Source organism: Mytilus californianus, unplaced genomic scaffold, assembly GCF_021869535.1.
Source record: "Mytilus californianus isolate M0D057914Y unplaced genomic scaffold, xbMytCali1.0.p SCAF_2, whole genome shotgun sequence".
Lineage (NCBI taxonomy): Eukaryota > Metazoa > Mollusca > Bivalvia > Mytilida > Mytilidae > Mytilus > Mytilus californianus.
This window is the reverse complement of record NW_026262668.1, coordinates 139,099,026-139,213,843: the sequence shown is the minus strand read 5'-3', so window position 1 is coordinate 139,213,843 and position 114,818 is coordinate 139,099,026. Positions and strand designations below refer to the sequence as shown.

At 32.9% G+C, this 114,818-nt stretch overlaps 3 protein-coding genes across 3 annotated transcripts; 2 read left to right on the top strand and 1 right to left on the bottom strand.

The window, feature by feature from the left end:
• Window positions 1-19,403: 19,403 nt before the first annotated feature.
• LOC127731235 (ATP-binding cassette sub-family B member 6-like) lies at window positions 19,404-52,340 on the bottom strand. Its single transcript, XM_052240229.1, has 20 exons — window positions 52,236-52,340; window positions 49,757-49,979; window positions 49,121-49,413; window positions 48,018-48,150; window positions 45,688-45,871; window positions 43,734-43,853; window positions 42,458-42,560; window positions 41,628-41,717; window positions 40,548-40,669; window positions 40,132-40,241; window positions 36,490-36,555; window positions 35,181-35,395; window positions 32,104-32,167; window positions 31,611-31,696; window positions 30,823-30,880; window positions 29,797-29,901; window positions 28,676-28,850; window positions 24,493-24,605; window positions 22,515-22,678; window positions 19,404-22,136 (listed from the first exon to the last, which is right to left on the bottom strand). The coding sequence occupies exons 2-20, from the start codon at window positions 49,961-49,963 to the stop codon at window positions 22,016-22,018; spliced, it is 2,529 nt and encodes an 842-aa protein (XP_052096189.1). The 5' UTR covers window positions 49,964-49,979; window positions 52,236-52,340; the 3' UTR covers window positions 19,404-22,015.
• An 11,652-nt stretch (window positions 52,341-63,992) lies between these two features.
• On the top strand, window positions 63,993-64,573 carry LOC127727841 (uncharacterized). The gene is made up of 2 exons (XM_052234955.1): window positions 63,993-64,299; window positions 64,335-64,573. Exons 1-2 carry the CDS (start codon window positions 63,993-63,995, stop codon window positions 64,571-64,573), a joined length of 546 nt encoding a protein of 181 aa, XP_052090915.1.
• An 8,285-nt stretch (window positions 64,574-72,858) lies between these two features.
• Window positions 72,859-96,595, top strand: LOC127731233 (uncharacterized). The gene is made up of 3 exons (XM_052240228.1): window positions 72,859-73,125; window positions 83,154-83,205; window positions 93,659-96,595. Exons 1-3 carry the CDS (start codon window positions 73,052-73,054, stop codon window positions 95,411-95,413), a joined length of 1,881 nt encoding a protein of 626 aa, XP_052096188.1. The 5' UTR covers window positions 72,859-73,051; the 3' UTR covers window positions 95,414-96,595.
• The last annotated feature ends 18,223 nt before the right edge of the window (window positions 96,596-114,818 follow it).

The window sequence follows — 114,818 nt, the reverse complement described above, 5'->3', positions numbered from 1 at the left end:
GCACATTGATACTTGGTCTGTGATATTGAGTTTGTGATTGTTGCAATCTATATGTTTGTCTGAATAAATATGGTGGCGGAGGGGAGGAACAGTGTGTTAATATACTGGATGGAGTGGAATTTGTTGAATCCATTGACTTTAAGATGGTGGAGTTGAAACATGAAACATGAAACATATGTTGAGGTTGTGTCATTTGTACTGGAGCAGGTGGATAGAAGTTGTTTTGATTTTGATGTTTTAGAGACAATATTTGATTTTCTAGTTATTTTAGTTTCAATTTTGTCATTTCTTGTTCTAGTTCTTTAACTCTGTTATTTAGTGATGAACAGTGACAATCGGAAGAAGTGATAATCAAAGCGCTGGACTTTAAACAGACAGTCGGTATTTTAATAGTACTATTTATGCCCTGCTACTGGCCAATTATTTTGTATTCATTTGAAGGAGAAAATCTACTAATAAACAAAAAATAGCACCAGGACATGTTCTTTATTATCACGTTCGGATATACGGGTAATGTATTTCCACCAAATAAACAACATTTCACTGAGCGAACTTGAGATAAGGGATACTACTGAAACTAGAAATATCTTTTCCTGATATCGCTACAAATGATCGACTTCTAACTTGAATCTATGACAAACATTATGATCCTTACTTTTTGTATCTTACCAGTAACAAATCTCTGCTCCCTCGTGTTTACATGTCTCAAATGATAATGCTCGTGCATTTTCACTGTATACGAACTTATTTAACAGAAACGTGGTCGTGACAAAAAATCAGCTAACTCGGTTACGAAGATTGACTTAAAACGACACAACATAAGTATCACCATCACTAATTGGTTCACCCATACGATATGTCAGTGTCTCAACTCGTTTGATACATGTTTACGGAGCATTAGATTTTCAGATACCAGAATAATCGTTTGATCTCTAAATTTATCTATTGTGTTCTATTTCCGATTGGTACATACTACTAGTACTGACTAAGTGTGGATTAGTATAACGGCAGAGGCATAGCAGGAGACGCGTACTGTTTCGAAGCACCTAGTCTCGCTCCTTTAGTGAGCACGCGATTGCCTCGGTTGTTTGTTACCTTCAAATTTATTTTCTAAAAGGATTTTTGAGATTTGAACATCGGTAAAATATTGTTTGATTTGTATGCCCGGATGTGTGATGGCTGACAGCGACATTTTTTTAGCTGAAGAAGTTTTAGAAGTTTTTAGACTACAGATACCATAGTTTTTAATACTGGATCAATTCTATGTGCTCGTAATCACATTTTAACTTCGATTTTAACTTTTAGTACTCCTTGGTAGATTTTAATTATCCCATTTACACTTTCAGCTGTTTTGTACTTGCCGCTCTTTTAGGAAAAGTACCGCCATCTTGAAAATTTTGTTATGTTCCTGCCATCCGTAGATATTGTCCCTTTTGTACGTATATTTTATGTAAATATCTCATCATTAGTCCCGGGTTTTTTTTGTACATTATTCCATTTATTTTCCATTTTTTTTAGTAACTATTTTAAGTTTTAAGTACAGTATTTGTCTGATAATTTTTATCTCGAAGTCAGTCCTGAGTGTACATGACCCCCCTCGACTAGGCTCTACAAAGATAAAAACTACACATAATGGATGTGGTGCGTAGAAGTACTCGTTTCCAAGGCTAAGCACTTGCCTTTTACACCTGTCAAGGGAGTTGTTTAACCAAGAAAACATAAAAACACTATAAGGCTACTAATAGAGAACAAACTGTGCAGTATACTCTTGACCGACAAAGTGATTCTGCCAACCGTTTTTTCTCGGTCACGCCAGAGATAAGTCCTGGTAATCTTGTCTTGGTATTCTCAGCTGCTGCATACGAAATATTTAAGACTGTCACCTTTAATGTGTTCAACAACTTACAATATACATTAGACATCACGAGCACGAAAGACCAAACAGGTGCTGTAATATATGACTCTGTGGCTCTAGTGTTCTTAACCATCTTGGTACTAATTTGGGAACTCCTAGACTTAACAACTCTGGTAAACTAAATGCATGTGAAAATTTGGAAAGCTCAAAGCTTGATGTAATGGAACAAACTATACCTAAGATGCCTATACCTAATACTGTTGATGCAAATCAAACACTTGTACATGTAGTAAAACAAATGCCAGAAATCCCATCGAAAAAACCTATTGTCTCTAAACAAAAGCCAAGTGTATCAACTGACTTGAGTGATATTCATGACATAAGAATAGGCCCAAACGAACTGAATATTCCGGTTGCACACTCTGAAATTGGAACAAGCACGGCCTCAAACAACCCTGGCGACATGGGTAATAGATATCTATATGAACAAGAAATTGCACATCTTAAGGATTGCTTGAGTAAGAAAGAAAAGCTATTAAGAGCTAAAGACTCTACAACTTATAAACAACAAACCGATATTTCTAGCCTACAAAAAGAACTGACAACAAGTAGATCATATATTATAACTCTGGAAAGTGACAAATTAGACTTAGAGCATTCTCTTCGTATACATAAACAGAAACTTGCCAATGAATTCTCTCAAAATGATAACTATCCAAGGTTTAAAAATACACAAAATCACAATGCAGCATCTCATTGTCATCAAAGTGCTGCGCAAGACTCCATAAAGGTCTGGGTTCTGGAACAAAGAATTAAAACTCTAGAATTTGATATAATCAAGCAAGATAATAAAATGTCAAACTTTCAAACACAAAGTTTGTGATATGCATATTCATCATATGTACAACAAACATAGTCATGAGAGACAAAAAAAGAGGGACGAAAGATACCAGAGGGACAGTCAAACTCATAGATCGAAAACAATCGTGTTGCTTAGGCTTTAGTTTTCTATGTTGTGTCATCTGTACTATTATTTGTCTGTTTGTCTTTTTATTTTTGGCCATGGCGTTGTCAGTTTGTTTTCGATCTATGAGTTTGACTGTCCCTCTGGTATCTTTCGTTCCTCTTTTAATGCAAACCCCTGAAAAGGCAAATTCAGGAAGTGAGCAAAATTTTTTTTTGACACGCGCAATCGCCCCAGAGTGAGGAAGACGACCGTACAAAATATAGCATTGTCTCCAAAAAAGTCGATCAGTGCAAAATGTTGGATCAACAGCAATACTGTTATTACTGTCGATGATAGGTATATGTGGTTAAATCTCACTATTTGTTTAAGGCTGGTACAGTTGTGAATGTTGAACTTGCACATTGATACTTAGTCTGTGATATTGAGTTTGTGATTGTTGCAATCTATCTGTTTGTCTGAATAAATATGGTGGCGGAGGGGAGGAACAGTGTGTTGATATACTGGATGGAGTGGAATTTGTTGAATCCATTGACTTTAAGATGGTGGAGGTGAAACATGAAACATATGTTGAGGTTGTGTCATTTGTACTGGAGCAGGTGGATAGAAGTTGTTTTGATTTTGATGTTTTAAAGACAATATTTGATTTTCTAGTTGTTTTAGTTTCAATTCTGTCATTTCTTGTTCTAGTTCTTTAACTATGTTATTTAGTGATGAACAGTGACAATCGGAAGAAGTGATAATCAGAGCGCTGGACTTTAAACAGACAGTCGGTATTTTAATGGTACTAATTATGCCCTGCTACTGGCCAATTATTTTGTATTCATTTAACACATAAACAATCTGGTAGTACGCTTTCCGATATATCTGAAAATGTGAAAAACAGCTCTGTACAAAATTTCTGCAATGATCAATACAATGTATAATGATATCTATACGTCCGTCAGTCCAGATGAATCCGTTGTATAATGACTGATCCTCTTGAAAATGAAATGGATAATTATTTAATGGTGAAGTTGAAATCATCCCTTCGTAAATTTTACGGACGCCATCACGAGTTGGTTGACCGTTATGGAATAACCGTTTCACAGATGATATCAGATATGTTCCTTATGTCGTAACTACAATACCCTTCCTTTTTCACGAATGTGACTTACCGAATTAGACTATTTACCGGATTTGTAATAACATAAGCAACACGACGGGTGCCACATGTGGAGCAGGATCTGCTTACCCTTCCGGAGCACCTGAGATCACCCCCAGTTTTTGGTGGGGTTCGTGTTGCTTAGACTTTTGTTTTCTATGTTGTGTCATATGTACTATTATTTGTCTGTTTGTCTTTTTATTTTTGGCCATGGCGTTGTCAGTTTGTTTTCGATCTATGGGTTTGACTGTCCCTCTGGTATCTTTCGTTCCTCTTTTAATGCAAATCCCTGAAAAGGCAAATTCAGGAAGTGAAGAAAATTCTTTTTTAGAAACGCACAATCGCCCCAGAGTGAGGAAGACGACCGTACAAAATATAGCATTGTCTCCAAAAAAGTCGATCCGTGCAAAAATACAAGTGAACAGAGAAATGAAAGACCAACAGGAAAAGGTGTGTCAATCTTATCCGAACACCCCGTGCATGCACCCCACCGACTGGGAAGAGATAAGTCTAGGTCAGGTCAGGACTTGTTAGATGAAGTTAATCTTGTAGATAATATACGTATTTTATCTTTTAACATTGAAGGATTTTTTAGCAACATAATATATCTGCAAAAACTTAGTGAACATTCTGACATTATAATGCTCCAAGAGCTTTTGCTGCATTCTAGAGATAAATATGGACTTCATGAAGATTTTAAGCTTTTTAGTTCCTATACTAAATGCTTTGATGGTGATAAATTTGATAATCCGATTCAAAGAAGTCGGGGCCATGCTGGTGTTTCATTTATGTATAGAAAAACATTACAACCAATTATTAAAGAAATTCCGGATGGTGGAAACAGAATTATTTGGGTTTTATTTAAACTAGCAAAACCAATACTTCTGTTATGTGTATACCTTCCAACAAGGGGCAATGGCTATTCCAGAGATGACTACAAAGCAATATTTGATGAGCTCTCCGGAATTATTCAAAAATATACTGACTCGCATACAATTATACTTGGAGGAGATATGAACGCTTCGTTTCATCGTAACAGTAGCAATACTAGAGATATTGACTTTAAACTATTTGCTGATGAACATAATCTCTCTCTACCTAATCTTTGTAAAAAGCAAGATATATTTTTTTTCATTTTAATGGGAAAGACTTCACAAATTGACTACCTTCTTCTTAATACTGATATTGCCACATCCTATAATGTACTGACAAGAGAGCTGAATAACACATCTACACATGATCCAATTGCTATAACTGTTCCTATGGAAAAGACTATAGTTAAGTCGACTGATTCAGTTAACAAGTGTGTGCGGAAAATTGACTGGAATATAATTGACACCAAAGAATATGAAAGAAATTTGAGCCATAAACTAGACTCTGAACTTCAAAAGTTAGATTTGGAATCATTTGATAATTTTATAAGTAATCTGTGCGAAATAGTTACTGACACAGCAAGGGAGCTTGTCCCACCAAAATACAAATCTGGAACACGTACCCGTAGGAAAGGTAGAGTTTGGCCTCAACCAATTGTTGATATTATCCGGAAAGAAAAAGATTGTTTTTGGAAATGGAAACAAGCTGGACGACCAAAAAGCAACGAAAACAAATACTTTATTGAGATGAAACAAATGAAAAAAGATCTGAGATCTGCTCAAAGACAGCTTGAAGCATCAAAGCGTCGCGACAATTTTACCAACATAATGGAGCTTAGGGAAACCGATCAAAAACAATTTTATAAACTTATAAAACGTCAACGGGACCATAACTATATATCAACATCACTCAGATATAATGACAAGATCTTTAGTGACTCTGTTGCAATAGCTGAAATTTGGGCTGACTATTTTCAAGAACTGTCTACCCCTTCTGATAATGAATTTTTTGACAATTGTTATAAACAATTAGTGGAAGATGATGTCCGAAAATTACAGGACCTATTTAATACTAATAGAGAACCCCTTGAATTTCTCTCTGATGATGATGTGAAAAAATGTATAATGTCTTTTAAAAATGGAAAAGCAGCTGATGTACAAGGAATTACTATTGAACATCTAAAATACGGAGGTCAACCTGTTGTTAAAATTATTGTTAAATTAGTAAACTTTATATTTCAACACATTAACCTTCCGTCTGATCTGAAAAGTGGTACATGTTACCCAGTATTCAAAAACGGGGGCAAACCAAGAGATGTGCCTAATTCGTATCGTAAAATAACAGTTACTAGTACCATTGGAAAAGTAGTTGAAAAACTTCATCTATCAAAAAATGTTAATACTATTAAAGATAAACAAAGTCGTTTGCAAGAAGGATTCACAGAAGGGGAATGTCCTTCCGTAGCTGCATTAATCTTGACTGAACTCAAAGCTGAAGCTTAGAAGTTGAAAAAACAGTTAATTATAACTTTGAGTGATGCACAAAAAGCATTTGCTATTGTGTGGCACTCTGGGATTATGAGAGAGATGTAGAAAGGAGGAATGACAGGTGATAATTGGTTGCTTTTCAATGAGTGGTATAAGAACTTAACGTCCTCAGTAATGTGGCAAAGTATCAAGTCAAAACCAGTTAACGAATTCCAGGGTGTTCGCCAGGATGGAGTTTTGTCCCCGACTGCCAATAAGGTCTTCATAAATACACTACTGAAAATGTTCGAAATGAATGGTCTTGGTGCAAACTTAGGTTCTTTTTACTGTGGCATACCTACTGTTGCTGACGATGTCACCCTGATTTCCAACAACCCGTATGAGATGCAAGCAATGTTAAATTTCTTGTCTGATTATGCAAATAACATCGCTACATAATAAGCAGTCAGAAGTCATGTACTCTACAGTATGGAAGTAAAACTGAACATTTATTTACGTTGAATGGTCAACCTCTTCAAAATTCAATAAAAGCGACTCATCTTGGTATTGATCATGATGTCAATTCTAGATATGGTGTGAAGGATTGTGTACCTAGTAGAATTCATACAGCCAGAAAGACGGTGTATGCACTCATGGGAGCTGGGCTCTATGGATTGAATGGACTTAACCCTAAAATTTCGATGCACCTGGTGAAAATTTATGTGCTACCCAGACTTTTGTATGGGCTAGACTCTATTAGACTTTCCGTTTCTGATGTGAAATTATTGTCCGTATACTATACTAAACTCCTAAAGCAAATTCAGCATCAGCCACAACGCACTGCTACCTCTGCTGTTTACTTACTTCTCGGTCAAATTCCAGTTGAGGCTGAACTGCATAAGCGTATGCTAAATTTTTTCGGAAACATCATCAGAAACCACGGTTCAGTCGAGCGTGAGGTTGCTATCAGACAATTGGCTGTTATGCCCCGTGATTCAAATAGTTGGTTTGTGAAAATTGTTGACTTAACAGAACAGTATGGTTTACCATCACCACATGATCTTATTAATGTGCTACCTGGAAAAATTGTATGGAAAATATTGTAAGAAAAACTATCTCTTCATACTGGATCGATCTACTTAAAACAGAAGTAAAATCTAAAACATCTCTAAAATTTTTAAATGTTAATAGTATTACTCAAGTAAAAACCCACAATGTCTGGGATAGCTGTGGAACAGAGCCTTTTACTTCAACTATGGCCTGTATAAAAGCAAAAATCATGTGTGGAACATACACCTTACAACATGACAGTGCTAAGTTCGACCATGGAAGTATTATATTGACAGGAACTCCAACAAGCGGACTTCTAACGTTTATAGTGCGATGCCGCAAAATCGTTAAGTATCTGTTAATTAACTCGACATGTCATATGGATGCATGGGTTCCGATCAAATTTTTGGAACCTCGTGATTGATCGTAATCACGGAACATACCGAAATAACCGGATGTATACTGAATTGTCAAGGAAATGGCATTTACCGACCATGTCACTAAGTGACAAATATGTCAGTTTTTACGGGTTTTGCTGCGTAAAAACAAATAAAAAGAAAGAAACGAAATTACCGCGACTTTTTTCACAAAAAAAAAACAAAAAAAAAACCTGAAGAGTAACGTACACGTACAAGCCATAAACATTTCAGTTTAAGTTACAATCAATTTAAATAATAAGATTTTTTATTCATGAGAGGGCCGTTGGCTAAACACGCATAACTGTTACATGTGTATATACATGTTAGGCTTTAGAATCATAAAATTCTTATAAAAAGTAAACGGAAAAGTTTTTATCAGCAATCATTATCGCGTTTTACTGCTAACTTTGACAAATATTTTAATTAAGTGTTTACTGAAAGAATTTCCAACAAAAATTTAATTCAAAAGTTGGTTCCCCGAAGCGGCGGGGCCCAGGGGAGGTTAAAAGGCTTTGATCGGGAAAAAAATCAAATATTTTGATTAATTGTTTACTGAAAGTCCAATGGCAAATATTTCATGCAATTCAACAAGAAACAAAAAAAAAAATGCTTAACATAAGGCGTAAGATGTTTAAGAACTGTTAAGCATTTACACACATAAATAAATTCAAATTTGGTTCCCATGATAGATCATGATAAAATTTTAAGAATGAAAAAAATATTACACTGCTTAGGGCCCATCATGGTGATCGTTCTTTAAATGCATTCAGAAATATTTTAAGCCATTCGTAAAAAAAATCTGTCAGACGTCAGAGTAATCTCGGACTAGTTTGAATGTTTAAGGTTGTTTATAACTTTGGAATTATTATAAAAGGTGTAACAATTCATCTGTCTCGTAACCTGATAATGCTATGTAGAAGTCATCACGTGCGTGTAATTATTAACCTTTTTTAGTCTTTAAAACATATTTGATAAATACGTTAATAACATTTTTCTACATTGAGACGATAGAGAAAACTATAAATATTCTTGTAACATTCGATAAAAATTTACAACCTTTGACTTGAATTTGAGCTATCCTTCGCCATCTTACACACTACACGCGCATCACATTGTTTTCCGCAAACACCCGACTTAAGGTACATGTAATTTTTAATATCGGATATTTCCCGATTTCCAAGTTCCAATGAATAAAACATATTAAACAAAACTAAAAATAAGCTTGCCCTCTTTCCGAATGCAGTTAATTTTCTTATGTCATTCTGTTAAATATGGACCGATTTTTTAGATCTTTTCAGCTTTCGCCTTCATTTATTGAACGGAAACAGGTGTCGTTATTCATTTGGCGAATCACAAATAACCACGGGAGTTTCCGTGTTTATTTGCATTGGTAGGTAGATAAGACACTCGATACCAAATCACGTGATAAAACCAGCTTCAGTTAACAGAACAGGCGAAGGCGGCATCGCAGATACACCACAAAGGAGTTATCACGTACTTGACAAACTGAGTCGGAACCTTTTATTTTCTTAAAGAAATCAGTTGGATGGGAATGTGCTAATTTTTCGTTGGAGTTCCTGTCAATATAATACTTCCATGGTTCGACAGATCTGGTGGAACTAATTCAGCATGTAAATTATGCTGCAAAGGAAGCGAGGACATTAAACATTTCCTTTTATATTGTAAAAAATTGAGAGACATAAAAGAGCATTTCCTAAATATTATACTAGTGAAGTTATATGACAGTGTTGATGTGAAAGTGTATAATGAAATATTATCATCTGATGATTTGCAACTCAAAATTATTATTGACTGCTCATCCTTGGAATTCCTAGATGAATCCACCATATCTATAATTGAATGCATATCTAGAGGTTATTGCTATAGACTGCATCAGAGAAGAGCCTAACTACTACAAATAACCTAGTTATCATCATTATACAATTGACATTAATCTTGAAACCGTTAATTTGTGAACAATTCCATTTTGAGAACTTTTGTGAACTTTACAAGCAGAAGTGTGCTAGCTAGTAGAGGAGTCATGTACATACACGTTTTATTTTAAGTATATGTAATTTCCCTTTTTGGTCAGTAACTGTATATAATATATTCCCGGTATAATAATAATGTAGTTAAGGTGTGATTGAGCCCCTGTATATAGCGAATCCCAAATTACACCGTTTGGTGGTGCCAATTAACAATGTCGTGTTTTGTTTCATTGATTTTATCTTTTGTTTAAGAGTTATTAATGCTATGAAACTTTTTATTAAGATACTGAAACTTGCTTAAAACTTTAGATTTGAAAGGAAAATTTCATATGGAATCATTCAATAAAAATGTCTTTATTTCAATTCATACAGAAACATATAAAACAAATAGAAAGTAATGGGTACTACTGAATAAGATAATATTCATTACTTATAAATAAATTTTACTTATAAATAAATTTGTGTAATATACACAACCACAATATTTATGGCAAGTAATCAGCTGTAAGCATCTTGCAATTAACTGCAGTTTTTTTCACAACAACAATGCATATTTACATCAACAATGATAAAAATAATGCCAACAATTCTATAAATACATGTACCCGTGTATTATAAAACACTTCTTTCACAGTACACTCCATTTTAAACCTTCCCCAAAACATTTTCAAAATTTGTCAAAAAATTTAAAACAGATTTTATAATTCTTGATTACTTGGAAACTGATTAGGACCTCAGATAACATTGATTTTAATAGTGGAATAAGCTGTTGATAATGGGTCTAAAATCAGGGAGATTTTCTATTATGACTCACATGGATGGTTGAGTTTTAAATTTAAAACCTTTAATGTTGAAAATTTATGGCTTAATCATCTTTTATGAAGAGAAATATAAGGACTAACAGACAATAAAGACAGAATCTATAGAAAATTACATCTGATTATTTTGTTTTGTTTTTTCCTACAAGAAAATGATGAGCTTTTTCAAACATCATTAGAAAAGTAAGAATGTAACAAGGGGAAACAACTGATTAAAATTTACGCATTCATCTTATGCATATTTTGAATAAAAAACAATGTCTCTGAATATTGATTACATTTCCTATGAAGGTTTTTATAAATTAGAAGAAAAGGGAATCATGAGGAGAACATCTTTCATGTTTTAAAGTACAAATAATATTGAATATCAAGATATACATATATCACTTCTATCCAGAAAGATTAAAATATATTGAAGTAGAAAAGAAAAGGAATTGAATGGACATTTCAATTGATAAAAAGATAATTCTTATATAAATAATTGAAATATGACAAACATATCAATATCTAGAAAGGACGAAGTGTTGATGTGTTCAATTCACAACCTAATAGACTTTGTGTTAAAAATGTTCTCAATAGATAAAAATGGTCTGAATGTTTAATGTCAACAGTTGAGCTTGATGTGATTTTTCAAGCTTTAATCTGTTCAATACATTTTCCAGTGTGGTTCAATTTGATAAAAACCAATCAAAGAGGAGATGATAAAAATATAAAAATGTTGAAAGTTAATAAATAGCTGAATGATGAATGATGACAAAACAAGAGGCTGTCAGAGTGACAGCAAACCGGATTTTCCTGCAGAGGTCAAACCCTGAACAGTTGAGCAAGTATGGACACTTCATTTAAGCTTAATTAAAACTGCTCTGAATTTGGATTGTGGTAGAATATTTGACACAGCATAGGTTTGTGACACAAAATGAATGTGGTCAAAGAACTGAAATATTTGAAATTGGACATTTATTTAATTACCTACTATGGTCCAATATCCAAAATCTAAGTACATTGTCACAATCAGCATATCAAAGAACTCCAAAAATTCATTTTTCAATGAAATCAAACAAAAGTTTAATTTAGGACCCTTTGGACCACAATGTAGACCAATTTGATAAAGGAGCTCACAATCCGAAATCTCTCAATACATGGTAAGATTCAGCATTTCAAGGAACCACATAAATTCAATTTTTGTGAATCAAACAAAGTTTAATTTTGGACCCTGATTTGGACCAACTTGAAAACTGGGCCCAAAAATCTAATATTTAAATACAGGTTTAGATTCAGCATTTGAAAGAACCCTATATATATTTAATTTAAGTTGAAATGAAACACAATTTAATATTTTCCATATATTTTCTGGGAAATAACTCAAACTTGATAAATAGATATGATTATAATGAATAAAGTGATGACTAAGTTCTATAAAATTAGATATGATGTAATTTTTCAAATTATAATCAATAGTATAATAACAACAACCAGTGATGACTAAGTTCTCTTAAATTAGATATGATTTAATACTCAAACATTGTTAAAATCAGTATATCAAAGAACCCAAAAAGAATTCAAGTGTTGATTAAACAAAAGTTTAATTTAGGACCCTTAGTACCTCCATGTGGTATTATCTAACTAATAATGAAAATAAATACAGGTTTAGATTCAGCATTTCAAAGAACCCTATATATATTCAATTTATGTTGAAATCAAACACAGTTTAATTTTGGACCCTAATTTGGACCAACTTGAAAACTGGGCCCAAAATCAGAAATCTAAATATATGCTTATTAATAGACAATCTAAGCTAAGTTTTAAAAGGAGTTCACCTAATCCAAAAAATATATATAGCATTCAGAAAATTAGTTTTTACAGAAGAACAAACAATTTACAATTTACCAAAGTAAAGAAAAAAAATCAAAAATTTTATTTATCATTAATACAATGTCTTTTAAAAATCTATAAAACTTATCTGTAATTATCTTCAAAATGTCTAATAATGAACAGTAAATTTCTAACTATATTTACTACTATATAGCTTTTAATCATCAACACTTAGAAAACAGAAACTTTTCAAATAAATCTGTCACTCAAGATAAGACATTAACCATATGTTTAGTAAACTGATTACAGGACTTATAAACAGGTGAAAATTATCTATAAAGGCTTAGTGTAATCAAACTTAATGAATATAATTAACAATTTCTGTTCAAAGGAAAATATCACAATATTTCATTTGATTTGTTTTATTGTCCCATACAAGAATATATATGGTTTAGGAGTAGGGATCTCGACCGTTTACAAGATAAAAGCACATTATCAAATTGAAGGGGGTAGGAGTAAGAATATTTTTTATTAACGGACACTTAATTATCTACAAAATGTCTAATAAAGAAACAGTAAATTCCAAACTTCATTTATACAGTAATACTAGTAAGTTTCAAACTGTATATATACAGTCCTACAGATCTTAGAAAACAGAAAATTTTCAAATAAATCTGTCACTCCAATGATTATCATATGCTAAAATATTTCAAAGATCTAATTAATAATGAAAATAAATCATTATCATATGCTGAAATATTTATAATATCTTTTGAACAGAACTATGGTTGTTTAACATAGTTTTCTAACATAATTAATAATGTAACAAGGGTAAAACTTAATGCCCCCTCAACTACAGCGCAGGCATAAAAGTGTGGCAAACTGATTTGCCAAACTGACTGACAAACAGACAGAGAGACTGACAGACAGACAGACACACAGCCTACCAAAAAACTTTCAAACAATTTACCAATGATATTTCGCCAATAACTCAAATTTATTTCCATGAACCAGTAACAAAACACCAAAATAATTCTCTAAAATTAGATATGACTTAACCACTCATAAATCTCTAAAATTAGATATGATTTTATATCTATCAATTAAACACATCACTTTTCAAAACAAATAACTCAAACTTATTTACATAAACCAATAAAAAACCAGAAAATACTTCTCTAAAATCAGATATCATGTTATATCTATTTCCATATTATAATCAAATTTAATTAATAGTTGCTAATATTGTTTCTTTCATGTGTCAAAAAATTATTCAGATCTGCAACTTATCTATCAATGTCAAAAACTTTATCTCATAATAAAAATAGATTATTATCTAATTAAAAACAAGTTTAGATTCAGCACTCAAAGAACCCTATATATATTTAATTTATGTTCAAATATAACACACACAAACTGATTAATTTTCCCAGGGGACCTGCCCTTTATTTCATGATTTGTTTTTTGTCCCATACAAGGATATATATGGTTTAGGGGTGGGGATCTCAACCATTTACAATTTTTAAACAGGAAGAAGGTGGGAGTGACCCCAAGGAACTCACCTTTTATTTCATTTCATTTGTTTTATTGTAACATACAAGAATATATATGGTTTCGCCGTGGGGATCTTGACCATTTACAAGTTTTCAAAAAAAAGGGGAGCAGGGGTTACCCCAGGGGACTTCCCCTAAATTTAATTTGCTTTAATTTATTGTCCCATACAAGTACATATACGGTTTAGGGGTGGGGATCTCAACCGTTTACAAGTTTTCAAAAAGAAGGAGGTAGGGTTTACCCCCGTGGACTTCCCCCATATTTCATTTGATTTGATATATTGTCCCATACAAGAATATATATGGTTTCTGGGTGGGAATCTTGACCGTTTACAAGTTATCAAAAAAAAAGGGGGGTAGGGGTTAGGGATCATAGATTTATTCTTACGAGGAAGCTCGGAGCATGCTCGGAGGATGCTCGGAGCTTTTTTAGTAGGCTCTTCTCAGCAGTTTATGTGATAATAATTATCATGATCCATTAAGATGTCAATCAAATCTATAGCACTTCTATAATAAGGAAGATAGAGCATTATAGAGGAAGCTCAATTAACACCTGTGTAAACATCTGGTCTATTCAAATAAATCTTGAATGAAATTTTACAAAACTATAAAATAGATAAGAAATTCTTCAATAGTACTGTACAATGCTTGGCAAGAAATATCAAGTCTTCACAGGAAGATAATGTTTTTAAAATATTTTCTTATTTATAATCATTCTTTTTCAATACAAAAAAAAATACTCAAATTTTATATTTAAAATATAAATATAGCTTAATTAAATTTATACTACATAAAATTAAACATAAAAGTCACCAAAGACAAAAACTATGGTAGTAGATTTATAATCATTTGTTAAACTTTATATGCAACAGCAAACTTTAGTTCTTTAATAGAAAATGATGGCTACTTTGGGAAAAAGTTGTAATTCACAGGCTGGGTTGAAAGACTGTTCACAATATAATAATTATGATAAATTGATTTTACTTCAGCAATCCTCTATATCTATTTCTTGAATAAATTTTTTGATTTTGTTTTTATGATAATTAAATGGATTCAGTGGATCAAAAACTTTACAACAAAAAATTATACTTTGTTCTGGAATCCCTTTTGTCTTTTATTTTAAATTCTACTTCTTCATTACATTGATTTGTATAAAAAATGTCAACTTTTTTTTTCTAGTATCTCTTTTAAGCTTAATCAAAATGCAGAAAGTCATAATTACATTTGATATCCCTGAATGATAATTGCAAGATTTCCATTTCATATAAACCTCCTTTCTCTATTTATAAATGTGAACAGAAGAGCAAATCATCATAAAATTGAGAAGTCATTTACACAATCTATTTTGCTGTCTGCTTAAAATTTAGAATTTTGATTCATTACCCTAATGCTTTAAGTCAATTGAATACCAGTTTAAAACATACTGTTATTTTATACTATGTATTATAACTGCAGTTAAAAATTCTTGTAATAATTTATTTCAAGTTAGGAAAATGGAATTTAGAAGTTTTAGTGTTTGAGGCCTAGAGAACAGGCAATTTTCTTGAATAATTTGCAGACTTGACATATATTCTAGGTCCCTCACTTACAAATATTTAAAGATGTATAGTAATAGTTCAATTTGGTTTGCTTAAAAGCATTTTTGATTCAGCATACGACTCTCATGACTGTAGGAACATGACAATAGGTAGTCACGACTATACCACTTTAGTTTAGGGGTTAAATTATTATTTATTTACCATATATAAAATAATCCAATATCATCTGTTTCTATCTTATTTTTTTATAACTGTATTTAAAATTGGAATCAATTATTATTGTTGAAGATGTTTTTTATTTAACAGCATACAGCATTTTAATATTAACAAAATATTTAATATGGAGCATAAAAGAGGATGCTCTAAGATAATTATCCCTACTGAAACTGTAAAATGGGTTATTCCCTCAAACTATAATGTTTATATAATGTATCATGCTGTGATATAAACCTTTTATAATAATGTTTTGCGCCTTCACAGATTTCTAAACAGTATTATTGGACAGACTGCAGAGTGACTTGTATCAATATTTACTTTTAAATTGTGTGATCATATTTTACTTGTATGAATTGAATATTAAATAACATAAAACAAGCAAAAAATAATTAATTCAACTCCAAACAACTGCCACAATGTCCTATACTAATGAACATAATTATGCCTGAAATTCTTACTAACTTTGATTTATGTTTTTTTTTTTTATAATTATACTCATGAAAGCTAAAAAGAAAAAAAAATAACTAGTTTGAATCTTATAGAAAATTTTTTTAGTATATATATTTATATTTTTAGGATCTGTTTTATATTGATAGTATGTACTGATAAAGGCCTATATGAAAAGACTTTCTACATACAGGCGTTAACTGAGCTTCCTCTACATTGCTTTACTTTCCTTTTGATAGAAGTTGTTTATATATATTAAAAAGTCATTTGAGAAAAGGAAATAAAGGATTGCTGAACTAAAATCCATTTATTTTACTCCGTTATATTGTCAAAATTCTTTCAGGTGTAATACCACCAAAATATAGTACATTCAGTTTCAAGCCAGAAATGGTTGATTTTTTTTTATATTCCATTTAATTTGACAGTTGTTGGAAATTAACCCTGCATTTCATTGCAGAAAGTTTTTTTTTTGGTCGTTAACATGTATCTTGGGTGTTTCAAAGCAATAAAAAATTCTATTGGTGTTGCTATAAAATATTTTGGAAATTTAAGGGGACATTGCTACTAAAGCTGGTAAACAGGGAAAAAAAGGGGGAGAGGAATTTGACTGGTTAACTTCTGGTGACGTTTAATATCTTATCTGCAATGAAAAGTTATGTTGTATTTTCACTGTAGTACTGGACAGGATAAAACTTCACTCATGTAGAGTATTTCTTTATTTAAAACATAGATAAATTCATCACATTTAATAAAAAAAAAAGGCAAATTAAACAAAGACTTATGGGGGAAAAACAATTTTATGTTAAATTTTCCCTGCAGTAATTGACAGGATAAAACTTTACTCATGCCAAATATCTCTTTATTTAAAACAAAGATGAATTCTACACAATTAAAAAAAAAGTCAATTAAACAGAGACGTACTAGGGGAAAAACAATGGTGATATTACCCCCTCAAACCAGCCTTCCAATAATGAATTACAACTTTTCCTAAAGTAGCCATAATTTTTTATAAAAGAACTAAGTTTGCTATTTTATATATATAAAAAAAAACATATTACCATTGTTTAGTTAGGGGCATTACTTAAACAATTATTTTCAAAATTACCTATGCAATTTATGTTAAAAACGATGCTATATCATATATTACTTCTATTTCATGTATAAGTAACTTATTTTAATATTATTTTTATATGTGTCCATTCATACAGGTTTTAATAGCTTTAACAAATTTTCACAGACATCTGGTTATTTTTCCCATGAAATATAAAACTAATCCTCCTGAAACACTAATTGACTTTCTGAGCCACGCTTCTGGGTCAAAGATTGTCCTCTTGGGACTATTAAAATACCATTTTCCTTTAAAATCTTAATGGTAGACAAATATAAATAGATGGAACCTTGTGATTTTATTAAGACTTGAAGTTATTTATAATGTGTAATCTAAAACAATAACATATGTTCCATAAATAATTATAAGTGCTAAGTTTTTCAAAGATGTATAAAATAATTTATAAAAGTAATAATTTTGTCCTCATTTTTAAAGTAACCTTTTATCTCTATACTCATCTCACATTTGATAAATACTTCATTTTATTTAATAAAATTATATAAAATTCTTAAAAACTACATTTAGTCCATGCTACTATTGACATTTAAAATAACTATTGAGTTATTAAATAATTTTTAAAAACGAAAAAAATTATAAGTAACTAAAAAAAAAATTACTTGTTTAGTATCGCCCCCTGACTGTTGTTTGTGCCTTGATGACTTTTATGTAGCATATTATATAGTATAAACTATATCTAAATTATATAATCTAATTATAAAATTTAAGAATTTTTTTTATTATTAAAAAAGAATGGTTATTCAATATAATAAGAAAATATTTTAATGACTTTTACTTTTTGTGGAGACGACATTTCTTTCCAAGCATTTCCCAGTACTGTTGAAGAATTTCTAATCTATTTTATAGTTTTGTAAATTTCATGCAAAATGTATTTGAATAAACCAGATGTTTACACAGGTGTTAATTGAGCTTCCTCTATAATGCTTTACTTTCCTTATTATAGAAGTGCTATAGATTTGATTGACATCTTAATAGATCATGATAATTATTGTCACATAAACTGCTGAGAAGAGCCTACTTAAAAAGTTCCGAGCATCCTCCGAGCATGCTCCGAGCTTCCTCGTAAGAATAAATCTATGATCCCTTACCCCAATGGACTTCCCCTATATTTCAATCAGAAAACAGTAAATTTTCAAATAAATCTGTCACTCCAATGATTATCATATGCTAAAATATTTCAAAGATCTAATTAATAATGAAAATAAATCATTATCATATGCTGAAATATTTATAATATCTAATTGAACAGAACTATTGTTGTTTAACATAGTACTCTAACATAATCAATAATGCAATAATCTTCAAAATGTCTAATGATATAGCTTATAATCATTACCACTTAGGAAATAGATAATTTTCAAATAAATCTGTCACTCCAATTTTTATTCTGAGATAAGACAAATCATATAAAGATAACAACAGTAAAATATTTAAAAATTCTACTTTTGGATATTAAAAATGAAGATAACTCACAAAGGAGATATACTAAATCTTGAAAATTAATAGAGACCTTCATTAAGTCCCAGGAAACAACATATTTAAATTTGAAAAAAATTGTTAAAGCGTTTTCATGTTATTGTGCGGACGCTGTTTGGCAGCCGCCAGAGCCGCTCAGCCGCCTGCCGTATATTACCATTTTAATAACCGATATTTCCTTCGAAAATCCGGTTAAAAACTTGAAATAAAAAAAAAAACATACATATCATTCTAGTATAAAAATACCATAAATTACACAGTTCTATCACTTGTTATTCTAAACAGGATGACATATGACCTGTTGTCAAATTTGGTCATACTTTCATATTTATAGCGATATGAAATTTCCTAGTGCAAAATTCTAACGTCAGACTACACATTACAAGGTCCTTATCATAATCATAAATAGTTATTCATAATTACTTTAAAGTAGAAAGTGTACAACACAATATAGTGCACCAAGTCTGTGTAAAATCTTATCAATTTTACTTGGACTCTTGATGTATTAATTCTATCACAATAAAAGGAGGTCTACAAAAGCTAAATGTCAGTTCATCATCATGCTTCAGAAAAAACAAGTTACCTCAGCTGTAAGTATTCCGTAAACAGAAAGTTGATGAGCAATTGTTGTAATTTCATATTATGTGTAAGAACATAGGAACTTGTTGAGTGATGAATCTTAAAATGTATCACACAGTTAAGTATGCTCACATGAAGATTGACATGCATCGCACAGTTAAGTATGCTCACATGAAGATTGACATGCATCGTACAGTTAAGTATGCTCACATGAAGATTGACACCAAATTTCAGGAAGATCTGGTTTGTGGTTCCTGGGAATAACAAAAGTTTCAGAGGATGGCCAGACAGACTGAAGGACGGATGGAGATAATAACCAGATACTGTGGATTCATTATTAGTGATCGGGTACCAATTTTAGTTAATTTTGTGGGGATAGGTAGACCATGAATTTGAATGTTCAACGAAGTGTGAATTATTGTATAGGCTTGTATGCAGACTTTGGCAAATCCACAAAAATACATTTTTACTCAATTCACGAAAGGTAGTACACACAAAATTAAAAGAATCCACAGTATAGTAGAAATATAATTATAAAAATTTGAAAGATCTGAAAGTAACAACAACATTCATAAATGTACTTTTTTACAAAATAAACATATATAATAGGTGATGTGGAAGACAGGCTAAAGATACCAAAGGGACATTCAAACTCATATGTCAAAAATAAACTGACAATGCCAAGGCAAATAAAAAGAATAAAAGAACAGAGTTCCAATTTCCCCCACGTTGCACATATTTTATATTTCCATGGGGCATAACTCTTTTAAAAAAAGTTGACCATCCACCATTATAGAACTTGTCTGAGATATTGCTGATATTAACCTATAGTATAAGTTTTATAAAAATCTGGCAAGAATTGTACTTGTGAGAGCACTAACAAGGCCATTTTCCATAAAGGAGTAGGTCCAGTAAGACCTCTTATTGGCCCCAAAATATAGCAGTTTTACAAAATTGATAAAATGTAAACTTTTAGCTATTTATTGGAAAGTAGAATACTTCTGTTACATAAATATGGACTGTTTTTGACAATACAATGCACATGTATCGGGTACTAGCATCATTAAGTCATGCTAAATTACTGAAATCTTCACAATTTTAGCATTTGAGTTAATTTTTAGACGGTTTCAGTCTTAAATGGAAGTGGCCACATTTGTGTTCATTCTTAATATTTAAATGTAAGTTGTATTTGATGATAATACATAACATATATAAAGTTTAAGAATGAACACATATGTGGCCACTTTCATTTTTGACAAAAACCTCCTGAAAAGTGACATATTATGGCATATTTGATAGATTTTTTATATTTCAGCTTGAATTTGAGCGTCTTGAATGACCTAATCAGTTCAAATCTTTCACATAAACTAATTGAATCTACTAAAATAGACACTTAAGTCTTTAAAAAGTGTTCAAAATCTTACATCAGATGAACCTGAAATTTTAGGCCAAAATCGGCCCTTACCGGACCTACTCCTTTAATATTTCCAAGGAGCATAACTCTTTTAAAAAAAAGTTGATCGTCCACCATTATAAAAGTTGTCTGAGATATTGCTGATATTAACCTATAGTATAAGTTTTATAAAAATCTGACAAGAGTTGTACCTGTGAGAGCACTAACAAGGCCATTTTCCATAAATTTAATATTTCCAAGGGGCATTACTCTTTTTAAAAAAAAGTCAATCGGCCACCATTATAGAACTTGTTCGAGATATTGCTGATATTAACATAAAGTATAAGTTTTTTAAAAATCTTGCAAGAATTGTACCTGTGAGAGCGCTAACAAGACGGGACGGACGGACACATGGTATTTCCATGTCCCCTGCAACGCGTTACATAGGGACAAAAAGACCAAAAGACAAACAACAGTATACAAAACACAACATAGAAAACTTATGTCTGAGCAACACAAACCCCACCAACACCGGGGCTGAATATTCTCCATTGAGAGAACAACCAAATAACAAAACCAAAAGATATCTAGAAGTGAACATGCAATCTAAAATAGGTGTCTATACAATAGGTCTTACTCTAAATTTCCAAAAGTCTCAAAAACTTGTGAAACTATCAAATTTCCAGTCAGCACCAAATTCTTCAAATAACAAAAAAAACATGAAGACTTTAGTTACATGTATCACGCATCAGAGGACTAATCAAATGTACAAGCATATTTCCAATGGGTTTTGTAATTGTATAAGAAATATTTCTCAAGTCAATATTGAATATAGTGGACCAAAATCTTTACCCTAAGGATAATGTCAAAGGGAAATAATTACAAAACAGTCATTTTCAAATTTAAATGCAGCAACTAGATACTCCCTTTGAAACATGATTATACATAAGAAGTTAATAGACAAGTCTTTTTAAGATACAGTCTTTGATGACTGCATACAACAAAACATTACCACTTAACAACTTACAGTCATTTTATGCCCATGACATAACAACATATGCACAATCTTTGTATTCCTCCCTGTTTTGGATTGGGGAGGGAGGGGGGTATCATAATAATATATGTATACCCTTCATTACAAAAAGACAAAAGAATCATAATGGAATGACAGGAAAGTTGAAAATGACTGGAAAAAATGTACAAAATCTTTCTTCCTTTCAGGATACCTGGTAATATAAATAATTCTCAATATTTCATGTACAACACAAGATTAAATGTTAATTCCAATGCATGGTTTATCAACTATCCTTGTTCTCAACAGTACCATTAAGTGATGAATTATCTATATCCTCCTTTTTAGTCTGCTGTTCTGACCACATTTCACTGTAAAGTCCATTAGCTGTCAGTAACTCTTCATGACTGAAAAAATATAAAGTTATAAGTAACAGATCTGCCAACCTTCGTGCAGAACTTTGCCTAGCAACATAAATAGAACTTTGTCTAGCAACATAAATATTGTTGTCAAAACTTTTAACATTTCCATTTATGGTAGAAGCCACATAGGCTAAAGGAAATTATAACAAAAACATTTCTTATAATGATAGTTCCCTAAAATCTTAATAATCAATCTCACAATTTTATCCAGTGTTCAATAACTGCAATTATAAATGCATGCACAAATTTATTATCAAATAAAGTTTTTTGGCAATGAGGATAGTCATTATAAGAAAATACCTTTGATCAGCCTTGGTTAGTCCCCCATTTTTGTTCAATTCTATAAAAATATGTAGTACTTACCTCCCTTGTTCTACAATCTCTCCTTCCTGTAAAACTAGAATTCTATGTGCATGTATAATTGTAGAAAGTCTATGAGCTACTATAATTGTAGACCTGTTTTCACATACTCTTTCTAAAGCTGTCTGTATATTTCTTTCAGTTTTAGTATCTAATGCTGATGTAGCCTGAAATATATGGACATTTTTTGTTTTAATCACATTATTTCAGGTCACTGAATGGAAAAATTCATATGAAAATTTTGTACAGCTTTGGATAAGCATTTACAAATTTCAGTTCCATCTCTTTCTCCAAGTAAATTATGGATTCAGAGAAGAAACAAGCTAAAAAGCAAAAATATGTTTTCAAAAGTAATAATTTGTGACAAAATACATTTTTGCATATCAAATAAGGAACACAGAAGATGATTTTGTTCTATCCTATTTTTTTTTTTTTTTTTTTTTCGTTGGCTACTATTAACTGTCAAATCAACAGTTGACATGTTGTGACTAAAAAGTGAGCCGCCATATTGACTTGCTGAAATTCATAAATGTGCAAATAATGCAATAAAATAGGAAATGACACAACACCTGCAACAAAACTCCAATTTAATGATATTTTCCAAATTTAGAGCAAGTAATGGAATAACCTTTGTAGCTTGAAAGTTTTTATTTGTATGACGTCATGTTTTGATGTGTAAATGCACCAAGATCATTCATGTAATTTTGCAGAATTTTATTTTATTTCAATTTCATACATTATTTCTTTTTCTTATGTATTAGAATATATAGGAATAACAGTACTGTATTGTTTTTTTTTAATTTCAATGTTATCTCCGCAAAATCAACATAGTGTTTGCACATAGGAACTGATACATGTTGATTTATCTGGGAGGTAAACTGTAACAGCCATAAATATTCACATCTGTGAGTCTACGCTTAATATAGATATATTGAGAATTTTATCACACTGTTGTTTACAAAGTGAAAGCAGCACTTCATATTAGAATTATTATTTTTTAAACAATATTTGAACATTTTGAATACTGTTTTGCTTCCTTTTCAGATATCTTTATTTTCTATGAACAAAAAATTCTTTACTTTCTAGATGGGTGCTTCAAATGGTGGCAGCAGTGAGATTTTCTGTGAATACAACATAGACTAATGACACTATAGTAAGTTTGATTGTCTCCCCTTTAACATGTAGGGTTTAGATTATATTCCTTAATTAAGTAAGTTTGATTGTCTCCCCTTTAACATGTAGGGTTTAGATTATATTCCTTAAGTAAGTTTGACTGTCTCCCCTTTAACATGTAGGGTTTAGATTATATTCCTTAAGTAAGTAAGTTTGATTGTCTCCCCTTTAACATGTAGGGTTTAGATTATATTCCTTAAGTAAGTTTGATTGTCTCCCCTTTAACATGTAGGGTTTAGATCATATTCCTTAAGTAAGTAAGTTTGATTGTCTCCCCTTTAACATGTAGGGTTTAGATTATATTCCTTAAGTAAGTAATGTTGATTGTCTCCCCTTTAACATGTAGGGTTTAGATTATATTCCTTAAGTAAGTAAGTTTGATTGTCTCCCCTTTAACATGTTGGGTTTAGATTATATTCCTTAATTAAGTAAGTTTGATTGTCTCCCCTTTAATATGTAGGGTTTAGATTATATTCCTTAATTAAGTAAGTTTAATTGTCTCCCCTTTAACATGTAGGGTTTAGATTATATTCCTTAAGTAAGTTTGATTGTCTCCCCTTTAACATGTAGGGTTTAGATTCCTTTTCACACATCATCAGGTAGTGGCTCTGTAACTGTATAAAGCTTCATCCTTTTAGGTCTAGCCATTTAGGAGTAGCACTTACACTGCATAATGACAGACAGGCAGACAGATGGACAGGATGATTTTAAACCTTCTCCCCGCCCCACTTAAAACTTTGTTTGCAGTTGTATAATGAACAGATAGTATAAAGATATATTTTTATACTATTATGGCTATTAAATATACCTCATCCATTAATACTATAGCAGGAGATTTTAAAATTGTTCTTGCTATTGCTACTCTTTGTTTCTCTCCACCACTTAATTTTAATCCTCTTTCACCAACTACAGTTTCATATTCTAAAAAGAAAGAACACTATGCAATAAGTGGAATCATTTAAAATAAAATCTTTAGCAGAAACCCTTAATAAAAAGACAATAAAGAGAATAATTCTTTGCCCCGACATATTTATAAACAAAAAAGAGCTTATGAAATTCCATAAAATCAATTATTTCAATGGTTATTACATTTTTTTTTAAAATGTACCACTTTTTTCTGTCAACTATCAGTCCAAATGTTTGCTAACTAGGGAGCCCATCCCTTTTCCAAAAACCTACTGTCCACTCATTCCTGCCATATGGCTCCCTCTACTTACTCTTAGAAATGTTAGAATCCTTTGTTATATATCAGCCACATATGCTGCCCTTTACTTTCTGCCCTGTGGCCCTTTCTACTTACTTTTACTAAATGTCAGAATCCTATGTTACATATCAGCCACATCTACTACCTGCTAATTTCTGCCTTGTGGCTCCTTCTACTTACTTTTAGGAAACATAAGAATCCTTTGATGTATATCAGCCACATCTGCTGCCCTGTGGCACCCTCTACTTACTTTTAGGAAACGTAAGAATCCTTTTATGTATATCAGCCACATTTGCTGCCCTGTGGCTCCCTCTACTTACTTTTAGGAGACATAAAAATCCTTTGACGTATATCAGCCACATCTGCTGCCCTGTGGCTCCCTCTACTTACTTTTAGGAAACGTTAAAATCCTTTGATGTATATTAGCCACATCTGCTGCCCTGTGGCTCCCTCTACTTACTTTTAGGAAACTTTATAATCCTTTGATGTATATCAGCCACATCTGCTGCCCTGTGGCACCCTCTACTTACTTTTAGGAAATGTAAGAATCCTTTTATGGATATCAGCCACATTTGCTGCCCTGTGGCTCCTTCTACTTACTTTTAGGAAACGTTAAAATCCTTTGATGTATATCAGCCACATCTGCTGCCCTGTGGCACCCTCTACTTACTTTTAGGAAACGTAAGAATCCTTTAATGTATATCAGCCACATTTGCTGCCCTGTGGCTCCCTCTACTTACTTTTAGGAGACATAAAAATCCTTTGACGTATATCAGCCACATCTGCTGCCCTGTGGCTCCCTCTACTTACTTTTAGGAAACGTTAAAATCCTTTGATGTATATTAGCAACATCTGCTGCCCTGTGGCACCCTCTACTTACTTTTAGGAAACTTTATAATCCTTTGATGTATATCAGCCACATCTGCTGCCCTGTGGCACCCTCTACTTACTTTTAGGAAATGTAAGAATCCTTTTATGGATATCAGCCACATTTGCTGCCCTATGGCTCCTTCTACTTACTTTTATGAAACGTTAAAATCCTTTGATGTATATCAGCCACATCTGCTGCCCTGTGGTACCCTCTACTTACTTTTAGGAAACTTTAAAATCCTTTGATGTATATCAGCCACATCTGCTGCCCTGTGGCACCCTACTTACTTTTAGGAAACCTAAGAATCCTTTTATGGATATCAGCCACATTTGCTGCCCTGTGGCACCCTCTACTCACTTTTAGGAAACGTAAGAATCCTTTGATGTATATCAGCCACATCTGCTGCCCTGTGGCACCCTCTACTTACTTTTAGGAAACGTTAAAATCCTTTGATGTATATTAGCCACATCTGCTGCCCTGTGGCACCCTCTACTCACTTTTAGGAAACGTAAAAATCCTTTGATGTATATTAGCCACAACTGCTGCCCTGTGGCACCCTCTACTTACTTTTAGGAAACGTAAGAATCCTTTGATGTGTATCAGCCACATTTGCTGCCCTATCGCACCCTCTACTCACTTTAAGGAAATGTACAAACCCTATGTTACATATCAGCCACATCTACTACCTGCTAATTTATGCCTTGTGGCTCCTTCTACTTACTTTTAGGAAATGTCAGAATCCTTTGATGTATATCAGCCACATCTGCTGCCCTGTGGCACCCTCTACTTACTTTTAGGAAACGTAAGAATCCTTTGATGTATATCAGCCACATTTGCTGCCCTGTGGCTCCCTCTACTTACTTTTAGGAAACATTAAAATCCTTTGATGTATATTAGCCACATCTGCTGCCCTGTGGCTCCCTCTACTTACTTTTAGGAAACTTTATAATCCTTTGATGTATATTAGCCACAACTGCTGCCCTGTGGCACCCTCTACTTACTTTTAGGAAACGTAAGAATCCTTTGATGTGTATCAGCCACATTTGCTGCCCTATCGCACCCTCTACTCACTTTAAGGAAATGTACAAACCCTATGTTACATATCAGCCACATCTACTACCTGCTAATTTATGCCTTGTGGCTCCTTCTACTTACTTTTAGGAAATGTCAGAATCCTTTGATGTATATCAGCCACATCTGCTGCCCTGTGGCACCCTCTACTTACTTTTAGGAAACGTAAGAATCCTTTGATGTATATCAGCCACATTTGCTGCCCTGTGGCTCCCTCTACTTACTTTTAGGAAACATTAAAATCCTTTGATGTATATTAGCCACATCTGCTGCCCTGTGGCTCCCTCTACTTACTTTTAGGAAACTTTATAATCCTTTGATGTATATCAGCCACATTTGCTGCCCTGTGGCTCCCTCTACTTACTTTTAGGAAACTTTATAATCCTTTGATGTATATCAGCCACATCTGCTGCCCTGTGGCTCCCTCTACTTACTTTTAGGAAACATTAAAATCCTTTGATGTATATTAGCCACATCTGCTGCCCTGTGGCACCCTCTACTCACTTTTAGGAAAAGTAAGAATCCTTTGATGTATATCAGCTACATTTGCTGCCCTGTGGCTCCCTCTACTTACTTTTAGGAAACGTAAGAATACTTTGATGTGTATCAGCCACATTTGCTGCCCTGTCGCACCCTCTACTCACTTTTACGAAATGTACAAACCCTATGCAACTATATCAGCAACATCTACTACCTGCTAATTTCTGCCTTGTGGCTCCTTCTACTTACTTTTAGGAAACCTAAGAATCCTTTGATGTATATCAGCCACATCTGGTGCCCTGTGGCACCCTCTACTTACTTTTAGGAAACGTAAGAATCCTTTGATGTATATCAGACACATTTGCTGCCCTGTGGCTCCCTCCACTTACTTTTAGGAAACGTAAAAATCCTTTGACGTATATCAGCCACATCTGCTGCCCTGTGGCTCCCTCTACTTACTTTTAGGAAACGTTAAAATCCTTTGATGTATATCATCCACATCTGTTGCACTGTGGCACCCTATTTGCTTTTAGGAAACATTCAAATCATTTGATGTATATCAGCCACATCTGCTGCCCTGTGGCACCCTCTACTTACTTTTAGGAAATGTAAGAATACTTTTATGGATATCAGCCACATTTGCTGCCCTGTGGCTCCTTCTACTTACTTTAAGGAAACATTAAAATCCTTTGATGTATATCAGCCACATCTGCTGCTCTGTGGCAACCTACTTACTTTTAGGAAACCTAAGAATCCTTTTATGGATATCAGCCACATTTGCTGCCCTGTGGCACCCTCTACTCACTTTTAGGAAACGTAAGAATCCTTTGATGTATATCAGCCACATTTGCTGCCCTGTGGCACCCTCTACTTACTTTTAGGAAACGTTAAAATCCTTTGATGTATATAAGCCACATCTGCTGCCCTGTGGCACCCTCTACTCACTTTTAGGAAAAGTAAGAATCCTTTGATGTATATCAGCCACATTTGCTGCCCTGTGGCACCCTCTACTTACTTTTAGGAAACGTTATAATCCTTTGATGTATATCAGCCACATCTGCTGCCCTGTGGCACCCTCTACTCACTTTTAGGAAAAGTAAGAATCCTTTGATGTATATCAGCCACATTTGCTGCCCTGTGGCTCCCTCTACTTACTTTTAGGAAACGTAAGAATCCTTTGATGTGTATCAGCCACATTTGCTGCCCTGTCGCACCCTCTACTCACTTTAAGGAAATGTACAAACCCTTTAATGTATATCAGCCACATCTGCTGCCCTGTGGCTCCCTCTACTCACTTTTAGGAAACGTTCGAATCCATTGATGCATATCAGCCACATTTGCTGCCGTATTACACCCTCTACTTACTTTTAGGAAACGTAAGAATCCTTTGATGTATATCAGCCACATCTGCTGCATTATCTACTTCTTCATCAGTTGCTGTAAACTTTGAATATCGTATATTGTATCTTATATCATCGTTAAATAAAACTGTATCTTGTGGTACCACACCTATCTGTTGTCGTAAAGATTCTTGTTTCACCTAAAATGTAGAATACATTTAAGTCTTGTAGGGTTTGAAAATATTTTACATCCAACCTTTCCTTCTCTTCATTACTATCCCTCTTTTCATGATAGAGCATGAACTCCATGATTCATTAGATTGATTTTTGGTGTTTCCCTAACATTCAGTGTAATTCATTATAAATAAAGGGAGCTTACATCAATACATACAAACAATTCACCAAAGTTTCATAAGAATTGCTGAAAGCATTTTGGAGTTTTTATCCGAAAACTGGAAAATCCCTCCTTTTTTATGAATAAAACCCTGTAACTTGGAAAAGTAAAATCTAAAATTTATAAAAATCAAAAGGGAGCTCATGTCAATAGATATAAACAATTCACCACAATTTCTTGCAAGTTGGTGAAAAACTTCTTGACTTATTGTCCGAAAACTGGAAAATCCCCCTTTTTTTAATGAATAAAACCCCATAACTCGGAAACGTAAAATCTAAATTTTATAAAAAAAGAAAGGGAGCTCACGTCAATAGATATAAACAATTCACCATAGTTTTATGCAAATTGGTTAAAGCGTTTTTGAGTTAATGTCCGACATGTTGACGATAGACAGACGGACGGACAGACGGACGGACGGACAGAGGTATACCATAATACGTCCCGTAAACGGGCGTATAAAAATCTGTATAAAAGAACTTTCATTTTTTCTCTCTTTTTTTCAGATTCAGTAATCAGGTTTGTTAGAACTTTTTGTTAAATATTAATAGGAGCATAGAATTTACCAATCTTTAAAAATGGTAAAAATCAATCAACGATACAAATAATGTTTAAAGTCAGCAGGATAATGAATTATCTTAGTTTAATATGAACATATACAGCCTGTTTTTTTTCTTCAGATATTCTTGTAACTTTTAGTAAATGCTCTGACAAACAAAGTACTCTTTAAACATCAATTCAAGTTATATACCTACCTTGGATATATCCTGTCCATCTATTATTATTTGACCACCAGTGACATCATAAAATCTGAATAACAACCTAATTATTGTACTCTTACCACTCCCAGAATGTCCAACCTGAAACAAGTAAATAATGTTCCCTAAAAATAAATAAACCACTTTGGTCATGTAGCTCTTCCTGTATTCATATACATCCTTGGCTTTCAAATTTTAGATTTAAGGATTTGTGATGAAGTGCTTTCCATAAAAGTGCTTCTAACCCACTAAATTTATAATGTGTTATGTTAAGTATCTGCATAAAGATAATTGACTTTAAAACCGATTTTGCTGTAAAACAGAATTTTGGCAGTTTTATTCACCAAATGTATGTCTATGTCACTTGAATTTATGTATACTTGTTTACATCTCTTTACAGTATGAGTTGAGGACTTAGTTTTGATGATCATCCTACAACCTTTCAAACCTTCACTTGCCTTGTCTTTAGTCTCTATATTTGTAATATTTTGTATCAGATCGAACCTAGTATGAGATAATGCTCTACTTTGCACTGGTAGGGCCAGGCATGAAAGAATTTGTTCAACCAACTTTCATCACTAATCGGGAAGTTTAGTTTCCCATGTGAATGGGATTACCTTGGTTTAACATGGAACAGTGAGCAGGTAACCAGGCTTCACATAACACATACATTTTCTTTTCTATAAGCATTCAGAAATACTTATCATTCAGGACAAAATGATGAGTTTTGTTACACTAATAGACATAAAAATATATGCTGATTGATATCCTTGTCTAGGAACATGTATTGAAATATTGAACTACTCTTTTGTTATTTCTTCAGATGTTTTGTCCTGAGTTACTGGCAAGCTGAGTCATACACAATATAATACTTTTTTAAATCACTAATGAAAAATTGCTAAATTGAATATTAGCCTTAAAGAAAGTTAATTTTTGTTTACAAAAACAATGCAATTTATTTAATCTAAGGCCAAAACATTCACTGAAAATTGTATACCTTACATATTTAAAGCTTTGTCTTACCAGAGCATAGGTCTGACCAGCAGGAACAGTAAAATTTATACTCTTCAAAATCTGTTTACTGAAAAGAAAATAGAAGTTAAAATATTAACAAAAGCTCAGTTAATGTAAGAAACAATATAAACCTCCAAACCTGTCCCTTGCTCTTCCACAACAAATGAGATTGAGAAGATACAATTAAAACACAACAACCATCTTTGATAAATCTAGTATTTTGTTGCTAGTTATTAACAGACAAAGTTCTGTTTTTGTTGCCTGTTTTAATAGGTAAAGTTCTGTTTTTGTTACCTGTTTTAATAGGTAAAGTTCTGTTTTTGTTGCCTGTTTTAATAGGTAAAGTTCTGTTTTTGTTACCTGTTTTAATAGGTAAAGTTCTGTTTTTGTTGCCTGTTTTAATAGGTAAAGTTCTGTTTTTGTTGCCTGTTTTAATAGGTAAAGGTCTGTTTTTGTTACCTGTAATAGGTAAAGTTCTGTTTTTGTTGCCTGTTTTAATAGGTAAAGTTCTGTTTTTGTTACCTGTTTTAATATGTAAAGTTCTGTTTTTGTTACCTGTTTTAAAAGGTAAAGTTCTGTTTTTGTTGCCTGTTTTAAAAGGTAAAGTTTTTTTCAATATTTGAATCCTTTTTTAATCAGATGAGAGAGAACAAAATGAAAAGGGAGGGTACAGAACTAAATAAACTAGATAAATGTAGATAAATTAAAATTTATTGTACAACTGTTAATTAATCTCAAGACTTGTGTGTTTAAAGAGAAATAGTCATATCTACTGGTTATTTTGTTCTTATTATTACCTTGGATCATAATAGAAGTCGACATTTTTAAACTGTATTTCTCCATTTTTTAAAACAATATCCCTTGCATCTTTAATATCTGTGACCTGGAATTAGAAAATGTATACTTTTTAACATTCTTATACCTGGCAAAAACTGTGACAGTTAATCAATGAAGAGGACAAACCAGTGAATCTCTAGGAACATGTTGCTAATTGTGGCATACTTAGAATCTTTTATTTGTACCCAGAATACAAAACCCTAATTGTTACTATTGCTTAACCATATGGTGTATGTTCAGTCAAATAAAAGTTTTTTTCAAATAACATGATGGCCAATTGAATATCAAGCTGATGTTAGTGAATGATGTAGAAAAAAATAGCAAATCTCACACTCAAGAAAGCTTAAACAAAATAAAATTTGCCATTTGTGTTAAAAACAAATTCTGAAGTTTTAATAGTGTGTAATTTTTAGTTTAAGTATTTTGTAATGAGAATAATTATTAATGCATTACCTCTTGGCTTTCATCGAGAAGATCAAACATATTTTCCATGTCAACGAAAGACTGTTGTATCATTCTGATAAATAAAGTGTAAATGTAAGACATATAACACAAATACAAATTGATGACATAAAGTACAAATGCATACTTAAATTAATTCGTACACAATGGGCAAAGGTACAGTGGCTCAGAAGCATGATTAAAAACATATCCTATCTAGTCATTTGTTAAAAGTATGGTATATTATGATAATTGCCATTAAATCCTAATTTAATAAAAGGACATAGTTTCAATGTCCCCTTCGTTGCACATATTTTATCTGTCCAAGGGCAATAACTAACAAAAAAACTTTTTTGTTCTTTAAATTTTTTATAAATATCTTAGAGAAATGAAGGCTTGAGAGCAAATGCAAAGCAATTTCTGATAAAATTAATATTTCCAAGGGTCATAACTCTTTTGTAAATATTTGATCTGCATTAATTTTTTAAAATTGTCCAAGACATTGCTGATATAAACCTTTGATATAAATTTGATAAAAATCTGGCAAAAAATTTGTACACTTGAGAGCGCTTACAATGCAATTTTCCATATAATTAATATTTCTAAGGGACATAACTATTAATAAAATGCTCCGCTGGGCGCAGCTTGATACAACTGCAGAGGTCGAACCCTGAACAGTTGGGGCAAGTATGGACACAACTTTCAAGCTTGATACAGCTCTGAATTTGGATTGTGATTAAATATTTGACACAGCATAGGTTTCTGACACAGAATGAATGTGGTCTAAGAACTTAAAAAAATTTTAATTTACCTATTCAAACCATATCATTATTATTTGCTTTTATATATAAATCAGAAATAACCAATTTAAAATGGAAAATTTTAAAGAAAAAAAAAGAAAAAAAAAGGAAAAAAAAATCCCCCCCCCCAATTTTTTGAACCCCCTTATGATTCATCGCCCCCAAACTCAATCCCAGCCTTCCCTTTGTGGTATGGTACCTTGCAGTACAATTTCAGAGAGATCCATACACTTGAACACAAGTTATTGTCTGGAAACTTAGAAAAATGCTTGTTTTTTGGCCCCTTTTTCCTAAACGTTTAGGGCAGTTACCCCCAAACTCAAACCCAGCTTTCCCTTTGTGATATGGAACCTTGTAGTACAATTTCAGAAAGATCCATACACTTACACACAAGTTATTGTCATGAAACTAGAAAAATGCTTGTTTTTTGCCCCTTTTTTGGCCCCTAATTCCTAAAATTTTGAGGCAATTACCCCCAAAATCAATCCCAGCATTCCCTTTGTGATATGGAACCTTGTGGTACAATGTCAGAGAGATCCATACACTAACACACAAGTTATGTCTGGAAGTTACAAAAATGCTTATTTTTTCCCCTTTTTGGCCCCTAATTCCTTAACTGTTGGTACCATAACCCCCAAAATCTATCCCAACCTTCCTTTTGTGATATTGAACCTTATGGTAAAATTTCATAGAGATCCATTGACTTAAACTAAAGTTAGAGTGCGAAAACCAATGTGTCTTTGGACAACGACGACGACGACGCCAGCATCATACCAATATATGAGCGCAAAATTATTTTACGGTCGTATAAAAATTGTTGATTAGCACTGATTTTCGTACTTGTCCAAAACATTGCTGATATAAGCCTATGATATAATTTCCAAAAAAATCTGGCAAGAATTGTACACATGAAAAGCACTAACAATACAATTTTCCATATAATTGATATTTCCAAGGGGCATAAATCTTTTTAAAAATTGATGATTGGCACTGATTTTCAGAATTGTCCGAGACATTGCTGATATAAACCTATGATATAAAAGAGAGACAAAAGATACCAAAGGGACATTCAGACTCATAAGTCAAAAATAAACTGACAACGCCATGGCTAAAAAAGAAAAAGACAAACATACAAACAACAGTGCACAAAACACAACATAGAAAACTAAAGACTGAGCGACTTGAGCCCCACCAAAAACTGGGAGTGATCTCAGGTGCTCCGGAAGGGTAAGCAGATCCGGCTTCACATGTGGCACTCATCATGTTGCTTATGTTAGTAAAAACCTAGTGATAAGCCTAATTCGGTAGGTCACATTCAGGGAAAAGGGGAAGGGATTGTAGTTACAACAATTGGAACATATCCGTTGTCGTCTCTGAAATGGATATTCCAAAACGGTCAACCAACTCATGATGGTGTCCGTATAATTTACGAATGAATGATTTCAACTTCATCACTTTGAACTCTTGGTTTAATAGCTTCCTTGTAAGCAGCAACCCTCTATCAAGGAAATCATGATAGGAAATACAAGACCTGAAATATCGTATCAACTGGGAGTATATATTTCGTATGCAAGCGCTGATGGAATGTTGCTACATAGAAATGGAAAGTTCACAATGGGGTAGCTGAAATCATCTCTTTTGTCGTAAAGTTTTGTTTTCAAACGATCCTCATTGTCAAATTCTAGATGTAAGTCAAGATATGAGGCAGACTTAACTGTATCTGTTGAATCCTTTATCTCAAGTTCGATGAGATTTATTTAGTGAGAGAACATCATCTATATAGCTGAAACTGAAGTTAAAGGATACTGCTAACTTCTTTTCTTTCTTCCTATGTTTCATAAAAATCTTGCAAGAATTGTACACATGAGAGCGCTCAAAATCATTAATATTTCCAAGGGCATAACTCTTTTGAAAATTGTTGATCTGCACTTATTTTCAAACTTGTCCGAGACAATGCTGTTATAAACCTATGATATAAGTTTTATAAAAATCTGGCAAAAATTGTACATGTGAGAGCGCTAACAAGACTGGACAGACAGATACCTGGTATTTCTATGTCTCCCGCAACACGTTGCACAGGGGACAAAAGTTAAGCTAGAAATAAAGGCCATATTTGAGCCTCATTGACTATACTTCTTTCTTAAATCTGTAGTGAAAATGATGCAGAATATTAATGAATGCATAGACAAAGGCCATAGGGTTGCTGTCCCTTTGATATTAACCATACATTTTCATTTATTCAGATTGCAGAATAATTCCATAGGAATGGTTTATGAAACAAATACTGACCTGTAATAGGTTCCTAACCAATTTAAAGGTCCATACAATTGCATGAGATAAGTACCAAACAACACATAGTCCCCAACAGTTAGGTGTAGGTTACTGAGACTATGGACCACGGCCCAGGCACACAGCAGACAGCCTGCCACTGTAGACATTGTTATCACGAGGTTCTGTAGAGTGTTTAACACGTTTAATGTGGCCATAGATTTCCATTCTGCTTTCTGCCAAAAAAAATAAAACGGTTTAAACACAGAGTTGGGCATAGTATACTTTGCAGCAATCATCAAAAATAGAAATCTGACAGATTTACTCTTTGTTCTGCAGGTATTTCTTTATATTGGGGCAAATTCTATTTTCATAGATGTGCTATTATATAATTTCAGAAAATAAAATTCAGGTATCTTAAATATTTTCAATCAAATAGATTGTAAATTCACATAATCATGTTGTTAATTTGAAGCATTTTACCCTCCTATCAAATTTTTGTTGATACCCTTGCTACTAAGGCATAGAGTGGTACCAGCACCTGTCATTCCATCATTCAATTACCATATACGTGTTTATCTTACCTCCTATACATTTCTAGGAATATGATTGGTTAAAAGCAACTGTGTGGAGACCGTGTATATTTCATATGGGGTAAGTATGCGTGGTTTATTTCAATACACGGTTAGTAGTGGTGTTACATCCCTTTGTAAAAACAACACGGTGTTGAGGAAAAATCTGAAGGTTTCAACAGACGAAGAAATTGATGATGATTGATTGAAATAAATTCATAAAACACATTCAAAGCTAACAAGTTGTTATTGTTGGCATTTGTTTTTGTATAGACCAATGGAAGTAGGTTCTTAATACTAAGTATTGAAGACTTGATCACCTTGATAGGCCACTAGTCTAAATACCACATGTTAAGATAGTCAGTAAGATAAATTCGTAGACAGTGTGCTAGTGACCTAATACTATATATATGGGGTCAGTAAATTCCATATGGGGATTTGAGCTTCGCTCTCACCCCATATGGAATTTACTGACGCCATATATATCGTATTAGGTCACTAGCACAATATGTAACTAATTATACATTTACATCCATCACATTGATATGGAATGACAATTACAGCATATTCCATTCATCTTTAACCAATTTTCTCATAACTCGTCTATTTTGGTTATGTAAGTGCCTTGAAAAATATATTGAACTACTGAAATTTAAATTCTCCATGGAAAATTCGTGTTAATCTAAGGTACAGTAACCTGGATGTTTGTAAGAAATCAGTTAAATGGTGTAAATAATTCATTTTATTTCTGAACCTACTTGATATTTCAGTATGGCATCATCGTATCTGTTGGTCTCAAACTCTGAGGCTCCGTAATATTTTACCTTAAGAAGAAAAAAAATCTCAACATCTCATTCCATACAAAAGTACATTACAATGAATGGTATTTAGGACTATATGTGTTACACATAGATGCCTTCTATGCTATGTTTGTGTTTTTGAGTTGTTGTCTCCTTATCTTATTTCATGTAGTTTATTTATATTTTTCCTGGTCAACATTTCAAAGTTGAGTTGAGAGTTTTTGTTTTCTCTGGTTTCTCAGTTGATTCTATAAGTTTTTGTTTTCTCTGGTTTCTCAGTTGATTCTATAAGCTTATGTTTTTTGTTCAACTGTCTCATAGTTGAAATAGATTGTTTTCTTTCTCTGTCTAAAGTTATCTCATAACTAATTTTTGTAACTGAGATGAGAGTTTGTCCTCCTTCTTGAAGGTCTCAATTTGACTTTGAGATGAAGAACAGAAATAAAACCAAGGCTTCCAATACGGTCATATATGCCGGACATTTGTATAATGTCCGGTAAAAGTCCGGCTGGGCAAAGCATGAAACGGTCATCTACTTTTTAGTTTTCAAGGCTTTAAGAGACGGTCATTTTAACACAATTCGCGATCTTTTAGACCCAACGTTTTGCCTTTAACAGCCACACATTTCCGGTCATAAAAGTGACATGATCATTAAGTACTATCAAAACAACCCCTACTTTAATACCTTCTCATTTTAATCAAGGCTAATTAGTTGTCAAACAGCTGAAATTTACCTGTTCAGGTGACAGGTAAACTATTTTGAACCGGACATTGATCGGTCTATTCAAAGTTATTTTCTTACATTTCAGCAGTTTGCATCTAATTAATTTAGTCAAAAAGGTTTAAATTATCAGAAATACGTTTACAAATATGATTTGATGAAAAAATTAAAAAGGTGAAAATGAAAAATCGTCATAACCACGTTGTTTGAACCTAGAGACATGTCTCTGTTTGAACTAGTACACGTGTGCGCATGTGCGCTGGTGTGAAATTTAATTATGCATCCTAATTTCTTCAAAAAATGCTTAAATTGTCATTGATACCTTTATCTCACGTTTATTTCGAATATTTTCTTGAAGAAATAACGTAGAAAGAGCTACTTCCACTCATTCACGCTTTGCAAACGTACACGGAATTTACGTATCCGTCTCTGGCAGGGCTTCCAAAACGGTCATATATTCCGGACTTGACCGAAACTTTCATAAAAAGACCGTCTGCTCTCAGCCTCAAACGGTCAAATAGAATTGGTGTGCCACATTTTGTTATTCAAGGCATTTTCATGAAACGGTCATTTCAATTTTTACCAACTATCGATCGATAAAAATGTCCGTTTGGGGCTTTGGGCATGTCCGTTTGGGCATTTTAGTTTATAATTGTGGCAATCTATTTCACAAAGATATTTCGGTCATAATTGGGTTTAATAAAACAGAAGCAGCATATTTCAGATACTTTGAAGTGTCTCAGTTAGTCTAATCCTCTGGGTACATAAATGTACGGCTTGGTCTTTAGCTTGTGTACATCAATAAAAAGTAGAAAAAACACGTTTTCTTTTATTTAAATAACAACAAGCTGTCAAACAATTATCCCTTCAATAAGTTACATTGAAGCCATAAATCATTCACTGATTACAGGTTTGTTACCTTTGATGAGGTGTCCTTAGCTTATCTTTATCAATAGAATTAATGATGCATAACAATGTACATAAAGGTAATCCGGTAAACGAGGTCAAACATGTAAGCGTGTATGGAACAACATCCTATTTAATTACGCTTTATAGATATTATTTTAAATGAGCATTCAGTTTTAAAAGTATCCTGATATTTAAAAGTTATTCTTCAAATAAGGATATTTATAAATGAATAAGTATGATATATATTATTTTATTTAACACTGTACATCGTGTTAAATACTGGGGTACTCTCAAGGGGAAAATTTACTAAAATATATAGGAAAAACCAATGGACAAATTTCAGTCAATAAATGATTTAACTAAGTTAAATGGTGCTGTGATCACTTCTAAATTATATCAAGAGAACAATGCCTGCTCCGAATTTATTCAGACAATTTCCGATGTTATAGAGAAAGAGGTGATGTCCGACGTGAAGTTAAGTCCTGCCGTGGGAATTATGATCGACTAAGGTGTAGTCTAGGTATTGACGCTTTAGATCAACTTATGAGGATAAGCTTGGTAGGTATCATGTTGTTATTCATTAAATTATTTATCAACTGAGTATGTTTTTATTTATTCCTTATTTTCTAAATCAGGTTGGGAAATTGTACAAAGAAAAATGTTATCACTGTTCAGTAGATTTTACACGGTTTAAAACAATATCCTTCATCGGGCCTCCTCAATGTTATCTATAAATACCGCATTAGTTGTAAAAGTCACGTGGTCAGGTAATCAATACACAAAAAGAAAAGTATCACGTGTATTGATGATCAAGTTGTACTGCAATTAAAGCCAACATCAACAGTTTCAAATAAGATGGCCTTAATTTACAAAGTGTTAAGTACTCACAGAGAGAAGATAGATTATATAAACAGAAACAAAAACATGAGAACAGTCAGGTACTGAAGCTGATTGATGCAATGATGGTTACTGTATTACGATACACAGAAAAATGACACAATACCGAGGATAATATTTTATTTATTTTTAGAATGAAGAAAACAAAACAGTTATAAATAATTTTATTGCATATAACACTACTAATTATTTAGACACATATATCAATTTATGCATCCTCTCAGTTACATTTAAGTATCCAGCTGATCATTGACCGTCAAAAATATTTCTTTGAAAAATGTCCGGCTGTCGTCAGGAAATTTTGGAAGCCCTGGTCTCTGGTCCATGTTTTACCATTGTCAAGATAACATCCGGTATAAAAACGAAAGTAAAGTTTTCGACAACGTTATTTTGCACAAATAAAGAGTCTAAGGCGATATAAGTACGCTGATGTTGCACACTTCGAATGATGCACTGCCAATTTAACAGTTTACGTCAGAACTTCGAATTTGAATCAAAGAAAGTTTAATATCGGTTTTTTTAATGTCAATCATTGGGATGGCCAACTCGGCAACTGATTACCATAATTGCCTTTAGTTTATTTAGTCTTAAGGGATTAAAATCGGGATAATATATAAAATGTCCGGCTAGCTAAAAATAATTTTGGAAGCCCTGAATAAAACTCCTTTGGTTCATGTGATTATAGTGATTTTGTGTCATGATTTGATTCACCTTATCATCTCTTTTCAAGTAATTTTTCTTATTGTTTCAATGTTGAGTTATGAATCAACAACTTCTGTCTTTTTCAGATTGTCAGTAATCTAAGAACAAATGTATGCCTAGGTATGAAAGCTTCTGCCTTTCCCAGATTGTCATTAACCTAAGAAAAAATGTATGCCTAGGTATTTCTCTGATTGTAATTAATTTATGAACAAATTTTTGCCAAGGTATGAAAGCTTTTTCATGTCTCAGATTGTCAGTAATCTAAGAACAGATATATTTTGTATTACCGTTTCAAAGTTAAGTAAGGAGTCAAACGTTTTTGTATTTCTCTGATTGTCAATAATCTATAACCTGACATTTTTTTGTCTCACCGTTTCAAAGTTGAGCAAGGAGTCAACAGCCTTTGTATTTATTTGATTGTCCATTAAATTCATTTCTCTGCGATACTTAGTTCTCCATTCTGTTATCCATATTGTAAGACCTGTGGAATTTACAAAGATGCATGAAATTTACATGATTTATTAATGTGAAATATTGGGATATTATTGTGTGCAGAATATTTGATGGTAGAAATAATGTTTCTGCTAATAATCTGATTTTAACTTGACTTTTAAAGATATGTAAAACCTGACATAAAACTGTAAAATATTGGACTGCTTTAAGATGTAACTTTTGTTTATAAAATATTCCATTCTAAAAATCATTCTCATAATGACTGCGTTATAACAAAAATTCTGTAATTTTTGTTTTAATGTTTCTTCATGTTTGTTGTAAAAAATTAACATACCTAAATACATGGCCATACAAAGAAATACAAGGAGTCCAAAAATGTAGTTGAAGGCAGTTATAAAATATACCACAGCAATTGTTATATCAATTATAGTTGGTAAAATGTTGAACAAAACATAGCTGAAATTAGAAAAATATAGCTGGTTACAAAATATTCCACAGCAATTGTTATATCAATTTTAGTTGGTAAAATGTTGAACAAAACATAGCTGAAAATTATACCCCCTGGAGTGATTTATCAGACACAACTTAAGTACTATAAAAAGTGGTATGATTGCCTATGAGACAACCATCCAACAGAATACAAATGATAAGGATGTAAGCAACTGTGTGTCATCACACAGCCTTAACAATGAGCAAAACCCATACTGTACAATGTACTATAAAAGGCCCTGACATGGCAAAATGCAAAATAATTGAAGCGAGAAAACCAATAACTCAATAATGACAAAACAATGAACAAACAAAAAAACTGACAGACAGCAACCAAAAATAACCACTGAATTACAGACTCTTGACAGGCAAACACAATATGTGGCAGGGTTAAACATGTTTGTTTCAAAGCATGGCCAATATGTACCTTTAGGACGAAAAATATATCTTGCATGCATCTAATGAAAGTGGAAAGTATGCTTGTGCCCAAGTTAACACAAAAAGTTTAATGTAGAATTAACAGTAAATAATAATCAGTAAATAAGTGATAAGTATAAAAATAAGGAGATGTAGTATCATTAAGAATAAGACAATTATCAATAGAACAAAGACTAAGATTTGAACAGTTACAGCATGACATTTCTATACATAATTTTCAAATAAATAGCGCAACACATAAATGGAAGACATTTTGTTTGTATAGAATTCTTTGAAATTGTTTTAAAAACACATGGTCAAACCAATAGATGTCCCATTTCAATTCTATAAGAGCAAATCTTGTCACCCTGCTAGTTCTAATAAGCACTGTTCTTTATAAGTATCAGTGATAAAATCCATGGGTATCTTTAGCAAATGTGTATAGAACAGTATTGAGACTTTGCTGTTACAAGTAATAAACCAATGAATGTGGTTGGTGTATATTTACCTTAGAAGGCTGTTCATACTAGTTGTACCTCTGTCCATCACTCGTAATACTTCTCCGGTTTTCCTTGATAGATGCCATCTTAATGACAAACTGAAAATTAAATTTGTATAATATACTCAATGACATAAGTCAAAGATGACAATAATGAAAACTTTATGAACTACTATCATTAGTCACTCGTAACAGGGAAAATATTTATATAAACTCTTGAAATGGTTTCGGTTATTATAATGAAAAACTGAAATTAAAATTGGTATACTATCAAATGAAATGGATGGATGAGTTTTTAATCAACTAGAAATCGTTTTGTTTAATATTCCATACACCAAAATGTGTTCAGTCATACTATTTACTGTAAATTCAGAAATTATTGTGAGGTTTTTATTAATGCAAATTATGTGACTGGGTGAGTATCGCAATAATAAGAACATTCTGATATCGGATACATATAACTCCATACAAATTTTCCTGAAATCGCAATAATTAACATTGCATTTTTGTCCTTTCAACAAAAATCGAAAAATTTCTGAATTTACAGAACTGTGGATTAATTTATTTTTGTGGATTGAGGAAAACTTTTTTTCATGGATATTTGATTTCATGGTTTTGCCAAAATCTGCATACAAATCTATAGAAAAGGTGTACTTCGTTCAACATCAAAACTCAAGTATTACCTATACCCACGAACTCCACAATAATAATAAATTCACAGTACTATACTTAAAAGTTCCTAACAATTGTAAGCATTTGAGTGGAGAATTCATTTCTTTGTAAGATTTTTATTATCATAAATCAATGCAGGGCTTAATGTATATCTAAGTTGTACATACTTGTGTAGGTGACTAAACAATTTCACAGATATTCTTCTTGTAGTGTATTGCTGAACTGGTATCCAAAAAAATGACCTCATGTTTGTCAAAAACCCTGATGTTGCTAAAAACAACAAAATAAAATGCAAGCACAAGACAAGACAAATTCCTCTCTCACAGTTGTAAACACAAGGTTTATAATAAACATCAAAAGTAATTAAAGCTGTTTTGAGATATAAACAAAAAATATCTGCCGTGCTTGTTTCCTGGGGTTTTATTTACTAAATTTCTATGTGAAATTTTCTTGATTTCCAATGTAAGCTGTACAAGATTTAACATTCACAAAAGCCACAAAATATATTTCAATAAGAAAATAAATTACAAGAATCATGACCATAAATGGTATGACATACTGTCTAGTTTCATTCTATACAAAATTCATTATTGATTTGCTTTAAAAAAACACAAAATGGATTGAACAAAAAAACAATAAAAAATTAAACTGTTGACACAGAGATATGTCTCGTCTATCAGCATAAAATTCAGAAAAAGACGATCTGATGGACAGCATGATTGCTTATTAATTCAGTCACTGGACCATGATCTAGTGGGCAGGGCCTGAAAATTGTCGACAATCTGAGATGTACAGACAGTAATATAACTTTATAGAAAATATAGTTGTTTATTGTAAGTAGTTCCTCTCAATTTAACTTAAGCAGAAAAACTTAACATTGAAAATTGCTAATTAATTCAAAGTCACTGGACCATGACCTAGGGGGCAGGCAGGGCATCAAAATAGTTGTCAAACTGATATGTACTGATAGTAATGTAACTTCATACAAAATATCAATGATCTATCACAAGTAGTTCCTATCAAACTAACTTAAGCAGAAAACTTAACAATTGTTGATGCTGGAGCTGGAGCCTGAGCCGGAAAAGCAATCCCTATGTCTCGCTTTCGTCGCAGGTGAGACAAAAAACAGGATACATTATTATTTCCAAGTTTGATTGTTAGGCTGAAACAAATTACTCTATTTGAAGTTTGTAAAAATATATGGATATTTATTTTTGTCATATGATTTAATTTTCCTTCAAGGTTTTTAATTAGTTTTTTCCTGAAACAATACAATGACTGTCATAAGTCACCCCTTTCTCTTTGAACTAGGTAAATTAGTTCAGGCATATCTATTTTGATTTCCTGTCTATTTACTTACTATCTGTGTTTGAATAGCTTGGTCAGGTAAAATCTGATGTATTTATATAAATGGTATTTCAATTTCCAAATTTTATCACCTACCAGATCCACATAAAAACTTCAGACCACAATAGATAAGAATATAGTCCCATCTAAACTCTGGACCAGTTTTTTTCACTGCAATGTCCTCAGATGACTGGACCACAACTGTTAAACTGTTAACTGAAATAAAAAATTTACCAATTAAATAAGGCATACCAAGAAAAACAGTCCTATCTTTTCTTTCCATTATTTCTTGAATGCAAGGATTTGTTTACCCTAAAAGAATAGTATAAAAGGTACCAAAATAAAAAGTACATTAAAATCATATACTGCAAAGTAATACTGAGGTCCTCATTACAACTTTATATTGAAAACAACACCTTTACTAATTTCATGCGTCCGAAGCGCTTTTCTGGATTTACCTTCATCAGGAACGCTCAAAGCCAAACATTTGAAATCCGAGGGATGTATAAGTACCGAAACAGTTGAAGAGCTATATGACAAAAATACCTAAAACAAATGGCCAAATCCATCTAAGGTCAACTTTGCCTGAGGGAGTTGAAACCTTAGTTTCTTTATAATTTCAAAATTTATAAACGGGCAATTTTAGAAACGTTTGTTATAAATCATGTCAGTACCGATGAACTGACTACTGAGCTGATGATACCCTCGGGGGCTGATAGTCCACCAGCAGGGGTATCGACCCAGTGATGTAAAAAATTGAAAACAACACGTTTAATAATTTCATGCGTCTGAAGCTAATATGTACTCCATGCTTTTTCAAGACCAGTAGACCTTGAGGTCCACAGGTTAGTCATTTTCAATGTAGAAAAGTGGCAAGTTTTGTAATCCTCCTGTTTTGGTAATAGAGTAATTTAACACAATATACAACTATAAAATAATTCCATATCTGTACTAAGTGTCGTTTTGTTTTTGGGATGTACAAGTACCTGTCCACTCTGTGTTTTTGTTAGATGTATTTCTATTAGTATCCATCTGATGAGTTAAGCCTTTTTCAACTGATTTTTATAGTTTGTTCTTATGTTGTACTGTTACACCACTGTCCCAGGTTAGGGGGAGGGTTGAGCGCTCACAAACATGTTTAACCCCGCCACATTCTTTATGTGCCTGTCCCAAGTCAGGAGCCTGTAGTTAAGTGGTTGTCGTTGGTTCATGTCTGTCATATTTCTTTTTCGTAAATTTGTTTATTATAAATTAGGCAATTAGTTTTCTCAATTGAATTGTTTCATATTTTTCATGTCGGGCCTTTTAAAGCCAACCATACCATATGGATTTTTCTCATTGTTGAAGGCCGTACGGTTGCCTATAATTGCTTACATCAACTTCATTTGAACTTTGGTGGATAGTTGTCTCATTGGCAATCATACCACATCTTATTTTTATAAAGAATTTGAATTATGTCGGTTCTGTGTATTAGGTGATCTAGTATGTGTTTCTGTCACTAGTTAAAGAAGACATTCCAATTTCAAAAAGGAGGACAATGCCAGTTGTTCAAAGCAATGATTTTATTGGACAATTGAACTGTTGAACATTCACTGCTCCAAGTATATGATTATGGGTATAGCTTAAACATAAATAATCCAGTTAATACAAGTCTAAAAAGGCTGTATAAACCATTAAGAATGTTTAAGTAAGGATGTTAATAAAGCAAACAAAGTTAAACGTGACCTATTTGACTAAATAAAAATCTGGGCAAAAGGTGTACATAGGAACAAAAACTGACTAATGGGAAAACTCAATGTATGGAGAGGCAGTAAACAACTCCATTTCGTTTGACTGTGTAATCTCAACTCAATATATAAATACCATATTACATAATAAAAGTACAACATTAACAAAAGATATAGTAACGTTAACAATGGTAAAATGAAATGGCGCTAAATGTAGCATTAACGTTTGAAGTAAATTAAACTGGATCTAAATCAATGACAAAAGCATTGACAGCTCTGCAGATACCCAAACACTTGATCAATAGACACCCAAATATGCTTACCTATATACTTGCTATAAATAGGAACAAAAACATTGACAGCTCTGCCGATACCCAGAGATATCAAACATAAGACCACTAAACTCTGTCGCCATAAACTTCCTTTTGGCCACACATAAGGAATCATGATCTTTAATTTCTTAAACACATTTGACCATGTAGATTCCTGGCCTTGGTTACCCCTAACCTGTAAAAATAAAAAGATATTTGACCATGTAGATTTCTGTCCTTGGTTACCCTTTTCCTGTAAAAATAAAAAGATATTTGACCATGTAGATTTCTGTCCTTGGTTACCTCTAACCTGCAAAAATAAATATGAGCAACAGCGCTAGCCTTAACCCAAAAAGATATTTAACTTGAAATTACACCTTCGTACACAATATTTTGTGGCAAACATTTTTTGGGGTAACTTTGTTTCTTATACACACACTATCTTAATATCAATGAGAATATCTGAAAATGAGAGAGATATGGTAGTGTTTTCACATTCCACTTATAAGTTTGTAAGCTTACGTAAACAAAATTCAAATGTATTATAACTGATACCGACAGGCAGTTATCTGTCAAGTGAACATCAGGAACCTCTGACCTTTGTTAGTTTTGTGTTTTTCGATTTTGCTTCATTTATATGTTACAGAGTTAAGTGTGAAGTCCATTTTCGCTGAACTAGTATACATTATTCTTTAGGCCAGCTGAAGCCCGGCTCTGGGTGCGGGATTTTCCGCTGTGTTGAAGACCTATTGGTGGCCTTGGGCTGTTTTCTGCTCTTTGGTCAGGTTGTTGTCTCTTTGACACATTGCCCGTTTCCATTCTCAATTTTATTCTATATTGAAGATATCATACTATATTTTCAACTAGTTGTATTATTTTATTTCTTTTTTAGCTCACCTGGCCCAAAATGAATGTTCCTTATGAGGTGCTGACCAAGTGTTGTTACTTTGAAGTTGATCCATAATCAAAGATGGCCGCCAGCAGGGGACTTAGTTTAACATAGGACCCTATGGGAAATACATACAAATGTCTTCTCTTAGAGAACCACTGAATGGAATGAAACCAAACATGGCATGAATGTTCCTTTTGAGGTGCTGACCAAGTGTTGTTACTTTGAAGCCGATCCATTATCCAAGATGGCCGCCAGCGGGGGACTTAGTTTAACATAGGACCCTATGGGGAATATTTACAAATGTCTTCTTTTAGAGAACCACTGAATAGAATGAAACCAAACATTGCATGAATGTTTCTTATGAGGTGCTGACCAAGTGTTGTTACTTTGAAGTCGATCCATAATCAAAGATGGCCGCCAGCAGGGGACTTAGTTTAACATAGGACCCTATGAGAAATACATACAGATGTCTTCTTTTAGAGAATCACTAAATGGAATGAAACCAAACATGACATGAATGTTCCCTATGAAGTGCTGACCAAGTGTTGTTACTTTGAAGCTTATCCTTCTTCCACGATGGCCGCCAGCGGGGGGACTTCCTTTAACATAAAACCCTATGGGAAATACATACAAATGCTTCTTCTAGAGGTGCACTGAATGGAATGAAACCAAACATGGCATAAATGTTTCTTATGAGGTGCTGATGAAGTGTTGCTACTTTGTTGCCAATTTACTGTTCAAGATGGCCACCAGGATATTTTATAAAATTACAGGACCAATATTAAACCAAATTTGGCTTTACTCATTATTAGGGTATCTGTTATGATTTTAATCTATTTTTACATTATTTCCAAAACCAAAGTAGAATCAGGTGAGCGACACAGGCTCTAGTTTAAATTTTCATCATTACCAGAGTCATTTACCTAAGACACTTCACCTGAAAGCCAATTCATATTATCACTAAAAGGTAATCAGAACATCCTTTTACCCTTGACTGGCAATTTGTTAATACCTCGTGTATTTATTAAGAAAACGGTGGTATAATGATGGACATATAGGGCCTCCATGGTGGACATATAAAAATAAGAAGATGTGGTATGATTGCCAATGAGACACTCTCCACAAGAGACCAAATGACACCGAAATTAACAACTATAGGTCACTGTACGGCCTTCAACAATGAGTAAAACCCATACCGCATAGTCTGCTAAAAAAGGCCCCAAAATGACAATTGTAAAACAATTCAAACGAGAAAAATAATTGCCTGATTTATGTACAAAATAATGAACATAAAACAAATATGATATACAGCAACAAACGACAACCACTGAATTACAGGCTCCTGACTTGGGACAGGCACATACAGGATGTAAAGTTTGTTTGGCCACCATTTATCAGAGTATGTCCCAGGTCATTTTTTATACACTGTGACATCCCTTCAAGAACTCACCGCATCTTCATCATTGACCAATAACTGATGGACACTTCTGGGTAATCCAGGTGCTTTAAGTCCTATTATAAATACACTTATCGTACAAACATATCTGACCACCCATAATCCAAACTCTATCTTGTTGGAATCACTGAAAGATATAAAATAAATACATATGAATTATTCAAGATATTGCATTACCATGATTTCAGAATTTTATAAATATATATTGAAAATTAATAAATACTATTCAATATACATGTATATGAATAACAAAAGATGTGGGGTTAACCTCAATCAGAGAGCAAACCAATGATACAAAACTAAACAGATATCTCAAGGTCAACAAACAATGATCAACGATATAAACAACTGTTTGTATAATAGGTCAAGCTCTAAATTGACCCTGACTCTGGTTGAATTACTAATACAGGTACAAACTGCATTAAAAGTAATGTTATGGATGCCATTATAACAGTTTTTCCAATGTTCTTGTCATTTTAGGGCTTAGATGTTTAACAGTTATGATGACAGTAGATATTTCTAAAAGATTGTCTTGGTTTCAATATCTTGACTCATTTAGACTACTTTCTTGTGTTAATGCACACACCTATGACTAGTTTATATTGATTGATTGTTGGGTGTTTAAAGCCACTTTCGGCTATATCGTTGCAGTCAGTTTTTACTAGTGGTGGAAGCCAGAGTCCCAGGGTAGAAACACTGACCTTTGGTGAAATACTGGCAATCCTAGTCAATTAAGATTGGACGTTCCTGCCATGTGCAGGGTTTGAACTCACAACTGTTGACAGGCTAATAATACAATAGATTAACTTCTTAGACCACTCCGCCACCAAGGCCATTTAGTTCATATTGATAGAGTTCAACAGGACAGTCCAACACAATTAAATAAATGCAAAGCAACATTTAATTTGCTTCTTGAAATTTTCTCTACAAGGTTATATTAATCTTGCTTTGCAATTAAGAAATTAATACTTTTTCTATAGTACATTGAAAATAATTTTGACCATCTGAAATTCATAAAAAAGCAATAATTAACTTTTGCAGAAAAATCATTAATTCATAACCAACAGTTACTGATGAAAAGATAACTATATACACACCCTTTGATATTCCACCAGTATCTGTTGCTCCACCATGATATCAATGGGAGGTGCTCCTTAATAAGAGCAAGAGTCCACAACATCAGTAGAACTAATCCATGTCCTCTTGTTGGAATGGTGGGCAAGGCTTTGTTCCTCTCCAGAAACAAGAGTCTAATAGAACCACACCAGGCTAAGAACAAAGCTATCATTGTTAGTATCTGGTAGCCATAAACTTTCTGAGGAAATATGGCTGTGTCTTGTAGAACTGCATGAATTACTGGTTCTGTAGCTAATATCAATGAAAACAAAACCTGAAAAACAAATACAATTACCATAGAGTGAAAAAGTAGATTGATCACATGTTTCCAGTGCTGGCAGTATACATGTATAACAAATGTTAAAACTTATCATAAGGCTTTTATTTTCTACACGTTTTGAAACTGCTATGTCTAGAATATAAATTACTTGTTCGTTTTCTGGTTTTTCTATCTACTCAGTGGGAATATTTTCTGTTTGTACATACCTGAAATGTAAATCATAATGTCCCTCTTCTGGTGTTTGTACATACCTGAAATGTGAATCCTAATGTCCCTTTCTTAGTGTGTATATACCTGAAATGTGAATCCTAATGTCCCTTTCTTAGTGTGTACATACCTGAAATGTGAATCCTAATGTCCCTTTCTTGGTATTTGTATCTATTGGTGTAGAATATTTTCTGAACATTGAACACTGTAAACAACCAAAGATCAACATGAACACAAACAGTAAACCAGAGGTCACAGTATCCAAGAAACACTGATTAATGCCCTCATCAATCCATATGTCTGTAATGTTTAACTGGTCCCCGCAGTATTTCATCATGGTTCCCTGTTGTCACCTGAAATGAAATGTAAAATTGTCATTTTGACAAATCAGATAAACAGAATTTCCGTTTCAAGAATTGAAAATAAAACTGTTAAAGTTAATTACACTGGTCATTAAGTTTAAACCATGATCATCGATTCTAATTGAAAAATGTTTTATTGTTTTCTCTTTTCATTTACATTTTGACATAATACTCTTTTTAACTGCATATTTTAACAAAGAAAAAGAATCTTTTATTCTAATTCTTTTATATTTTTTGTTTTTTATTTTAGATTACCAAATTTCGCAGTTACTAAATTTAAAACATAGTATTTTAATGAGAACTTTTGGTTTTGTTTTTAATGTGTGTATATTAAAGTACAATTTATTTGCATATAATAGATTGTTTCAGATTGATTTTTTTTATAATCATAATTTTTATATATAGATTTCATTTACCAGTAAGAAATTTTTAAAAATTTCTAATTTGTGGGCGGGGATGTTATATTTATCTTTTCAATACTGGTTAATGAAATCATAATACAGTGTGTACTGGCTGGTCATTATCGTGTACATGTATGATGCGATTTTGACACGCCTACATAGCTGATGAATATTCATGATTTTATAGATAAGGACAGCACGTGTAGCCAAACAGTGTGGAGTTGTAGATTTGTAGAGTAAATGTATATATGTAGTTTGTAGAATAGAAAATTAGATCAGAAATATAGTTATTAATTATTATAAAGCCAAGCGAGTAAAAACACGGATCTATCACAGGGCTGTTGTCAGAACAGTACACTTTCAAGTCTAACATTTTTTAAATATAATTATTGTGATAATTTCACATTAAATAAAATGTTTTAACTTATTTGAACAATTCATTTCTAATAATTGATAAGTAAAGACCATAAGATAATATACAATGAAATACAGACAATGTAAATCCAGAAAATTATTGCTGGATCCGGAAGCGTTTTTTTTTAATTTTTGATTCTCAACTTTAACATCACTTATGCACATAAAAATGGGAAAACATGAGAATAGGAATAAATTTTATGTAATTTAATCGATTTTATTGTTTTATTGTGTAACAGTCAGGGGACTTATTGAAATAAGTGATTTTTAAATCACTTATTTAAGTAGCAAATTCGAAGTTTTGTCACAAATTGTGATTTTGTAGTTTTACCAAAATTTTAAACACATAGCGTTTAGATAATATCTTTTCATTAGTAAAATTGAAAAAAATGAATTTTTTGCTTCTTTTAAGCAGCAAGGTTTATGCCTTTGATGCAATCATTTAGCTGCAAATTCTATTTTAGTTGAAAAAATGCTATAAAAATGGCTTTACATAATGAACTGATACTTTCTTAACAGATTTTTCCCAGCAGTGGGAGTATTTTTCCTGTTAAGTTCAAGGTTTCATCTTATAGATTATGTAATAAAATTCTACTGTTCGCGATAAAAATTTCACTGTTCGGGGGTGTTGAAATTAGTGGGGGTTATTAAAATAATGATACTTAAAGAAGTGATTTTTGGAAGGAAATTGAGGTATGATACTTAAACAAGTGATTTTTATGTCATTATCCTAGATTTAGTACAAGGTCATCACCTAACATGACCTGGTCATCCTATCAACACAGATGTTGGTTCTGATAATTTTAACAACATAATTAGTCCCTGGATCATTAGTATTCTATATTTAAAGCTACAATAAAATTAAATCACTAAGTCTAGTGATTAATTTGTACTACTTAAATAGGTGATTATTAAAGAAAGACAACTCTTACTTCCAACCTTTATGGACATAATGTTACTTGAATCAGTGATTTAGAAAATCACTCATTTAAGTAAGTCCCCTGACTGTGTAACATTACTGTTTTTCTTAAGGGTTAGTGGTCTTTTTGGGTGTTCGGCGGTGTGCGGTGGTGTTCGGTGGTAAAAAGACAGACCCATTTCATAAATCACTTATTTCAGTAATTCCCCTGACTGCTTAACCCAAGGATAACCCATGAAAGCAAACAAGCTTATTTCTAATGCCAATGGGGTATGAGATCGCAATGGTAGGTACTAGTTAACATTAGTACGAGTTGACTTTTAGTGGTACGAGTTAACATTGTACGAGTTTGCAATGGTGCGAGTTGACTTGCTTCCGATTTGACTGTCTTACAGCATGGGGTCTGTATCTTGCAATAACACAGTCACAGCCACAGGCACAGGTGTCTATAACAATTAATCAATTGTTTCATCCAATTCCCACACGGAATTAGGAATTTTAAACTCATTTTACCTATTAAGAACTATATTTACTGTGTGTAATCCAAATGCAGTATTTACTTATTTAATCGTTGTCTGATCTTCTGGGTGACGTTCTGAATTTCAACCGGAGTGTGTATAAATTTCTAAATCGGCGTTGTCATGCCCTTTGCCGGTAGTTTTGAATTTTCCTTATTTAAAACACACTGCTGATATATATTAAAAAATACTAATAAAAAAATAATATCCGTTAAAGTTATATAATATTCCGTATTCTCAAATTGATGTGCTCCTGACCACTGGAGGAAGATACAGGAAGAAGAAGAAGAAACAGATTGGTACTATGTGAACATCCACAACACAAATATTTTGTTTTTCAACAAAACTGGCATAAAACATACATGAGACATAACGCTTTATTTAAAGTCGGTACAAGTACAACACAATTACAAACATAAGCTCTGAAGAGACAACAGACATCATAAACAGAAATTCCGTGACATTCCAGAATATAAACCTGTAATCACGTTGTATCAAAATACAAGAAACTGGGCTTACTTAAGCATGTTAAGCTCATCTGGCTCATTTAGTTATGCTCAAAGTGAACTGTACTAGAAATCCTTACTGAAAAGCTTTTAGTTTTTATAAATTGCGGAAATATTTTTTTATTACCAAATCTGCAATTATTATCATGATTTCCTTAGTAGAGGGTTGCTGCTTCCAAGAAAGCTATTAAACCAAGAGTTCCAAGTGGTGAAGTTGAATATTTTACATCATGAGTTGCATGGTTGGCCGTTATAAAATATCTGTTTATGTTACAATTGCATCGTCTCCACAATCCGTACTGTTCTCCTCGAATGTGACATACCGTCTTAGACTTATCACCGGCTTTGTACTTGCATGAGCAACCGAAGACGAGTGCCACCTGTGGAGCAGGATCTGCTTTATTCTTTCACGGAGCACATGAGATCACCCCGGTTTTTGTTGAGGTTCGTGTTGCTCAGTCTTTAGTTTTTTATGTCGTCTTTTGTGTACAGTTGTTTAGTCTTTTGGTCGTTTTTCGTTTTTTTGCCATGACATTCAGCAAGGATTTGTATAGACTATACAAATCCTTGCATTCAGTTAGTTCGTTTTTGACTTTTCGGAGTTTGAGTTTGATTATCCCGTTGGTATCTTTCGATTTTCTTTTATTGATGTTATTGTCATGTTACATAGTTATGTTCTTCGGTGCCCTTAATCATAGGTACTTGGGGACAGGACAATTTGTTTTAGCCCTCCCCCTTTTTTTCTAAAATCCGTTTTTATTTTCATTTAATTTCAATTATTTTCGCTTTTTCTGTGATATGTTAAAAAAAATATACTAGAAATGACATGTGTTTACTATTTACTATCAATTCCCAGAGGCGTGTTTTATTGGTCTATTCTGTACACCTCCAGAATGTCTTCTGGTGAAGTGAGTACAAAAAAAAGAATCTGGACCTCTTCTGGAGATATTCTGTAGAAGAAGCAATAAAACAAAAAATCAATTTGCCGTCGAATATAGCAGATTTTTTTTTATGTTGGATGACATAAACGAAGTTTACGATGATTTATTACTGAGAAAATTAAGATACGTCAGTTCATTCGGTAGACATGACTGTATACAGAGTGCTCTGTTTCGGCATTGATGTAATTATACAATAAATGTTAAAATAAAGAAAATTGGTTAGAAGAAATCGATGTGTTCGTAACATTTTTTTCTTTATGCTTTCCTAACTCAATTTTGCTAAACAAATCCGGCTTAAAGCTCCGACCATTTGATTTTCATGAATGATCTTAAACTGTAAAGAATTTGTCAGTGTTTGTCTGGTATATGATCGAAAAGGACATCTTGTCTATCAAATTTTTTTAAAGTAACCAAACTGGATTATTTTTGTATATAACAGATATCGCAGAGTTATCAAAATCTGTTTTCCCTGGTGGTCCTTGAAGAAAATTTGCTGGTTCTAGCTATCATTTCTATTGCAAAATTTCGATGGTTAAAACCTTTGGACCACCACCTTCTGAGAACCTTAACTGTATATGTATTCAAGGTTATACACGGCTAGGGGGAGATACAAGGTCAGACTGTTTATGACAAATTCCGTTGGTTGTGTACTGATTGATACTTTAGTCTGGGAGAACAAGATTTATTTATTTGTTGTAATTGGCTTCGAACAAACTTTCAGTAACTGCAAATACTCTTATTTTGGTGCTTTGTGTCTATTGTCTTAATGTTAGTTGTTTTTTGTGTCTCGTACCGATCTTTTGAGTTAATCCAATTGCAACTGATTTTTACATTTTTTTTTTCTTCTGTTGTACTGTTACACCACTATCCCAGTTTAGGGGAGGGTTGGGCGCTCACAAACATGTATAACCCTGCCATATTCTTTATGTGCCTGTCACAATCAGGAGCCTGTTGTTCAGTGGTTGTCATTGGTTCATGTCTGTCGACTCATATTTGATTTTTTGTAAATTGTTTTGTTATATATAATTAGGCCGTTAGTTTTTTCGTTTGAATTGTTTCACATTTTTGCATGTCGGGGCCTTTTATAGCCGACTATACCGTATGGGTTTTTCTCATTGTTGAGGGCCATACGGTTGCCTATAATTGCTTACATCCACTTCATTCGAGCTCCGGTGGATAGTTGCCTCATTGACAATCATACCACATCTCCTTATTTTTATTATTATTATTATTATTATTATTATTATTATTATTATTATTATTATTATTATTATTATTATTACAATTTTTCTATAGCGCTAAATCTAAAACAATATTACTCAAAGCGCTTTACATCACATGTTAAACGAAATATACACACAGACAGTGATAAAAATATAAAACATGAACACACAAAATAAATATTTAAGTGTTAAAACTTTTCTAGATAAAAGGATTAATAATGTGGAAATTTTTACAAAAAAGTGGAATATATATATCAATGAATCAAAATAAAATTATACTGAATAAAGTTGGTAAAATAAATAGCCAAAAAAGTCTAAAATAAGATTGCTATTAAAAAATATCAAATATAAGTTAAAAATTTGAAAACGTATTCAAAAGATGAAAAAGGAATATTACCATGTAAAAATATAATTACTGAAATGAAAAATATGTGTGCTACTAAAAACATACAATGTACATATTATAAATGAAACATATCTCCAGTTAAAAGAAAGGTTCGATAAATCAAAAGCAGGCTAACGTCTATGGCACAATGTATCACAGAAACGAATTTAAGGGATTAAAAATGCTTGTCGAAAAAAGTGAGTTTTTAAGTTCTTTTTGAATACAGGCACCGACTTAATAATATACCTGACTTTTAAACTCGTGTTTTCCTAAACATGCATGAAATATTTGTCACTGGACGTTAAAAATAACAAACCAACAATCAACCAATTTAAACTCGTGTTAAATAAGGGGAAAACCATTTGATATTTACTTTTTGGGGGTGGGGTGGGGGACAGGAGGATTTTGAATATGAATATGGTGGCCTGGTAAGAGTTAAAAAATAGGCATGCTTAGCGACAGATTAAAATGAGTAATAAATCCGCAAAAGTCCTCCTGTCCCCCCTTCCCCAGAATATCTAATGGTTGTCCCCTTACTGTTATTGTCCTTGTATTTCTTATATTTATCCAGCTTATCGTCCATACAGGGATGTCCTACTAAGTCTGCCATACCATAAAAACGTTTATCACACAGCTCACATTCTATCAAATCTGCATTCTGTCATTTAGACTAAACGACGCCATGTTTGTGATCGGCCTCAACACGGATTTTAGAAAAAGGGAGAGGGCTAAAAATATTTATCCTGCTCCAAGTACATATGCCTTTAATTGGAATAAAATATTCTTCCCATTATTATCATCATTATAAATTGGCAGTCCAAGCAGTTAATTTTGCGGAGCACCGATTTAAGGGGGTAACGTTACTGCAATTCAATGTTTGGTTAAACAATAATTACACACACATACACAAATATTTGATTTGATATTACATAAACCTGCGACGAGAACAACAAAGCTGTAAGTTTTCTCCTGTACAACATCTATGTAATTATATTTCGACAAATGAGGTATGCATATGCACCAATAAGCAGTTCAGCTCCTGTTTTATTATGACCAAAATCAGTAAAGTCTTGATGATGTTTTTGCTTTAAATAATCGTGAAGAATTCTTGCGGAAACTTACACAAGGAAACATACTTAAAGAAATTCTAACATAACAACAATAACTATCCCTTTCTATTTTTGGATATTTCAATTTCACGCAGAAAACTCCGATACAAAATAAACGACAAAAAGACTTTTTTTCGTTCCCTATTGTTAATTTTCCCTTTTTTGGAAGTGATGTCCCTTTGGTTTCTTCTGTATGCCGTGTTCATAATTTCAAACTCGTTCGCTGTGTCCGCGTTTTTAGTGATATTTTTAAATTACAATGAAATTAATCTATGCATAACTGATAGATTATAAAGTCAGTGATTTATAGTTACAACAAATTACTTAAAACCTTTACTAAATTCTTTCATAGATACGAATATTTAATTTAAAATTTTGGCTGTACACGTATAAGCCTTATTACAAACGGGATATCATATGATGATGTTTATAGGAGGGGGTGGACAGCTTTTGAGGGAGGTGGGAGGTGGGGAGGGGGGCGGGAGGTGGGAGACAAAAAATAGGTGGGAGAGAAAAAAAATCTAAAAGTGGGAGGTGGGAGATAGGGGGCGGGAGGTGGGAGAAGGGTACCCCCTGTCCACCCCCTCTTATAGTGGCAGTGAATTTAAATACGATCCAAGTAAAATTATCCTTTGGATAAATTAATTCCTAAAGGTTATCAATTTAACACGTAATGAGATTTTGAATATTTTGTTTATTGGTACTAACATAGATTTTGTTGTAAATAAAACAATCAGCTATACAGTTACATACTCATGGTCTTTCACCCTGTGGATATACACAATGTTATGCTTTTCTCATACTGCTTATTACGTCTTTACACTAAATATGTTGAAGGTGTACTGACTGATACTTTAGTCAGGAGAAACAGGATTTATTCATAAGTTACAATTGGCTTTGAACTAGGTTTCAGTAATTGCGGTTCTTAACGTCTTTTGTCTTTTTGTCTTTTGTTATATCATTTTTGTGCTTATGCGATGAGTCAAACCCTTTCCAGCTGAGTTTTACAGATTATTCTTATTTTGTGCTGGTACACCACTTTCCTAGGTAAGGGAAGTGCTAAGCGCTCGAAAACATGTTAACCCCGCCACATTCCGTATGCATAAACAATGATATAAGATAAATGCCACGAAATACAAGGACATTATGATATGAGATAGGTGCTACAAGATGAGCTGCCGATAGATTTTGCATGCTTTTTTTTAACTTGTCTTTACTTAGCCTGTGTTTCGAGTGACCCAACCATGTCTTTGTCTGTACTGTCTAACTGTGACCCAGAATTCCAAGTTTATGTTCATTTCTGATGTTTAACAAAAAATCCAGAAAAAGTAACAACAAAAAAACTACCAAAAAATTAAAACAATGACTATTATCACCGCCGTGTTGTTGAAGGTTTTTCATGGCCATCGTGTTTATCTCTTGTCCTATAACAAACTGGACACGTCAGTCAACACCAATACGAGACTGCTGCTAAACACAGCAACGACCATTGAAGAAATTTACTATATTACCGAAAATAAGTTGACTGTTTTAGGTGTAATGTTTGTTGGATTTTCTTTTTCTTTACTTGTCATGGTATTGCCTATAAGTCCTTCTTCAAATTATACAGGTTTTTAATTTGCTGTTGTGATGTTCTTTTTATTCGTGTAAATTAAGACGTCATAAGCAGTCTGAGAAAAGTATGCCCTTGTGTAATGCCAATATATAACTATCGTCTTCCAGCCAATATATAACCATAGTCTTCCAGCCATAATTACACCTTATGTAAGAATCCTGGGGTTTGATTGGTTGATAGCCAGTGTATTTTTCACCAATTTACTGTTTTCAAAATGAATATCGTTCATTTTTTAACGCCGCCGGGGTATTTGCAAAAAGGATATGCCTTTTTTACCCTCTCTGCCATGGTATTTATGAGGATTTTGGACAGTGAGTATTGATGAAATAAGTTCACTTAAATCAAGTTGCTTCTAAGTAATATTGATATCATATAATAAATCACTCATTATTTGTTAAAATCAATTTTTATACGTTGATAGGATTCTTACATAAGGTGTAATTATAAACAGATATAGCATGTTCTTGAGGGGTATTTGCGAAAAATACCAGTCTTGAGAATGAATTTCCCTCGCCTTACGGCTCGCGAAATTTAACATTTTCTCGACTGGTATTTTTCGCAAATACCCCTCCTTAACATGATATATCTGTTCAATATATAACCATCGTCTTCCAGTCAATATATAACCATCGTCTTCCATCCAAAGTATAACCATCGTCTTCCGGTCAATATATAACTATCGTCTTCCATTGAATATAAAGTAAATCAACTACCAACAACATTTATAAAAGAAATGAAATATTCCGTTGTTTAATCAACAAGGAGTTAACAAGGAGTTAAATCGATACTTAGTAGTAAATGAAAACTTTGATTCCATACAGATTAGTTGCCGAAATTAATAGACATGTCCCTAATATCTTGTCTCAACGTATAAAAATTGATTTTAACAAATAATGAGTGATTTATTATATGATATCAATATTACTTAGAAGCAACTTGATTTAATTGGACTTATTTCATCAATACTCACTGTCCAAAAACCTCATAAATCACCATCTTCGTATCCACTTCTTTATATTAAATTCTGTTGAAGCTTATACGTATCGTTATAATTGCGATAAGTGACCTATGTTGGGAAATGAAATAGAAATCTCCTTACAGAATCAAGTTTATACTATTTTGGCTTTTTAATGAAGCTGAGGACATATAGTTCTTTTTTTCCAAGATATAGTCTTTGTCGAGAAATGAAAGTACACTTTCGCTACTTATTTCCAGTAACCAATATTTGTGGCGATATATATGTAATGCTTTAATTGATATTGAAATTGGACTAAAACAATATTTATATTCCATTTAGTATATTTACCAGTCGTACCAAATTCTTGAAAGTCTAAACATGTGACTGGAATTGTCTAACTGAATTAACGAGTAAATTGTTATTCATGTATGCTGCTAAATTTTGGAATTTCTGATACATTGAACTTTTGATATCTAAGATAAACTGCAAGCAAAGAAGAAATAACTGAAAATTACTATATGATAAAATATGTTGCCATGGAATACCGACGTAAGAGCAGTGACATTTCTTTGTCTAGGTAAGTTCCCTTTTGTTTGTTTTCCATTGTGATAAATATCCTGCAATATGACACGAATGTGCTACTTGAAATATATAGGCGTCACACATAATTTCTGCTGATTGACAGATTATTCACAATATCTACAATGGAATGATATATTTGTGGTTAACGTCTAGTGTCAAATTTTACATGCATGTCAGGACGAGAAAACGTTAGGGTTTTGTTTATCGATGAAGGCCACACTGCAACTTCTTAAATGGATAGTTGTTTCATTGGCAATAATACCGGATCTCATTTTTATACTGTATCGCTCATTCAGCATCTACTTTTAACACATTTTCAATCTATGTTCCAATAATGTTAAAATAGTGGTCCCAGAGACAGACTTCATAATTAGATATGGAATTAAAACTATTGTTTAAGTTGGATTTTCTGTTTCAGAGGAGAACAACTTATCATATTTTTAATAATCCAACTGTTTTGAAGTAAATTACTTTACAAATACAACACATATAAACAAAGTATTAGATAAACTTTTTATTTTTTCAAGTTAAGTTATCTTTTACGAATCTTTCTGATTGCATCATTAACTAACATACACATTGAAAGTGAATAGAAATTTCCAGATTTTTTTTATATTTTTTTCATTTTTAAATGTTCAAATCTAATTCTTGAATGATATCTTTGTGATATCTGATTTTATCTGTAAAATAACCTTATTGTCTTTATATTTTTCTTCTTCTTTTGTTCGTTTTTTGTGTGAAGCTGCTATCTGATATTTTGCTGATATCATATGTTATAGTGACCTATCTTAGTCTAGGATGTTTCAATTGAGTGTTTGACCTAACTGTGATCACATTTGAGGAATTTAGATCAAATACATTAATTGTTGTACTAAACTAAAGTATTTTTAGCAATATTAATTTGTTGGACCAGTAAACACATTGGTCTATAGAAATATATTTAGAAAAAAAACATGTAATTAAAATTGTTCGACCTTCTTTTAGCATTGTTATATACATGGAAATTTTTTTTTAAACTTTTGGTTCATTCAAATTTTATTTCAAAAATGATTATATATATGAACTATTTTAATTTCTATTTATAAATGGAAAATGACATAGATTGTAAATTGTTAGAATCTGCTAAAGATAAATAAATATATATATATGTATTTATATAGATATAAATCCCATTTCCAGACAAACAAAATTCAATGAGAAGTAAATATATCAAATAACTTTATGTTGAGACATGAATATAAGGAGTTTGGGGTTGTACTTGTATTGGAAAGCTACAAAACGTCACCATTGATAAAAACAATCAAATCAAACAAACAAAAGAACAAACAAAGACCATCGGTGTTTGACAATTATCCATTTCATATGTGAAGCAATAGATTGTTTCTTATCTATACAAGGTATCGACCATATTTGAATTACTTTTGAACCAGAAAGAAGATACGGTACCAAGAGGGGAATAACATATCATAAGTCGAATAAAACCGACAACAACATTGCCAAAAAGAATAAACTGTTAACACAAAGATATGTCTCGCTTTTTTGTTATTTTGGTAATAAAATGCAAATGTTGAAATTAATACAGCAATACTTTAACATGTAATATATGCAAAATATCCAAAGTCTATGAACCATGACTGAAGTTGCAGGGCCAAACAATCTCCATGGTCATGAGATCTGCCAATGCTAATACATATGCATACCAAATGGCATTAACCTACCAATAGTGGTTCCCCAATAACTGACCTAATCACAAACTAATCACTTTTCTATAAACTATCTGTATGACCGAGTTGGTTTTAATCACAGTATGACACGAGTTCTTTACTTACAGTTATGAAATATTCAAAGTCGAATTATAAAATGTTGTTATTATTCTTTAATGGTTTTCCATTTAAGTTTAACGACAGAGGATGATTAATGATAAAAAAAACCTGTTAATTTTTTTAGATGATTGATATAGGTTTGATACATTATACAAAAGTCCCTTGTCCATTTAATAGCATATTTTTGCTATGCTTTCTCCTGGTCATAGTATTTTAGATTTCTTAGGTAGGAACTTTTCTATGCGAGGACCCGTTGATCTGAATTTAATCTGTGTTTCAACTGTTATGATATGACGGTACTATAACCACGTGCATGTCGTAAAAGAAAGCAACGATATTACACAGTCGTCACATTGGCATGGTATATACCCTTAAAATATATGTTCTATTTCAGTAAGTACTCCTGTCACTGACATTAAATTGCATTGATAATTAAGTTTTGAACATTTACTGATCATAAAACTAATCATTCAAAATGATAAGGTTTTTCTATCTACAGGCATAGATAGCCTCAGAAAGATTAGGGACAGCATTTTATGAATCTTTGGTTTCTGATATCCTTCAACTTTGTAATTTGATTTGGTGAAAGACATTGATATTGAGTCTTGTATAGACGAAACGCGCGCCTGGCGTGCAAAATTATAAGCATGGAATCTTTAATGAGTTTTTACAACCGCTGGGTCGATGCCATTGATAACGGACGTTTCGCCCCCGAGGGAATTCACAGTTCTATTTTGCCTATGACGAGGAACGGAGTCCTATTTGTCCCAATTGCTGTTCCTTTGAACTTGAGATAGTGTTCACCACTGAATGTAAAATATTATTGCATTTCAATACCAAAGTGAGTAAATGTAAATGTACTAAACATTCATAAACTAGACCCCACTACATTCTGTAGTTAGGAGCCTGTAATTCGGTGGTTGTCGTTTATTGCTGTATATCATATTTGTTTTTCGTTTATTGTTTTAAACATAAATCAGGCCGTTAGTTTTCTCGTTTGAATTGTCTTACATTTGTCATTTCGGGGCCTTTTATAGCTTGCTATGTAATATGGGTTTTGCTCATTGTTGAAGACCGTACGGTGAGCTATAGTTTCTAACTTTTATGTCATTTGGTCTCTAGTGGAGAGTTGTCTCATTGGCAATCGTACCACATCTTAATATTTTTATATTCAGTTGGTGGATGTCAAGTGTTGCGCGAAATTTCTCTACGGGTTTCAATACAATCGTCATGGGGGACCTGGTATTGTCATTGGGGATGTTGGTATTGTCATTGGGAAATTGGTATTGTCATTGGGGATGTTGGTATTGTCATTGGGGATGTTGGTATTGTCATTGGGGATGTTAGAATTGTCATGGGGGATGTTGGTATTGTCATGGGGGATGTTGGTTTTGTCATTGGGGGTGTTGGTATTGTCATTTAGGATGTTGGTATTGTCATGGGGGATGTTGGTATTGTCATTGGGGATGTTGGTATTGTCATTGGGGATGTTGGTATTGTCATTGGGGATGTTAGTATTGTCATGGGGAATGTTGGTATTGTCATTGGGAATGTTGGTAATGTCATTGGGGATGTTGGTATTGTCATGGGGGATGTTGGTATTGTCATGGGGGATGATGGTATTGTCATGGGGAATGTTTGTATTGTCATGGGGGATGTTGGTATTGTCATTGGGGATGTTGGTATTGTCATTCGGGATGTTGGTATTGTCATGGGGGATGTTGGTATTGTCATTGGGGAATGTTGGTATTGTCATGGGGAATGTTGGTATTGTCATGGGGGGTGTTGGTATTGTCATTGGGGAAGTTGTTATTGTCATTGGGGAATGTTGGTATTGTCATGGGGAATGTTGGTATTGTCATTGGGGATGTTGATATTGTCATGGGGAATGTTGGTATTTTCATGGGGGATGTTGGTATTGTCACAAGGGATGTTGGTATTGTCATTGGGGAATGTTGGTATTGTCATGGGGAATGTTGGTATTGTCATGGGGGGTGTTGGTATTGTCATTGGGGAAGTTGGTATTGTCATTGGGGAATGTTGGTATTGTCATGGGGAATGTTGGTATTGTCTTTTGGGATGTTGATATTGTCATGGGGAATGTTGGTATTTTCATGGGGGATGTTGGTATTGTCATAAGGGATGTTGGTATTGTCATTGGGGATGTTGGTATTGTCATGGGGGATGTTGGTATTGTCATTGGGGATGTTAGTATTGTCATGGGGAATGTTGGTATTGTCATTGGGAATGTTGGTAATGTCATTGGGGATGTTGGTATTGTCATGGGGGATGTTGGTTTTGTCATGGGGGATGATGGTATTGTCATGGGGGATATTGGTATTGTCATTGGGGATGTTGGTATTGTCATGGGGATGTTGGTATTGTCATAGGGGATGATGGTATTGTTATGAGGGATGTTGGTATTGTCAAGGGGGATGTTGGTATTGTCATGGGGATGTTGGTATTGTTATGGGGGTGTTGGTATTGTCATGGGGATGTTGTATTGTCATGGGGGAAGTTGGTATTGTCATTGGGATGTTGGTATTGTTATTGGGGATGTTGGTATTGTCATGGGGGTGTTGGTATTGTCATGGGAATGTTGGTATTGTCATGGGGGATGTTGGTATTGTCATGGGGGATGTTGGTATTGTCATGGGGGAAGTTGGTATTGTCATTGAGGATGTTGGTTTTGTCATTGGGGATGTTGGTATTGTCATGGGGGTTGTTGGTATTGTCATGGGGGATGTTGGTATTGTCATTGGGGATGTTGGTATTGTCATGGGGGATGTTGGTATTGTCATGGGGAATGTTGGTATTGTCATTGGGGATGTTGGTATTGTCATTGGGGATGTTGGTATTGTCATGGGGAATGTTGGTATTGTCATTGGGGATGTTGGTATTGTCATTGGGGATGTTGGTATTGTCATGGGGGATGTTGGTATTGTCATTGAGGATGTTTGTATTGTCATGGGGATGTTGGTATTGTCATGGGGAATGTTGGTATTGTCATTTGGGATGTTGGTATTGTTATGGGGGATGTTGGTATTGTCATTGGGGATGTTGGTATTGTCATTGTGGATGTTGGTATTGTCATGGGGGATGTTGGTATTGTCATTGGGGATGTTGGTATTGTCATTGGGAATGTTGGTATTGTCATTGGGGATGTTGGTATTGTTAAGCGAGACAACTAAAGTCAGTTAGAAAAGGCTTGGATCATCAGTTCGACATTAGAATATGAAAGATAACAAAAACTGTTATAGATAATTTAAAATACGGTAATGCCTTGCTTTTTTTGCAATAAGAAACACAATGTATGTAAGGAAGCACAACTATCGTTTACAACTATGTTTTCTAAATGTCCACAAGGACCAAGCTTAACCGTTCTAATCTGCAAAAAAAAGAAACGTTTTGTGAACCTTCTATGTTATATATTTTACAGGTTATATATGTGTAACAATGTCGTGGTCTACTGTTAAAAACTTTTGTTCTACGTTTCTGTTCATAAAGTAAGAAAATAATAAGAAACTAAGGTGTCAAATCCCTAATGCAAAGTCCACCTAAGATGAATCATGCTATACGTTTTAAGTACTTTTGGTCATATAGTCCCTGATGTGTATACGTATTTATACATTCCTGGCTTTCAAAGGTTTTGGTTTGGGCGTTCCCAATGAAGGTAAATAGAGAAAAGCGTTTCGGTCGCGCGAAATATAGGTAACTATTTTCATTTACCAAATCTTGGTCGATACCACTGCTGATGAACTGGTGGTCCACGATGGTAACTTGTACTGGTGGTCCACGATGGTATCGTGTACTGGTGGTACACGATGGTATCACCAGCTCAGTAGTCAGGACTTCGGCACTTAAATCATTTATAACATATTTTTCTTAAATACCAAGTTCATAAATTAAAACAAAATTACCAAGAAACTGAAGTTGTCTGCAAGTTTTCTCAAATGAAACTACTGTAAGATCATCGGTTATGCAAAAGTTTTGATTTACGCGGTTTTTTTTATTGGTTAAGTTGCAAAGCACTGGTTCTTTTAATGATATTTAACGTCTCGTAAAATATTGGGGGTTTTGTCATTAAAATTGCATTCTTTCAATTCATATAAAATCAGTGAATATAATAATTAATGGTGTCATAGAGAGCAACACGACTGTAGAATGAATGATTGAGTTGATATTAATTACACCAGGATATTAACTCTTTCATTACAAAAAAATAGATGCAAAGTCAACTCACACGTTCTTCCAAATAATTACGGGATAGTTTTCCAATCTAAGTTTAACGACAGTGGATGATTAATGGTTATAGACCTTTTAGAAATACAATGTGTGAATGATAACTAAAGAATTTAGAGAAGTGTATTAGAATTCGTATTAATAGTCATTTCATCCAAAAAGTACTGATAGATTTAAAAATAATTTACGTTTATAAAAACATCACTGCAAACATGTTAATATTGAACATACAGAAAAATGTACACCCATGGGAGCTAACAATTCATCCCCATCATTCGGTGTTTCGTCTAAATATCTGCAGTTGGTGTAAAATATATCTATCATTCGGTGTTTCGTCTAAATATATGCAGTTGTTGTAAAATATATCTATCATTCGGTGTTTCGCTGAGTCTTTATCAGGTTTAACCTGTGTTGATCTTGTATATTCACACCAAATTATTTATATTCTGTATAGTAGCCACAAGTAAACTGACGGTGGTTGCACCTCTAGGGAGTATGTCTAAATTTGTCGTGGTTTCAATGTTTATATTGTTTCTATATTTTGAAGTGAGATAGTAAGGAAATACGTAATGTAGTTGTAAGATTTATCAACCCATTATAGTTAATAAGCTGTTGATTTTACCCTGTATCTGAGTTCTTCAATGCACAAACGTAGCATGAACAAAATCTAGGAGAGAAGTTCGCCAAACTGGGTCAGTCTAGAACTTGCAGTGGGGTGTGAACGTTTATTTCATGTTTAATATCTCACTGTGACTTTGATATGAAGAACACCAATACAATCGCTGCTCCTTTGTGTTTGGTTTTGTCAAGTGCATGAAGTGATTTAGTGTCTGGAAATACTACACAATATTCCTTCCTTCCCATCCAATGATGTAACAACAACAAAATTGTATATAAGTATAATATAAATATGTCTCAATCGAACATTATCAATTAACCTATTTCAGTTATAGTCATATTCAACATAAAGAAAAAATAGTCAGGCATTTTGTAAAGATTTTACTGTTTCCTATTGCATAAAAGAATCTATTGGGAAAAAAAGATATCAGTACACAAGTAAAAAGTATCACAAAATAGCTAATGTATGAGATTCTACCAAGAGCAAAGACAAATCTTAATACTTTTTAATTGATTCTGCTATTTGAAAAAGCAGTCATAACAATTCTTAAAATACATACGAGCGAAGGCTTTGATAAATTAGATATATCATTAATATTAAATGTGCGTTGGTCTGTCACTTATGAAACGCGTTTAAGTTAACTTAAAGGTTGAGCAATATTAAGTACACATAAGTCTACTAATTTTTATAGATGAATTGCTGCTGAAGTAAACATTGACTTAAAATACTAATTATCATTTCAACACAATTTTGCTTGAACCACCTATTGCCTTTTATCAATGAGGAGGTTACTCTATAAAACTTAGACAGAGAACAAATTATACACTCAAACAAAAGTTCATTCAGAAATATTAAACATACTCAGATTTTGGCTGTAACTTGTCTTCCAGTAGGTCATATGTACATGTAACCTTTGAAGAAATCTGGTACTTAAGCAACACAGAGGAGACGATGTATTACATCTAGTACATATTACCGTACGTCTAACCAATAATTAATCCAGGGATCTTACGCAATATTGGTCTTACGAATGAACATAGTTTGAAACGAATCAGATACTTATTTGTCCAAAAGATAAACAGCTGATGCAACTTCAAAGTAAGAGGAGAGCATGGAACAACCAAAAGATAAACAGCTGATGCAGCTACAAAGTAAGAGAAGAGCATGAGACAATCAAACGATAAACAACTGATCCAGCTACAAAGTAAGAGAAGAGCATGGGGCAATCAAAAGATAAACAACTGATGCAGCTACAAAGTAAGAGGAGAGCATGGGGCAATCAAAAGATAAACAACTGATGCAGCTACAAAGTAAGAGGAGAGCATTGGGCAATCAAAAGATAAACAACTGATGCAGCTACAAAGTAAGAAGAGAGCATGGGGCAATCAAAAGATAAACAACTGATCCAGCTACAAAGTGAGAGGAGAGCATGGGGCAATCAAAAGATAAACAACTGATCCAGCTACAAAGTAAGAGGAGAACATGGAGCAATCAAAAACAAAAAAATAAGAAAGAAAAAGAAAAACATTACTTTAAAGAAATGTACAAAAAACAATCAAAATCAAAAAAAAAAACACCACATTAAAACTTGAGACTTAGTTATGAACCCCATCAAGTCATTGAAATCCCGTCGTGTTTCTCATGGATAATAAGAATCCGATGATTAGTTTCATTAATGTAGGAGGGGAGCAAAGAATTATGCCAATCACATACGGAACATTTTCGTGATAACATGCGACACATATATTCCATATCAGTCAACCAAATATTGATGGCGTTTATAACAATTCAGAAACTAAAATTCCAATTTGAGAACTAACACAAAATAAAACACTCATAAAAAAATAAGAAGATTTGGTATGATTGCCAATGAGAAAACTAAACACCAAGGTTCAAAAGAAGTGGATGTAAGCAATTATGGCTACCGTTCGGCCTTCAACAATAAGAAAACCCCATACCATATAGTCGACAAAAAAAGCCATGAACCAACGACACCACGGAATTACAGGCTCCTGACTTGGGACAGGCACATACAGAATGTGGCGGGGTTAAACATTGTTTGTGAGCGCTCAACCCGCCCCCTAACCTGTGACAGTGGTGTAACAGCACAACATAAGATCAAACTATTCTCATTGCAATTGGCTAAACTCAAATGATCGATTTTTTAACAACATCACCATGAAAATTAGGATGTGATATTCCGTTTTTAATAGGAACTTTACAGGTACAGCCAAACTTCCTAACCAAATCTTTGTATCTATGAAAGAGTTTGGAAATGGGTTTAATCATTTTGTGGTTACGAAACTCCTGAGTTTAAAATTTACAAGTTATACATAAATAACGTTCATTGAAATCTAAAACACGACTACAGCCACGGACATAGCCGACAAGTTATGACATATACACACCATACGAAGGGGCAAAAGGACATCAACGCCAAAAAAGTGAAAATTAACAACCTGGAACGATTACTCGTCTCTTTTATCGTAAATTTGTCCCGTGTGAAACTGACATATTAAAATCTAGAATTATAGCTGGGTGTATTAGATTTACTCAAAGTAAGTTTCTTTGGGTAAATATTTGCAGTAAAAATAGAAAAAAATTTGATTATTTAAAACAAAAATATCATCAAGGTAACGGTAAGTGTTTTTAAATTTATCAATTAATTGTAATTTTGACGGATCCTTACGAAGTTTGGCCATTAACTTTGATTCATAACAATACAGGAACAAGTTTGCTATTAAAGGGGCGCGATTGGTGCCCATAGGAATACCTAGAACCTGTAGATAAACTGTATTTCCGAAACGTACAAAAGATGTTGTCAAGAAGAAAATTTAAATCTTTAATCATCTCATCACAGTTCCAGTAAGAATATCTAGCATGTTTTCCTTTTTCATTACAGAAGAAGGTTTTAAATGAGTTGCAGCAAATAAATCTGCTACCAGATTTTTCAAAGCACCATTTAAGACAACTTAATACGGCAAAGACTAGCACATAATATTGAGACAATAGAAAACGAAATAAACTACGGGATAATTCAACAAATTGAAAGACAAAACAAAAACAAAGACACTCCTACAACACCGGGACAAACAAACACAATGTACACTATCAATAAATACAACGTATAGAAAGTCAAAATGGACGACAAAGACAAGCACAAAAACATAATATAGAATGCAAAAAGACGAGAAAGACAAACAGACCAGTACATTACAGCTCAGCGTGTCGGTTTAGTACAAAGCAGAGTTTATATTCATATAACACATTCTCGTCCTGAATACGCATTTAATAAGCCACATGGTCGTTTACATGCCATCCAACACCGTCATCAAATTATAACATTTTGTGTTTTGGGGTTTATTTGTTTGGGTTTTTTTAAGGGGGAGGGGTGTAAATAACCAAGCATCGTACTTAGGTTTGAATAAATAAAGGCTTGAATAAATAATAAACTGTTTTTTTATGAAATATTGATGACTGTGTTGTTAAGGTGAAACAGATATAAAGTAAGTCGACTATTTCATACCTGTTATTAAGCAATAGAATAACATATTTTTTTAACGTGACCTCGATCAATATTTTATGCCATGATTTCACTATAATATGCCACATTAGAACATTCATACTGCATTTCACTTCTACCAATATTTATCCTGTTATGCTTATCCTTTTTAATTGAAGCAAATCATCTAATTTAAATTTGAACTAATCAGACGATTCATTAATTGAAAATGATCGGTGTTCTGGTGAAATATATTTATTGATTTGATTAAACACCTTCAATATGAAAAGAAACTTTCTGTATGAAACCTGAATACCTTACTAATGTAATGATCACGTTATTACTTCGTTATTTAAGAACTGGCTTTCTAATGATTAAAACGAATACCATTTTTTTTCTATATGTAAGATTTTTGACATTAGTTAGGTTTTTTTTTATATTCGTGAATATATAATAAACGTTGGATTTTTGAAAAATACTTTTATATATATTATATATAGTAATAACTCATTCCTTTGGTTTTTTGTGAAATATATTTATTGATTTGATTAAACACCTTCAATATGAAAAGAAACTTTCTGTATGAAACCTGAATACCTTACTAATGTAATGATCACGTTATTACTTCGTTATTTAAGAACTGGCTTTCTAATGATTAAAACGAATACCATTTTTTTTCTATATGTAAGATTTTTGATATTAGTTAGGTTTTTTTTATATTCGTGAACATATAATAAACGTTGGATTTTTGAAAAATACTTTTATATATATTATATATAGTAATAACTCATTCCTTTGGTTTTTTGTGTAAATCTTATATAACCACGAGAACTTTAAATAGAGAGCATACAACAGGTTAGGTTAGTTGTCATGGTTGTGTATAAGTAGGGTTATACTGTTTCAATGAAGAACTTGGAATCATTTAAAAAATACTGTATCACCATGAGTCAAATAAAAATATTGTGAACATCCCTCCATTCCTCTTGAAATTGGTTCTATCTGTTAAACTCATACGATGAAGGATCTATAGGAATAAATAAAAATGCTGACAATTAAAATTAGAAACAAATAAAAAAGAAGACTTCCAAAAGAGAAGAAAGGAAACATCGAACCCTTAGATTTCACTTTTAGTTATGACGAGGGTTACTTCAGAAGGTACATGTACTTACATTTTATGAATCCCAGTGAATGTGCAATGAGAAAACTGAAGAGACAGCAAGGTATCTTTCATATCTATATCTCTTTCGATCAATTGGTACTGTCTGAAGTCTTAAGATCTATGTATCTTTATTTACGAGATATATGTTTCATCTGTCATAGATCCCACACGCCGACTATCGTCCATTTGCCATAGGTACCACTTGTCGAACATCCTATCGTCCAATCGGTCATAAACCCTACGTGTCGACTATCGTCCATCTGTCATAGACCCCACATACCGACTATCCTATCGTCCATCTGCCATAGATACCACCTGTCGACTATCCTATCGTCCATCTGTCATACATACCACATGTCGAGTATCCTATCGTCCATCTGTCATACATGTCACATGTCGACTATCCTATCGTCCATCTGTCATAGATACCACACGTCGACCATCCTAATGTCCATCTGTCATAGATACCACAAGTCGTATATCGTCCATATGTCATATATACAACATGTCGTCCATTCTACCGTCTATCTGCCATAGATACCACATGTCGACTATTCTATCGTCCATCTGTCATAGATACAACAAGTCGACCATCCTATCGTCCATCTGTCATAGATAAAACATGTCGTATATCGTCCATATGTCATGGACGCCACACACCGAATTTTGCCCAACGGTCATAGGTTCTTCATATCGAGTATCGTTCATATGACATAAACCCCACACACCGAATATTGTCCATCTATTATCGATCCTACATGTCGGCTGTCGTACATATGTCATAAATTCCACATGTCGACTATTGTCCAACGGACATACATGTTGCATGTCAAGTATCTTCCATATGTCATAAACCTAATAAATCGACCATCCTATCGGCCGTATATACCACCTGTCAACTATCATATCGTCCATCTGCCATAAAAACCACCTGTCTACTATCCTTTCGTCCATCTGTCATACATACCACATGTCGACTATTGTCCATATGTCTTAGACCCAACATACCGACTATCCTATCGTCGATCTGCCATATGTACCACCTGTTGACTATCTTATCGTTCATCTGTCATAAATACCACATGTCGACTATCGTCCATCTGCCATTTAAACCACATGTCGACTATCCTATCGTCTATCTGCAAGAGATACCACATGTCGACTATCCTTTCGTCCATCTATCATAGATCCCATTTGTCGACGATTCGTTCTTCCATCTTTCATAGATACCACAGGTCGACTATCTTATTGTCCATCTGTCATAGATACCGCATGTCGACCATCCTATCGTCCATCTGTCATATATACCACATGTCGACTACTCTATCGTCCATCTGTCATATATACCTATAAATATCAGCCCACCTTCACAATAGGTTAGCAGTCAGTCATTCAGACCACCTTCACATTAGTTTGGCAGTCAGTCATTCAAATCACCTTCGTATTAGGCAGTTATTCCAACTATACTTTTATATAGAAAGCCACCCATTAAAAATCTTTTCATTTATGTTAAGACTGCCACCCATTCAAATCAACTACTTGCACATTTAAGCTGGCAGTCAGAAGAAAACTGCCAATATTATCAAATATATATATAAAAAATAATTAACAATTAACAAAAGTAAGTGAACAACTGCAAACAAATATAAGAAAAGATATAACACATATTTTCTGTAATACCGATTTAAGATCTCGTCTTTAACAAAAGATAGCAACAAAAGATTTAAAGGGATTAAAGGTATTTACTTTTCAAGTCAAGATGATGTAAATAAACATTGTTTGAAGTGTACAAAAGATGAACAAAAGGTTTTCAAATAAAAGTAGAGAATTGCGTTTAAGTCGATTAAGATTTTATTGTATGGTTGGATGATGTTATTGAAATTAGTTTTTGTGGCGCAGTGGGTCGTTTTTATTGAGAAAACGAATCATATTGGTGTCTATTGAAATAAATAAATGTTACTTCTCCGTTATATCACACTAAGTAGTGACACTTTGCAGGTGTAATATCAGATGGGAAATTAACAGTCAAAGTCATCCATCAAATATATAAGCAGGAGATATACTCTCGAGTTGTACTGTGTCAGCGTGTTATGAGTTCTATATGAAAGTTTTACAATAAAGGGACGTGAAATACTCTTAAAAAGGACATGAACATGGTGTTAAAGGAACAGATGACCAATACTGCAGTTCCACAATCTATTCCAAGAATTACTGTAACGAGGTAATTAATATCAAACAATCTATTTTTACGAATAATGCAAAAAGATACCTCCTGAACAATAAAAAAATAAAAATAAAACCAATGATAATATTGTATTCCAAAACTGAAAGTTCGGTTCATTCAGGAGAAAACAAAGAATAAGTAATTATATTTAATAGTGATGTCAATTAGAACAGCGATTCTTTGAACGTTCAACGGTCCAGACATGATCTCTTGAATGCAGTGGGCTTTTTGTGTAGTTTTTTTCGTCGAACTGTCAACCAATATCTGTGATTCTTGTTTTAAATCATGCCTAATTTGCAGAGAATTATTATATGAGCGAAGGCCAATATTTACAATATATTTATTTCAGAACAGGGCCAATTTTTAATATTTTCAATCTTAACTTAATTGGCAGTAATATCATTCCAAATTCCTGTATGTACTTTGAATTTCTTATATTTTTATTCTGAACTCTGAATACCTAACCAAATCCTAAATATCTGACGATGGTTAAAATGGCACTTTTATATGCACTTTTGACAAAATATTGGACAAATTGTGGATATTTAAAAAAATGATCGATGATATTCTTAAAGAAAAATCTATATATATAGGAAGTGTTTCATACAAAAAAATGCGCACACGTTTAAAAACGTACAAAACTAGAAAAAGAACCTTTTCATTATTATTTTTACATGATATATTTTAACCAGGAAATAACGAAACAAAATGAAGCTTTTCTTTGTTTTATTTTAAATATATTTACGGACATTTGTAACGTTGTCATGGAGAGCATGTAGAGTCATTGATGTTGCCTTTTTATTTTATTATAGAAATGCACACCCGAGGGGTTGATTGTAAAACTGCAAATTTATACACCCGAGGGGTTGAAGGCATAAGAACAATGCAAATTCTACAATGCAAAAATGATTCACCATTAAAACATTATCTGAAATTTCTTTCGCGATTGTGAAATTATTACTGAGTGTGAGTTTGCATGGCGGGTGATACATGTATATCAGGAGACACACCCGGTCTCGCTCCATTGGGAGTTCATGTGATTCCCGCAGCTTTTGTTTACGACCTTGATTTGTCGCTCCCTTATCGATTTAGGAGATTTGAACATAAGTAAACTACTGTCGCCTTAATTTATACTAACTGAAATAGGTTTTAATCGACTTTGACTTATCTTTTTAACTTGTGGTGTGGATTGAGGATCTGCAAATTTAGTACTTTTACCTATATTTCTGTTTCACTATTTTGTTATATCTTATTCACATTTTATATATATATCTTTGGGCTTCATTATTCTAATTTTAAGGCCATTATTATTTATTTATTGGACTCTTTTAAGCCATAATTGTTAAGGATGCCCTTTAAACAGATTTCGGTATTAAACTATGACAATGAAAGTAACACTTTACATTTGGTGCAACATGCTTACTGATCACCTTAATTCCTTACTAAAGAATCTTTGTGACCAGAATTGTAAATAAACAAGTACATAAAAAATCATAGGTTGGTGTTGATGTTTATTTATTTACATTTTTGCTGTTTGTCTATATTGTAAATGATATGTAATATCAAATGATGTTAATCCCTTTGTTGATTTATACCTAGTTATATTTATTGTTAAGTAGTGGCGCATAAACGGACTTTCTTTTATTGTCCTCAATTTGCAGGAACTCATTCGCTAAAGAGGCTTGTATTAAATCGTGTAAAGAAGTAGGATTAATAACCATTGCTGTGACCTCAGGCCATTCATTGACCGTTATCTATTTTTTTTAGAATCAATTCTTCTTAAATCGGCCGTTGAAGTAGAGAAATAAAAGTATGTGACAGTTCTCCACTTTGTTCGCTTAATTGTATTGCTAAGTAAATCTGAATGGTTAATTTACTGATTTATGTTCATAAATGGAATTAGTTTAAAATTTATATTTGTTTTGAATAAGTGAGGATTATTTTAATTTTGAAATAATTTAAAATGGTGCTCAAAACTACTTATTAGAAGACCCCTATTGTTTGTGTGTCAAGGGTCAATGTCACATCAGCTATTAATAGACTCGCATTTTGCCATTTTTTTTCTTTAGTTTCCAGATGTTATCTTTTGAACCATAATATGTCCAAATTTTACAAAACTTTATTTGCTATGCCAAATGTAGTAACGAAGACCCCTCATAATTTTGGGTTCAATAGGTTAAGGTTCAAGGTCACAGTGACTATTGGATGATAAAGACTCCTAATGGTTTTATGACAATCGATCCAGATTTTACAAATCTTTGTCCGATAATGTCCATGTCCTGTTGGATGATAAAGACTCCTAATGGTTTTGTGTCAATCGATCCAGATTTTACAAATATTTGTCCGATAATGTCCATGTCCCGTTGGATGATAAAGACTCCTAATGGTTTTATGTCAATCGATCCAGATTTTACAAATCTTTGTCCGATAATGTCCATGTCCCGTTGGATGATAAAGACTCCTAATGGTTTTGTGTCAATCGATCCAGATTTTACAAATCTTCGTCCGATAATGTCCAGTGTCCCGTTGGATGATAAAGACTCCTAATGGTTTTGTGTCAATCGATCCAGATTTTGCAAATGTTTGTCCGATAATGTCCATGTCCCGTTGGATGATAAAGACTCCTAATGGTTTTGTGTCAATCGATCAAAGTCAGAGCCAATTTAGGAAGACTGAAATTTGGGAAACATTTTAGTTTCTGAATTTATCTTTCAACCATATGTCCAACTTTTAAAAAACATCTTTTGTGTTTGCATCATGGAATGGAAAAGATTCATATTAATCTTATTTTTTATCAAAAGGTCAAAGTTCAAGGTTGGACTTGAATGTTCGGGTAAAGTATTGCTTTGGGGATAAAATATCGTTTTATCCAAATCTTGGTTTCCAACCATTTTACATAAATTATCGTCGGACTTTACAGTCTTCTTTGTACTCTGCACAAAACTCTGTCTGTTTTACTAAAAATCATTAAAGTTCGCAACTCGGCTTATGAACCCATGGTGCATCTGTAATTTAATATGAAAATTAGTTTTGTTTTTCTTTTTTGCAAATTATGGATAAAACTTTGAATCATATTCATTTAACTGAAATTCCAGTATAGTGTACTTATACTAGCGCGTTCAAGTATGTACGATATCTTCATGATTCAAATCTACTCTAGTAGCATCATTCCATAGAATTAGGTTGTTATTTGAACACTCTGATACGAGAAAAATTAAAAGTTAATAAAAACAAAATTGAAGTTTTGAACGGATTTCGCAAAAATAGTTTTAGTAAGCGGATATATGATTTTATTTCCTTAGATATTCGGTGTACATGAGATATATTAAACAAAAAAAATGAGGTTACGGTTTCAAAATATAGAATAACGTGGTGAGCACTGTCGCTTTATGTCCATTACGAACACAAACACATATAAATATATATATTGTTAGGCTTTTTACACGTTGTAAACACAAATCTTGGAGAAAAAGTTCAATTCATCATTTTCTAATTTGAAGATAGCGCTGCACGAAAAAACTATAGTTGTGAATTTAGATGCAGAGATACTGCCCATATAGACACCATTGAATTTACGCTGATTATGTCCTACCAAAAATCATGATACCAGCTATGATCAAGAACTGAATTTGTTACAAAGTAAATGTACATCTTCATAACGTACATTAGAACATAAGTCAATAAAATATACAACAGAAGCGCGAATTTCTTGAAACGCTTATCGGGCCGGCAGTATCTTTTAACGAAACAACGTTTCTTAATGTGTATCCGTTATGTATTATTTCCAAAACATCTCTACAATATTTTTCATCGTTTTACATAAAGATCCAGCAACATTATATTAAATTTCTGAAACTTTAATCAATAATATATGTTCTGAGAAAGACTTCGATGTTAACAACTTTTTAATATCTATACTAACATGAGTAGAGATAAATCCTTACCAGAACCAACAATCTATATAGAATTTATAAGAATTGTATTTTTATACTGTCTCTTAGTTCTGATAGTCGTTCATTGCAAAATTTCCAGTGGCAGTAAGTCTTTGGTTTTCAGAATAAACATAATCGATTCGTTATAAAAAAAAAACAATTCTTGTATAACATGTATATTATTGTAAAATTCTGATAATGTTACAAGTCATGACTAAAGTTTTGCAGTACGAATAAAAGAAAACATTAAGAGCAATTAACAAATAACAGAAATCAAACAAAAACTAAAATTAAAAAGGGTAAATAAGAGGAAGAATAAGGGGAAAAACATTCATGAACTTATAATTATATTTAAGAAAAGGAATATCTAAATCAAACCCATGAAAAAATACTGTAATATCAGATTTATTTCACTTTTATGTAATGTTGTTATTGTGATCTCGTGTTACACATGTATCTGTGTTTCAGTGTTCAAATAAAATCTTGAAATCCCTAGTTCACAAAATAAAAGAATCTGTTTCACCAATGACGTGTCGAGATATATCTAAATGATGAATCTAAATAATATCTACAACTGTATCAGCTCAATACAAAAACTGACGTCAATTAAAAATTAATAAATTCGGTCTTTGACGTGGTTCAAAAATTATTGGTAAAAAGATAAAACCCAAATATTGTATGACTTATGTTCATTTAAATTCCTCGTCAAAAGAGTTAGTACATGTGTGATCGAGTTATAGGTTTGAACTTGTAAAGGGGACACCATGACATACAAATCATAATTCAACATTATCATAAATTATAATCATTGTCATTTTCAAGGATAATAGTGTTTATTTGTATTGCTTTTGATGGTTTTCTATACTAAACCGTTTACTCATCTCAAATATTTAACACTTTAATTGATTCTGGAATAATGAGAATAAATTAGATTTTAACAAGGAAGAAACGTTTTCTAAAGTCTTTTTTATGATTAACCACAAATGAATACAAAATGTTCAGATTGTATTTGACACCTTACAATGAATAATACATAATATATTCCGTATGATAAATAATATCAATGTACCCTGTCTTGACCTTTTTTGATTATTTTACATATAATATACATTTTATTATGAATAAATCACTTTGCTGCTGTTGGCTAACTAAGATATCATCTTGGTAATTCATTATCATATTTATGTCATTGTCGTGTGTGAGTTTTTTACGATCATTTTTTATAGATACCTTTTTACTCTTTGTGCACTTAAACACAACTGATCCACGTTAAATTACTTATATCTTTACGAATAAATCATTATTAACAGTGAACAGTCTAAGAGATGATCATAAATTATAGTTGATGAAGTAGTCAGCCCTTTATATAAAAAAAGGTCTTGTTCCTTATCGGTCTTAAGTCTTAACTGACGCATATTTGGACATTTTAAGACTTTCGTTGAAATAAACATACAAAAATATGCGCTTCAAAGAAGAAAAAAACGTGTAAACGGTCCTTTAATTGTGATTTTCAAAAATTTGCATGACAACAAAAAAGGGGTCCTGTGACCTTTTTTATGATGAATTGAAGGCCGATTATGGACGCACGAAATTTATATAAAGTGTAATATTCATTGACTTCCTTGACAAAATCTCAGAAGAAAAGACAAATTTGGGATGGGGATGCAAGGGGTAATGCTTTCTTAAAGGGGAAAAAGGGGGGGGGGGGTGTAGTTTTATTATATATATATGTCACATTTTTACAGTCCTATTCTGTAAAACAACTACACAATTAAAATATAGGAAATTTCTTGTGCACTTCTTCATGTACATCTCCTTTTGAAATAAACATAGGTCTTCATATTACGTCATAAAAAATCATGGCATGAATAAATCACATGAAGTCAATTATTGTGTTGGATGGTAGCGAGATTACCAGCATATATGTATATAACTTATACCAAGGAGGTTATATTGTTTAAACCATGGAAGTACTATAGTACTTCAACGCTTCTGTCATCACAAATTAAGTGCACATCTGTTCATACCTTTTAAATAAGACATCTTACTCGCATAGAAACTGTCATCACAAATAAGTGTTCCTCTACTCGTATCTTTTAAATAAGAACTATTGCTCGCATAGAAATGAATCTTTATAGGACAGTGTACTATTTATTGTAAATTTTATCGGTCCCTTTTGTTTCTTTTGACGACAGAACAACGCCTTACACTCGAAGATATCATCGTATTCCAGATATGATCAAAATTTGTGTTCTAATCTTCTAAAAAGTTCAATACATAATATAAAGTCATTGATATTGAATTGTGTTGTAAAAGACATGACATCAGTGTCAGAAAGGGAGAATGAATTCCTTGTTCTCGGTAGGGTGCATTAATATCATCTGTAATGTTATCATTATGTCATATTATTTCTGTTCCTTTTATTGCAGTAATGTTACGTAATATACAAATAAGCAAAGTCATCCTTTTATGAAAATTGACAGTGCATTTTTTAAAACTTCTGTATAGTAGAAACATAAACTTCTTCAAAATTGATATTTGATTATGAATTATAAATGCCATTTGCTATTTTCCTACTTTAATTTGCATTTGATAGAAAGTGGAAATTAACTGATAAAGAAGTGAGGAAAAAAAGATAACACGAAGATACTAAATAAGGACGGTTAAGAAGAGTTTTTTCGTACAAAGTAATTCCAGGTTTTGATTAGACATAGATGTTTTAATACATAATACATATAATGAATCCTTAAAAGAAAATTTCCACATGAAGAACCGACTTTTAAAGTTAAAGGTCCATTAAATTTTATGTAAAATAAATGCATTTTTGAGCTATTTAATCATCCTTTGTATATGAATTTTATATTTCTTTGAACTTGAAGTTCTATGGTAAGCTTACATTGTAATTCTTGAAGAATCATACAAAAAGTTACACACAGTTAGTTTTCAATTCATTTTATCTTTTTGCATTGATCACTATAAACAAATTATTCAAAACAATCCATAATGCTAAGCAGAAAAAAAACGGTAAATTTGTGATATCAATGAAAACCAAAGTATATAACTCTTTAGGTAGAAACTACATAAATTTTAAAAACTTAGCTTGTGGGAGTTCCAGTGAAACCTTACTGAGTCTATAACCTGAAACAAAGTAGACAAGGTATATTATATAAATCAAACAAATATTAAAGCATTATGGCGGATTATTCCAGCAGCGCCTGACATGGTAAAAATTGCGAAGCACAGGGAAATATGGCTGCATTCAATTTGACACACCTTTCCCATAAAAAAACGGTAACAAAGACGACTGTTACTATGTAACTATTGTGTTGATGGAGAGGGTTGAAATCTCGTCAAACTAATTTAACCATGTGCATCTGCCCGACACAATTTAGGAACCTCTTTTGTGGTTGTACTTTTGTTATATCTCGAGTGATTTTGTCTCAAGGGAATATGGTGCTGTTAGTAGGTCTTTGATAGTCTTTGTTGAATTTGTTCACAGCTTGTTTGAACAAGAGGGGATTAGAACTTGACCTATAGTACAACCTATCGTGTTTTCTTTTGAAGACTGTATGTTACCCTGGAAATATTTTTGTTGTCGTTTTTTCAATGTCGTTAGAACTTGCCATTTGTACCAGAAAATGGCGCGCGACTAAATGAATGAAACTAGGAATTTAATTTTTAACAAATAAGTGTCTCTTATTTAATAACGGTATAGGTATATACAGCGGGAGAGTTAAAAAATTAAATGAGAAAAAATCCTTATGGATTTATCATTAGTGAAATATGTGTGTTTCAGTTTAAACCGTGCATTAGAACGAGAACGCTTGATAAAAAATAAGAAATTCGTCAATATTGAGTTTCATGTAGATGATGCCTATTTTTGTATGTAGTGTTATTTTTATTTTAAACTTCTTCATATTAACACAAAAAGGTACAGCATTCATAAAGTGTAAATATATTGATCAGTGATCTTATTTTGCATGTGTACCTTGCAAATTGAATCGTTTTACACAGAATTTATGAGCACCGTCGACAAACCTTCAATCTTCTCATTGACCTGTTTACTACTGAGTCCTGTACAGTGCATACAAATTATAATTTTTACTTCATAACCCTCTAATTCAGCCAAGTGGTGACATTATTCAGTCTATTCTAGTTTTGCTTATCATGTGTATATATTTACACATGAAAAGACTGACAGAATATTCTGTTGTATAATGATAGGTTTAGGAAGAGGTATATTTATAAATGAGTTTATTTCTGTACTGCCAAATTGAATTTTGAGTATGATAAAGAGTTCAAATAGTACTGGTTTAAATCTATACAATAATATAATGTTGTCGAATTCTTAAAGTTTCAGTGCAGAAAAGGGAAAAATAGATTTGAAATCTGCCATTTGAACAATACATTTTGGTAATTGAAACATAATTTGGCGTGATCTCAGTGTGTAGAGACATAAATGTTTCAAGATCAGAGTACAACCTTCAACCCATAAACAAACGACAATAAAAAAAATCCCAACACAAATGGCTAATAATACATATAAAACACCTTAATGATAACAGGTATCAACGAATTGTCACCTCCACGTCATATTATAGGGTCTCATTGGCAAGCATACCTCCTTGTTTTTACATCAAACACTGCTCTTATTATATATTGTATTTTGTTACAAACTGATCGGATATATATATATTTTATTTCACTTAGTGACGTAATAAGTAAAACCAGTTCCCCACGTGCACATTATAATGCTAACTGAAAAATCTGAATTACTAGTTATCCCTCAACTATTATTACGTCGGTATTATACATTGTATTATTGTACTATATTGTTTGTATACGTTGATATAACTGTATCCTTGTCACCCCCCCCCCCCCCCCTGGGGACCTTAACTGGAATTAACACATATTGTATATTGTATTGTAGTGGACTACAATTTTAACCTCCATCTTTTTTTTTAAATAACATATGAACACTACGAAATATCAATACAACTGTTTTGAAATCTAAAAAAAAAGTTTTATATTGTCTAGTATATCTCTAGTCACAATTAGTTTTTATATACTTAATGTTGCGGGGTTAAACATGTTAGAGGGCGCACAACCCTCCATCAACATGGGAGATGTCGGTGGGGAACGTATAAATTCACATTCATACCCGGTCTGATTAATTAAGTTGCCAAGAGGATGTCTGTTTGTCTGTGGGGAACGTATAAATACACAGTCATACCTGGTCTGATTAAGTTGCAAATAGAATGTCTGTTTGTCTGTGGGGAACGTATAATAACACTGTATTGTCCGATCTGTTTAACTTGCCAAGAGAATGTCTGTTTGTCTGTAGGGGAACGTATAATACACAGTCTTGTCCGATCTGTTTAACTTGCCAAGAGAATGTCTGTTTGTCTGTAGGGAACGTATAATAACACAGTCTTGTCCGATCTGTTTAACTTGCCAAGAAAATGTCTGTTTGTCTGTGGGGAACGTATAATAACACTGTCTTGTCCGATCTGTTTAACTTGCCAAGAGAATGTCTGTTTGTCTGTGGGGAACGTATAATAACACTGTCTTGTCCGATCTGTTTAACTTGCCAAGAGAATGTCTGTTTGTCTGTGGGGAACGTATAATAACACAGTCTTGTCCAGTCTGATTAAGTTGCCAAGAGGATGTCTATGTGTCTGTGGGGAACGTATAATAACACAGTCATGTCCGATCTGTTTAGCTTGCCAAATGGATGTATGTGTGGCTGTGTGGAACGTATAATAACACAGTCTTGTCCAGTCTGATTAAGTTGCCAAGAGTATGTCTGTGTGTATGTGGGGAATGTATAAAACCACTGTCTTGTCCGGTCTGTATACAGACATTTATACTAGAATATCCGAGTGTTTTGAGAATGCCAGCGTCTCGGCTCACGTAAAGAACGCTTTAACAAATAGGAGGGTAGAATCACTTTATTGACGCTAATGCCATATTTGCAAACTTTGCAATTAAGTCAATAATAGAAAAATGTAGTTTTTATCGCGAAGACTTTGATTTATTTATTTATTTAGGTATTTTAATTTATATCACAGACGGTATTTCTTTTTATTTCAGTTCTACAGACGAAGAAACTTCGAAAAGTCATAAAACTGCTGAAAAGATACAGGTAAAGAAACTACCTTTTAATCGAATTATTAACATTTCTTTGTTTTTATTAATTTTTTTTCCTTCTTCCTTTCTTTTTCTATCTTTATCTGTTTATAGGCATTTCATCTTTTAATCTGTCTATGATCATGTAAAAACATAATGCAGTTGACATATGTTCTATAGGTATACCGATTTTTGTTTTCGAAATGGAACTCAGATATATCGTTGTAGAAAATCTTTGATGTTTCACACAATTTACATACAAAAACTTACCATTTGATTTTATTTGTTTATTATTCGGTTAGAGCACACATATTATGTCCGTAAATCTTTACGGCAATTTTCCTGTACAATGTTAATATACCGGTTTTAGTAATTTTATCTTACAAATGTAAATCCAGTTATAGATAGTATAAAGCTATGTGATCAATGGACGAGTAACACTTGTCAACGACATCTTGCAAATGTAACAAAAAGCAACGCGCAAACGTCCGATATTTTACTTCCAAATAGAAATAAGAAGATGTGGTATGAGTGCCAATGAGACAACTCTCCATCCAAGTCACAATGTGTAAAAAGTAAACAAATATAGGTCAAAGTATGGCCTTCAACACGGAGCCTTGGCTCACACCGAAAAGCAAGCTATAAAGTGCCCCAAAATGACTAGTGTAAAACAATTAAAACATGAAAACCAACGGTCTAATCTATATAAAAAAACGAGAAACGAAAAACACTTTAGAACCACATCAACAAACGACAACCACTGAAACAGGTTCCTGACTAAGGACAGGTGCAGACAAATGCAGCGGGTTTAAACGTTTTAATAGGCGCCAACCTTCACCCTAACCTGAAATAGTAGTGTAACATTACAACATAAAAAGACAAACTATAAAATATCAATTGAAATTGCTTAACTCAATCAAAAAGACATATTAACAAAAACAAGTAAACATACACTGAACGAATAAATTTGATCTATGACACAATGTCAAAAAGACAACTATAACCGTGGACAAAATGGTGTTAAATAAAAATAACGTACACAGGTAAATTTAAATATAATAATTTTGTTGTTAGGAGTACGGAGATATTTTTTTACAAAATAAATAAATTTGTTGTTCATAGTACGAGAACAGCAGTGAAAATTTATCGTCATACTATATACTTATCTCTTATTAAAAATAGTGAGACGAGATATAACACAAAATTAGTAAACATTGAATAACAAAAACGCATTACAAATTGTGTAACAGGTCAAATTAACACGAAAGTACGATTTGAGAGTACTCGCAGTTACTGAAAGCTAGTTAAAAGCCAAAAACAATTAATAATAAAAAATCATGCATCAGAGACTAAAATCAACTAAACCACATCCCAGGGATTTAGTGTTTAACGCCATAGACAGTCAAAGAAGACAAGACTTGTGCAATGCCAAAATAAGACTTGTGCAATGCCAAAATAAAAGTATCGACAGGCAGTAGGATAGTTTGGATTTAACCTTATAATAAATATGTATAAAGTCATATATAGAAAAAGCAATCTCTATATAGAAAATGAACGTGGATGTGTATTTATACATCCAAAAAACCATTCGAAAAGAATACAAATTTAGTCATGTTTTAATTTGTTGATGACAAAAACGATACTTGTGCCAATGTAAACAATATTCAAAGATCTTATTACAACATTAATTAGATAACCTTTACTAATAAGTTTGTTTAAAGGTTCGATGAGTTTACACGTAATGCATGTAATGGTAATGCTTGCAAATGTAATACACCTTAAACATTTGATTTGGTCAGTATGGCATGAAACAAAAACAAAATTGAGAATGGAAATGGGGAATATGTCAAAGAGACAACAACCCGACCAAAGAGCAGACAACAGCCGAAGGTCACCAATGGGTCTTCAACGCAGCGAGAAAATCCCGCACCCGGAGGTGGTCCTCAGCTGGCCCTTAAATAAAATTGTGTACTAGCTCAGTGAAAATGGACGTCATACTAAACTCTAAAACATATAAATGAACTAAACTTAAAAAACATACAAGACTAACAAAGGCCATAGGTTCCTGACTTGGGACAGGCGCAAAAATGCGGCGGGGTTAATAGATATAAGAAGATGTGGTATGAGTGCCAATGAGACAACTCTCCATCCAAGTCAAAATTTATAAAAGTAAACCATTATAGGTCAAAGTACGGCCTTCAACGCGGAGCCTTGGCTCACACCGAACAGCAAGCTATAAAGGACCTAAAAAATTACTAGTGTAAAACCATTCAAACAGTAAAACCAACGGTCTAATCTATATTAAAAACGAGAAACTAGAAACACTTATGAACCACATCAACAAACGACAACTACTGAACATCAGATTCCTGACTCAGGACAGGTGCAAACAAATGCAGCGGGTTTAAACGTTTTAATGGTACCAAACCTTCACCCTTTTTCTGAAATTATAGTGTAACATCACAACATAGAAAGACACACTATAAAATATCAACTGAAATAGCTTAACTCAATCAAAGGACATTTTAACACCAGTGAACATACACTGAACAAATAAATTTGACCTATGATACAATGTAAATACAAAATAAATAAACTAAGGGAAGAATAATAAAAGTAAAATGTTATACCGCTTTGAAATGTTAAACAATTTAAGAAAAACAATATGCTCGAACAAAAATATCAGCCATTTGCAATAACTTTAAACACAGGTAAATGAAAATGTTGTTAGGTATACGTGTACAGTTCAAATAGAGACAGGAAATATTTTTACAAAATAAATAATTTTGATGTTCATAGTACATGTTTTGTGAGATCTCAACCCTCCCCTTTATTTTAAATACCTATTTTAAATAAGCCTAGAAAATAAGTAAACCTCCTTTTCATAAAAAAAATACTTGCTTTAGTAAAAGTCTATCGTGTTACATTAGGAGTTTGACAGTCTGGTCGTTGTAGGTAGGTTTTAAACTAGCTTTATAAGTCTTCTGCGAATATTAGAAACAAAGATGCACAGAAGAAAGTTATTAATTCACAGTAAACTTCAGGAAAACACTATTAATCATATTATACTCATATATCTTTCTTTTATTGGACTTATTTTTCAATTAAAATAAAACATTTATAAAATATGTCAATCAATCACTTCTGGTTATATCAAATTTCCTTTATTGGAAAGAACAAAACACATTTTATATCAATAAATAGATTTTAGGAGCACTATCAATTATTCAATGATTAAATATGAATATGCCAATGAGACAACTATCTAACAGAGTCCAAATGAAGCGGATTTAAGAAACTATATATCATTGAACGGCCTTCCACAATGAGCAAAACCAATACCGTATAGTCAGCTAATGAAAGCTCTGACGTGACAAAATGTGAAAACTAAATTGTGTTATAACTGAAAATGGAGTTATATGGATTTTTATTTTTTTTTATGTATGTATATGTATATTTTAACTGTTTTGGGATTAAAGTGGATTTTCAATAACATGGTTTTATCAGTTATCAGTCACCAGATATTTTTAATTCGTTTAATAAATGTTTTATTTTATTGTACAAATTGAAAAGCGTAGTACGAATGCATTTTTTAATAAGAAAGTTTCATGATTCTTACATGTTATACGGTTACAATGACACGTCCTTATTAATTGCATGCATTCAATTCTTTAAAAAAAATACTGATAATAAAATTTATATCATTTTTAATATTGCAGTCCAAACTTGTTAGGTATTAATAATATATGGTCCATCTCTACGGTATAAAGCTGATATTGTATCAAATTCTGAGTGAATATAAGCAAACATGGTTGTTTAACAAACGGAATAAGCCATTTCATAAGCAGTAATGTCTGTCATGGTGAATATGTGTTTTGGCATTGTTTCTGTGATGCTTTGACATTTATACGACCTTCCTGGAAGATGACATGACTTTATTATTATGGTCATCTTGAATATCCTGTTAGTTTTCTTCTCTGTTGTCTCGTGAGCATTGAATTTCTTATAACTGACTTCTTAATTAATAGTTTGTTCTTTGATATCAGGTAACAGATGTATATTCATGTTTAGAAGCACTTCAATTTTTACTAGATAACATTTTTGTTTGCTATGGAGATTCCGTATATCGTCAAGTTATCGGAATTCCAATGGGATCTAACTGTGCACCACTTATTGCAGACCTGTTTCTATATTGTCACGAGTTACAATTAATGACTTAAATCAGCAAAGACCTATCGAAACAACATCTGATACAAAAATGTAATAACACTTTTAGATATTTGGATGATACATTGGCTCTCAATAATGACGACTTCAGTATGTACACTAAAGAGATTTATCCTGCTGAACTGACTTTAAACAAAGCTAATACTAACAATTAACACTGCCCTATCCTCGATCTTGATATTTATATCTTTAACGGGAAGCTTAATACTAAAATTTACGATAAACGAGATGATTTTTCATTTCCTATTGTTAATTAACAATTTTTAGATGGTGCCGTTCCCTTGGCACCATCTTACGGTGTTTATATATCTCAACTTGTTCGATTCGCTCGTGTATGTAACAACGTATTTTATTTTAACGAAAGAAATCTTAGTATTTTGAAAAATTATTACACCAGGGTTTTATTTTTTTTATTTTATCATCGGTACAAGGACATCATTCGTAAATATAAATCAACTTACAGACATCTTATACGTTCAGGTATTTCACATCCCATCTTTTATGGTAATATTTTATACAAAGCACAAAAATGTCGTCATTCACCTCAAAAGCTAACCAAACATTTAAACACACTTATTCAGAAGGGATACAGTTACGATACTGTTGTCAGGTCATTAAAGATGACATTTTTTGGAATTAATATTGATTTACTTAGAGGGTCTTTGCATCGGAAATAAACACATTTATTCTGAAACCAGTCTTTGGCATGATACGGGTTATGTTCTTCTCGTTTATTTTATGATGGTGTGATACTAAACCCCTAACGGGAGGAATTCTGCTTGATTTTCATATGATGAAGACATAATCTTTTAATCAGTTTAACTGAGGTTCGGAGCTGGCATGTCAGTAACTGCTAGTAGTTCTGTGTCAATTTATGTTAATCAGTGTCATTTTGCTTAATTGCTTCTGTTACCTATACTATTCTAACATCGGACTCGGACTTCTTTTAAACTGAGTTTTACTGTGCGTATTGCTGTGTGTTTGTTTATTCCACATTGGCTAGAGGTATAGGGGAGGGTTGAGATCTCACAAAACATGTTTGCGCCTGTACCAATTCAGGAACCTCTGGCCTTTGTTAGTCTTGTATATTTTTGTTTTTGTTTTTTTTTTGTTCATTTATATGTTTCTGAGTTTAGTGGGACGTCCATTTTCGCTGAACTAGTATACATTACTCTTTAGGGGCCAGCTGAAGCCCGCCTCCGGGTGCGGGATTTTCTCGCTATGTTGAAGACCCATTGGTGGCCTTGTGCTGTTTCTGCTCTTTGGTCGGGTTGTTGTTTCTTTTTAGAAGATCAAGATGGCGAAAATAGCAATTTATACAATTCTGTACGTCCAAAGAACGCCTAAAGAACTTTTCTGGATTAACCTTCTTCAGGAACGCTCAAAATCTAAAAAATTGAAAGCCACTGATGTATAAGACCTAAAACCGCTTGGAGCTAGAGGCCAAAGGGACCTTAAAAAAAGTGTCAAATTCATTTAAGGTAAATTTCCCGAGGTAACTGGAACCTTAGTTTTTAAATAACTTATCAGTTCATCAACGGAGACTTAAAAAAAAACCAACAACATGTTATAAATCATATCAGTACAGAAGAACTAGCAACTGAGATAATGAAACCGCTGGGGACTAAAAATCCAGTAGCAGTGGTATCGACCTAGTGCTAGTAAATGAAAAATAACACTTCATATAATTTCGTGCGTCCGAAGCGATCTATCCATGAATATGCAAGACCTACATATTCATGGATAGATCATGGATGCATATCCCTGCTGAGATCAAGTTAAACAAAGAGTATATCGGAGAAAACTGTTAGATTTTCGACTACCAATGAAATGGGTGGCACACATGTAACAACAGGTCATGCATACATCCTTTAGTAGATTAAAGCTCCTTACACGGAAGAGAGCATGGAATCATAAATTGAAATAACTTTTTTTTTTATAAAAATGAATGTGATTTGGTATTATCTCATACAGCCATACGGATTCCTCTAAACACGGATCTTACAGCTGTAACTTTATCATATAGTCAATGGACTCATCTTAACACGCAATGTGATTAAAATAACGATCCTTTATCGAAGCTTTGCTTACAAGAACTGACAACACAGGTTTTATTTTCTGTTCTGGTAATGATTACATCAGCCAATGAAATTTCAGCCTTCAAATTTTTGAAGGTGTGTATCAATCCGAAAAAAACAGAATATCTCGAAAGATCTCTAAAAAAGAAAGTAGACCGGAGGGTTGTCAGATCCTTGTAAACAAAGCTTGGATACATGATCTGTATTTTAACACGGGTTTTCAACTGTTCATTTCTCAGTCAACAGATAATTCCTCCTCTTTACACGGGAAACAGTTGTGCATTTCTCATACAGCCAATGGTTCCTTTTTGCATGAGTATCACAGCTGTACATTTTTCATACAGTCAAGGGATTCCTCTTAACACGGGTCACGCAACTGCCAGTTCAATTCTGAACATTTCAGTACGCCCTTGAAATATCTATCAAATGACACTGTTCTTATTTTAGTTGCAATAAGTTTACATTTAATGTTTACATAAAGCAATATACGATGCCTAGGTTGTAATTGACATTGCGGGCCATTTGCGACCGATTCCCGCCAAGTGACAATATATTGTATATTGATTCTCAGGTATGGACATATAAACATCCGTTTCCGTTAGAGAACTGTGGATTTGTTCAAAAATCTATATCGCCGTTGTGTTTTAACTACCGTAGATCAATACTAACAATTCATACGCTGCTGTGAATATTTAAATCCAATTTTAACGATGTAAAGTTAAATATTTGTAAATTCCAATTGACAGTCCAGAATTTGATATGGATATAACTTTCAAATATTTGATCCAACAGGTCAGTTATAAATTAGATTTATTTGATAGACTTTAAGATCAACTTTGACAGGTTTTATTTTCCCAGAATGTTGTTATAAGCTTTAGTTGAATCAGCTATCTTTCTTATTTTCTGTAATACTTTGTTCATTCATTTTGGCAATAACTGCCTAACAGTAGATCCATATTTCAGTTTCTGCTAGTTTAACTTTGGGCGTTAAATCAATTGAGACTGTGATCTATTAATCCCCAACTGTTTGTTCTATTTGTATAAAAATAAGGAGATGTGGTATGATTGCCAACGAGACAATTATCCACCAAAGTTCAAATGAAGTGGATGTAAGCAATTATAGGCAACCGTACGGCCTTTAACAATGAGAAAACCCCATACCGTATAGAAGGCTATAAAAGGCCTCGACATGAAAAATATGACACAATTCAATTGAGAAAAACTAACAGCCTAATCTATAACAGGCACATAACGAATGTGGAGGGGTTAAACATGTTTGTGAGCGCTCAATCCTCCCCTAACCTGAGACAGTGGTGATTGTTTTCTTCTGTAAGCAATGCGTTCTCAATATAATTATGTCAAAACTCTACCTCGCCATACATAGGCATCAAATGTTTGCCACTGGATGATTTTCTAAATTACAAATAACTCGATATATTTTGGACTTGGCGGTTTAAAGGTCGTTTTTTATTGGTTTGAATTTGAAATAGAGGACACACATCCAATGTGTGCTTGTTTTCCACTGTTTTAATTATCCGTCCATTTTCTTGCCCTATAATTTAGAACTCTACCTTAATCGCTTGTTCTCGTTCTATATATGCATGAAGTTTCTCCCGCTGGAATGACAAACAACTCGATGTATTGTGGACTTAGTGGATTAAAGTTCGTTTTAACTGGAATATGAGAATTGAGAAAAATAAAATTTTAGAATGAGTTTCGTAACTTTCATTGACTTCCTAAGTCTTGATTGTATTTTTGTGTACACATTAAACGTAAAGAGCTTTTTTTAAATAAATTTATTAAGTAATGCACATTTATAATTTTTAATACAACACGTCCTTATTAAAAAATAATCATCAGGTACACGCAATGCTTTATGCTAGCAACGTTCAAACAGATAACATAAAACAATGCACAAGAACAACCAAAACCTTCAAATGTCGACAAGAAAGTTTAGTAATAAACGAATTACGTCATTTTGATCTTTTCTTATATATATATAATGGTAAGAACAAAAGTGTAACGTAAAAAGAAAAGTGTAATAACAAACATGCCCAAAAGTGAAGTACTTTAATTGATTAACCACGATTAACATCCATGGTTACACATCTTCATAGGTATTAGTATATACCTTATAGGGCTATAAAAGTCACATATCAACGTTATCACAAGAGAATTGATTCAACTGTTCAAACATTTCATAAATCATTAGGAGTAAATCTTAACGATTTATTTGAAACAAACCATTTGTATTGACCATAAGTAAAAGCTTTTATAAAGAGTATTGTATCAATTTGATTGACATTTAAGAATAACCAGGTTATCTATATATTACATACTGGTGTTGTTTCATGCTTAAGTTTAAGTAGTTTATACTCTTTCGTGTTCATTCCTTTTTCCTTATCTTGTTTTCCTTTTCCTTTTGAATATTATCAGCACCGCCTATCTACGTCATGATAGGTCAGTTCTACAATTTACTGATTTTAACATCAGTACTTCTATAAATCACGTACAAAGATAGAATTGATAGTTTGTTTACTATTACAATTCTTTAATGTGTATTGAGATCAGTACTTCTATAAATCACGTACAAAGATAGAATTGATAGCAAAATGGACCAGAAAAAAATACATCGTGCTGATGAAGTCTCCTGAATACTATTATAACAATATCATATTTGAGCAGTCTTAATCATAACATGAATTTAAATTGAAACACATTATACAAATATAAATAAAAATAACTTGAGAGAAAATTTCATAGTAGGGACTTTTGGAAGTCGATGACCTGTGTAAGATATATATTCCGACATATGCATAAATTTAGGTTGTCTAAAGAATAAGATTAACTATGTCCGTCTGCTAATAGAAGGTTCACGTCACAGTATTATTGGTATTTACGTCATTTGGATTTTTACATTCGCATTTAATTCAGACTTGTAATACGTCAAATATTTAGACAAGTTTAGCAAAAAAAGGTTTGAATAAACGCATATGTTAGTGAAATGAATTAAAATAGATTCGTATAAAAGGCATATATGATAAGGCATAAAAGTTGAAATGCATAATTGAATGGTAAAATCAATGTTTTTATTGGAATATGTAAATGTAAAATAAAGAACAGTCATATCATATTGTCTACAAATCAATGCTATCATAATGAAAGTATATGATATTTTATCTGACGAGTATAAACTAGATTGATAAGCATAAATCTATGTAGGTTAAAAAAATCATTGTAAATGACTTGGGTGCTCCCAAGGGTATGTAGTGAGTTACAACGCCAACAACAAAATTATAAATTATACGTACCTGTTGAGATGCCAGAATATTGGATATTACAAATTATTGTCACTATAACGTTACGTGTTATGACGGATTTACCGCTATCATTTTTGAGAGATTTACACTTTTAGATTTCTAACACACCTCAAGATGTATTAAACAAAAATCTTTCTGTATACTCAACAGAGGCACTATAGGTTTTTTTAGTTTGATCATTTTAAAAATGGGCGCACATGAAGTTTTTTTTTTTTAATTTCAGATTTCTTATTTACTTGGATTTTAATCAGTTGTTAAAAACTTGAGAGGCGGGAGATATTGTTAACGATAACAAAAAAGTTCTGGATAAAATCACGTGATCTACTTTATTCGTAATCATGTGATATTTTGTATTTCATTAGTTGTCTTGCAGTTTGTTCGTTTATTCGTTTTAGTAGCATGCATGCAGATAGACATCAGACAGATAAAGGGTCTACTGCAATTAAAAGAAACAAATGAATGATCTACAGGCCGAAAATTGCGATCTTTTAATTTTCTGCACTTTTACAAGAAAATAAGGGGCAGTCGGCTAGCCCTTTTTACTTTCTAGCAACAAAAGTGAGGCGAAAGATATCAAAGGGACATTCAAGTTCATAAGTCGAAAACTAACTGACAATGCCATGGCAAAAAAACGAAAACTAACTGACAATGCCATGGCAAAAAACTAAAACTAACTGACAATGCCATGGCAAAAAAACGAAAAACAACAAAAAGACAAACAACATTATACAAAACACAACATAGAAAACAAAATACTGATTATATGAAATTTCGTTTTTAATAACTTGTTCGTATATTGCTATGTCGTTCCAAACATTACATCGGTTATATAAATACATTTCAGGTGCGTCTTTTAACTTTAGAAGAGAAATACCGCAGTTACCTTCTCTACCAACAGATAAAAGCTTTTGAAGAGAAAGTGTACCTTAGCTATGACAACTTTAACGTGGACATGCTTCTTAAAATGTTCCGAGAAATGGCACGACGTTGCAAGGGGGCCCGTGATATATACACACTAGCGGGACTGCGGCAGGCTCTACAGGTAGAAATACGAAAAAGTCGTATGCGTCAAAGAAATAAAAAGAGTGATTTACCAGAAAAGAAACCGGAAGAACCTGATCAAGTTGTACAATATTTCATTTGGTTTTTCAATAATTTGAAATACTTACGAGATCTTCGTGCAAACTTTGTAGACAGAGTTTTCAACCCTCTATTCAAATACTTTTATGAATTCGGGAGTACAGGCCCTGACCGTGAACGTTCCGTTGATTCAGCGATGTCATTTTCAAATTTCAGCGTAAATTCAGTGAAAACATTTAATAGTCATGTAACAGGATTGTCCTCATTTTCTGGCTGGAGTCAACTTGGACTCTCTGAAACCGGAAGTCAGGAATCTGATGAAAACATTCACACGACACGGAAAAAGATGTTAGCAAGAGCTGCCTTGCTCCTACTCGGGAGGGAGTTTAGAGATATCAAAAACCTTTACGATTCTACAGAAATAGAAAAAATCTCACACAGACTTTCGTTTTTAAAGGAGCAATTAGATTTCCTTATTGACAACGAGTCTCAATTTAGTTCTGAAATGTTCAGTCAAGACAGCGAAAAGGCCGTTTGTCACTTAAAAGTGAAAAATTCAAGAACTTATAGTTTGATGAGGCTGATTCCAGATATTCTTGTCAAGTTTCAGAAGGCTGCATGGTTAGCAAAGCGTTGGTTGGAACTAGATGACATGAAAACAAAAGACTTGAATGAGCGGTTACAGAAATTAGCAGCGTTGGAGGGACAGTTCTCAAAACGCTTATCTGCACTCTCTAAGAATATTCAGGAGCACGAATCTCAATTAGAAAGAGGGACAAAGGAATTACAGAATTTGTTGAAACGGGAAGACCGAACAAGCGACCTTGAATTAAAAGTGCACGACTTTAAAGGAAAAATATCAAAACTTGAAACGGACATGCAAACTCTGAATGAAGAAAAAATACAACTTGTCAAAGATATCGAAGATACAAAAAAGACAATGAATGTTTCTGGGCATAAAAACTTATTGACAATGTACGAAAGGAACAAACTTCAAAGGTATGCCATCGAAAGACAATTAGCTGCTATTAGATTTCAGGAAAACATTGCTTTGAAGGACATGGAGGTCGAGACTGAGGTCAAGCCAAATATCATGCATTTCACTAATGACGTACAAGACAGATGTGAGGAGTTAGAACGCGCACTGGAACAAGAAAAAAGAGAGAAAAATACCCTCCAAGCTGCACTATATCCCATTTCCAAAGACAAGGAATTCATTGCTGAGAAACTTCGCGAGAAACAAATGCATATTGCTGAAGAGCGAGGACAAGTCTTAGCAAAGTATGTAGGTAGTTCAAATAGACCGGAAATAATAGCTCAATATGTAGGTAGTTCACACAGACCGGATATTTCCTTCAGGTCTCTACCTGAACATCCAGTTGACAATGACCTTGCATTTAATGGTAATTTAACAAGCCGTTCCATTTTACACCAACCTTTTACCTCCAGATTGCCGCCAAATTATCTCATCGAAGGCAGAGATTCATCAATGCAAACATCACCACTTTCTGACTGGTAGCCTGTGATCTAAGTTAACATCACCACTTTCTGACTGGTAGCCTGTGATCTAAGTTAACATCACCACTTTCTGACTGGTAGCCTGTGATCGAAGTTAACATCACCACTTTCTGACTGGTAGCCTGTGATCGAAGTTAACATCACCACTTTCTGACTGGTAGCCTGTGATCGAAGTTAACATCACCACTTTCTGACTGGTAGCCTGTGATCGAAGTTATTTGTTATTACGCAGTTTCTGACTGGTAGCCTGGGATCGAAGTTATATGTTATTACGCCGTTTCACGCGAGCAATTTTTCAGTTGAACAATAGTGTTATGCAAGATTAAAATAATAAATCATTATTAATATGAATTTGAATAATAACATCATTAATTCCGATTGTATAGTGTTTATTATTTTTTAAGGAAATTCTTTTGAGGTATTAGCTAAGTGAAATAGGAAATGGATTTTACAACCGATATATACAAATGGTTGCTTTTTATTTTTGTTTAGAGAATAAAAGGTCATGTAAATATTTTTTTTTTTCAATTATGGAAGTATTTGGACATTGTTTTTTTTAGTTTAAGAAGTTTTAACTTTCCAACTGTCAACACTAGTTAGTGCACATATTTGCAGATGCAGACTTTAATTAGTACATACTTATATGTGACTATTTTAGATGAACTTGTTAATGGTGAATGCTTTAACTGTTGTTATTTTTTTATTATATGTTTATGACATAATTCTTAATTATATGTTGGGGTTAAATGGTTCTTAGATATTTATGTTGTGGTTACCATGATATACAACCTGAATGTTTGTAAATAAGTATGTAACACATATTGGGGAAAACATTTGAAAAAAAATTAATAGAAAAACGATTACCTCATCGCTAGTGAATTTCCGGATCATCGTTAAAAACTTTCTGTCAAACAAAAGAGAAACCAACAAAAGCACACTATTTCCTTGATTCGTGTTATTGCACGTTGTCTCATTATCATCCAGCCCATCTTTATTGTACGTTGTCTCATTATCATTCAGCCCATCTTTATTGCACTTTGTCTCATTATCATCCACCCCATCTTTAAGGGGGAACAAAACTAAATAATAATTTCTTTGTATCGATCTGATGAGTTAAGCCTTTTTCAACTGATTTTTATAGTTTGTTCTTATGTTGTGCTGTTACACCACTGTCCCAGATTAGGGGGGGGGGGGGGGAATTTGGTGGGCGCCCACTAACATGTTTAACCCCGCCACATTCTTTATGTGCCTTTCCCAAGTCAGGAGCCTGTAGTTCAGTGGTTGTCGTTGCTTGACGTCTGTCATATTTGTTTTTCGTAAATTGTTTTGTTATAAATTAGGCCGTTAGTTTTCTCAATTGAATTGTTTCATATTTTTCTTTTCGGGGCCTTTTATAGCCGACTATACGGTATGGAGTTTTCTCATTGTTGAAGGCCGTACGGTTGCTTGTAATTGCTTACATCCACTTTATTTGAACTTTGGTGGATAGTTGTCTCGTTGGCAATAATAACACATCTCCTTATTTTTATATTAGCTTAATCAATATTTTTGATATATAGCGCCCTTCTTAAACGAAACTTCAATTAAATATCCTTTGTTTAAATTCAAATATAAATAATAATGATGTGTCCAAACGTCAATGAGGCAGCAACCAAAAGACAGGAATAACCAAACAACACCTTGACATTAACAGACCATGTACAACAAAAGACGAGTGTCTATACAAGATGTCAAGCTTTAGATAACCGTGATCCTAAAAAAGTTGTGAACCATGTTTAGGGTTGTATAAGGATTTTTTTAAAGGGAAAACCCTTTTGAATTTGAACAAATTAATGTTTCCTTTAAGTCCACAGATCTATGCGTGATGCATTTTAAAGTGCGCGTATTTGTAAGTTTTTGTATGTGTATGTTTGTGTGACGTAGAGACCAGGAAGTTAAATACACGAGACATATAGCCATGATTTGATAATTACCAATAAATATTTGTTTAAATACGAAAATCATAAGTTTTTTAATCTTCTTCAATTTATTTTTAATTAAATGATTAAACAAAATTCGTTATTGACATGTATTTAGAATTTTTTTAAACAGAACTTGCTGTGCATATTGCATTTTATGTAAACAGAATTTATAGAACATATAGTTGCTAATTTCTATGTCATTTGGTCTCTTGTGGAAAGTTGTCTCATTTGCAATCATGCCACATATTCTTATTTGTATATATGTGTACAAGTTGTTATATATGTAAACAGAACTTGGTGTACATATAGCTAATTTATTAGATATATTTATTTATACACAGTTATTTATATATTTTATATGCAATAAAGTTGGAAAATCATGTTTCTACTTAGTGTAAAGAAGAAATCACTGTGTTAAAAGGACAAATCTGTCAAATTCATTTTTTTATCTAACAACAAATTGCACTTCTTCTGATATCTTCACTAGTCCAGCCTTCTAGTGAGGAGTCCCTGTTTGTTAATAAAGAAATCCTGGGTTGTTTTCTGGTAAGGCAAGCATCATTATATTAGATTAACATAAGTTTTAATTACAGCTAAATTACAACATTATCAACAATGAAATAGGCAAATATATATCAATAAGACTTATTTATTCAACAATTTACTTTATATCATCTAGCAATTATTTTACGTATTGTTTCCTTTCTTCCGTGAACGCGTTATTTTTGTTACTATAAATATCTTCCTGATTTGAAACAGAAATTATCACATCGGCTATGACTGTTTTAAAAGTGTGCTATAGCCTATTCAAAGGTATGTCTTAATCAAAAATTATTTGTAATTTAAAGAAAATTAAGATTCTATAAATATTTTATTTTTGTCAAATTCATGTTGACCGAGTCAATCAAGTTATCATATTTGATTCATTATATACTAAAACTTTATAAGTTACAAAGATTCCTACAGAAACAGATAACAATATAAAAATAAGAAGATGTGGTATGATTGCGAATGAGACAACTCTCCACCAGAGACCAGAGCCTCTGATTTAAGAACGTTTCCCCCCGATTTTGTGTGCTTTCTATACAAATGTTCACCTATGTTGAAAGATTTCAATCAGTAATATTTCAGAAAATAAAAAATATACAAATGTGAAAGTTTAAAATGAAAACAGGAGTAAGTTTTCCTGGACAAAGGATAGAAAAAAAATTCACAAGTAAATACTTGACAGACATTGTAATAAAAAATATCACAAAGGAAAAAGTACAAAGTACAACACTGAAACTAAAGCAAAAGCAAAACAAATCCCTTTAAAGAACTAGCTCAGCGATAAACCTCAGTGCTCAGGAAGACTAAGTAGTTCCTGAGCGACAAGTGGCACCCGTCATGTCGCTCGTAAAAATTCACTGATAAGTCGTATTCGGTGATCGAGAAAATTACAACACTCTGGTTTTGAATCGTACGAAACAGAAACATGAACTTCAAAAGCAGCGAGACCGGGTGCATCGACAAGATGAACATCTTCAGCTATGTATGCATCACCCGCCCATGCATATCCAAACATGAGTCAAAATTACAGGTCAGACGACTATTCTGGTATTTTAATACACGAAAACCTGTCGCTAGTGAGTTGAGAAACAGACACATCGTATCGGTCAACCGATTCGTGAAGATGACCATAAAACTTATGCAGTGTCGATTTCTGTCGATCTATCTCATAAGTCTGAATTGTTTTTGAAAGAAATACACACTCGTTACTGAAGTCCGTACAGTGTGAGCATGCACAAGCGTAACGTATTTATTGAGACATGTTTAACAACGCTACGTTCTTTATGTTCGATGACAGAAAACTGTTGTCCAGTGTTTGTGGTTGGTTGGTGTATTCCATAACTGTTTTTTTCATTGATCGGTTTAGTATATATTAGGGCGTTTGGTTGAAGTGTTTAATCTCGGTACAATGTGAGATTTTCTCGATGTTGGAAGCCGTACGATAAGCCGTAGTTGTACACATATTTGTCCTTTGGTATTTGATGGATAGTTGACCTGGTAACTAATTTATCAACGGAGATTTGACGTAGTTTTGTCAATACTGAAGCAATTATTAATAAGATTATAAAATCATAGGGGACTAGCAGTCTACTAACTAAGGTATCGACCCATTGCTCAAAAATCGTAATAACACTGTATACATATCGTGCGGTGCAAAGCACTTTTGAGGATTTTTACCCTCAACAGGAACGCTCAAATAAATATAAAAGAATGGCAATAATCATGTAGACTTGATTACATGAAAAGCTATATAACCACGAGGAATTGTAGAGCTGAAGATGGACACTACTTAAACAGTACACTCAAAACAATCTAAGGTCAATTTTGCCTGATAGAACTGTAACCTTAGTTTTAAATTCACAATTTATACACTGTCAGACAATTTTCATTCTAAGATAATTCTTTTAATTATGTAAACACCGAAACCCTGGTAATTTGGATGAAACCTTCATACATAGACCGCTAGTTACCAGGTCAACTAACCACCAAATACCAAAGGACAAATATGTGTACAACTACGGCTTATCGTACGGCTTCAAACATCGAGAGAATCTCACATCGTACCTTTGTTAGTGGACTGCTAGTCCCCTATAATTTTATAATCTTATTAATATTTGCTTCAGTATTGACACGACTACATAATTCTTTTTTGTTAAATCTCCGTTAATAAATTTAGAAATGTTTTAGTAACTTAGAACTCCCTCAGGCAAAATTGACCTCAGACGGATTTGGCTATTTATTTTTGGTCATAAAGCTCTTCATGCATACAAGTGTTTACGCATTCTTTGCATTTTTTTTTTATTTGAGCGTTTCTAATGAAGATGAATCCAAAAAGTTCTTCTGACGCACCAAACTAAAAACATAGGTTATTTCATTTTTTTATCATTAGATCGATATCGCTGTTAGTTGAATGTTAATTCCATGTGGTATCTTCAGCTCGGTAAAAAGAGCAGATTTATAACATACCTTTCTATTGTTGAATTTAAAGTTACATTTTGAAATAATCAAGTAACTTCCAACTGCCTCAGATAAGGTAGACCTTAGGTGGATTTGTCTTTTCTTGTTTTGTTGTCATAACCTCCTCACATATACAAGTATTTATTCTTTCTTCGCTTTCATTTTCATTTGAGCGTTCCTAATAAGTGTAAATCCAAAAGACGTTTCGAATGTATCAAATTTAAAAAGCGTTATTGCCATTTTCATCACACTCAATATATTTGCCCTTCACATCTTTTAACTTGGATATTTTGTTTTTCTTAATACTATTTATATAAGCTTGATATCTTTGATTAGCTTTTACAATCACTGGGTCGATGGCACTGTGGTTGGATTGTTTGCCCCTGGTGATATCGCCATTCAAGAACTCCAAGATACTATGCTTACATCTGATATTGCCAGCCAAGAAGTCCCAGATACTATGCTTACATCTGATATCGCCAGCCAAGAAGTCACAGATACTATATTTACATCTGATATCGCCAGATAAGAAGTCACAGATACTATGTTTACATCTGATATCGCCAGCTAAGAAGTCTCAGATACTATGCTTACATCTGATATCGCCAGCTAAGAAGTCACAGATTATATGCTTACATCTGATATCGCCAGCTAAGAAGTCACAGATACTATGCTTACATCTGATATCGCCAGCTAAAAAGTCACAGATACTATGCTTACATCTGATATCGCCAGCTAAAAAGTCACAGATACTATGCTTACATCTGATATCGCCAGCTAAGAAGTCACAGATACTATGCTTACATCTGATATCGCCAGCTAAAAAGTCACAAATACTATGCTTACATCTGATATCGCCAGCTAAAAAGTCACAGATACTATGCTTACATCTGATATCGCCAGCTAAAAAGTCACAGATACTATGCTTACAGGAAGATACCAAAGGGGAAAGAGGAAAGGTACCAAAGGGGAAATTTTTGAAAAATAACGTCAAAGAAAAACAACAACATCATGACAAAAAAAACGAAGAAAAGAGAAACCCCACAATTCCTAAACATTGAGCCAGGGGTAAACTTAGTTGCTTCGGAAAGTTTAGCAGTTCCTGCACTTCTTTTGACACCCGTCGTGTTTTTCCTGTTAAAATACATTGGTTAGTTATATCTAGAAAGTGATTATGCATCATACAAACACGGATTTGAATAAGGTATTTGTCCACCCTAAGACGTCACCAAATTCACAGTAAATTGATAAATATATGTTCTCTAACCCTTAAACTTTGATGAATATGAAAGTTTAGGGGTAAACAAACTTTCTTTAGAACAAAGGATATACAAGACTTTTACAGATAGAATCAATACAGACATTGAGTTGTACTCCACTAATTGCACCTGTCGTTTTGCTTGTGGCAAGCTATAATTCTTATTCTGTGATGTCGATGACACAAGCCCGGATGGTGGATGAGGCAAGAGACATGCCCAGATGATGGACGAGACAAGAGACATAACCGGATCATGGATAAGACCACAGACAAGTCCGGATCATAGATGAGACAACTGGAACATATCTATGTTCATCTGTGACAGATATCAATAATGGTCAGCCATTATATTTTGGAATGGCGTCCATAAAAGTTTAGAAGGGATAACTTCAACTTACCATAAGGTTTAGTTTAAACATATTTTATTTGCCTAAATACAAACTGGATAGGGCACATGTGAAACAGACTAATAAAGTCTTCACCATTTAACATATGTTTATTTACAATTCAATATATAAAAACGAATCAAAGATACAATGTCTTTTTCAATGAATTAGTATGATTATATAATTAAATTAAATTATTTATATACAGCTGTAATGTAATGGCAATTATCAACCTAGAAAACCTACAAAGTTGCAACATCCAAATATATTCTTCCCGAACTCCAAAACGATGCTCCTCGAACTCCATATGGTCTACAGACAGAAATGTGAAAGAATTGAGTTGGGTTTTTTTCTGAAAAAAAAAGACCAACCCAATGTCGACATATATTAGATGGTGGGCAGCGATATTTATTTACAACTGATTTGATCAATATTGGTGAATTCTAATTTGTAACGGGACGCCACTGATCAACGGTATAGGTTGACATATTATTCCTTTAAAAACAACTGTATATTTTGTAGTATAAATTGATATTTAAAACCATCTATTTTGCTGTTTATCCCAATTTATAAGTCCATTGACCAGAAGCTTCACTCATCGAAGTAACAATCGAACTTAATCTTATTTGTATGTCAATGAAGATGACAAACGTATGTATACAATACTTAAAACTATATCTACAACAATAACTACCACAAAAAAAAAACACACAAATTACAGCAAACAATGAAAACTTTAAAATCGAATGGCAGGAATTCTTCTTTTACTCATCTTTTTTCGCATTTCCCTTTCCTTTTCCTTTTTTCGATTTTCCTTTTCCTTTTTTCGCATTTCCTTTTCCTGTAAAATAAGACACGAATAAAAAAATGAATATACTGAATAACTCTTCACTGTTTGGATCATAAAAGGTTTTTATATACGTCGTTATCAATTAAATTAAAATTTGATGATGCAACTTGTTTTAATTTAAAGAACTGATAGACTGTAATAATCTTATAATTATATATGTGTGTGTACTCAAATATTAATCAAGTCGGCGCTTTATTCAAAGTGAGCTTTGGTCGACGCTTTTTTCATCCCAATGAAGTTACAGAAATACGCTTTATTCTGTTAAATATGCTGAGTCTTGACTGGAAACTACATAATGTTCATCGATCTTTAAAATCTACCAATAATAATACCAAAGTCTGTCATCCCCACTCTTACCACCAGAACGATCTCACAAATATGGGATGTTTAAAAGAGAATAACTGTTGCATGAACAAAATAACAATCAAATAAAACAAAACAAGAACTAAGAACCAGTTTCCACTAAAAAAAAATAGAAAAAAATCTTCTGCATATCAAATTTTAATGCAGAAAAATACTATATATACACGTGTTGGGTGAACTTCGAGAATTACTAACAATATGACTATTACCTGTGCAGTCAAAGTTTACAGTGAGGTACTTGTACGTGGACACACATGGATCTCCATACAATGCGTTTGTGGATGCAACAGTACATTCTTGCTGACCTTGACATTGGTCCCTTATAATAGAAAGTGGTTTATCTGTGGAACATTCAGTTGTCTTGATTCTGGGATCTGGACATATCGTTCTGTCTGTCCGTCCATAAGTCGCTCCATTGATCTTGATGTATTTGTTACCGGAACACTGTATGTTTCCTCTTTGACCTTCACATACATATGTCAACTTAGAAGATGGTTTATTGGGTGGTGATGGTCCTAAAATACATTTGACAGTTATTTATATATATTTATATTCTTATGTGAAAACTTCAATTATATCCAGTATTTTAAACTATAACGAATGGAAACTTAAAAAGCCAAATATCTAAGCAGATGATAAATGATATTGACTAGTAAATCAAAGTATATATGAATATGCACAGCCGAACGAATGCATGAATTTCGTTATTTTTCATTGATGTTAATCTATAGACACGAGGGTTATAGAATTAAGATTTTAAGATGTTACCTTTGTTTTTCTCGCAAACATAAGCCACTTTCAGAAACTTGTAAGTGTTCACACAGGGATCTCCAAATACAGAATTGGACGCTCTAACAGTACACAGCTGTTGTCCTTCACACTGGACTTGAACTATGGATAAAGAATTGGCAGCAAAGCAGTCATCGGTCCTAATATGGGAATGTGGACACGTGATATAATCGTCTCGCCCATAACTTGCTGTGACAATCTGAATGGATGTTTTATCTGGACATGCTAGTTCCATCCAGTAGTTTTCACAAGCCATCCTCATCGATAGTGGTTGGTTCCTTTTGCAATTTGCAATTGCGAATACCATCAAACAGTAAAATATCAATGACAGAACCATATTCCTAGACATATAGAAAATGCAATATTTAAAGAGGAAAAATAATATAAATGATTGCGGAACAACAATAACAGTAATATTTTACATATACTTTATTGTCAGAAATAAATATTATAAACAAAAGTTGAAGCAACAACTTCTCAACATGCTTGAATTAGGTATATAGCACCTTGTAAAAACTCAGCAAGGCCACGTGGACCGTTGGTAGAAAAACTTAATGAGTGAAAAAGTCGACATCCTAAGGTGGTTTTTTAGGGGGGGGATTAGCGGTCCTGATCAAGGTGAATCCAGGAAAGCGCTTCAGACTCACCAGATTTATAAAGTGATATTTTAATATTAAACAGAAACGTAAATTAAGTAATATTAAAGATATTCTCTTAAAGGATTTACTATTTTGATTAGCGGACACTATTTAGTAAGCAAAAAAAAAACAACAAAAAAACCTAACAACATTATTCATGTCACTTATCTTAAATCACACTTTCACAGTGTTGGATGTCGTATATTGCCTGACGATACTCATGCAAATCCGATAGAGTCAAGCCTTAAATTATCAGCCTTAACTCTTATTGGACACAACCAAACAGACGGAAAATCTCAGTTATATAACTTTTGAAGTAACTGAAATAATTGAATGAAAAATTATTCAGAAATGAAGTGTTTTGTAGTCAACTTACCATATTCCGCGCCCCGGCCACCCGCCCTCAACCTCCCCGTGTTATTTGAAAAACAATTTATTATGAAGAGATTTCAGGTTTTGAAGTTTATATATCTTCATAACCTAATATATTTACAAGCCCCGCAATGTTACTGTTTCATAGATAAATTTTCTCTGAATAACCATTATAATTGATCACTTTACAACACATAAAATTATTGAATACACGAAAAACAAATCATTTTATCTGTTCCGTCGCATCCAACTAAATAGTAAGGGAAATAACTCTGCAATGATATGTACAAATATTCTCTATTTAAACAACGGAGTAGACCCCAGCACATGTATACGTATAATGAATACATATTATAACACATTTAATACTTGGGCTTGAAATTATAGTTCCGGATAAAACCAATATTGAAAAACTGGAGAAATTTCACAAACGAATAATCAGGCAAATTCTATCTTTTTCACAAAACTCTCAAGATGTTGTATCATACATAATATCTGGGCTGATCCCAACAGAAGGACAGATCCATCTTAGAATATTAACATTTTTGTACAATTCATTTCTACTATCCGAAACCTCAATAGAGAAACAAGTTGGAGGCAGTTATACCTAAGATCAGTACAGAGTAACTCATGGTTCAACATAGTCAAAAGGATATTCTGGAATTATAATCTACCAGACATTTATTTATTTTGGAAACACCATACAAAAAATACAATGGAAACAGTAGATCTATCAAGAGGCCTTCAACTATTGGAAAGACCGATTGACAAGTTTAGTTAAACTTTATTTGTTGATGAATATTCCGTATCAGCTTCACACATAATACGTGATAGTCTTGAAGTATAGATTCTAGGTACTGACGTTGTTTATCATCTTAATTACGCGTTAAAGTGTTCTTTTTATTTATCTTTGTATATTTTCAATCTTTAATGTTTAGTCCATTTTGGTAATATATTTTTGGTTTGGCTCGGAATTTATACGTCCGCCATTATGTTATTGTGCTATGGTCATTTTTTTAATTATTTTATTTCTATTATGTCTGTTTGTTTTGCTCATACAATTTTGTCAATATAATGGAATTCTATGCGACTGCCATACAAGTGAGAGGTTTAGCTAGCTGTAAAACCAGGTTAAATCCACATTTTCTAAATAAGGAAATGCCTGTACCAAGTCAGGAATATGACAGCGGTTTTCCATTCGTTTGATGTGTTTGAGCTTTTGATTTTGCCATTTAATAGAGAACTTTCCGTTTTGAATTTTCCTAGGAGTTCGGTATTTTTGTTATTTTACTTTTGACAAGCATCTGGGATACTTCTATTTAGATATAAAAATCCGGGATAAAAACCCCATGATTTTTATCCCAACGCAATCTGCTGGCGACTCGTATAGAATACATTTTAAGCTTAAACTAGTAAGAGGATCCTATATATTTCAAGATTCAATCAGAAACAAATAGATGCATAATGCCTTTTATGTTGAGACGATGACTAAGATCTGAAGCATTTTCTACTCAACTGTACCTTATTAGAAACAATTCGGCAAGTTACAACCTAAGATATAGAAATAGAACTATATAAAGCCTGCAAATTGAAACAAGCACAGAAGTCAGATGAAGATAAAAATACATATTATACTGGACTGCTCAGTTCTGCTTACACACAACAATGAACTTATGAGAAATACGCAGATACTATCAGAAGTCACACTGTCAATGCTGAAACTTCACAGAAGACATGTATATAACCTTCATGTTCAGTGCTCGATATAATATGTTGGTAGCTATAAAGTCGAGAAAGTGATAGGGTACTCCATTACACAATAATTTCATCGTACATGTATATATTTTGGAATCATACCCAATATTGAGAAACTTTAGATTTTGAAGCAATTTATTACGGAGGACAAAAGACCAAGGGTTACGTTATGTATTAAAAATGATTTGAATATGTGAAGATTCTGTATTTGTTGAAAGGTGTTTGTAAATAACGGATGGTAATGAAGACGGATTTGTTAAACTGTGAGATTGTGGAATCTTTTAAAGGAGAGGCAGTTTGGCTGTTAGAATGCGAATGTTAAAAGTGTTATACATACAATTACTAATAAAGCTGACACACACAAAGAAGAAATAGGTAGAATGGTATTTAGATCAAGCCATGAGTCGTGAACAGAAATAACATCGTCAATAAGTGATTCTGAAAGGGATTTAAAGAAAGTTTTTTCTTAAAGGGTAGTTTTTGCAATGCGTTTCAAACTTAGGTGAATGTTGTGGACTTGTGCAATTATGTTAGAAAATGAATGGTTAAAATATGAACTGTCGGAATTTAGATGTTGATTTGTTCAGTGAAGGTAGTGTCTCCTAGGATTGAAGAGTAAGTGTCGTCAGATGCAAAGAATTTTGTATTAAGGCTAAATCAATTGGACGTGGGACTATTACTGTTACTATTACTTTGTAATTTGTACATCTTTCTATTTTCTTTGGAATGTATAAAGAATCTGTTGAAAGTGAACACATACAAATTATTTGGATGAAACAAGAATTGCAGCTTCTTTTAATTTTTTATACACTGCAAGAGCGTTCATTTTATATATATCGTCCTGAACATGCATGAAATATTTGCCAATAGACGTTAAGCGACCTACAATCAGTCGATCATTTTATATACTAAAACAGTAATGTCATAAATTTCTCCGACTGAAGGCTTAATTACATTCATGAAAAATCTAAAATCCCAATATTCATGAACGTCTTGTTTTGAATTGAAATACAAGGAAGAAATATATAGTTTATAAAAATAAAAGATATCAATAATCAATCCTAGCAGCCATTGTCTTGTAATATAATCTTCTCTATATGAAACTATTTTTGAGCTGTGTTTATTATTACGTTCTTAAATTGATCAATTGATGTTTGTCTATTAAATCGTTGTATATCTTTTTCCTATGTTCTATCTCATTCCTTAAAAAAATTGAAATATTATGCAAAAAATGTATATAGATATTATTTTCATGTGCAAATAAAGTAATTCATTATAAAAAAAAAACTGATTTTTTAAATCTTTTAATAAATGAATTATAGAATTAGAATATAAAACCCGCTTTGAAGATTGCAGCAGTGTAGAATTAACACCAAAAGGCAAAATATAAACGATCTTTCTTCATATTTTTTCCATTCGGTTTCGAGTCACTCAGGTCCTTCCTTCCACCTCCGCCAAGAAAAATTGCAACAATGTCAACCTGATAAGTTTATATGCAATAAATGTTTAATTTAACCTTTATGTATTTATAACACCTTATGCAAATCTTCGGAATAAATATTTATGTATTTATTACACTTTTCAAGTCTTCAGAATAAACCTTTATGTTTTGATAACACTTTTTACAACTCTTCGGAAGATTTATTTCAGTTACTTCATTATGCAATATTACTGTATCTGTGTCTTTATTACTTTAACTGTATTTTTGCATTCTATATCGATAAACCAAAAGGTGACTGGAATAGAAAAATGATGGTCAAAAGACTATCTCCAGTCCTGATGTAAAAGTTATGTTAATATGACGTCCAATTGCTACGCAGCAACATCGGCTTGGAATTTGGATGCCGCATTTGCATGTTTTGTCTTCTATTTAATAAATTCATCAAAACAGATGTTTTTAAACATCTGTAAATTACTATCGCCTAAATTCGTGGTTGAAACTTTAAGTTATAATCAAAGGTAGATTACCGATGTTCAAATCTCATAAATCCACAAAGAAGACAAAATCAAGGAAACAACAAAAATTGAGCCAAACACGTGTTTCAAAAGGAGGCTGACCAGGTGCGCTGACAGTGTAAGCATTTCCTGTTATCTATATGCATGCATCACCGGCCATGCGAATCCACAATCAGTCAAAATGTCACAATCGGGAATAGAACACAAGACGAATATTCTGGTACCACAGATCTAAGAAAACATGTCGCTTGTGAGTTATTGCACAGACATATCGTATCGGTCAACCAATTGGTGATGGTGACCGTAAAACTTATGAAGTGTCGGTTTCAGTCGTTCTTACTCAAAAATTTATGGGATCAATTTTTGTATTGGGTGTAAAGCCTTGTTTAATGAAGTCTGTACAGTATGAACATCTACGAGCATTGCGTATAAATAAAGATATGAAAAGAGTTATTTTCCTCTATACTTTGAATTATCTTTTTTATTTGATAAATGGATATTTAAAGAAATAGTTAGTTTTATGCATAGATATACTATTGCGGGCCCCCAGTATATTGAGAATATATTGTAAGTTAGAAGATGGAAGACTGATTTTGGACATTATACGTCCTTGGCTTTCAAATATTCGGCTATGAGCGTTCCTATAGATAAATTCATTATTAACATTTATAAAGTGCTGTTTTCATTTTTTTAAGGTAGTTTTAGAATTTTTAAGAATCCACATCTGACTTACACTGCTGGTTGGATAAAGGTAAATTGACATATTTTGGCTTTTTGCGCCTATGATGAATATCAAATACATCGGAAAATGAAAACATCACATTACAAATTTCATGCGTCTGAAGCGCATTTCTAGATTCACTTTCATAAGGAACTCTCAAAGCCGAAAATTTGAAAACTATATAGTTAATAATATAATATATAATGGAAAGATATCTATAATGAAAAGTTAACATTAATAGCACTGCTAATAATAATGACTAAATGGCAGATATATTATTCATAATGAGAGAAAACACAATCACACTTATATATAATCAGTAGGGTTAAATTAAGACGTAAATCAATTAAGAAGAGCCAAATCAAGGTAACAAACACAAACTGAGGGAATCGCATGGACTCCAAAATGAGCGAGACCGGACGGTGTCGACAGGGTAAGCGTCTCCTGCTACGCATGCAACACCTGCCAAGCAAATCCAAATTGTCACAGTATAGTATATATATTTTTGTGTGAATAATGTAACTTTAAAGTTTTAGCAGACCAGCCATATTAGCGATAATGTGTCCATCGTGTACTTTAGTTCAAAAATATAACAGTAAGAATAAAAGAAAAATAAGGTTTATCTGATCTCTCATAATCTTAAAAATATTTCTGAGAACATTTTTGCATTCTTACCTTTGTTCAGTCACCTTGTGTCTGTGACAAATGTAGAAATAATTATAATTCAGGTAAATCTACCAAATTTATTCAATTATATTTCTTCTTGACAGTACTCTACGATGCTGAAGAAAGCTATAGGTTACATGAAATTGTCACTCAGTTCTTTTGTGTTGTTTACATATTAGGCGTTTAAGCATATTTATGTAGTTTGAATCAATAATTAAAAGCTGTAAATCAGATTTGTTCTCTACTTTACGTAATGAATGTAATTTTAAATTGCTAAATTTATTACTTGCACTTTAATAGTACAAATGTATCCAAAAGACACGTTCGTTTCATGTGAGTTTCACGCAACGGTTTAAACAAAATATTTTTTTCACATTTGAAATCGTGACTCTCAGTTCTTAACTTTTTCAATCCACAATCTTCTGGAACAAATACAAAAGCGACAACGTTTCAACTCTCAGTTCTTACTTTTTTCAATCCACAATCTTCTGGAACAAATACAAAAGTGACAAGTTTCACTCTAAGTTCTTACCTGTTTCTATCCACAATCTTCTGGAACAAATACAAAAGTGACAAGTTCCATTCTCAGTTCTTATCTTTTTCTATCCACAATCTTCTGGAACAAATACAAAAGTGACAAGTTCCACTCTCAGTTCTTACCTGTTTCTATCCACAATCTTCTGGAACAAATACATATGTGACAACGTTTCACTCTCAGTTCTTACCTGTTTCTATTCTGTCCACAATCTTCTGGAACAAATACAAAAGTGACAAGTTTCACTCTCTTTTTTTACCTGTTTCTATCCACAATCTTCTGGAACAAATACAAAAGTGACAACGTTTCACTCTCAGTTCTTACCCGTTTCTGTCCACAATCTTCTGGAACAAATACAAATGTGACAAGTTCCACTCTCAGTTCTCATCTGTTTCTATTCACAATCTTCTGGAACAAATACTTGAGTGACAAGTTCCACTCTCAGTTCTTACCTGTTTCTATCCACAATCTTCTGGAACAAATACAAAAGTGACAAGTTCCACTCTCAGTTCTTACCTGTTGCTATCAACAATCTTCTGGAACAAATACAAAAGTAACAACGTCTCACTCTCAGTTCTTACCTTTTTCTATCCACAATCTTCTGGAACAAATACAAAAGTGACAACGTTTCACTCTCAGTTCTTACCCGTTTCTGTCCACAATCTTCTGGAACAAATACAAATGTGACAAGTTCCACTCTCAGTTCTCATCTGTTTCTATTCAAAATCTTCTGGAACAAATACTTAAGTGACAAGTTCCACTCTCAGTTCTTACCTGTTTCTATCCACAGTCTTCTGGAACAAATACAAAAGTGACAATTTTCCACTCTCAGTTCTTACCTGTTGCTATCAACAATCTTCTGGAACAAATACAAAAGTAACAACGTCTCACTCTCAGTTTTTACCTTTTTCTATCCACAATCTTCTGGAACAAATACAAAAGTGACAAGTTTCACTCTCTTTTTTTTTACCTTTTTCTATCCAGAATCTTCTGGAAAAAATACAAAAGTGACAAGTTCTACTCTCAGTTCTTACCTGTTTCTATCCACAATCTTCTGGAACAAATACAAAAGTGACAACGTTTTAACCACATGATGTACTGTGTGTAATCTTTATAACACTTGTTTATAACTCCTTGATATAGCTTATAATTTTATTGAATGCTTTTGGTACACTTACGCAGTTTATAGCAATAAACACTAAAGGGTGGCTGGTATATAGGGAATATGGTCACCTGAACGTATACTGTCTATTAACACTAAAGGGTGGCTGGTATATAGGGAATATGGTCACCTGAACGTATACTATCTATATACACTTAAAGTTGACTGGTATAAAAGGAATATGGTCACCTGAACGAATACTGTCTATAAACACTAAATATGACTGGTATAAAAGGAATATGGTCACCTGAACGTATACTGTCTATAAACACTAAAGGTGACTGGTATATGGGGAATGTGGTCACCTGGACTTATACTGTCCTGGAGTAAAACTAATGTTTAGAGAAATGCATTTAGCTGTCCTAGATGAATAAATACGCAGCTACGTCAGGCAGCAAATATAGATGTCTTGTGTTAAGTTGTCTTCAAGGTAAACGCAGTGTCAAAAGTGGTTTAGGTGTTCGTAGGCGAACCAGGCAATATCTCTGTCAATGCCAATCATACTGTTTCGGTTGGCATCCAAAGTTTCTCCTTAGTTACGTTCGACACAGTTCGAAGAACCAACTTTATTGATTTATTAGTAATTTCTTTCTTGTCCTGAATAAGCCCATTTACAATTTGGCATATATTCAATTAACAAATTATTTGCACTCTACTTATTTAAAGCTTAACAGTGCCATAAAATGAAAATAACAATTTATAAATTTGATGTGACCGAAGCCTTTTCTAGATCTTCCTTGATCAGCAACGCTCAACCCCAAAACGTTTGAAAGTCCAGAATGTATATTTACAAACATTCGATGTTGGATGGTCGTTTTGGATTCTTCTTGGAATTGGGATACAAAGCTTAACATTATTTGTTTCTGTTTAATCTATACGCGGCATGAAACGAAAGACGACGAAATGACAAACAAGTCCACAAAACAGTACATGCAAAAATTAAAGGGTTAGCAACACGAACCTCTTAAATGTGGAGGTAAACCCAGGTGTTCCCTCCGGAAGGGTAGGCAGATACTTGTTCCTTAATCGCACCCGTCATGTTGCTCATGGTAAGAACAACTTCGTCGATAAGTCGGTGATCTCATACAATCGAAGGAAACAATTATGATGTGTTTTTCATTTTAAAAGTGTGTTCAACGTTTTGGTGGTAATGTGTTAGATTGATGTTTAATCGTTAATTCATTAATTGACAAGCTGACCTCTGTATCCTACTTATGGTTGAATAATAGGGTTTCGTTATAAACTAGACATGATCCATTAAAATGATGATACAAAGTAAACAAACAGACACAGAGATTTCGTGGTTACCTTGTCATGTCAACCATGATATCACCCTCAGCCTGGCACTTTCAAAGTTATAAATCATCCTCAGAAAAACGGGCAATAACCAAACCAGAGTGAAAACATTGAATACAATTTCATTTCTAAATTTATTGTTTTACATTCATCCTACCAATTAACAATTTTGATATTTTTTTGACCTTTGGTGCAATTGTTTCAAACATGAATTGCATTGCTTCTTTCAGAACTCTTTATTAGTCATTCTTCACAAGATTGCTCCGAGCAAGTGTGATAATCAAAAGAGTCTTAAATGTAATATTCAAAATATCTGTGTACTACTTTGCTTGGTTGGGTTTAATCCGTAGTTTTAGTAAAAGTACAAAATTCATAAAATATTACTATAACTTGAGTATACAGGGTAGGTAGTAAATGCACTGCAAATTTGAATGACGAAACTAACAGTCATATCTTTTCAGCAGTGGATTGTGCAACTTTTGTGTGTTTTGTTGAATTGTCAAAAAGTAAAATCACAAAAATACTGAACTCCGAGGAAAATTCAATCGGAAAGTCCCTAATCACATGGCAAAATCAAATGACAAAACACATCAAACGAATGGACAACAACTGTCATATTCCTGACTTGGTACAGGCATTTTCAAATGTAGAACAGAAACACTCACCTACAAAGTTTGGAAAGACAAAGATGCATGAGCTTGTTCAGCAGTATAACCAGACGGGTTGAACTAAAGTAAAGAGGGTCCAAAAGATACCAAAGGTATATTCAAACTGATAAGTCGAGGACAAACTGACAACGCCATGGCAAAACACGAAAAACGGCCGACAGACAAACAACAGTCTATAAAATACAACACAGATTAGCAACGCGAACCCACTAAATACCTTGGGGTTAAGAGTAATCTAAACTGTCCAATATTAGATCTAAACGATAAACAACTTTCATAATTATCCTGAAATATTATTTTATTAATACTGTTTTATAACTTTAAATTCAAATATTTACATTAATTTCATATACCACTGCTTGGGGAGTGTTAGCCCCTGCTTGCTTTCACAGTTCAGTAGTCAATGCTTCGGTACTGACATGATTTATTAAAGCCCGTTCTTAAATTCGTCTTTGATAAGTTAAGAAATTATTTAGGAAATAATGTTCCAACTGCCTATTGCAAAAGTTTGCCTAAGATAGATTTGGTTAATTTCCTTTCGCTAATAAGCTCCTCACGTTTGCAAGTTGTTATAAATCCTCAGCTTTCTAATGTTTTGGGTTTGATTGTTTGGTTGTTTCTGAAGAAGTTTATCCTAGAAAAGCGCTTCGGACGCAACAATATTTTAAAAGAGGAGGAAGATACCAAGCCAAGGAGACATTTAAAAGAGGGGAGAAAGTTACCAGAGGGACAGCCAAACTCATAGATTGAAAATAAACTGACAACTCCATGGCTAAAAAATAAAAAGACAAACAGACAAATAATAGTACACAAGACACAACATGGAAAACTAAAGACTAAGCAACACGAATCCCACCAAAAACTGGGGGTGGTCTCAGGTGCTCCGGAAGGGTAAGCAGATCCTGCTAAAACTCATTATTTAAGAGAAAGTTACGTTATTTTAATTAAACACATTATTAGTGATACTCTTTAAATTCAATATACTGAAGTATGAGTAAAGGGATGTGTTCAGTTTATCGGCATT

Bases quoted from the DNA above. Each gene is read 5' to 3' on its own strand.
- LOC127731235 (XM_052240229.1), bottom strand. From the start codon at position 49,963: ATGATGAAATACTGCGGGGACCAGTTAAACATTACAGACATATGGATT. The intron at 30,881-31,610 runs GTAATAATAAGA...TTTTCTTTTCAG, and splicing joins GACTTCTATTATGATCCAAG to TAAACAGATTTTGAAGAGTA. The intron at 28,851-29,796 runs GTAGGTATATAA...TCTACATTTTAG, and splicing joins ATGGACAGGATATATCCAAG to GTGAAACAAGAATCTTTACG.
- LOC127731233 (XM_052240228.1), top strand. From the start codon at position 73,052: ATGAACATGGTGTTAAAGGAACAGATGACCAATACTGCAGTTCCACAA. The intron at 73,126-83,153 runs GTAATTAATATC...TTTTTATTTCAG, and splicing joins CCAAGAATTACTGTAACGAG to TTCTACAGACGAAGAAACTT. The intron at 83,206-93,658 runs GTAAAGAAACTA...AATACATTTCAG, and splicing joins AAACTGCTGAAAAGATACAG to GTGCGTCTTTTAACTTTAGA.
- LOC127727841 (XM_052234955.1), top strand. From the start codon at position 63,993: ATGGGGGATGTTGGTATTGTCATGGGGGATGTTGGTATTGTCATGGGG. The intron at 64,300-64,334 runs GTATTGTCATGG...ATTGTCATTGAG, and splicing joins TATTGTCATTGGGGATGTTG to GATGTTTGTATTGTCATGGG.